At 47.7% G+C, this 129,437-nt stretch overlaps 7 protein-coding genes across 29 annotated transcripts in view; 1 reads left to right on the top strand and 6 right to left on the bottom strand.

Annotated features, from left to right (window-relative positions):
- Window positions 1–42,958: 42,958 nt before the first annotated feature.
- TIMM17B (translocase of inner mitochondrial membrane 17B) lies at window positions 42,959–47,992 on the bottom strand. 2 transcript variants are annotated; one of them, XM_070290096.1, is made up of 6 exons: window positions 46,856–47,992; window positions 45,883–45,982; window positions 44,807–44,870; window positions 43,750–43,878; window positions 43,549–43,659; window positions 42,959–43,458 (listed from the first exon to the last, which is right to left on the bottom strand). In XM_070290096.1, exons 1-6 carry the CDS (start codon window positions 47,026–47,028, stop codon window positions 43,370–43,372), a joined length of 666 nt encoding a protein of 221 aa, XP_070146197.1. In that variant the 5' UTR covers window positions 47,029–47,992; the 3' UTR covers window positions 42,959–43,369. The 2 variants fall into 2 exon arrangements, with proteins under 2 accessions (XP_070146197.1, XP_070146198.1); XM_070290097.1 differs by having other exon boundaries at window positions 46,874–47,992.
- PQBP1 (polyglutamine binding protein 1) lies at window positions 47,021–52,507 on the top strand. 10 transcript variants are annotated; one of them, XM_070290086.1, is made up of 7 exons: window positions 47,021–47,212; window positions 47,617–47,701; window positions 49,441–49,552; window positions 51,314–51,426; window positions 51,586–51,864; window positions 52,058–52,121; window positions 52,291–52,507. In XM_070290086.1, the coding sequence occupies exons 2-7, from the start codon at window positions 47,635–47,637 to the stop codon at window positions 52,445–52,447; spliced, it is 792 nt and encodes a 263-aa protein (XP_070146187.1). In that variant the 5' UTR covers window positions 47,021–47,212; window positions 47,617–47,634; the 3' UTR covers window positions 52,448–52,507. The 10 variants fall into 10 exon arrangements, with proteins under 10 accessions (XP_070146187.1, XP_070146189.1, XP_070146191.1 ...); XM_070290088.1 differs by having other exon boundaries at window positions 47,040–47,222; XM_070290090.1 differs by having other exon boundaries at window positions 47,049–47,212; window positions 52,061–52,121.
- A 68-nt stretch (window positions 52,508–52,575) lies between these two features.
- On the bottom strand, window positions 52,576–60,262 carry SLC35A2 (solute carrier family 35 member A2). 4 transcript variants are annotated; one of them, XM_070290082.1, is made up of 6 exons: window positions 59,857–59,980; window positions 59,251–59,332; window positions 58,284–58,466; window positions 55,882–56,033; window positions 54,126–54,862; window positions 52,576–52,861 (listed from the first exon to the last, which is right to left on the bottom strand). In XM_070290082.1, exons 2-6 carry the CDS (start codon window positions 59,309–59,311, stop codon window positions 52,834–52,836), a joined length of 1,161 nt encoding a protein of 386 aa, XP_070146183.1. In that variant the 5' UTR covers window positions 59,312–59,332; window positions 59,857–59,980; the 3' UTR covers window positions 52,576–52,833. The 4 variants fall into 4 exon arrangements, with proteins under 4 accessions (XP_070146183.1, XP_070146182.1, XP_070146185.1 ...); XM_070290081.1 differs by lacking the exon at window positions 59,251–59,332 and having other exon boundaries at window positions 59,857–60,262; XM_070290084.1 differs by lacking the exon at window positions 59,251–59,332 and having other exon boundaries at window positions 52,636–52,861; window positions 54,126–54,272; window positions 59,857–60,031.
- Window positions 60,263–61,888: 1,626 nt separating this feature from the next.
- On the bottom strand, window positions 61,889–70,209 carry PIM2 (Pim-2 proto-oncogene, serine/threonine kinase). Its single transcript, XM_070290085.1, has 6 exons — window positions 66,951–70,209; window positions 66,699–66,808; window positions 65,950–66,000; window positions 63,685–64,057; window positions 63,074–63,250; window positions 61,889–62,976 (listed from the first exon to the last, which is right to left on the bottom strand). The coding sequence occupies exons 1-6, from the start codon at window positions 67,009–67,011 to the stop codon at window positions 62,813–62,815; spliced, it is 936 nt and encodes a 311-aa protein (XP_070146186.1). The 5' UTR covers window positions 67,012–70,209; the 3' UTR covers window positions 61,889–62,812.
- Window positions 70,100–98,327, bottom strand: OTUD5 (OTU deubiquitinase 5). 8 transcript variants are annotated; one of them, XM_070290078.1, is made up of 10 exons: window positions 96,973–98,127; window positions 96,731–96,804; window positions 87,349–87,442; window positions 78,284–78,348; window positions 78,041–78,197; window positions 77,797–77,945; window positions 73,385–73,588; window positions 71,680–71,881; window positions 71,478–71,591; window positions 70,100–71,165 (listed from the first exon to the last, which is right to left on the bottom strand). In XM_070290078.1, the coding sequence occupies exons 1-10, from the start codon at window positions 97,322–97,324 to the stop codon at window positions 71,044–71,046; spliced, it is 1,533 nt and encodes a 510-aa protein (XP_070146179.1). In that variant the 5' UTR covers window positions 97,325–98,127; the 3' UTR covers window positions 70,100–71,043. The 8 variants fall into 8 exon arrangements, with proteins under 8 accessions (XP_070146179.1, XP_070146178.1, XP_070146180.1 ...); XM_070290077.1 differs by having other exon boundaries at window positions 70,100–71,168; window positions 96,973–98,088; XM_070290079.1 differs by having other exon boundaries at window positions 70,100–71,168; window positions 87,349–87,439; window positions 96,973–98,088.
- A 2,418-nt stretch (window positions 98,328–100,745) lies between these two features.
- KCND1 (potassium voltage-gated channel subfamily D member 1) lies at window positions 100,746–109,264 on the bottom strand. 2 transcript variants are annotated; one of them, XM_070290072.1, is made up of 7 exons: window positions 109,153–109,264; window positions 106,571–107,648; window positions 104,478–104,640; window positions 104,296–104,379; window positions 104,109–104,207; window positions 103,591–103,841; window positions 100,746–102,154 (listed from the first exon to the last, which is right to left on the bottom strand). In XM_070290072.1, exons 2-7 carry the CDS (start codon window positions 107,422–107,424, stop codon window positions 101,926–101,928), a joined length of 1,680 nt encoding a protein of 559 aa, XP_070146173.1. In that variant the 5' UTR covers window positions 107,425–107,648; window positions 109,153–109,264; the 3' UTR covers window positions 100,746–101,925. The 2 variants fall into 2 exon arrangements, with proteins under 2 accessions (XP_070146173.1, XP_070146172.1); XM_070290071.1 differs by having other exon boundaries at window positions 106,571–109,226.
- A 2,070-nt stretch (window positions 109,265–111,334) lies between these two features.
- GRIPAP1 (GRIP1 associated protein 1) overlaps window positions 111,335–129,437 on the bottom strand; it is a 21,246-nt gene continuing 3,143 nt past the window's right edge. For both annotated transcript variants that reach the window (XM_070290070.1, XM_070290069.1), the window contains 23 exons: window positions 128,891–128,917; window positions 127,989–128,096; window positions 125,099–125,249; window positions 124,106–124,290; window positions 123,881–123,928; window positions 123,168–123,199; window positions 123,015–123,062; window positions 122,778–122,877; window positions 121,403–121,480; window positions 121,106–121,198; window positions 120,245–120,379; window positions 119,764–119,859; window positions 119,327–119,539; window positions 119,082–119,195; window positions 118,025–118,102; window positions 117,845–117,940; window positions 117,665–117,721; window positions 117,452–117,551; window positions 115,519–115,649; window positions 113,919–114,041; window positions 113,668–113,761; window positions 112,715–112,869; window positions 111,335–111,886 (listed from right to left, as the gene is read on the bottom strand). In XM_070290070.1, coding sequence (XP_070146171.1) covers window positions 111,794–111,886; window positions 112,715–112,869; window positions 113,668–113,761; window positions 113,919–114,041; window positions 115,519–115,649; window positions 117,452–117,551; window positions 117,665–117,721; window positions 117,845–117,940; window positions 118,025–118,102; window positions 119,082–119,195; window positions 119,327–119,539; window positions 119,764–119,859; window positions 120,245–120,379; window positions 121,106–121,198; window positions 121,403–121,480; window positions 122,778–122,877; window positions 123,015–123,062; window positions 123,168–123,199; window positions 123,881–123,928; window positions 124,106–124,290; window positions 125,099–125,249; window positions 127,989–128,096; window positions 128,891–128,917 — 2,355 coding nt within the window. In that variant the 3' untranslated portion in view covers window positions 111,335–111,793. The remainder of the gene's footprint in view (window positions 111,887–112,714; window positions 112,870–113,667; window positions 113,762–113,918; window positions 114,042–115,518; window positions 115,650–117,451; window positions 117,552–117,664; window positions 117,722–117,844; window positions 117,941–118,024; window positions 118,103–119,081; window positions 119,196–119,326; window positions 119,540–119,763; window positions 119,860–120,244; window positions 120,380–121,105; window positions 121,199–121,402; window positions 121,481–122,777; window positions 122,878–123,014; window positions 123,063–123,167; window positions 123,200–123,880; window positions 123,929–124,105; window positions 124,291–125,098; window positions 125,250–127,988; window positions 128,097–128,890; window positions 128,918–129,437) is intronic.

The raw sequence follows: 129,437 nt of genomic DNA, 5'->3' as shown, positions 1-129,437 counted from the left end.
AACTTTTCATGTAGTTTTAAGAGGATCGATGCTCTCAGTTGGTCATTGTCAACTACCAATGGCCGGCCACTTCACTCCTCATCTTCAAGACTCTCCTTTGCAAAACTTCTTGAACCACTGCACTGTATGTTCATGAGCAGTTCCTGAGTCAAATGGATTGTTGATGCTGTCAGTTGTCTCCACTGCTTCACGACCCATTTTGAACTCAAATTAAAAAATTGCTCAAATTTGCTTTTTGTCTAACATCACTTCTATAGTCTAAAATAAATATAAAATAAGCAGCAAGTAATAAGTCATTAGCAAAAAACATAAAGTGAGAAATGTACATTAAAATGATGTATAATGTAACCACATTTATTTAAGAATGTATTCCAATATCAAACACGAAATTTCAACATTACAAAACAGCAATTACTTTTGCACCAACCTAATATAAGGCAGCAAAAGTATATATTTTGTAACTTTTTTCTTCTGTTAATTTGATTTAGAAGACAACTGCATAAAGCAATAATTATAAAACTCTTGATGGACTTATAATGTATAAAGATCTAATTTGCTTAATGATAATAGGGCAAATAAATAAGCAGGGTGACAATATACAGCCTTGACGTACTCCTTTTCCTATTTGGAACCAGTTTGTTGTTCCATGTCCAGTTCTAACTGTTGCTTCCTGGCCTGCATACAGATTTCTCAAGAGGCAGGTCAGGTGGTCTGGTATTCCCATCTCTTTAAGAATTTTCCACAGTTTATTGTGATCTACACAGTCAAACGCTTTGGCATAGTCAATAAAGCAGAAGTAGATGTTTTTCTGGAACTCTCTTGCTTTTTCCATGATCCAGGAGATGTTGGCAATTTGATCTCTGGTTCCTCTGCCTTTTCTAAAACCAGCTTGAACTCTGCTTATTTAACTTATATGCAGAGTACATCTTGAGAAACGCTGGACGGGAAGAAACACAAGCTGGAATCAAGATTGCTGGCAGAAATATCAATAACCTCAGATATGCAGATGACACCACCCTTATGGCAGAAAGTGAAGAGGAGCTAAAAAGCCTCTTGATGAAAGTGAAAGAGGAGAGTGAAAAAGTTGGCCTAAAGCTCAACATTCAGAAAACGAAGATCATGGCATCTGGTCCCATCACTTCATGGGAAATAGATGGGGAAACAGTGGAAACAGTGTCAGACTTTATTTTGGGGGGGCTCCAGAATCACTGCAGATGGTGATTGCAGCCATGAAATTAAAAGATGCTTACTCCTTGGAAGAAAAGTTATGACCAACCTAGATAGCATATTCAAAAGCAGACATTACTTTGCCGACTAAGGTCCGTCTAGTCAAGGCTGTGGTTTTTCCAGTGGTCATGTATGGATGTGAGAGTTGGACTGTGAAGAAAGCTGAGCACCGAAGAATTGATGCTTTTGAACTGTGGTGTTGGAGAAGACTCTTGAGAGTCCCTTGGACTGCAAGGAGATCCAACCAGTCCATTGTGAAGGAGATCAACCCTGGGATTTCTTTGGAAGGAATGATGCTAAAGCTGAAACTCCAGTACTTTGGCCACCTCATGCAAAGAGTTGACTCATCGGAAAAAAACTCTGATGCTGGGAGGGATTGAGGGCAGGAGGAGAAGGGGACGACAGAGGATGAGATGGCTGGATGGCATCACGGACTTGATGGACGTGAGTCTGAGTGAACTCCGGGAGATGGTGATGAACAGGGAGGCCTGGTGTGCTGCAATTCATGGGGTTGCAAAGAGTTGGACATGACTGAGCGACTGAACTGAACTGAACTGAACTGAATAGGGCAAATAGGAGAGAAGGAGCAGACCTATACTGGAGCAAAGTGAAGTGAAGCGAAAGTTGCTCAGTCATGTCTGACTGTTTGAGACCCCATGGACTGTACAATCCATGGAATTCTCCAGGCCAGAATACTGGAGTGGGTAGCCTTTCCCTTCTCCAGGTGATCTTCCCAACCCAGGGATCGAACCCAGGTCTCCCACATTGCAGGCAGATTCTTTACCAGCTTAGCCATAAGGGAAGCCTAGAGCAAAGTCTCTGTATGTTATTGAAATTAATGAACAATAATTTAAGTTAATTATTAATCAATAATTTGAAAACTTCCCACAGAGATGCCCAGATCAAGATGACTTCACTGGCAAATTCTACCAAGCATTTAAAGGAAGATTACTAGCAATTCTTCACAAACTCTTCCCCAAAATTGAAGAGGCATTCTTCAACTCATTCTATGAGGCCAAAAGCAAAACCAGATAAAGTCAACACTATGCAAGTACAGATCAATATCTCTTATTAATGTAGACTCAAAAATCCTCTTCAAAATTCTAGCAGACTAAAGCCAATAACATATAAAAAGGAGTATACAACTAGAAAAGACTCTTGAGAATCCCTTGGACAGCAAGGAGATCAAACCAGTCAATCCTAAAGGAAATCAGTCCTGAATATTCATTGGAAGGATCGATGCTGAAGCTGAAGCTCCAATGCTTTGGCCACCTGATGCAAAGAGCTGACTCACTGATGCTAGAAAAGACTGAGGGCAGGAGGAGAAAGGAATGATAGAGGATGAGATGGTTGGATAGCAACACCGACTCAATGGACGTGAGTCTGAACAAATTCCAGGAGATAGTGAAGGACAGGGAAGCCTGGTGTGCTGCAGTCCATGGGGTCGCAAAGAGCCAGACATGAATTAGTGAGTGAACAACAACAAACACGCTATGACAAAGTGCGATTTATCCCAGGAATGTAAGGTTGCTTGACATGTGAAATCAATTAATGTAATAGACCATAACAACAAAATAAAGTACAAGAACCACATGATCATCTCAACAGAAGCAGGAAAAGCATTTGACAGAATTCAACACCCCTTCACATCATAAGTCAACATATCACTAACAACCTAGGAGTAGAAGAAATTTCCTCAACCTAATAAAGGAATAAAAAATATACCCACAGTTAATATCACATTTTTTGGTCACAAGAAACTGATCTTTATTCAGCAAAGTTCTACACAAGTGGCATCTCATGCCACCTTGGTGCCAATCCCCAGCAAAATACAGTAACAAATGGACAGACCCTGGAGGAAAAGGGAGGAGGGATGTGAGAATGAGATGAGGACTGCAGATCCAGGCCATTCAGGGTCTGCAGCCCTGGATAGGGGAAAAGGTTGAGAAGCTTAAACTTTGTTGTGCAAAAATCAACTGAAAATAAATTTTAAAATTAAATAATTTAAAAAAAAAAAGAAAGAAAGAAGGAAAGACAACTAGGACCAGGCTTCCCTTCCCTGAAGGTGGTCGATGACACCCATCCAGGATGGAAAAGGGGCTTCTAACCCCATTAGACAGCCAATCCATCCACATACCTACTCCTTGACCTGGCAGCTGCTGCTGCTAAGTTGCTTCAGTCGTGTCCGACTCTGTGCGACCCCATAGACGGCAGCCCATCAGGCTTCTCCGTCCATGGGATTTTCCAGGCAAGAATACTGGAGTGGGCTGCCATTGCCTTCTCTGTCGACCTGGCAGAGAATGCTCCAAAGAACCTAACGTCATAATTAATGGTGAAAGACTGAAAGCTTTTCCCCCAAGAATCAGGAACAAGACAAGGATGTTCCCTCTACCACTTCTTTTTAACATTGTGCTGAAGGTGCTAGCTAGGGCAATTAGGCAAGAAAGAGAAATAAAAGGCATTCGTATTGGAAAGGCAGAAGTAAAATTATTTCTGTTTGCAAATGACATAATCTTGTACATGGATAATGTTAATTCACAAGAAAACCACTAGACTTAAAAAAAAAAAACCCATTAGACCTAATAAATGAGACCAGCAAGATTTCAGGATACAAGGTCAATATCACAAAATTCAATTGTATTTCCATACACTGGCAATGAACAATCCAAAAATGAAATTAAATAAATAATTCCATGACTTCCCCGGCAGGCCAGTGGTTAAGATTCTATGCTTTCAGTGCATGGGGCACAGGTTCCATCTTGGGTCAGGGAACTAAAATCTCACACGCTGTACAGTGTGGCCAAGAAAAAAAAATCCATCTGCAATAACATCAAAAAGAATAAAAACTCTTGGGAATAAGTGCAAGATTTGTAGACAGAAAACTATAAAACCACATATGATCTCAGATCCAATAACTTTTTTTTTCTTTTTTTTTTTTTTTTGGCCGGACACAGGGCATGTGGGATATTAGTTCCCCAACCAAGGATCGAACCCATGCCCCATGCAGTGGAGGCATGAAGTCTTAACCACTGGACCACCAGGGAAATTCCATAGTAAGTTATTTCTAATACCCCTTTTCCAGGTAGTCTATGGTTCTGCATGATGTGTAGTCTCCCTCATTTGCAACTAGCCAATAAAACCAACTTGGTTTAACTATTGCTGTGTTCTTTGATGGTCTTTAACTGATAGGCATTTACACAAATGGAGTGACAGTGAAGTCACTCAGTTGTGTCCGACTCTTTGCAACCCCATAGAATGTAGCCTACCAGGCTCCTCTGTCCATGGGATTTTCCAGGCAAGAATACTGGAGTGGGTTGCCATTTCCTTCTCCAAGGGATCTTCCCAACCCAGGGCTCGAACCCTGGTCTCCTGCATTGTAGACAGACGCTTTACTGTCTGAGCCACCAGGGAAGTCCGCACAATTGGAAGCTTCCTGGCGATTCAGCTGAGCTCCTCAACTCAATAGCAGTGCATATATCTGGAACCATTTGTGCCTTTCTTCTAACTGAGTCATACCTCCTTACCAGTACCTAGGAGTAAGTTCACAGTGAATTAAAAGACATTTCAACTAGGCCTTTCTGCATTGGATTTCTTTGTTTTCCTAGGGAGGGAAAAGTTTCCCCAGGACTTTGGTTCTCTGATCAGATAAGTACTTGATAATAATGTTGTTTTCCAGCTTTCTACCACCTGTTCCTATAGTCCATCCACTTGTTTAGTAAGAGCGTTGTATTTAGTGACACAGTTGAGTGTTATTTTGCAACAGAAGAAAAAGTCTATAGGGAGAAAAGGAGCTTATTTGTGATACTCTATTCTCGAGCTGACACTAGGGGCTGAAGTCAGAAGGTCTTCCCAGACCAGTGTCTTTTGGACAAAGCTGCTTCCCCTGCAGGGAAAGAGCAAGTTAGCCAAGATGGCATAGTCAGGCTTTCTTGCCCCATGTTTTGTAAATAATGATTATGTAACCGCTGAGATCATGTACAGCACTGCACATATGCACCACGAGGTCACTTGGTCATGGGCTGCTTTGTGTGGTATGCCTGTATAAGATTCACCTGAAAAAGCCCTGAAGGATTGTGTGCACTTACATTGTGTTGTGTTGTGTTGTGTCTGCTGCTACAGCTGCTGCACCAGCCAGGAGAGAATAAACATGTCTGCAGTTCCTAGGCTCCTCACATTTTCTTTCAGCCTCTTAGCTCACACCTTGCCTACAATGGGTTCAGCAAACAGTGTGCACAGTGAGATACAGCAAGACAATTGGTGCTGTGAACAGGATCAGCAATACAATCACCATGAGAAAACTTCATGTCAAAGCATTGTCTTGAAGAACTGTTTATACACTTCTGTTCATGGCAGCGTTATTCACAATAACTAAGTGTCCAACAATGGATGAATGAATAAGAAAATGTGATACATACATAAGATAGGATATTACTCAGCTTTAAAAATTCTGATTCATGCTATGACATGGATGATCCTTGAGGTTGTTATACAAACTGCAATAAGCCAGTTACAAACAAATACTATATGATTCCACTTACACGAGGTAGTCAAATTCATAGAGACAGAAAGTAGAATGGTGGGTGCCAGGAACTGGCGGGGAGAGGGGAATGGGGAGTTATTGTTTAAGGAGTACAGAATATCAGTTTCAGAAGAGGAAAAGAGTTAGGAAGATAGATGGTGGTGATGGTTGAACAACTCTGTGAATGTATTTTATTTCTTTTATTTTTGGCTGTGGTGGGTCTTTGTTACTGCTCGTGGACTTTCTCTAGTTGTGGCGAGCTGGGGCTACTCTCTAGCTGCAGTCCATGGACTTCTCATTGGGTGGCTTCTCTTGTTGTGGAGCATAGTCCCAAGGGCACTCAGGTTTAGCTACCCTTCGGCATGTGGGACCGGGGATCAAAACTGTGTCCCTTGCTTGGCAGGTGGATTCTTTTTTATTTTTGGAGTGAGAAAGTATTTATTCAATGAAACTGGACATAACATTGACCAAGGCTCAAGTCTCATGAAACATCAGGGAAATCCATTTTTTAAATAAATTAATTTATTTAATTGGAGGCTAATTAATTTACAATATTGCAGTGGGTTTTGCCATCCTGAACCTCCCTCCCACCTCCCTCCCCCTCCCACCCTTCAGGGTCATCCAAGTGCACCAGCCCTGAGTACCCTGTCTCATGCATCAAACCTGGACTGGCGATCTATTCCACATATGTTAATATACATATTTCAACGCTATTCTCTCAAATCATCCCACCCTTGCCTTCTCCCACAGAGTCAAAAGTCTGTTCTTTACATCTGTGTCTCTTTTGCTGTCTGGCGTAGAGGGTCATCATTGCCATCTTTCTAAATTCTATATATATGTGTTAATATACTGTATTGGTGTTTTTCTTTCTGACTTACTTCACTCTGTATAATAGGCTCCAGTTTCATCCACTTCATTAGAACTGATTCAAATGTATTCTTGTTAATAGCTGAGTAATATTCCATTGTGTATATGTACCATGACTTCCTTATCCATTCATCTGCCAATGGACATCTAGGTTGCTTCCATGTCCTGGCTATTTTAAACAGTGCTGCGATGAACATTGGGGTACACGTGTCTCTTTCAATTCTGGATTCCTCGGTGTGTATGCCCAGCAGTGGGATTGCTGGGTCATATGGCAGTTCTATTTCCAGTTTTTTAAGGAATCTCCACACTGTTCTCCATAGTGGCTGTACTAGTTTGCATTCCCACCAACAGTGTAAGAGGGTTCCCTTTTCTGCACACCCTCTCCAGCATTTATTGTTTGTAGACTTTTGGATCACAGCCATTCTGACTGGTGTGAAATGGTACCTCATTGTGGTTTTGATTTGCATTTCTCTGAGAATGAGTGATGTTGAGCATCTTTTCATGTGTTTGTTAGCCACCTGTATGTCTTCTTTGGAGAACTGTCTGTTTAGTTCTTTGGCCCATTTTTTGATTGGGTCATTTATTTTTCTGGAATTGAGCTACAGGAGTTGCTTGTATATTTTTGAGATTAATTCTTTGTCAGTTGCTTGGTTTGCTATTATTTTCTCCCATTCTGAAGGCTGTCTTTTCACCTTGCTTATGGTTTCTTTTTGTTGTGCAAAATTAGGTCTCATTTGTTTATTTTTTATTTTATTTCCATTACTCTGGGAGGTGGGTCATAGAGGATCCTCCTGTGATTTATGTTGGGGAGCGTTTTGCTTATGTTTTCCTCTAGGAGTTTTGTAGTTTCTGGTCTTACGTTTAGATCTTTAATCCATCTTGAGTTTACTTTTGTGTATGGTGTTAGAAAGTGTTCTAGTTTCATTTTTTTACAAGTGGTTGACCGGTTTTCCCAGCACCACTTGTTAAAGAGATTGTCTTTTCTCCATTGTATATTCTTGCCTCCTTTGGCAAAGATAAGGTGTCCATAGTTGTGTGGATTTATCTCTGGGCTTTCTATTTTGTTCCATTGATCTATTTTTCTGTCTTTGTGCCAGTACCATACTGTCCTGATGACTGCAGCTTTGTAGTATAGACAGGCAGGTTGATTCTTCCAGTTCCATTCTTCTTTCTCAAGATTGCTTTGGCTATTCGAGGTTTTTTGTATTTCCATACAAATTGTGAAATTATTTATTCTAGTTCTGTGAAAAATACCATTGGAAGCTTGATAGGGATTGTATTGATTCTATAGATTGCTTTGGGTAGTATAGTCATTTTCACTATATTAAGTCTTCCAATCCATGAACATGGTATCTTTCTCCATCTATTTGTGTCCTCTTTGATTTCTTTCACCAGTGTTTTATAGTTTTCTATATATAGGTCTTTTGTTTCTTTAGGTAGATTTATTCCTAAGTATTTTATTCTTTTTGTTGCAATGGTGAATGGAATTGTTTCCTTAATTTCTCTTTCTGTTTTCTCATTGTTAGTGTATAAGAATGCAAGGGATTTCTGTGTGTTAATTTTATATCCTACAACTTTACTATATTCATTGATTAGCTTTAGTAATTTTCTGGTGGAGTCTTTAGGCTTTTCTATGTAGAGGATCATGTCATCTGCAAATAGTGAGAATTTTATTTCTTCTTTTCCAATCTGGATTCCTTTTATTTCTTTTTCTTCTCTGATTGCTGTGGCTAAGACTTCCAAAACTATGTTGAAGAGTAGTGGTGAGAGTGGGCACCCTTGTCTTCTTCCTGGCAGGTGGATTCTTAACCACCTGGCAAGTCCTGGGTGTATTTTTTTAAATTAATTATTTATTTTTGGCTGTATCAAGTCTTAGTTGTGGCTTGCACGCTCTCTAGTTGAGGCACTCAGGCTCAGTAGTTGTGGTGTGTACGCTTAGTTGCCCTGTGGCCTATGGGATCTTAGTCTCATGACCAGGGATTGAGCCCACATCCCTGGCATTAGAAGGCAGATTCTTAACCACTGGCCCGCCAGGGACATTCCTATAAATGCATTTATTACCACCAAACAGTACGCTTAAAAATGGTTGAGGTAAATTTCATGTAATGTGTATTTACCGCTAAAAATAAATTGGGGAAAAAAAAACAACTACCTTACGTGAACTTTCCTCAGTCTTGTCTTTGTGTCCCTGAGAATTGCTTTGCTTAGTTTCATCCGCCCAGAATCAGGAGGATATTTATTCCTGGTCCATGATCAGTGATGATTGGCCTTTGGCCAAAATCTGGAGACATCAAGTCACACAACCACCACCTTTATGGAACACTGCATTTCTCAGGAAATGTTCTCAGTCTGAAAATGTGCCCCTTTCAGGCCAAGCACTTGCTTCCTTCATGTTTTCTCACTGTAATGTCAATACATATGTTTATCTCTCTAAGTGGCATAATTTCACCAGGAAAATTTTGAGATTGAAGTAGCCACCTTGAGAAACTTTTGTTATGAACAAGATCATCAATTTGAGAGATTCCTTAGGGAAAGAGGGCAGAAATTACGTGAAGACCTTGCTTGTTTTATCTACTTAAAGGAGAGAGATCATTTTATTTAACAAAGGAAACACCCTCCTCCTCACTTCTGTATTTGAGGATTAAGAAGTGCTGACTTTTTAAAAAAAAAAAATGTTTTATTTATTGGACACACAGCATGTGCGAGCTTAGTTTCCCAACCAGGGATCGAACCCATGCTTCTTCCATTGGGAGCTCAGAGTATTAACCACTGGACCACCAGGGAATCCCCCAAGAAGTGCTGACTTTTTAATAGCATGTCATGATAAAATTTTCAAGGGCCTGAGTTATTGTTTAAATCAGCTGTAATAACTCTCTTTGGAGCATATTATGTCAAATTGCATTTTCCTGCAGACAAAATTCTTCCCCTCTCCTTTCATAGGGAAATGTAACTAGCTTTTCACAGTGATAATTTCATATTCACTACACAACCCTTCTCAAAATGGACAACAAATGAAGGAATTTCTATATAGCTTTCCATTACTTGTGAAAATAAAGAATGTAGCCCACAACTCAAATTTTACAAGGCTCAAATAATTAGCCACTGCAGTCACTGACGGAGAAAGCCATGGCACCCCACTCCAGTACTCTTGCCTGGAAAATCCCATGGACGGAGGAGCCTGGTAGGCTGCAGCCCATGGGGTCGCTAAGAGTTGGACACGACTGAGTGACTTCACTTTCACTTTTCACTTTCATGATTTGGAGAAGGAAATGGCGACCCACTCCAGTATTCTTGCCTGGAGAATCCCAGGGACAGAGGAGCCTGGTGGGCTGCTGTCTATGGGGTCGCACAGAGCCAGACACGACTGAAGGGACTTAGCAGCAGCAGCAGCAGTCACTGACCTACAAGTACACTCTGAAAGGAATTCAGGGGGGGAAACATTCTTTGTTTTGTATATATATGGGCCCCTAGATAACTAAGATGCATATCTAGGGAAGAATTTCAATGACAACAGATTCTTGCATCTTCCCATAGATAAGCACGAAAACACTTAACTGAGATTTGGTGGTGTGTGTGTGTGTGTGTGTGTGTGTGTGTGTGAGATCAGCAGCAATTATTTACCAAGGTGTGTGTGTGACTACATGTATTTTCCAGCCAAAAAATTTATATATTTACTGGCTCCCCCCCTCACCTGCCTCTTTGAAACAGTTCCCAGTTCTCTGCTACTGCTAAGTCGCTTCAGTCGTGTCCGACTCTGTGCGACCCCATAGACGGCGGCCCACCAGGCTCCCCCGTCCCTGGGATTCTCCAGGCAAGAACTCTGGAGTGGGTTGCCATTTCCTTCTCCAAAACATGAAAGTGAAAAGTGAAAGGGAAGTCGCTCAGTCGTGTCCGACTAGTAGCGACCCCATGGACTGCAGCCTACCAGGCTCCTCTGTCCATGGGATTTTCCAGGCAAGAGTACTGGAGTGGGGTGCCATTGCCCAGTTCTCTAAGTCACTGAATAAAACTCAACTCGCTGCAGGAGATCTGGGTTCAATACCTGGGTTGGGAAGATCCCCTGGAAAAGGAAAAAGTTACCCACTCCAGTATTCTGGCCTAGAGAATTCCATGGACTGCATAGTCCACGGGGTTGCAAAGAGTCGGACATGACTGAGTGACTTTTACTACTTTTATGTTGTGTGTTTTTTTTCTTCAATTGACACCTGTTCAGTTCAATTCAGTCGCTCAGTCGTGTCCGACTCTTTGCGACCCTATGAATTGCAGCACGCCAGTCCTCCCTGTCCATCACCAACTCCCGGAGTTCACTCAGACTCGCGTCCATCGAGTCAGTGATGCCATCCAGCCATCTCATCCTCTGTCGTCCCCTTCTCCTCCTGCCCCCAATCCCTCCCAGCATCAAAGTCTTTTCCATTGAGTCAACTCTTCACATGAGGTGGCCAAAGTACTGGAGTTTCAGCTTTAGCATCATTCCTTCCAAAGAAAACCCAGGGCTGATCTCCTTCAGAATGGACTGGTTGGATCTCCTTGCAGTCCAAGGGACTCTCAAGAGTCTTCTCCAACACCACAGTTCGAAAGCATCAATTCTTCAGCACTCAGCCTTCTTCACAGTCCAACTCTCACATTCATACATGACTACTGGAAAAATCATAGCCTGGAAACCATAGGCTAAGCCTTTGCTTAGTCGGCAAAGTAATGTCTCTGCTTTTGAATATACTATCTAGGTTGCTCATAACTTTTCTTCCAAGGAGTAAGTGTCTTTTAATTTCATGGCTGAAATCACCATCTGCAGTGATTTTGGAGCCCAAAAAAATAAAGTCTGACACTGTTTCCACTGTTTCCCCATCTATTTCCCATGAAGTGATGGGACCAGATGCCATGATCTTCATTTTCTGAATGTTGAGCTTTAAGCCAACATTTTCACTCTCCTCTTTCACTTTCATCAAGAGGCTTTTTAGTTCCTTTTCACTCTCTGCCATAAGGGTGGTGTCATCTGCATATCTGAGGTTATTGATATTTCTCCCAGAAATCTTGATTCCAGCTTGTGCTTCTTCCAGTCCAGCATTTCTCATGATGTACTCTGCATATAAGTTAAATAAGCAGGGTGACAATATACAGCCTTGACGTACTCCTTTTCCGATCTGGAACCAGTCTGTTGTTCCATGTCCAGCTCTAACTATTGCTTCCTGGCCTGCATACAGATTTCTCAAGAGGCAGGTTAGGTGGTCTGGTATTCCCATCTGTTTCAGAATTTTCCACAGTTTATTGGGACCCACACAGTCAAAGGCTTTGGCATAGTCAATAAAGCAGAAACAGATGTTTTTCTGGAACTCTCTTGCTTTTTCGATGATCCAGCGAATGTTGGCGATTTGATCTCTGGTTCCTCTGCCTTTTCTAAAACCAGCTTGAACATCTGGAAGTTCATGGTTCACATATTGCTGAAGCCTGGCTTGGAGAATTTTGAGCATTACTTTACTAGCGTGTGAGATGAGTGCAATTGTGCGGTAGTTTGAGCATTCTTTGGCATTGCCTTTCTTTGGTATTGCAATGAAAACTGACCTTTTCCAGTCCTGTGGCCACTGCTGAGTTTTCCAAATTTGTTGGCATATTGAGTGCAGCACTTTCACAGCATCATATTTCAGGATTTGAAATAGCTCTACTGGAATTCCATCACCTCCACTCAGCTTTGACACCTGAGATCACCATAAGAGTGGAGGTTAGCAAAAATGCTTTGTAATAGCCTTGACACTGGACCAACATTGATGGGGTAAACTTGAGGGTCTTGCTGAGATATTTCCCTTGAACGTCACAGCTCTTAACAAGCATTAAGCTCTTAAAGACTGAAAATGTAAGGTGTGGATAGGAACCAACAGCTCGAGGCCCTTTTGCTGGCTCTAGTGGTAAAGGACCCACCTGCCAATGCAGGAGATGTAAGACACAGGTTCAATTCCTGGATCAGGAAGATCCCCTGGAGGAGGGCATGGCAACCCACTCCAGTATTCTTGCCTTGAGAATCCCATGGAAAGAGGAGCCTGGCGGGCTACAGTCCACAGGGTCGCAAAGAGTCAGACATGACTTAACTGACTTAGCACACATACAAAGGGCTATGAGCAAGATCTGGTTGTGGTTTATTTTCCAGGTAAACTGCAGTTTTCCTACTGGCCAGAGACTTTTTGCTAAGGACAGGGAACTAGATTGCCTTTGTAATTCCCAACTCAACTTATCTCTTCAGTAGCAAGGACAGGCATTACACCTAAATAACGTATTTTAAAACTCCATAAAGTCTTTTAAAATATAACTTAATTGAAGTTTAGTTGCTTTACAATCTTGTGTTAGAAAAACTCTGTAAATTTTTAATTTCCCTGGAAACTCTACAGCCATTATCACCTATAATCTTCAGAAAAAGTGGAGAGACCTAATGGAATTTGGAAAGTAAAATCGACAAACTTCTAACCCCAACCCTCAAACTTCCAGGGACTAAAGTATTACCATTAGCCTTAATGGCAATGAGCCCTAACCCCTCTGAGGACCACCTCTAGTTAGCTACTTCTGTGTTAATAACAGACTGCCCCACTCTGTTTTGTCATTTTGCCTCAAATCCTACCCTCTTACAGGCCAGTGTGACTCCATACTACTAAAGACTCATGTGATACCTCTAGATGTCTCCATAATAGGTTCAAGCTGCATTTTCAAAATATCCACCTCAACAAAGTCTACATGATCAAAGGGAAACTTCCCTTGAGTCACAGTGGAAAAGACCTTATTAACAGGCTTCAAACTGAGGATTTTTAGGAATTCTCTGGAAACTGACAATTGCAGAGGTGGACAGCTTCTGCTGCACTTTATATAAATACTACAGGTCAATAGAACAATTTCTGATGAGGGTAAAAGGAAAAAGGCACTGGGATGTCTACAAGAGACCAGCTGGGCCATAGGATTTTTCCATGGCCCAGGTTGGGTCACCTAGGATACCATGTCCAGGGTCTATTACAAGGACGAATGATCATCTGTGGCGCTTTTGGCCGACGGAGCCTGTCCAGTCTTAAATGCCACTAAGCAGCCCTTGTCACATCACAAGAGTCAACACAAACATTTTAACACACATTCAAATCTTGTAACGACTTTTCTAACTCCCTTAACCGAGATGCCCCATAGTTCTCTGTGATGTGTATTCTCCCTCAGTGCAATGAGCTAATAAACCCAACTTTAACTATTGGTAAGTTCCTGATGGTCTTTGGTTGAAGCCCATTGATGTTATTAGAAAATTTAAGAGAATCATCTAAAAAACTTTACACCTAATAGGAGAAGTGAGCTAGTTGACCAGAAGCAAGACCTCCTATGAAATTAAATAGCCTTCCTTGACAGACACTTAAAATAATTTTTAAATTTTATTTTATTTATTTTTGGCTGTGCTCAGGCTTTCTCTAGTTGCAGGAAGCAGGGCTATTCTTTGTTGGAGTGCACCAGGTTCTCAATGTGGTGGCTTACCTCATTGTAGAGCACAGGCTATAGGTGCACAGGCTTCAGTAGTTGCAGCTTGCAGGCTCAGTAGTTCAGGCTCACGAGCTCTAGAGCATGGGCTCAGTAGTTGCAGTGCATGGGTTTAGTTGTTCTGAGGCATGTGGAATCCTCCTGGACCAGGGATCCAAATTGTGTCTCCTCCATTGGCAGGTGGATTCTTATCCACTGTACCACCAGACAAATCCAAAGCTGCTAGATCTTGTACATGTCTTTGGCTAACATTTGTGCACATTTCTGTTAGGTGTACACCTAGAAATGGCAGCACAAGGTGACGGGTGTGCCTATATGCAGCTCTAGTAGATACTGTCAAATAGATTTCCAAAATGATTGGTGTACCCATTACATTCCTATGAACTATGAATGAGACCCATTGTTTCCAGAAATCCTTAGCAACACTTAGTACTCTTGGATTTTAAGGGTGGGTTTTTTTTTTTGCCTGTTTGAGTGATGAAATATTACTTTGCTATTTTAAGACACAGCTCTCTGATTTACCATGAGCATATGCTCATATGTTATTGGCTACTTGGGTTTCCTCTTTTGTAAAATGTTTTTCCACATCCTTTGCTTGCTTGCTTTTCTATTTCTATTGGATTGTTTGTTAATCTTTTGTCAGTTACTGTGTTTTGAACTACCTTTTGGGGTAGTCATGTCTGTGTGTTATTCTAGCAGGTGGGGCTCACAAAGCCATCCAGCTCCCATCAAGGCTGGAAAGAGCAAGTAATATTTCTTATTGCCTGGGAGGGGGACACAGATTTATTCAGGAGATTTAGATCTGGAGGAGCCTGATAGCCACTTTGAGGGATAAGGCAAGAGCATCAGGCATGGCTCAACAGCTGAGGACCTCAGGATCTGGCGCATCTCAGAAGATGCCTATGTGAAGACTTCCTCTCCAAGGACAGCCCACTCTCCCCATGTACTCTCTAAGCGCCCAGAGGTTAAGACTACAACCCGGGAAATGAGGGGTGTGGGCTGAAATTACTAATAGGGTTTGGTGTGGCACATTAGAATGGAAATTTCCTTTTGTATTAGGAAAGACAAAGTTTCCTTTTGTTTATTATTTCACTGAAAAATTTAAAAACTCCTCCTCTTTGGCCCTATCCTTTGTATTTTGCAACAAAAATTTAGCTTCATGGGCTTGTTTTTCCTTTCTTCATTTTTTTTTATGCCACACCTCACTGCATGAGGGATCTTAGTTCCCCAACCAGGAATATCGAACCTGTGCCCTCTGCCATGGAAGCACAGTCTTAAGCACTGGCCTGCCAGGGAAGTCTTGTTTTTTCTTTCTAATGCTCAGTGAGCAAACTCCCAGAGACCAGCCTGATAATTACCTTTATAATCAACTAAAGAAATCTAAGAAGGAATGGAGATCCTCTCCTGTCCTTTGGCTGTGAAGGAAGAGCTTCCATTCTGCATCATAAAAACAGTTCGCACCATCTGATGGGGTGAGGTGCTCAGTTGCGAAACTCTGTCTTGAATCCCCGTACCAAGGCACAGTCCTTTGAGAATGCCCAGGATTGTTGACAACTTAATCTCCATTGAGATAAGGCTGTCCTTGAAATTATTATTATAACAAAGGGTGTTCAGAAATTGTTGCTATGGCCTATGAAAACCTTCAAATGACACCAGTAATTATGCTGGATAAGGAGTTGTCCTGGAAATTGTGTTGCAAATGACCTCTCTGAAACTCTACACATTTTAAAGAAGACTATAAATCCCAGTGGTGGGAAGATCCCCTGGAGAAGGGAAAGGCTACCCACTCTAGTATTCTGCCTGGAAAACTCCATGGACTTTATAGTCCCTGGGGTCACAAAGAGTTGGACACGACTGAGCGACTCTCACTTTCTTTTTGCTGCTTTCAGGCTGTATAAGCATGGCAAGTTGCTTTACTTTTTCTGTACTTTCAGTTTCCTAATATGCATAATGGAGGTAAGGAAAGGAAGGCTCCATTGTCACCACCTAAGTGATCACTGGCACATCCTTCCTCCTCTACAGACTTGTAGGTAATCTGATGACACTACAGTTCACCTGGAAACGGGCCCCATTAGTCAGCTCCCTAAATTGGCCCTAAATGGGCTTCTTGAGATGGTCCCCAGGTTCCAACATCTGAGCACAGATCTCTGAAGGTGTATCCCTGGGGAAAGCAGCTCTCCCACCCACCTCTGGGCCCTGGGACCAGTGGGGGTAGAGCTCATAGGGCTGTCCTGCCCATCCAGGCCACATTTTCCAATGACCACTAAAAGAACAGAGGAAATGAGAATACTCAGACCAGGCAACTCCCAGACTCTGGGTAAGGGTGCACCCAATTCTCCTGTCTTCCTTTTCTCTCACTCTCTAGGCTCTCATTCCACTTCTCTGTCTTGTTCTTTCTCTGCCCCTCAGTTTCTCTCTTTTCTTTTCTGCTGTCTCTGTCTCTCCCAATCTCTATCTCCTCACTTTCACTTCCTCTTTTCCTTTTTTTTTTAACATGTACTACTTGTTTTTTCTCTCTTTCTTGGAATCTCCTCTGCATCTCCATCTCTCCTTCAATGGCTCTGTAAACTGGGCTTCTCTTTCGCTTGGTATCTATGTGCCTCTCCCTATCTTTTCTTCGCTGTCTGTCTTTGATTTGCCCATCTCTCTTTCCCTAGCCTCTCAGGGTCTCTGCCTGAGGAAGTGGACACAGGGATTCCCCTACTCCACCGTCACGGCTGGACCCCATGGTTCTTCCCTGATTATGTCCACGTCTCTAACTCCATCCATCAAATATTTCCCTTTCCCACCACAAGCGGACAGAGGGATGGCAAACCCCAGGACTCAGGGAGGGTGAGAGCCACCAACCAGAGAAATCAAAGCAGAGAAATGAGGGTTGAGAGACGGATCAAGACAGATAGAGGCAGAAATGGGTCTCAGGCAGGGAGGAAGATAGGAAGGAAGAACCTGTGGGAGAGCCACTGTGATCCTTATTGGAAACAGATGGGATTAAATTAGAAATGAGAGAGAGGAAGAAAAAGGATGCAGTTAGGGCACCTCTCTGCCTCTCTGAGGCTGCTCAGCTACAGTGTAAGTGGGCAGGCGGCCTGGGGAAGCCTGGCCTGACAGCCCTCTGTTGGTTCAGCCCCTCAACCCAGCTCAGAACTCTACACTCCCACCTCGGTTTCTCTGCCGCCTTGGACTCCATTTGATCCTAAGGGTCTTCCCACCTGCATTTCTGACCCTCACACACCTTCTTGTATGTCTCTTTCTGCCTCCATCTCTATGTCTCCATTAATGTCTCTGTGTCACTAGGTGTATGTCCCTCAATTCCTGTTTCTCTCACTCCATCTGTTTCACCCTTGCCTTCTCTGCATTTCTGCAGTCCCTCTCGGTAGAAACCACCCGCAGTCGGATTCCACATTCCCTTATTTTGCGAAGAGAAGCAGGCGGTCAGGTCAGGGGGCGGGATCTGAGGACTCGCCCAGGCCCCAACCCCCTCCAGCTCCGGAGACCTGAACGACACGGACACCGGAAGCTCCAGCCCCAACTGGGAGCCTGGTGACAGAACAGACGCTAGGCTTCCACGAGGCCCGTACCACCACGCAGTACCTTTCTACAACTCAGCCGAAGCCCCGAGCCTCAGTTCTAAGCTCAGTCCTCTGCTACCAAGTCCAGTACTGGTCCCGCCTGGCCCAGCCAGCAGCCCTAGGAGCCAGAGCACAAGGCTCTGGACTTCACCATGAACCATCCGACCACCACACGGCTCCAACAGCCTTCCAGACACGGAGACCATGAGATAGGTCCTTAGGTTGGGAGAGGAGGGTGGGATGTCCGGGCAATTAAGGCATTCAAAGGGGTGAGAACTTAAAGAGCAGGGGAGAGTGGGGTCTGAAGATGGGGGGGGTCTAGAGGCTACTGAGGGATGGGAACCTGCAGGGCTAAAAGGCCTGAAAGGGCGGAGTCCATTCGGAAGGGACATCCCTGGTAGCTCAGAAGGTAAAGAATAAGCCTGTGACCCAGGTAGACCCAGGTTTGATCCCTGGATCATAAGATCCTCTGGAGAAGTGAATGGCAACCCACTCCAGTATTCTTGTCTGGAGAATTCCATGGACAGAGGAGCCTGGTGGATTATCCCTTTCACTTCTGGGGCTTCCCAGGTGGCGCTAGTGGTAAAGAACCCGCCTGCCAATGCAGGAGACTTAAGAGACAGGGTTTCGATCCCTGGATCAGGAAGATCCTCTGGAGAAGTAAATGGCAACCCACTCCAGTATTGTTGCCTGGAGAATCCCCATGGACAAAGGAGCCAGGCAGGCTACAGTCCATAGTGTTGCAAAGAGTCTGACATGACTGAAGACACTTAGCCCACATGCAGTGAGTCACAGCTGTGTCTGGTTCCTCTGCCTTTTGTAAATCCAGCTTGAACATCTGGAAGTCCTCGGTTCATGCACTTTTGAAGCCTAGCTTGAAAAATTTTGAGCATTACTTTGCTAGCGTGTGAGATGAATGCAATTGTTCAGTAGTTTGAACTTTCTTTGGCATTGCCTTTCTTCGGGATTGAAATGAAAACTAACCTTTTCCAGTCCTGTGGCCACTGCTGAGTTTTTCAAATTTGCTGGCATATTGAGTGCAGCACTTTCACAGAATCATCTTTTGGATTTGAAATAGCTCAACTGGAATTCCATCACTTCCACTAGCTTTGTTCATAGTGATGTTTCCTAAGTCCCACTTGACTTCACATTCCATGATGTCTGGCTCTCCATGAGTGATCACAGAGATCACAGGGATCTGGCTCAGAGGTGAGTTATCTGGGTCATGAAGATCTTTTTTTGTATAGTTCTTCTGTGTATTCTTTCCACCTCTTCTTAATATCCTCTGCTTCTGTTAGGTCCATACCGTTTCTGTCCTTTATTGTGCCCATCTTTGCATGAAATGTTCCCTTGGTATCTCTAATTTTCTTGAAGAGATCTTTAGTCTTTCCCATTCAATTGTTTTCCTCTATATCTTTGCATTGATCACTGAGGACAGCTTTATCTCTCCTTGCTATTCTTTGGAACTCTGCATTCAGATGGTTATTTCTTTCCTTTTCTCTTTTGCCTTTCACTTCTCTTCTTTCCTAAGCTATTCGTAAGGCCTCCTCAGACAACCATTTTGCCTTTTTGCACTTCTTTTTCTTGGGGATGGTCTTGATCACTGCCTCTTATACAATGTCATGAACCTCCATCCATAGTTCTTCAGGTACTCTGTCTATCAGATCTAATCCCTTGAATCTATTTCTCACTTCCACTATATAATCGTACGAGATTTGATTTAGGTCATACCTGAATGGTCTAGTGGTTTCCCCTACTTTCTTCAATTTATGTCTAAATTTGGAAGCATGGAGTTCATGATCTGAGCCATAGTCAGCTCCCAGTCTTGTTTCTGCTGACTGTATAGAGCTTCTCCATCTTCGGATGCAAAGAACATAATGAATCTGATTTCTCTATTGACCATCTGGTGATGTCCATCGGTAGAGTCATCTCTTGTGTTGTTGGAAGAGGGTGTTTGCTATGACCAGTGCATTCTCTTGGCAAAAATCTGTTAGCCTTTGCCCTGCTTCATTTTGTACTTCAAGGCCAAACTTGCCTGTTACTCAAGGTATTTCTTGACTTCCTACTTTTGTACTCCAGTTCCCTATGATGAAAAGGACATCTTTTTTTGGTGTTAGTTCTAGAAGGTCTTGTAGGTCATCATAGAACTGTTCAACTTCAGCTTTTTTGGCATTATTGTTGGGGCATAGATGTGGATTACTGTCATATTGAATGGTTTGCCTTGAAAACAACAGAGATCATTCTGTCATTTGTACGACTGCACCCATCGTGGACAAGCATTCTAACCTCTCTGTGCTTCCATATCTGCTTGTGTGATCTTAGTCAAAGTGCCTGACATCTCTGGGCTTCCACTTATGAGCTGTTTGATCTTAGGCAAGTTGCCTGACCTTTCTGCCCTCCCACTTAAGAGGTGAGTGATCTTAGGCAAGTTGTTAAAACACTCTGTGCTTCCACTTCTGAGGTCTGTGATCTTAGGCAAGTTACCTGATGCCTTGTTTTTTCCACATCTATGTTGTGTGATCTTATGAAAGTTGCCTGACATCTCTGTGCTTTCACTTCTTAGCTGTGTGATCATAGGCAAGTTGCCTATCTCTCTGTGCTTCCACTTCTGAGCTCTGTGATTGGTAGACAAGAGGTGAAACATCTTGGTATTTTCATATCTGCGCTATGTGATCTTAGGAAACTTGCTGACTACTCTGTGCTTCCACTTCTGAGCTGTGTAATCTTAGACAAGTTGTCTGATGCCCCTATGCTTCACTACTGAGCCATATGATTTTAGAAAAGTTGCCTGACCATCCTGAGCTTCCACTTATGATCCGTGTGATCATAGGCAAGTTGCAGAACCTCTCTGTTTTTCCATATAAGAGCTGAGTGATCTAAGGCAAGTTGCCTAACCTCTCTGTGCTTCCATTTCTGAGCTCTGTCATCTTAGGCAAGTTGCTTAACCTCTTTGTGCTTCCATTTTTGAGCTCTGTGATCGTAAGCAAGTTGCCTGTCATCTCTGTGCTTCCGATTAAGAGCTGTGTGATCAGACCCAAGTTGCCTGACCTTTCCGTGCTTCCACTTCTAAGCTCTGTGATATTACAGAAGTTGCCTATTCCCTCTGTGCTTCCACCTCTGAGTTGTGTCATCTTAGGCAAGTGAGCTGATCTCTCTGTGCTTCCATGTCTGAGCTATCTGATCTTGGGCAAGTTGCCTGACCTCCCTGTGCTTCCACGTCTGAGCTGTGTGATCGTAGGCAAGTTGACTAACCTCTCTGTCTCCACTTCTGAGCTCTCTGATCTTAGTCAGTTGAGTAACACATCTGTGATTTCATATAGGAGCTGTATGATCATAGACAAGTTCTCTGACATCTATGTGCTTCCACTTAGGAGCTGTGTGATGTTATTCAAGTTGCCTGACTTCTCTGTTCTGCTTATGAGTTGTGATCTTTGGCAAGTTGCATAAACTCACTGTGCTTCCATATCTCAGCTTGGTGATTAGGCAAGTTGCCTGACAATTCTGTGCTTTCATGTTTAAGCTGTGTGATCTTAGGCAAGTTGTCTAAGTTCTCTGTGGTTCCACTTCTGAGCTCTGTGATCTTAGTCAAGTGGAGTAACATCTCTGTGCTTTTATATCTTAGCTTTGTGTGATCTTATGCAAGTTGACTGACTTCTCTGTGCTTCCACTTCCGATCTATGTGATCATAGGTAAGTTGAAGAAACTCTGTTTTTCCACCTAGGAGCTGTGTGATCATAGGCAAACTTGCCTAACCTCTCTGTGCCTCCACTTCTGAGCTCGGTCATCTTCGGCAAGTTTCCAACTTCTCTGGTCTTAACATGAGAGCAGTGTGATTGTAGACAAGATGCCTGACCTCTCTGTGCTCCCCTTTAGGAGCTGTGTGGTCTTAGGCACATTGTCTGGTATTTCTGTGGTTCCAATTCTGATCTGTTCAATCTTAGGCAAGTTGCCAGACCTCTCAGTTTTTCCACCTCTATGCTGTGTGATCTTAGGCCAACTGCCTGACCTCTCTGTGCTTCCACTTCTAAACTGTGTGATCTTATGCACATTGCCTGAATTCCCGATGCTTCCACATTTGAGCTGTGTGATCTTTGGCATGTTGTCTGATCTCTCTTTGCTTCCACTTCTGAGCTTTGTTATTTTGGTCAAGTTGCCTGTTTCTCTTTCTTCCACGTATGAGCTGTGTGATCTTAAGCAAGTTGCATAACTTCTCTGTGCTTCCACTTAGGAGCTGTGTGATCTTTGGCTGATTACCTAACTTCTCTGTGCTTTCATATCTCAGCTTGGTGATTAGGCAAGTTGCCTGACAACTCTGTGCTTTCATGTTTAAGCTGTGTGATCTTAGGCAAGTTGTCTAAGCTCTATGTGTTTCCACTTCTGAGCTCTCTGATCTTAGTCAAATGGAGTAACATCTCTGTGCTTTTATATCTTAGCTTAGTGTGATCTTATGCAAGTTGCCTGACTTCTCTGTGCTTTCACTTCTGCTCTATGTGATCATAGGTAAGTTGCAGATACGCTGTTTTTCCACCCTGGAGCTGTGTCATCATAGGCAAACTTGCCTAACCTCTCTGTGCTTCTACTTCTGAGCTCAGTCATCTTAGGCAAGTTTCCAACTTCTCTGGGCTTCAACATGTGAGCTGTGTGATTGTAGACAAGATGCCTGACCTCTCTGTGCTCCCATTTAGGAGCTGTGTGGTCTTAGACACATTGCCTGATATTTCTGTGGTTCCAATTCTGATCTGTTCCATCTTACGCAAGTTGCTAGAGCTCTCAGTTTTCCGCCTCTATGCTGTGTGATCTTAGGCAAGCTGCCTGACCTCTCTGTGCTTCCACTTCTGAATTGTGTGATTTTAGGCACATTGCCTGACTTCCCTATGCTTCCACATGTGAGCTGTGTGATCTTATTCAAGTTGTCTGACCTCTCTTTGCTTCCACTTCTGAGCTTTCTTATTTTAGTCAAGTTCCTGATTTCTCTTTCTTCCATTTATGAGCTATGTGATCTTAAGCAAGTTGCCTAACCTCTCTGTGCTTCCATTCAGGAGCTGTGTGATCTTAGGCTAGTTAGCTAACCTCCCTGAGCTTCTGTGTCTGAGGTGTGTGATCTTAGTCAAGTGGAGTAACCTCTCTGTGCTTCCCCTCTGAGCTGTGTGATCTTAGTCATGTTGCCTGAACTCTCTGTGCCTCCACTTCTGATCTGTTTGATCACAGGCACATTGCAGGATGTGTCTTTTATTTCTACATTTGAGCTGTGTGATCTTAGGCAAGTTGCCAGACCTCTCTGTGCTTTTACCACTGAGCTGTGTCATCTTCGGCAAGTTGCCTATGTCTGTGCTTCCACTTCTGAGCTGTGTGATCTTAGGCAAGTTGTCTGACCTCTCTTTGGTTCTTCTGAGCATTGTTATTTTAGTCAAGTTACCTGACTTCTCTTTCTTCCACTTATGAGCTCTGTGATCGTAAGCAAGTTGCCTGTCATCTCTGTGCTTCCGTTTAAGAGCTGTGTGATTGGACCCAAGTTGCTTGACTTTTCCGTGCTTCCACTTCTAAGCTCTGTGATATTACAGAAGTTGCCTATTCTCTCTGTGCTTCCACCTCTGAGTTGTGTCATCTTAGGCAAGTGAGCTGATCTCTCTGTGCTTCCATGTCTGAGCTATCTGATCTTGGGCAAGTTGCCTGACCTCTCTGTGCTTCCACCTAGGAGCTGTGTGACCTTAGGCAACTTGTCTAAACTCTCTGTGTTTCCACTTCTGAGCTGTGTGATGTTAGTCAAGTAGAGTAACATCTCTCTGCTTTCAAATCTTCGCTTGGTGTGATCGAATGCAAGTTGTCTGACTTCTCTGTGCTTCTACTTCCAATCTGTGTGATCATAGGTAAGGTGAAGAACTCTGTTTTTCCACCTTGCAGAAACTCTCTTTTTCCACCTAGGAGCTGTGTGATCATAGGCAAACTTGCCTAACCTCTCTGTGCTTCCACTTCTGAGCTCGTCACCTCTGGCATGTTTCCAACTTCCTTGGGCTTCAACATGAGAGCTGTGTCACTGTAGACAAGTTGCCTGACCTCCTGTGCTCCCATTTAGGAGCTGTGTGGTCTTAGGCACATTGCTTAATATCTCTGTGCTTCCAATTCTGATCTGTTCCATCTTAGGAAAGTTGCCAGACCTCTCAGTTTTTTCCACCTCTATGCTGTGTGATCTTAGGTCAGCTGCCTGATCTCTCTGTGCTTCCACTTCTGAACTGTGTGATCTTAGGCATATTGCCTGTCTTCCCTATGTTTCGACATTTGAGCTGTGTGATCTTAGGCAGGTTGTCTGACTACTCTTTGCTTCCAATTCTGAGCTTTGGTATTTTAGTCAAGTTGCCTGACTTCTCTTTCTTCCACTTATGAGCTGTGTGATCTTAAGCAAGTTGCCTAACCTCCTTGTGCTTCTACTAAGGAGCTCTGTGATCTTAGGCTAAGTAGCTAACCTCTCTGAGCTTCCGTATCTGAGGTGTGTGATCTTAGGCAACTTGCCTAACCTCTCTGTGTTTCCGCTTTGAACTGTGTCATCTTAGGCACGTGACCTGGTCGCCCTGTGTTTCTATGTCTGAGCTAACTGACCTTAGGCAAGTTGCCTGACCTCTCTGTGCTTCCATTTAGGAGCTGTGTGATCTTAGGCAAGTTGTCTAAACTCTCTGTGTTTTCAATTCTGAGTTCTGTGATCTTAGTCACATCTCTGTGCTTTCACGTCTTAGCTTCGTGTGATCGTATGCAGGTTGCCTGACTTCTCTCTGCTTCCACTTCCGATCTGTGTGATCATAGTTAAGTTGCAGAAACTCTGTTTTTCCACCTTACAGAAACTGTTTTTCCCCCTAGGAGCTGTGTGATCATAGGCAAACTTGCCTAACCTCTCTGTGCTTCCACTTCTAAGATGGGTCATCCTAGGCATGTTTCCAACTTCTCTTGGCTTCAACATAAGAGCTGTGTGATTGTAGACAAGTTGCCTGACCTCTCTGCGCTCCCATTTAGGAGCTGTGTGGTCTTAGACACATTGCCTGATATCTCTGTGCTTCCCATTCTGATCTGTTCCATCTTAGGCAAGTTGCCAGACCTCTTAGTTTTTCCACCTCTAAGCTGTGTGATCTTAGGCAAGCTGCCTGACCTCCCTTTGCTTCCACTTCTGAACTGCATGCTCTTAGGCACATTGCCTGACTTCCCTATGCTTCTACATTTGAGCTCTGTGATCTTAGACATGTTGTCTGACCTCTTTGCTTCCACTTCTGAGCTTTTTATTTTAGTCAAGTTGCTTGACTTTTTCTTCCACTTACAAGCTGTGTGATCGTCGGCTGATTACCTAACCTCTCTGTGCTTCCGTATCTCAGCTTGGTGATTAAGCAAGATGCTTGTCTACTCTGTGCTTTCATGTTTAAGCTGTGTGATCTTAGGCAAGTTGTCTAAGCTCTGTCTGTTTCCACTTCTGAGCTCTGTGATCTTAGTCAAGTGGAGTAACATCTCTGTCCTTTCATATCTTAGCTTAGTGTGATCTTATACAAGTTGCCTGACTTCTCTGTGCTTCTACTTCCAATCTATGTGATCATAGGTAAGTTGCAGAAACTCTGTTTTTCCACCTAAGAGTTGTGTGATCAAAAGCAAACTTGCCTAACTTCTCTGTGCTTCCACTTCTGAACTCAGTCATCTTAGGGAAGTTTCCAACTTCTGTGGGCTTCAACATGAGAGCTGTGTGATTGTAAACAAGTTGCCTGACCTCTCTGTGCACCCATTTAGGGGCTGTGTGGTCTTAGGCACATTGCCTGATATCTCAGTGCTTCCAATTCTGATCTGTTCCATCTTAGACAAGTTGCCAGACCTCTCAGTTTTTCCACCTCTGTGCTGTGTGATCTTAGGCCACCTGGCTGACCTCTCTGTGCTTCCACTTCTGAATTGTGTGATCTTAGGCACATTGCCTGACTTCCCTAAGCTTCCAAATGTGAGCTGTGTGATCTTAGGCAAGTTGTCTGACCGCTCTTTGCTTCCACTTCTGAGCTTTGTTATTTTAGTCAAGTTGCCTGACTTCTCTTTCTTCCACTTATGAGCTGTGTGATATTAGGCTGATTACCTAACCTCTCTGTGCTTCCATGTCTCAGCTTGGTGTTAGGTGAAGTTGCCTGAAAACTATGTGCTTTCCTGTTTAAGCTGTGTGATTTTAGGCGTTGTCTAAGCTCTCTGTGTTTCCACTTCTGAGCTTTCTTATTTTAGTCAAGTTGCCTGACTTCTCTTTGCTCCACTTATGAGCTGTGTGATCTTAAGCAAGTTGCCTAACCTCTCTGTGATTCCACTTAGGAGCTGTGTGATCTTCAGCTAGTTTGCTAACCTCCCTGAGCTTCCATATCTGAAGTGTGTGATCTTAGGCAACTTGCCTAACCTCTCTGTGCTTCCCCTCTGAGCTGTGTGATCTTAGGCATGTTGCTGAGCTCTCTGTGCTTCCAATTCTGATCTATTTGATCACAGGCACCTTGCAGGATGTGTCTTTTTTTCTGCATCTGAGTTGTGTGATCTTAGGCAAGTTGTCTGACCTCTCTTTGCTTCTACTTCTGACTTTATTTATTATTTTAGTCAAGTTGCCTGACTTCTCTTTCTTTCACTTATGAGCTGTGTGATCTTAAGCAACTTGTCTAACCTCTCTGTTGTTCTAGTCAGGTGCTGTGTGATCTTAGGCTGATTACCTAACCTCTCTTTGCTTCCATATCTCATCTTGGTGTTTAGGCATGTTGCCTGTCAACTCTGTGCTTTCATGTTTAAGACGTGTGATCTTAAGCAAGTGTCTAAGCTCTGTGTGTTTCCACTTCTGAGCTCTGTGATCTTAGTTAAGTGGAGTAACATCTCTGTGCTTTTATATCTTAGCTTAGTGTGATCTTATGCAAATTGCCTGACTTCTCTGTGTTCCATTGCGATCTATGTGATCATAGGTAAGTTGCAGAAACTCTGTTTTTCCTCCTAGGAGCTGTGTGATCACAGGCAAACTTGCCTGACATCTCTGTACTTCCACTTCTGAGATCAGTCATCTTAGGCAAGTTTCCAACATCTCTGAGCTTCAGCATGTGAGCTGTGTGATTGTAGAGAAGTTGCCTGACTTCTCTGTGCTCCCATTTAGGAGCTGTGTGGTCTTAGGCACATTGCCTGATATCTCTTTGCTTCCAATTCTGATCTGTTCAAACTTAGGTAAGTTGCCAGACCTCTCAGTTTTTCAACCTCTATGCTGTGTGATCTTAGGCAAGCTGCCTGACCTCTCTGTGCTTCCACTTAGGAGCTGTGTGATCCTAGGCCAATTCGTAACCTCTCTGTGGTTCCATATCTCAGCTTGGTGATTAGGCAAGTTGCCTGACAACTCTGTGCTTTCATGTTTAAGCTGTGTGATCGTAGGCAAGTTGTCTAAGCTCTATGTGTTTCCACTTCTCAGCTCCGTGATCTTAGTTAAGTGGAGTAACATCTCTGTGCTTTCATATCTTAGCTTAGTGTGATCTTATGCAAGTTGCCTGACTTCTTTGTGCCTCCACTTCTGATCTATGTGATCATAGATAAGTTGCGGAAACTCTGTTTTTCCACCGAGGAGCTGTGTGATCATAGGCAAACTTGCTTAACCTCTCTGTGCTTCCAATTCTGAGCTCGGTCATCTTAGGCAAGTTTCCAACTTCTCTTGGCTTCAACATGAGACGTGTGTGATTGTAGACAAGCTGCCTCACCTCTCTGTGCACCCATTTAGGAGACATGTGGTCTTAGGCACATTGCCTGATATCTCAGTGCTTCCAATTCTGATCAGTTCCGTCTTACGCAAGTTGCCCGTCTTCTCAGTTTTTATACCTCTGTGCTGTGTGTTCTTAGTCTAGCTGGCTGACCTCTCTGTGCTTCCACCTCTGAACTGTGTGCTCTTATTCACATTGCCTGACTTCCCTATGCTTCCACATTTGAGCTGGGCGATCTTTGGTAAGTTATCTGAACTCTCTTTGCTTCCACTTATGAGCTTTGTTATTTTAGTCAAGTTGCCTGACTTCTCTTTCTTCCGCTAATGAGCTGTGTGATCTTAAGCAAGTTGCCTAACCTCTCTGTGCTTCCACTTAGGAGCTGTATGATCTTGGCTAATTACCTAACCTCTCTGTGGTTCCATATCTCAGCTTGGTGATTATGCAAGTTGCCTGACAACTCTGTACTTTCATGTTTAAGCTGTGTGATCTTGGGCAAGTTGTCTAAGCTCTGTCTGTTTCCACTTCTGAGCTCTGTGAGCTTAGTCAAGTGGAGTAACATCTCTGTCCTTTCATATCTTAGCTTAGCGTGATCTTATGCAAATTGCCTGACTTCTCTGTGCTTCCACTTCCAATCTATGTGATCATAGGTAAGTTGCAGAAACTCTGTTTTTCCACCTAGGAGCTGTGTGATCATAGGCAAACTTGCCTAACCTCTTTGTGCTTCCACTTCTGAGCTCGGTCATATTAGGCAAGTTTCCAACTTCTCTGGGCTTCAACATGAGAGCTGTGTGATTGTAGACATGTTGCCTAACCTCTCTGTGCTCCCATATAGGAGCTGTGTGGTCTTAGGTACATTACCTGATATCTCTGTGCTTCCAATTCTGAACTGTTCCATTTCAGGCAAGTGCCAGACCTCTCAGTTTTTACACCTCTATGCTTTGTGATATTAGGCCACCTGGCTGACCTCTCTGTGCTTCCACTTCTGAACTGTGTGCTCTTAGGCACATTGCCTGATTTCCCTATGCTTCCACATTTGAGCTGTTTGATCTTAGGCAAGTTGTCTGACCTCTCTTTGCTTCCATTTCTGAGCTCTGTTATTTTAGTCAAGTTGCCTGACTTCTCTTTCTTCCACGTATGAGCTGTGTGATCTTAAGCAAGTTGCCTAACCTCTCTGTGCTTCCACTAAGGAGCTGTGTGATCTTAGGCTAGTTAGCTAACCTCCCTGAGCTTCTGTTTCTGAGGTGTATGTTCTTAGGCAACTTGCCTAACCTATCTGTGCTTTCCCTCTGAGCTGTGTGATCTTAGGCATGTTGCCTGACTTCTCTGTGCTTCCACCTAGGAGATCTGTGATCTTAGGCAAGTTGTCTGACCTCTCTTTGATTCCACTTCTGCGCTTTTTTATTTTAGTGAAGATGCCTGACTTCTCTTTCTTCCACTTCTGAGCTTTGTTATTTTAGTCAAGTTGTCTAACTTCTCTTTCTTCCACTTATGAGCTGTGTGATCATAAGCAAATTGCCTAACCTCTCTGTGCTTCCACTTAGGACCTGTGTGATCTTTGGCTGATTACCTAACCTCTCTGTGCTTCCATATCTCAGCTTGGTGATTAGGCAAGTTGCCTGACAACTCTGTGCTTTCATGTTTAAGCTGTGTGATCTTAGGCAAGTTGTCTAAGCTCTATGTGTTTCCACTTCTGAGCTCTCTGATCTTAGTCAACTGGAGTAACATCTCTGTGCTTTTATATCTTAGCTTAGTGTGATCTTATGCAAGTTGCCTGACTTCTCTGTGCTTTCACTTCTGATCTATGTGACCATAGGTAAGTTGCAGAAACTCTGTTTTTCCACCCTGGAGCTGTGTGATCATAGGCAAACTTGCCTAACCTCTCTTTGCTTCCACTTCTGAGCTTTCTTATTTTAGTCAAGTTGCCTGACTTCTCTTTCTTCCATGTATGAGCTGTGTGATCTTAAGCAAGTTGCCTAACCTCTCTGTGCTTCCACTCAGGAGCTGTGTGATCTTAGGCTAGTTAGCTAACCTCCCTGAGCTTCTGTTTCTGAGGTGTGTGTTCTTAGGCAACTTGCCTAACTTATCTGTGCTTCCCCTCTGAGCTGTGTGATCTTAGGCATGTTGCCTGACCTCTCTGTGCTTTCACTTCTGATCTGTTTGATCACAGGCACCTTTCAGCATGTGTCTTTTTTTCTACATCTGAGCTGTGTGATCTTAGGCATCTTGTCAAACCTCACTGTGCTTACACTTCTGAGCTGTGTGATATTAGGCAAGTTGCCAGGCCTCTCTGTGCTTTTACCGTTGAGCTGTGTCATCTTCGGCAAGTTGCCTATATCTGTGCTTCCACTTCTGAGCTGTGTGATCTTAGGCAAGTTGCTTAAGCTCGCTATGCTTCTACTTAAATCTGTATCATTTTAGGCAAGTTTCCTAACCTCTCTGGACTTCCACCTCTGAGCTCTGTGATCTAATCAAGTTACATATGCTGTCTGTGCTACCACTACTGAGCTATATGATTTTAGACAAGTTGCCTGACCTTTCTCAGCTTCCACTTATGATCTGTGTGATCATAGGCAAGTTGCAGGACCTCTCAGATTTTCCACCTAAGAACTGAGTGATCTAAGGCAAGTTGCGTAACCTCTCTGTTCTTCCATTTCTGAGCTCTGTCATCTTAGGCAAGTTGCCTAACCTATTTGTGCTTCCATTTTTGAGCTCTGTGATCTTAAGCAAGTTGCCTAACCTCGCTATGCTTCCATTTCTGAGCTCTGTCATCTTAGGCAAGTTGCTTAACCTCTTTGTGCTTCCATTTTTGAGCTCTGTGATCGTAAGCAAGTTGCCTGTCATCTCTGTGCTTCCGATTAAGAGCTGTGTGATCGGACCCAAGTTGCCTGACCTTTCCATGCTTCCACTTCTAAGCTCTGTGATATTACAGAAGTTGCCTATTCCCTCTGTGCTTCCACCTCTGAGTTGTGTCATCTTAGTCAAGTGAGCTGATCTCTCTGTGCTTCCATGTCTGAGCTATCTGATCTTGGGCAAGTTGCCTGACCTCTCTGTGCTTCCATGTCTGAGCTGTGTGATCGTAGGCAAGTTGGCTAACCTCTCTGTCTCCGCTTCTGAGCTCTCTGAATTTAGTCAAGTTGAGTAATACTTCTGTGGTTTCATATCAGAGCTGTATGATCTTAGACAAGTTGTCTGACCTCTCTGTGTTCCCACTTAGGAGCTGTGTGATGTTATTCAAGTTGCCTGACTTCTCTGTTCTTCTGCTTATGAGTTGGTGATCTTTGACAAGTTGCCTAAACTCTCTGTGATCCACTTAGGAGCTTTGTTATTTTAGTCACGTTACCTGATTTCTCTTTCTTCCACTTACGAACTGTGTGATCTCAAGCAAGTTGCCTAACTAACCTCTCTGTGCTTCCACTTAGGAGCTGTGTGATCTTTGGCTGATTACCTAACCTCTCTGTGCTTTCATATCTCAGCTTGGTGATTGGCAAGTTGCCTGACATCACTGTGCTTTCATGTTTAAGCTGTGTGATCTTAGGCAAGTTGTCTAAGCTTACTGTGTTTCCACCTCTGAACTCTGTGATCTTAGTCAAGTGGAGTAACATCTCTGTGCTTTAGTATCTTAGCTTAGTGTGATCTTATGCAAGTTGCCTGACTTCTCTGTGCTTCCACTTCCGATCTATGTGATCATAACTAAGTTGCAGAAACTATTTTTCCACCGAGGAGCTGTGTGATCATAAGCAAACTTGTTTAACCTCACCGTGTTTTCCACTTCTGAGCTCAGTCATATTAGGCAAGTTTCCAACTTCCCTGGGCTTCAACATGTGAGCTGTGTGATTGTAGACAAGTTGTCTGACCTCTCTGTGCACCCATTTAGGAGCTGTGTGGTCTTAGGCACATTGCCTGATATCTCTGTGCTTCCAATTCTGATCAGTTCCATCTTAGACAAGTTGCCAGACCTCTCAGTTTTTCTACCTCTATGCTGTGTGATCTTAGGTCAGCTGCCTGACCTCTCTGTGCTTCCACTCTGAGCTGTGTAGTCGGAGGCATGTTGCCTGATCTCTCTGTGCTTCCAGTTCTGATCTGTTCCATCTTATGCAAGTTGCCAGTCTTCTCAGTTTTTCCACCTCTATGCTGTGTGTTCTTAATCCAGCTGCCTGACCTCTCTGTGCTTCCACTTCTGAACTGTGTGCTCTTATTCACATTGCCTGACTTCCCTATGCTTCCACATTTGAGCTGTGTGATCTTAGGCAAGTACCCGGACCTCTCTGTGCTGCCACTTCTGAGCTCTGTCATCTTAGGCGTGTCCAACCTCTCTCTGCTTCCACATATGAGCTGTGTGATCTTAGACAAGTTGCATGATCTCTCTGTGCTTCCATTTAGGAGCTCTGTGGTCTTACGCACATTGCCTGACCTCTCTTTGCTTCCACTTCTGATCTGTTCGATCTTAGGCAAGTTGCCTGACCACTCCATTTTTCCACATCTATGGTATGTGATCTTAGGTAAGTTCCTGACCTCTGTGCTTCCACTTCTGACCTGTGTGGTCTTAGGCAAATTGCCTGACCTCCCTATGCTTCCACATTTGAGCTGTGTGATCTTATGCCAGTTGCCTGACTTCTCTCTGCTTCCACTTCTGACCTTTATTTTAGTCAAGTTGCCTCACTTCTCCATGCTTCCACTACTGAGTTGGTGATCGTAAACAAGTTGCCTAACCTCTTCTGCATCCACTTCTGAACTCTCTCATCTTAAGCAATTGATAACTCTGTACTTCCATATATAAGCTCTGTAATCTTAGGCAAGTTGCCTGACCTCTCTGTGCTTCCACCTGTGAGCTTTATTTGTTATTTTAGTCAAGTAGCCTTACTTTGTGCTTCCACTTATGAGTTGGTGATCCTACGCAACTTGTCTAACCTCTCTGTGCTTCCACTTCTGAGCTCTCTCATCTTAGGCAACTGATAACTCTCTGTGCTTCCATATATAAGCTCTGTCATCTTAGGCGTGTCCAACCTCTCTCTGCTTCCACATATGAGCTGTGTGATCTTAGACAAGTTGTCTGACCTCTCTGTGCCTTCTTTCTTTGAGCTTTTTGATCTTAGCCCACTTGCCCATACTTAAGTGCTTCCACTTCTGAGTGGATGATATCATCCAAGTTGCCTGACCTCCATGTTCTTCCACTTCTGAGCTCTGTAATATTGTGGAAGTTACCTAATATCTCTGTGCCTCCACCTAGGAGTTGTATGATCTTAGGCAACTTACCTGACCGCTCTGAGCTTCTACTTTGCAGCTGTGTCATCTTAGGCATGTTGCCTGACCTCTCTGTGCTTCTACTTCTGATCTGCATTATCATAGGCAATTTTTAGGACCTCTCTTCTTTTTCTGCATTTGAGCTGTGTGATCTCAGGCAACCTAACCTCTAACCTCTCTGTCCTTCTACTTCTCAGCTCTATCATCTTAAGCAAGTTGACAGAACTCTCTGAGCTTCCACATTTGGGCTGTGTGATCTTGAGCAAGTGTCTGGACCTCTCCGTGCTGCCACTTCTGAGCTGTGTGAACTTAAGTAAGTTGCCTAAACCCTCTTTGATTTGCCTAAGCTCATATAATCCACTTATCAGCTCTGTGATCTTAGGCAAGTTGCCTGACCTCTCCTTGCATCAGTTCTTACCTGTGTGATATTAGGCAAGTTGTCTAACCTCTCTGCGCTTCTGCCTCTGAGCTGAGTGATCTTAGGCAAGTTGCCTAGGCTGTCTTACAATTCTGCTTAAAGTTCTGAGCTGTGTAATCTTATTCAACTTGCCTGACCTCCATGCTTCCAAATCTGTATCATGTGATCTTAGACAAGTTGCCCAACCTCTCTGTACTTCCCTATGTGTGCTGTGTGATCCTAGACAAGTTGCCTGACCTCACTTTTATACCACTTTTGAGCTGTCTGATCTAGGACATTTGCCTGACCTCTCTGTGCTTCCACTTCTGCTCTGTGCGATCATAGCCAAGTTGCAGAACTGTTTTTCCAACTGGGAGCTGTTTTTAGGCAAGTTGCCTGACTTCTCTCTGTTTCCACCTCTGACCTGTATGAACTTAAGAAGTTTGCCTAAACTCTTTACTTCCACTTCTGAGCTGTGTGGTCATAAGCAAGTTGCCACACCTCTCTGTGCTTCCACTGCTGAGCTGTGTGATCTAAGGCAAATTGCCTAGTTTCTGTATGCTGCCACTTAAGATCTGTGTAATCTCAGGCAAGTTCTGTGACCTCTCCATGCCTCCACTCTGGATATGTTTGATCATAGGCAAGTTGCAGGACTTCTCTGTTTTTCTGTATCTGAGCTGTGTGATCACAGGCAAGTTGCCTAACTTCTCTGTGCTTCCACTTTAGAGCTGTGACATCTTAGGCAAGTTGCCGAACCCCTCTGTGCCTCCATATGTGAGCTCTGTGATATAGGCTATTTGCCTCACTTCTCTGTATTTCTGGTTCTGAGCTGTATGACCTTAGGCAAGTTCTTTAAGCTCTCTCTGCTTCCACTTCTGAGTTATGTGATCTTAGGCAAAGTTGCATGACTTCTCTCTGCTTCCACTTATGAGCTGTGAGGTCTTAGGCACATTGCCTGACTTCTGTGTGCTTCCACATCTGACCTGTTTGACCTTAGGCAAGTTCCCTGACCTCTGTTTCCACATCTGAACTGTGTGATCTTAGGCCAACTGTCTAACCTCTCTGTTTCCACTTCTGCGCTCTGTGATCTTAGTCAAGTTACATAACATCTGTTTTCATAACTGAGCTATGTGATATTAGGCCAGTTCCCTGACTCTCTGTGCTTCCACTTCTGAGCTGGGTGATCTCAGTCAAGTTTCTGACCTCTGTTATTCCACATATACACTATGTGATCTTGGGCAAGTTGCCTACACTCTCTGTGCTTTCACTTCTGCACTGTGTCATCTTATTCAAATTGCCTGACCTCTCCATTTCTGAGCTGTGTGGTCTTAGGCAAATTGCCTAACCTATCTATGCTTCCACTTCTGAGCTCTGTCATCTTAGGCAAGTTGCCTAACCTCATTGTGCTTCCATATGTGAACTGTGTGATCACAGGCAGGTTGCCTAAGCTCTCTGTGCTCCCAGCTCTGAGCTGTGTGATCTAAGGCAAATTGCCAGTATGTACTTCCAATTCTAAGCTGTATGATCTTTTTTTTTTTTTTTAATTTTAGTTTTTTATTTTTTAAATTTTAAAATCTTTAATTCTTACATGCTAAGCTGTATGATCTTAAGCAAGTTTCTTGACATCGCTGTGCTTCCATTTCTAAGCTGTGTGATCTTAAGCAAATTGCTTACCATCTCTGTGCTTCCACTTCTCAGCAGTGTAATATTAGGCAAGTTTCCTGATCTCTCTGTACTTCAACATCTGAGCTGTGTTATCTTAGGCAAGTTGCCTAATTTCTCTATGCTTCCACTTCTGGTCTGTGTGATCTATTTAAGTTTCCTGACATCTTCTGTGCTTCCACATTTGAGTTGTGCTATCTTAGGGAAATGGCATAACTTCTCTGTTTCCACATCTGAGCTGTGTGATCTTAGGCAACTTGTTTAATTAAGCTCTTGGCGCTTCCACTTCTGAGCTGTATCATCTTAGGAAGGTCCCTACTTCTCAGTTTTTCCACATCTATGCTGTGATCTTAGGCACATTGCCTACCCTCTTTGTGATTCCACATTTGAGCTGTGATCTTACTCAAGTTGCCTGATCTCTGTGGGCATACACTTCTGATCTATATGATCACAGGCAAGTTGCAGGACCTCTCTGTGCTCCTACTTTTGGCTGTGTGATATTATCCAAGGTGCCTAGTCTCTCTGGGCTTCCACCTCTAAGTAGTGGGATCTTATGCAAGTTGTCTGACCTCTCTGAGCTTGCACATCTGAGCTGTGTGATCTTAGGCAGGTTGCCTGACCTCTCTATGCTTCATCTTATGATGCCTTAGTTATCTTAGGCAAGTTGCCTAACTTCTCTGTGATTCCACTTCTGATCTGTGTGATTATAGGCAAGTTGCAGTATCTCTGTTTTTCCACATCTGTGCTGTGTAATCTTAGGCAAGTTGCCTAACCTCTCTGTCCTTCCACTTCTGAGCTCTGTCATCCTAGGCAACTGCCTAACCTCTCTGTCCTTCCACTTTGGAGCTGTGTGATATTAGGCAAGTTGCCTAATTTCTCTATGCTTCCACTTAAGATCTACGTGATCTTAGACAAGTTTCCTGACCTCTCTGTGCTTCCACATTTGACCTATGTGATCTTACACAAGTTGCCTGACCTCGCTGTGATTCCACGTCTGAGCTGTGTGATCTTATGCTAGTTGTCTAACCTCTCGTTTTCACTTCTGAGCTCTGTGATCTTAGTCAGGTTGCATAACATCTCCGTGTTTTCATACTTGAACTGTGTGATATTAAGCAAGCTGCCTGAATCTGTTTCCATTTCTGAGCTGTGTGATCTTAGGCAAGTTGCCTAATTACTCTAGGGTTCCACTTCTGATCTGTGTGAACTTAGGCCTAAATTTCCTGACCGCTCTGTGCTTCCCCACCTGAGTTGTGTGATCTTAGGCAAGTTGCCTTACCTCTTTGCGCTTCTACTCCTGAGCTGTGTCATCTTAGGCAATTTGCATGACCTCTCTGCTTCCACTTCTCAGCTGCGTAATCTTAAGCAAGTTGCCTGAACACTCTGTGCATCCACTTCTGAACTCTTGTCATCTTAGGCAAGGTACCTAACCTCTCTGTGCTTCCATGTTTGAGCTCTGTGATGTGAGACAAGTTGCCTAACTTCTCTGTGTTTCCACTTCTGAGATGTGTGATCTCAGGCAAGTTGTTTAAGCTCTCTGTGCTTTCAATTCTGAACTGTGTGATCATAGGCAAGTTGCCTGACCACTCAGTTATTCCACATCTATGCTGTGTGATCTTTGGCAAGTTGCCTACCCTCTCTGTGATTCCACATTTGAGCTGTGTGATCTTAAGCAAGTTGCAAGACCTCTGTGTGCTTCTACTTCTGAGCTGTGTCATCTTACACTAGTTGCCTAAACCCTCTTTGTTTCCACTTCTGAGCTGTGATCTTAGGCCAGTTGCCTAAGCTCTCTGTGAATGAAAACCACAATCACAGAAAACCAATCAAACTGATCACATGGACCACAGCCTTGTCTATTTCAATGGAACTATGAGCCATGCCACGTAGGGCCACCCAAGACGGATAGGTTATAGTGGAGAGGTCTGTTAAAACATGGTCCACTGGAGAAGGGAATGGTGAACCATGTCAGTACTCTTGCCTTGAGAACCCCATGAACAGTATAAAAAGGCAAAAAGATATGACACTGAAAGATGAACTCCACAGGCCAGTAGGTGTGCAATATGCTACTGCAGAAGAGTGGAGAAATGACTCCAGAAAGAATGAAGAGATGGCGCCAAAGCAAAACAACACCCAGTTGTGGATGTCACTGCTGATGGAAGTAAAGTCTGATGCTGTAAAGAACAATATTGCATACAAACCTGGAAAGTTAGGTCCATCAATCAAAGTAAGTTGGAGTTGGTCCAACAGGAGACGGCAAGAGTGAACATCGACATTTTAGGAATCAGTGAACTAAAATGGGACTGGAATGGGTGAATTTAATTCAGATGACCGTTATATCTACTACTGTGGGCAAGAATCCCTTAGAAGAAATGGAGTAGCCCTCACAGTCAACAAAACAGTCCAAAATGCAGTACTTGAGTGCAATCTCAAAAATGACAGAATGATCTTGGTTAGTTTCTAAGACAAACCATTTAATATGACAGTAATCCAAGTCAATGCCCCTACCACTAATGCTGAAGAAGCTGAAGTTGAACAGTTCTATGAAGACCTACAAGACCTTCTAGAACTAACACAAAAAAAAGATGTCCTTTTCATCACAGGGGACTGGAATGTAAAAATAGGAAGGCAAGATACCTGGAGTAATATGCAAGTTTGGCCTTGGAGTACAAAATGAAGCAGGGCAAAGGTTAATAGAATTTTGCTAAGAGAACGCACTGATCATAGCAAACACCCTCTTCCAACAACACAAGAGACAACTCTACACATGGATATCACCAGATGGTCAATACCAAAGTCAGACTGATTATATTCTTTGCAGCTGAAGATGGAGAGGCTCTATACAGTCAGCAGAAACAAGACCGGGAGCTGACTGTGGCTTATTGCAAAATGCAGAGTTAAATTGAAGAAAGTAGGGAAAACCACTAGACTATTTAGGTATGACCTGAATCAAATCCCTTATGATTATACAGTGGAAGTGAGAAATAGATTCAAGGGATTAGACCTGATCCACAAAGTACCTGAGGAACTATGGACGGAGGTTCATGACATTGTATAGGAGGTGGTGATCAAGAACATCCTGAAGAAAAAGAAATGCAAAAAGGCAAAATGGTTGTCTGAGGAGGCCTTATGAATAGCTGAGAAAAGAAGAGAAATGAAAAGCAAAGGAGAAAAGGAAAGATATACCCATTTGAGCATTGAAATGAAAGAACAGAAAGGAGAGATGAGAAAGCCTTCCTCAGTGATCAATTCAAAGAAATAGAGGAAAACAACAGAATAGGAAACACTAGACATCTCTTCAGTAAAATCAGAGATATCAAGGGAACATCTCATGCAAAGATGGACAAAATAAAGGACAGAAACAGTACAGAATTAACAGAAGCAGAAGATATTAAGAGGTGGCTAACAATGAGAAAACAGAAATTAAGGAAACAATTCCATTCACCATTGCAATGAAAAGAATAAAATACTTAGGAATATATCTACCTAAAGAAACAAAAGACCTATATATAGAAAACTATAAAACACTGATGAAAGAAATCAAAGAGGACACAAACAGATGAAGAAATATACCATGTTCATGGATTGGAAGACTCAATATAGTGAAAATGACTATACTACCCAAAGCAATCTACAGATTCAACGCAATCCCCATCAAGCTACCAATGGTATTTTTCACAGAACTAGAATAAATAATTTCACAATTTGTATGGAAATACAAAAAACCTCAAATAGCCAAAGCAATCTTGAGAAAGAAGAATGGAACTGGAGGAATCAACCTGCCTGACTTCAGGCTATGCTACAAAGCTACAGTCATCAGGACAGTATGGTACTGGCACAAAGACAGAAATATAGTTCAATGGAACAAAACAGAAAGCCCAGAGATAAATCCACACAACTATGGACACCTTATCTTTGCCAAAGGAGGCAAGAATATACAATGGAGAAAAGACAATCTCTTTAACAAGTGGTGCCAGGAAAACTGGTCAACCACTTGTAAAAGAATAAAACTAGAACACTTTCTAACACAATACACAAAAATAAACTCAAAATGGATTAAAGATTTAAACATAAGACCAAAAAGTATAGAACTCCTAGAGGAAAACATAGGCAAAACACTCTCCGACATAAACCACAGCAAGATCCTCTATGACCCACCTCCCAGAGTAATGGGAATAAAAGCAAAAATAAAGAAATGGGACCTAATTAAACTTAAAAGCTTTTGTACAACAAAGGAAACTATAAGCAAGGTGAAAAGAGCCTTCAGAATGGGAGAAAATAATAGCAAATGAAGCAACTGACAAAGAAGTAATCTCAAAAATTCACAAGCAACTCCTGCAGCTCAATTCCAAACAAATAAATGACCCAATCAAAAAATGGGCCAAAGAAGTAAACAGACATTTCTTTAAAGACATACAGATGGCTAACAAACACATGAAAAGATGCTCAACATCACTCATTATCAGAGAAATGCAAATCAAAACCACAATGAGGTAGCATCTCATGCCGGTCAGAATGGCTGCTACCCAAAAATCTACAAGCAATAAACGCTGGAGAGGATGTGGAGAAAAGGGAACCCTCTTACTCTGTTGGTGGGAGTGCAAACTAGTACAGCCACTATGGAGAACAATGTGGAGATTCCTTAAAAAACTGGAAATAGAACTGCCATATGACCCAGCAATCCCACTGCTGGGCATGCACACCAAGGAAACCAGAATTGAAAGAGACCCATGTACCCCAATGTTCATCCCAGCACTGTTTACAATAGCCAGGACATGGAAGCAACCCAGATGTCCATCAGCAGATGAATGGATTAAGAAAGCTGTGGTACATATACACAATGGAATTATTCAGCTATTAAAAAGGACACATTTGAATAAGTTCTAATGAGGTGGATGAAACTGGAGCCTATTATACAGAGTGAAGTAAGTCAGAAAGAAAAACACCAATACAGTATACTAACATATATATATGGAATTTAGAAAGATGGTAACAATAACCCTTTGTGCGAGACAGCAAAAGAGACACAGATGTATAGAACAGTCTTCTGGATTCTGTGGGAGAAGGCAAGGGTGGATGATCTGAGAGAATAGCATTGCAACATGTATATTATCATATGTGAAACAGACCGCCAGTCCAGGTTTGATGCATGAGACAGGGCGCTCAGGGCTGGTGCATTGGGATGACCCAGAGGGATGGGATGGCGAGGGAGGTGGGATGGGATGGCGAGGGAGGTGGGAGGGGGGTTCAGGATGGGGAATACATGTACACCCATGACTGATTCATGTCAAGGTATGGCAAAAACCACTACAATATTGTAAAGTAATTAGCCTCAATTAAATTTAAAAAATTAAACTAAAAGAAGAGCTATACAAAAAAGATCTTAATGACTCAGATAACCACAGTACTGTGATCACTCACCTAGAACCAGACATCCTGGAATGTGAAGTCACGTGGGCCTTAGGAAGCATCACTTCGAACAAAGTTAGTGGAGGTGATAGAATTCCAGTTGAGCTATTTCAAATCCTAAAAGATGATGTTGTTAAAGTGTTGCACTCAATACACCAGCAAATTTGGAAAGCTCAGCAATGGCCACAGGACTGGAAAAGGTCAGTTTTTATTCCAATCCCAAAGGGCAATGCCAAAGAATGTTCAAACTACTGCACAACTGCACTCATCTCACACACTAGTAAAGTAATCCTCAAAATTCTCCAAGTGAGGCTTTAACAATACGTGAAACGAGAACTTCCAAATGTTCAAGCTGGATTTAGACCCCATGGACTATACAGTCCATGGAATTCTACAGGCCAGAATACTGGAGTGGATAGCCTTTCCCTTCTTCAGGGGATCTTCCCAACCCAGGGATCGAACCCAGGTCTCCTGCACTGCAGGTGGATTCTTTACCAGCTGAGCCACAAGGGAAGTCCAAAGGCAGAGGAACCAGAGATCAAATTGCTAACATCCATTGTATCATAGAAAAAGCAAGAGATTTCCAGAAAAACATCTACTTCTGGTTTATTGACTATGCCAAAGCCTTTGCCTGTGTGGATCACAACTGTGGAAAATTCTTGGAAGAGATGGGAATACCAGACCACTTAACCTGCCTGAAAAATATGTATGCAGGTCAAGAAGCAACAGTTAGAACTGGACATGGAACTATGGACTGGTTCCAAATTGGGAAAGGAGTATGTCAAGACTATATATTGTCACACTGATTAAACTCATATGCAGAGTACATCATGCAAAATGCCGGGCTGGATGAAGCAAAAGCTGGAATCAAGATTGCCAGGAGAAATATCAACAGCCTCAGATAGGCAGATGACACCATCCTTATGGCAGAAAGCAAAGATGAAGTGAGGAGCCTCCTGATGAAAGTAAAAACGAGTGAAAAAGCTGGCTTAACATAACACTCAAAAAACTAAGATCATGGCATCTGGTCCCCATCACTTCATGGCAAACAGATGGGGAAACAATGGAAACAGCTAGAAACTTTATTTTCTTGGCCTCCAAAATCAGTGCAGATGGTGACTGCAGCCATGAAATTAAGATGCTTGCTCCTTGGAAGAAAAGCTATGACCCACCTAGACAGCATATTAAAAAGCAGACATTAACTTTGCCAACAGAGGTCTGTTTAGTCAAAGCAGTGGTTTTTCCAGTAGTCATGCACAGAAGTGAGAGGTGGACCGTAAAGAAAGCTGAGCACCAAAGAATTGATGCTTTTGAACTGTGGTGTTGGAGAACTTGAGAGTCCCTTGGATTGCAAGGAGATCAAACTAGTCAATCCTAAAGGAAATCAGTCCTGCATATGCACTGGAAGGACTGATGCTGAAGGTGAAGCTCTAATACTTTGGCCACCTGATGCCAAGAACTGACTCATTGGAAAAGACCCTGATGCTGGGAAAGATTGAAGGCAAGAGAAGGGGACAGCAGAGGATGAGATGTTTGCACGGCATCACCAACTTGATGGACATGAGTTTGAGCAGGCTCCGGGAGTTAGTGATGGACAGGGAAGCCTGGGGTTACAAAGAGTTGGACATGACTGAGTGGCTGGACTGAAATGTACTGAGGGAGACACAGCAGGGGCAGGGCCTCAGGAGAGCTGGAGCTGATACACAGAGGGCCTGCAGGAGGCTAAGAGGGCTGGGTGGGAAAGAGGGCGGACCACAGCGAGAGGATCCTGGAGACGTCTGTGGACGTTACAGAGGGCTGAGGACGGTGGAGACAGAGAGCTGACAGAACACCGCTTAGAAGAGCTAGAGCGTGCCTGTTTGATAGGAGCAGGGTGGGGTCTGGAAACAGCGGGGAATGGGGTCTGGAAGTCACGAAGTATGAGGCCTAGATGCACCGAATGGGCGGAACCAACGGAAGTGGTCTATAAACACAAGGGCTGCAAACCGAGATACCCTGGGTCTGGCTGGAGACCAGGTCCTGCACTGGCAGGTGTGTTGCTGCTGGTGGCGTGGTGGTGGAGTCTCTAAATTCAAGGCTAGAGCCCTGCTGTGACATTGAGAGCTATAGGCACTGGGCCAGCTGCCCATACCTGGCACTGATTCCGTCACGGAGTACTGCAGTTCTACCACCATCAAGGATCACTAGGTCCTCGTTGAGGCCTTGGGAGGCCTGAGAACTCAGCATTTGCACCCCCAGGGAGTGACTCTGTATGAGAGAGAGAGCATTTCCACCTCTCTGCAAGGGACAGTTTGTGTGTCTCCCATGAGGCCATCTGCACCCCACTGGAGGCGTCTGCCCCACACATGTAGGTGTTTGCACACAAGAGACAGTGTTTGGGGCCAATGTCTATCCAGGAAGTTCTCTTTCCCATAATCCCCACCCCACCCCCAAATGAAAACTCATTTTCTGGTTATTCTGTGGTACTCTTAAATACTGACAACACTGAGCATTGCAGAGCACAAATATGGCTGTGGTGCAGAGGAAACTAAAGGTACCTTCTTGAAGGAAGCTGGGTCTCCTGGATCCCTACTTCCATCCCAGGTCCCTGATGAAGCCACATGGAGGGGGGAATTATCTTCACAAATGTGAGGACTGCTATCTAGGCAGACTGTTCATTGTGAGGTCAGATTTCTCAGCCTTGGCAATGAGGACGTAGGGAAGAGGGCTCAGAGGTGCCACATGCTGAACCACCACCTCCACTCCAGCAATCTGTGGTCACTCCTTTTCTAAGCCCATTCCTCTTCTGTCTGCTTGTGATTCACCACTTGGCCCCCACACATCCTTATTCATGTACTATTCCCATCTTGATTCATAGACCCCCTCCTACTCACTCATCCACAAACCTTTATTAGAGACGACTCTCTGTGTGACTCCAAATGCGATGGTTCCCACATCCCTGAAGAGGGCTCTACCCTGTCCCAGGGAGCGGCTCCTATGGGTGGCTCAAGGAGTACATACACAGGCATTTTCAAAACTGGCTTTAAATACTCATCAGAGTGCCATGCAAAGGGACTGGGGTGAGAGCATGTGAATGGGGGTTGGGGTGCCCTGAGAGAAAAGGGACCCATCCATCAGGGCAGCTGGGGTGCCCCACCCCCAACCTGGGATAAAGGAACAGATAGAGGCCCTCTCGAGGGTCCCATGGGCCAACTGGGAGCCAGCCCTCCCTTCGAGGTAGATCATCGGGGAGGGGACCGAGGAGGAGCTCCCACAGTGGCGGTGACAGGTGGTCACTTCCTCAGTGGTACTGCTGATAGCTGGGGTAGCCTGGGCCTGGGGTACCCTCCTTAGAGGGCAGCTGGCCAGGGTCCTCCAGGAATGGGGGTGCTAGAAAGGAGATAAACAGGTAAACGTGAGTGGAGGAGACAAGACAGAGCATTTCCCACCTCTCCCTGACCAGCTTCACTGGTTACTCACCATTGCGGAACTGCTGGGCAGTATAGCGAGTGAGAAGGATGCCAACACCCTCGATGAGGGCCAACAGGATGCCCCCCATCATTGCCGAGCCCACCATGGCCAATGGGCCACCTGGAGAAAGGAGGGGACAGGGAGGTGGAGAGCGGTGAGAACAGGCAGAGCAGGGTGGAAGGGGCTGGGGCCTGGGGTTGGGGCACTCACTGCGGGCAGCCAGCACAGCCCCAGTCAGTGCTCCACTGGTGATGGAATTCCAGGGATCTTCCTTGCCCCGAAGCCGCACCAGACCGCAGTCGATGGTGGAAAATAGGCCCCCCCACACAGCGAAGCTACCTGTGGGGAAACCAAAGCCTAATCAGTGCCTGCGGGTAGTCCTGAGAAACCATGGCTCAGGGACTCCCAGGGCCTGAATACTGTGGCAAAGAATGGGGAGAATAACCAGACATAAAGGCACATGGCAAACTCCTAGAAGACAATGTCCACCTGCCCCTGTGGTAGCTCCTTCAAGCTCTTTATAATCCCCATCACCACTCCCTTCACCTTCATAGGGAGCGGATACGTGGTTACAAGCAGACTTGTCTGCTTCAATGTGGCTTTTTTTTTTTTTTGGCCCTGTCATTGGACTTTCAAGATCTCAGTTCCCCAACCTGGGACTGAACCCACGTCACAGCAATGAAAGCTCAGAATCCTAACCACTAGGCCACCAGGGAACTTCTGTCTATACGGCTTTTAACAGAGCAACTCTGACCTTCGTAACTACCACATAGAATTGGAATCTGACCTGGGTTTAGGAGAGAAGGAAATGGGTGAGGAGAGCCAGTTAACAATGATAGTTATTTACAGAAGTCTTACCATGTGCCAAGACCTGATCTACACACTTCATGTTACTGACTTCTGAAAATTTTTATTAGTTAATATTATCAAAGTGCTTAGCAAGCAACCAGCACTTAGTAAGTACTATGTAAGTTACATAAACGACAAAACTGATTGAGGTGGTTACTGCTTTTATCATTCCCATGTTACAGGTGAGGTTCAGAGAGGTTCAGCCACTAGCCCAAGGTCACACAGACATCAGGGAAGAGCCAGGGCCTGGATTTAAACTCCAGAACTCACCCGTATGAAACTGCCGAGAAATAACACTCCCCCCGGGAAGCCCCAGGCAGAGTTGGGGCTAGAATCTGGACCCTCAACTTGCAGTCTAGACTCCAAGGAGCAAGCATTCCCAACTCTGTTATCATACCTGTCTCCCCAAACCTCTCACCTCCAATCTGAGGGGCTCTGATCCTTACAGCATTGACACTGCCTCTCAATCGGTGCCGCATTCCCTGAGGGAAAGTGAGGAGGAAGGGAGTCAGAGCAGGGTTCAGGTCACTGGCAGATAAGGTTTCTAGTTTTTAAGAGAGGAATGGAGGGAGGAAACCTGTTAGGGGCCTCAAGGGTACAGATGTGGAGAAGTGGCCAAGAACTAGGGCCCACTACAAGTGCTCTCAAAGCTAGGATAGGAAGTTATTCATTCATTCAGTACTTAGCACCGATGTGCCAAGCACCATGGTATATGCAGGGATACAGCAGTGAACAAGGTAGACCTGGCCCCTACCCTCTCAGAGCTCACATTATAGTGTGAGAGACAGATCCTGAATAAGGATTCAGATAAACAAGATAGCTTCAGGCAGCAATCAGGACCCTAGAGGAAATGAGATAAAGAGCTATGACAGTGGCTGAGAGGTCAGGAAAGGCCTCTTAAAGGAAGGGGGCATTTGTTCTGAGACCTTGAGGATGAGAGGGAGAAACCTGGACAAAGATTCAGGAAAGAGAGTGCCAGGATTTGAGAGGAAGTACAGGGCTAGAGAAATTGCAGAGACCTTGGCAAGTGGATAGCATTTAAAGTCATGACATTCGATGAGATCTCCCAAGAAGGGAAAAGGGGAGTGTTGTCAGAGAGAGAAAATTGATTATGTTACATTAAAAGCATGTGCTCAACTTTAAGGCTGTCCTCCTCCTGCCAGTTAAACTCCTGTCACTTCCCTTTTCCCAGGCTTCCCACCCAGAATCTGACTCTAGGTAAAATCTGACTGACTTTGCACACAATTAGGTTTTGGTTTTATGACCCTTTTGACAGCACAGCATTTCTGAGGAGCTCCAGCAGGGTGAGGGTCAGAGGTCATGTTTGCAGTTCCCCCAAACTCCCAGATCCTGGAGCTAGGCCTGCCACACAGTAGGTAAGCAGACACCAGAATGAATAAGTGCACGTGACTGGCAATTCCAAGCAGTTTCAGAACAGTATCCCATGTGGTCAGGGCAGGACCTTAGCAGCACCCAGGGAAGGCTAGGACTCACGACAGGGGCATTGCGGAAGCCCTTAATGGCCTGGAAGACTCCACCGCCGATAACACCCATAGTGAAGGCTCCACCGCAATCATCCACAATTCGCCATGGGCTGCAAGCGGGAAGGGGAGGATGAGGTTAATGTGAGCGCTCCCTCATGCCAAGTCACAAGATCTCTTTCCAACTGGGAGCAATACGTCACCCAAATGAGAACTAGCACTTCAGATAATACTGGGATTATTTCTCCCCTCATTTAAGCAAAAAATAATGTGAAGAGGGGAAAACATCAGTCTTGGCCCTGTCCGCCCCTCCCCTTCACAGCCAACCAGGGAATCAACCAACTGGTTGACTACTGTCAAAGATTAAATGAATTAATGAGAGGGCATTAATTAAAGAATTGGCACGTTTGAATTACGCTACAGGTGTTGCAGGCACTGTTCCTTAAGCAGAATGGGGTAGCACCCCTTTTTCCGATAATGAGCACGTCCAACAAAGCCACGTCCTCTTCCCTTTTCACCCTCGCACAACTGGGGAAAATCAAGCACATAGAGTGCGGAGGACCCATCACCCCTCCATGACCACAATCATGGTCAGGCTCATCCAGGCCCCGCCAGCATTAACCAAAGCGACCTGGGAAAAACCATGCGTTTTTCCAGGGGATATCCGCTCAACACCGCACCACCCCCTGGCTGGAATGGATTCGACCAGCGTGTCTTTAACAGAGGGGCTGGGAGGTACGGAATCAAGGGAAACGTGGAGTGGTCCGTCCTGCACCAAACCTTCTTCTGCAGGCACACAATTGTGGCCCCTTTTAACGGAGCCCGAGTAAGAGAAACCAAGTGGAGAGGAGCAGAAGACAACAAAAATCTAAATGTGTTCCGAGTCTGGGACGTGGCGCTGTGTGGCCCGTGCCTCCCCCACCCGCCTCCCACCGCTGGCCGTGGCGCCGCAGCAACAGTCCCGACACCTATGCCCCTCGCTGTACCAAGGTTCCCGAGCATACTCCTCCATGGCGCCGGCGTCCGGCCGCGCAGTATCGCTAAACCCTGGCCGGGCCACACCTCCACTGGAAACGTATACAAGCGCCCGAGCTTTCCACCTATCCCAGGGCAACGGTTCTGTTGTTTCGCCAGACTTCAGACCAAAGCGCATTCTCATTGGCTAGGTAGGTTTGCGTCATCTTTTCACTGCGTGAGCGTCGTGCAGTTACGTCTAAGCTCGGGGAGAGAGAAACTCATTCTGTGCTTTGGGAGAAGAGAGTCGTGTGGTCCTGGCGCTCATAGAGACGACGAGAGAGAGGTGGCCAGTTGGAAAGTCGTCCACTACTTGCGTGACTGTATTGGTAATTTGGGGTGGGTGCATTTTTTGGAGCTGGAGGAGGTGTTACACTGTGCTCCCCCATCCCAACGCTTTGGTTCCTCCCACCCAGCAGTCTTTGGGGGACGTTGGGTGAAACCATTTTGGGTAGTGGGGGAGCCGCGCATGGCCCCTTGGGCTGGGCGGAGCCTGGGCCTAGGACGGGAACCCGGTGCTGCAGCCACTGGCCTGGGAGAGCGGAGTTGGTGAGAGTGTTGGTGATATTGCTGTTTACAGCCCCTTCCACCTTTCAGCGGGTAGGGTCTATTTCCCTCCTAGTGTAGATGGGGGTCCAGATTGAGTACATGCTGCGGGGAGGCCCTTGGTTACTCTTATAACCAGATTCAGTCCTCATCTGAGCTGTTTTTCAGGCTGTCTGTCCTTCCGTAGGCCTGTCTGCCATCCGCTATGCCGCTGCCTGTTGCGTTGCAGACCCGCTTGGCCAAGAGAGGCATCCTCAAACATTTGGAGCCTGGTGAGAGAACTAAGAGAAGAGAGGCCTACCATGTGCCCGACTTGACAGGCACTTTGTTGCGGATACTGCCGCTTGATATCTAGCATGGGCCTATTGTGCACCAAGCAGTGGGGTGGCAGGCATTTCCTTGTTAACAATACGTGTTGAAAGTGAAAGAAAGTGAAAGTGAAGTCGCTCAGTCGTGTCCGACTCTTTGCGACCCCGTGGACTGTAGCCTACGAGGCTCCTCCGTCCATGGAATTCTCCAGGCAAGAATACTTGGACGGGAGTGGGTTGCCATTTCCTTCTCCAGGGGAATCTTCCCAACCCAGGGATCGAACCCGGGTCTCCCGCATTGCGGGCAGATGCTTTAACCTCTGAGCTACCAGGGATTCCCAACAATACGTGTTACTGACCCCTATTCCTGTCCTATGAGGAGGAGGGGAGGTGGGGTGTGGAATAGACATTTCGTCCTTAACACTGACAGTTGATGTGTATTTTGGGGTCTTCTGTAGCCAAAGTTTAACCCATCAGTTAATTCCTGGAAGTGTAATAAGGATAGTAATAGTAAGCTGACACCTATGGCAGCCTCCTGTCGGCCAAGTATAGTCGCAGGGTGCTGATACTTTGTTCTGTAACATACTAGTAGATAACATTATTTCAGACCTGCTGTGGAACTAGGCACTGTGTGAGTTGTCCATACCTTATTGTTCACCATGTCAATAGCTGACATGTATTTTGAGTCTTCTTAAGTGCTTATCATACACTGTGGTTAACAGTATATAAAGTAATGATAGGATCTATCATTTAGGCCTACTGTGCTGCTGTTGCTAGTATTTATACCTTATTTATCAATAATAGTAAAAGCTGGCATCTATTTTGGGCTAAGGTGTGCCAGGTACTAGAAAACTCATCTTATTTTCACTTTATTGATAAGTGACACCTATTACAAGCCTGTTGTATGCCAAAGATCTTTGGTTATTAATAATATTGATAATGATACTGATATGGTATTTATTTTAAGGCTGTTTGCTACCAGGCCCTGTACTAACTGTATGTATCTTACTAACAATATTAATGATTGTAGCTGACATCTATTTGGGGCCTATTGTGTGACAGGCACTATGCTGTTGCTGACATATACATTTAATTGTTAACTATATCCATGGGTGAAATCTGTGATAGGACTACTGAGGTCCAAGTACTCACACACCTTTCTTTATTCTGTTGATAGTAACTGACAACTATTGCAGGCATCAGGAACTGAACAGATTCAGAGAAGTGTTTGGATAAATTCCTTGCTGTCCAAACTTGCTAGTCAATATATAGGAGTCAGAAACCCCATATTTGCCAGCCGTGGAAGCTGAATAGATTTGGACATATTTTTAGGTAAACCCCTTGCTGTTGAAACTCATTTTATTCAAATTTGCATAATACAGTGTCACATACTATTTGAACTCAGAAGCTGAATAAATATGGATACTTTTTTAAAAAAATGTATCCCTGTCTAAAGTCTGAAACCAGATAAGTTTGGGTAGTAGTACCCGTAAACAGATTTGAGTAAATTTTTTTGGTAAATCCTGATATTCAGATACTTGGATTTGGAACATGAGCAGTATTTGCTCTGGCATGTGAGACCTGGCATGCACACACACACACACAGTCCACGTGAATGTGAGTGTGTCTCTCCAGGCCCTACTTGCAGGATGGGAATCTCCCTGGTTCTTACTGCTGTCCTCTTCCCTTCCTTGTCCTGCCAGAACCAGAGGAAGAGATCATTGCTGAGGACTATGATGACGATCCTGTGGACTATGAGGCTACCCGGTTGGAGGGCCTGCCACCAAGCTGGTACAAGGTGTTTGACCCTTCCTGGTGAGCCTGATGACATGGGCGTGGGGAGGGAGAGCTAACTTCTGACTTCACCCTTCCTGTGAAGGGTTCAGTTCAGTTCAGTCACTCAGTCGTGTCCGACTCTTTGTGACCCCATGAATCACAGCACACCAGGCCTCCCTGTCCATCACCAGCTCCCAGAGTTCACTCAAACTGATGTCCATTGAGTCAGTGATGCCATCCAGCCATCTCATCCTCTGTCGTCCCCTTCTCCTCCTGCCCCCAATCCCTCCCAGCATCAGAGTCTTTTTCAATGAGTCAACACTTTGCATGAGATGGCCAAAGTATTAGGGTTTCAGCTTTAGCATCAGTCCTTCCAGTGAACACCCAGGACTGATCTCCTTTAGAATGAACTGGTAGGATCTCCTTGCAGTCCAAGGGACTCTTAAGAGTCTTTTCCAGCACCACAGTTCAAAAGCATCAATTCTTTGGTGCTCAGCTTTCTTCACAGTCCAGCTCTCACATCCATACATGACTACTGGAAAAACCATAGCCTTGACTAGACGGACCTTAGTCGGCAAAGTAATGTCTCTGCTTTTTAATATGCTGTCTAGGTTGGTCATAACTTTCCTTCCAAGGAGTCAGCATCTTTTAATTTCATGGCTGCAGACACCATCTGTAGTGATTTTGGAGCCCCCAAAATTAAAGTCAGCCACTGTTTCCAGTTTCCTCATCTATTTCCCATGAAGTGATGGGACCGGATGCCATGATCTTCGTTTTCTGAATGTTGAGCTTTAGGCCAACTTTTTCACTCTCCTCTTTCACTTTCATCAAGAGGCTTTTTAGTTCCTCTTCACTTTCTGCCATAAGGGTGGTGTCATCTGCATATCTGAGGTTATTGATATTTCTCCCAGCAATCTTGATTCCAGCTTGTGCTTCTTCCAACCCAGCGTTTCTCATGATGTACTCTGCATATTAGTTAAATAAGCAGGTTGACGATATACAGCCTTGACGTACTCCTTTTCCTATTTGGAACCAGTCTGTTGTTTCATGTCCAGTTCTAACTGTTGCTTCCTGATCTGCATATAGGTTTCTCAAGAGGCAGGTCAGGTGGTCTGGTATTCCCATCTCTTTCAGAATGTTCCACAGTTTATTGTGGTCCACACAGTCAAAGGCTTTGGCATAGTCATTAAAGCAGAAATAGATGTTTTTCTGGAACTCTCTTGCTTTTGCGATGATCGGTTGGATGCTGGCAATTTGATCTCTGGTTCCTCTGCCTTTTCTAAAACCAGCTTAAACATCTGGAAGTTCACAGTTCATGTATTGCTGAAGCCTGGCTTGGAGAATTTTGAGCATTACTTTACTAGTGTGTGAGATGAGTGCAATTGTGCAGTAGTTTGAGCATTCTTTGGCATTGCCTTTCTTTGGTATTGCAATGAAACTGACCTTTTCCAGTCCTGTGGCCACTGCTGAGTTTTCCAAATTTGCTGGCATATTGAGTGCAGCACTTTCACAGCATCATCTTTCAGGATTTGAAATAGCTCAACTGGAATTCCATCACCTCCACTAGCTTTGTTCGTAGTAATGCTTTCTAATTTGACTTTACATTCCAGGATGTCTGGTCCTGGGAAGAGGTAAATGGGGGCCAGTGGGGAAGAGATCTGGTGGGGGGGTCTTCCCTGTGGGGTCCTGGAATGGGGCAGGTATAGGCAGAGATTAGGGAGACGGGTTGAGGCTACAAGGAGAGCAGATCTGTGATGACATTCCTTCCCTCTCTTCCCCCTCCCCCCGACTGCCTCACAGCGGACTTCCTTACTACTGGAATGTGGACACAGACCTTGTGTCCTGGCTTTCCCCACACGACCCCAACTCTGTTGTTACCAAATCCGCCAAGAAGCTCAGGAGCAGTAATGCAGGTGAGTTGGCCTCAGGGCCTTCTAGTGGATCAAGGAGGGGCGGGTAAGGTCAGAAGGCCCAGCCCAGGCAGGGGAGGCTGTTGGAGGCCAAGGTTGCTGGAGGCCAAGGCTGCTGGGTTCCGAGGTGGGAGGAGGATCACAAGGCTTTCATGTTCCCAGACGCTGAGGAGAAGCTGGATCGGAGCCATGAGAAATCAGACCGTGGCCACGAGAAATCGGACCGAGGTCATGAGAAGTCAGACCGCAGCCATGAGAAGTCAGAGCGGAACCATGAGAAGTCTGACAGGGACCGGGAGCGTGGTTATGACAAGGTAGATAGAGAGAGAGAGCGAGACCGGGACCGGGACCGTGGGTATGACAAGGCTGACCGAGAAGAGAGCAAAGAACGGCGCCACCATCGCCGGGAGGAGCTGGCTCCCTACCCCAAGAGCAAGAAGGGTAAGCTGGGGTGAGGCGGGGCGGGGAGGCACGAGGGGCCCACAGTGTAAAGAAACCCTCGCTTGGCTTCTCGTGAGTGCCAGGACCTGGGGCCTGGCAACCACATGCTCCACTTCTGGGGATGGAAGAGCTCGGTGACACGAGACTCCTTGTGCCCCTGTGGAAGACCCCACTCTGCTATGTACTTCCACAGCAGCAAGCCGAAAGGATGAAGAATTAGACCCCATGGACCCCAGCTCATACTCAGATGCACCCCGGTAAGTGACCACCCCTCAAGATCCCTTTTTCCTTGACTCACTCCACCACTGATCATTCCTTTCTTCCTCATTATCTCCTTTCCTCCTTCATCATTTGTTGGGGGCGAGGGTGCCTGACACATTACACATATTAGACATTTCCACCCCTGACCCTCTTATCACTCCCCAGGGGCACGTGGTCAACGGGACTCCCCAAGCGGAATGAGGCCAAGACAGGTGCAGACACGACAGCAGCTGGGCCCCTCTTCCAGCAGCGCCCTTACCCCTCCCCAGGGGCTGTTCTCCGGGCCAATGCCGAGGCCTCCCGAACCAAGCAGCAGGACTGAACCTCCCCCCACCCCCACCCCCACCCCCACCGGGGTTTTTAATAAAAGCTTTTCAGTGGATCTTGCCGATGAGACCTGAGTGCTTCCTTCTCTCTCTCACACTTTTGAGACTTCCCAACCCAAACCAGCAAGATGCAAAGCATGTTTTATTTACAAAAACTCACCTAAGAAATACTGTAGGGATAGTAGGGGCTGGAGGCTGAGGTGGTTGGGTCCTGTCTGGGCCCTCATTTAGTCATGTCAGCCCTGCATGGGAGGGGGTGGTGGGGACAGGGGATTCAGTGTCTACCTCTCCCCACCACTAATACTGATCAGAAAGTTTGGTCCTGGCTGGGCCAGGGCAACAAGGGAGAGCGAGGCCAGGCCAGCGTCTTCAGTCCCAGCGGCTAGGAGCCCTTCACCTTGGTGAGCAACCTGTGGTGGAAACGGGAAGGAAAGAAAAACACAAGAGAGCTGGGGTGGGCTGGCAAGTGGGCATCCTGAGCAAGCGAGGGTGACTAGTGAGGCTGGTAGTCCGAGGTTAGTAACAGCCCACGCGGAGAGAGCAGGTCCCCTGGGTCAGAAAGCTACACGTGGACTAAATAAATACAATATCTTTATTTGGCATTGGGTATCCTGACATTTGTTCATTACAGTCCCTTAAAAAACAAACCAAAAAATCAGAACAAATTAATCAAAAATAAAGATCCAATGGCCCTATGTACATATAGCAAAGACAGCCCAGGCATCTCTCATGTGCAAGCACACGCACACACGCACAAACAGATGCACACACATACTCCCCACACACCCTGGGAGACAGTTAAGGGGTTAATAAGCTTTGGGGAGTGCAGGGGGGGCAGGTTCCACATGTCAGCAATTTAAAGACACCCTTCCACATGAAGTAAGGGTGCCTCATACAGCCAGTGGGGTATCACAAGTGTGGTTCGCAGCTTTATTTTCCTCTCCGGATGTCTCAGAAAATAACCCTGCATCCAGCAACTTACAGTGTCTTTTCCATGAGACTAGGCCACTTCAAGGACCTCCCTTCTTTTTTCCCACACCCTGGATCATTCATCTGATTACACCACAAACCCCCAAACCACTTACAAACCAATGGCTCCTACTGCACCCTCCCCCTGAGTGGGCTGATGCAAAAATCTCAGCTCTCATCCCCCTTCCTCTCTCTCTAGGTGCTCATAAGAGGCCCTTTTTCAAGTCCCTGTGTCAGGGAAGCTGCCCCAAGGCCACAAAAAGACTGAGCTGCTAACATGATCCAGTGTAGTTACCAGGGAGGAGAGAAGGCCTCGAGCTATGGGAATCGGAACCCCACAGGTAGGCATCAGTCACTACTAAAGAGCTGAAGAATTTTTGTCCAGTTTGTCCCTACAAAGGTGGAGGGATTGCTGGGACTCTCCCAGGCTTGAGAGACAGGACACCTCTGGCTAAGGGGTTAGACTGGGGCAGAGGAGGCAGCTCTAAAAACCCCTGGCTACAAGGAAGGGTTCATGTGATGCCCTGCCCTAATCCCACACCCTTCTGGAAATTTCAGTGACCTGGAAGAAAAAACCCTTCCAACCCCAGAGGAGCCAGGCCCCAGTGGCAACTTGAATCCTGCAGATGCCCAACACCCTCCACCCAGAGTCCCTCCCTGTCTCCCCCCCTCGCTGCCACCAGCCCTCACTTCACCAGCACTGACTTTGGCAGAAAGGGCTCCGTGCTGAGGTCTCCATGGTGGGAAGACAGCTGTGGTGGCGGTGGCTGCCCAGGAGGCTGCTGGTGAGTGCAGGGCCCGGAGGTGGGGGCAGAGGCAGAAGCTATGGCTTTGGCTGCACCTCGGGGCAGGCTGTAGAGGTAGACGGCACCGATGACCAGCCCCGCACCCAGGGCAAACAACGGGTCCACATGGAAGCCAAAGAGGCGGATGGAGGCAACAGTGGACAGCACAATGGACAAGGAGGTGGCGAAGCCCTTGAGGATATTGTCAGCATACTTGACGACAACAGCCACCAGGAGCCCACCAAAGGCCTGGTTGAGCACCACACCCCAGACAGCAGGTGTATACCCAAAAAAGAATCCGCGGTGGGCTACGGCTGTGCCCTCAGCCCACCAGAGCCCCACCAGGCCCAGGGCTGTGCCAAAGAGGCCCAGCTGCAGGTTGCGCAGCCACACGGAGCCTGAGCTGCCTTTGAGGATCTTCTCAAAGTAGACACCGGCAAAGCCTGAGGAGAGACAGGAAGCCACCACAGCCGCTAGGCCCACCCCAGGGTTCTGATCCAGTGGCCGTGGACCCCCGCCGCCAGCTTGCTGTGCCTGGACAATGGCGACGCCAGTGAAGAGGAGCAGCAGGGAAGCCCATTGCAGCCGGGAGAGGCTGCGGTTCAGCATGAGCACGGAGAACAGTGCTGTGGTCAGGATCTTCAGCTGGTACGTCACCTGTGAGCGGCATGCAGAAGGCACTGAGGGCTGATCCCAACCCCAACATGTGCACATGGGGGATGGCGCCGACTGTGGGCCCCCAGGCACAGTGGAGGCACAGGGCAGAGTAGATGACCGTAGAAACAGCAAAGATACCCAGCCGCTGGCCACTGACTGGGATGCGACTACATAGCTCTGAGGTGCCTCCCAGAAAGTACCCAGGAGGATGGCTGTGCAAGGATGCCCAGACCACAGCCAAGTCCACATTCCAACCCTGTGTCCCAGCTGTGTGAAATGGGAGGAAGCACTTGCCCTGAGTCCTGACATAATCATCTGTAAATACGACTGATATATTTGAAGTACCTCACACAGCAGGTAACCAATGAATTGTAAACATCCTGATGAGGGAGGTCTTGATAAATACATATTGATAAAAAGGAACCCGTACATATTGATACAAATGAATCCATGCATATCCATACAAAGGAATCCATACATATTGATACAAATGAATCCATTATGAAATAACATCAGTAAACATTTACATAGAGGCTACTGTGTGTGCCAGGTGTGGGTCTAAGCACTTCACATGAATTCATTTAATCCTCATATAAGAAGTGTACTATTGCAATGTCCAATTTAAAGATGAGACAGAGAGGTTAAGTGACTTGCCCAATATCACACAGCTGGAAAGCAGCAGAGCTGGGATTTGAACCCAGGCAGCCTGGCGCCAGAATCCAGGGTCTTTAACCAATTAAAGAGGCCACCCGTAAATAGCCTAAAGCTTATCCATCACCAACCAAGGGCTCTTCACAGATATCATTTCTTTTAATCATTCCAGCATCCCAGTGAGTAGCTACTATTACCATTTCCCTTCCCAGTTCTCACAGATGAGGAAACTGAGGTTGAGGAAGAGCCAAGGACATTCCATTCCACAGGAGACACAGCCCCTGCACTTTGCAGTACTTCCTCCCCAAACATCCTATATCCCCCACCCGAGCCAGTTCCTCTAGGGCCATGCTGGGCTTTGGGCTCACCTGGAAAGTGGCAGCTGGCAGGTTGGAGATGGCAACATACTGGAGGTTATTCTGCAAGGTATAGATGAGAGAGGGCACTGCAAGCTTGAGTGTGTCCATGTACTGCACCAGGACAGCCTCATGGAGGAAAAGAACCAGGTGCTTCACGTTACCTAGGTGGAGGGAAGAGAGCCCTTTTTAGCACTGACTACCAACAGATGGGGATCCTCTAAAGGACAGGAGTGGGCCTGGTCCTGTGTCTCCCCACTACACTGACTTCCTGAGGGCTAGAATGAGGTCTGTGCTCAGTTTCTCTACAGCACAATGTCTCCAGCAAGCCTTTTGGATACTCAGTCTGGGAACCACAGTCCATATTTCATCACTCATCTTAGAGCCCACCTCCCTGGCACAAAGCCCCAGGGCAAGCCCTCAGTGCAGTGTGTGCAATGAAACTATCAGCACTAACTAGGAGCTTGTGAAGTAGATGCTCTCGGATGGTGGGTAGAAGGCTGTTTACCAAGAGGGATTGTTTCAGACTGAGCTTTTAGACTTTTCCTAGATCCTTCCTAGCCTGAGAGCCACCTGAGAGCAGGGGCAATCTTCCACTTGGCCACTTCTTTCCGTCAGCCTCCCACACACCAAGCATTTGCCCCTGTCAAATGGAAGAATGCAGGCTTAACTATGAAGCAGAAAGTCTGGCTGGGATCTGCTCCAGTCAATTCATGAGAATACTTTTCTATACAATAAGACCTTTACAAATCTCACCCCACTTTTTCGCAGGTCAACTTTTAAGGCTCAGCTAAGTATCCTTCCTCAGGGAAAACCCCACAACTACTGTACATGGTTATTGCACGAACTCCTGATGTTCATTCACAAAACCCTGTCCTTGCCCTTCATGGCATTAAGTCCCAGGAGTAATTATTGATCTCTAACCCCTTACACATATCCCCTGCGCCCAGGGGTTTGGGTGTTCAAAAATGTCCAAGTATTAGGAAGGTAACATGGTATACATGCTATATATTTCACACAACACACACCACACATGTGGGGTTACACACCATAATCAAGCTCATTCATATTTCTGCAGTGACTCATGGACAAATTCATGCCAGATGAGAAAACTGGAAAAAAAAAATTGGGTGGGGGACAGGCTGAAATCATAGATAAGAGATGAAAGCCTGTGATTAACCTGTAGCTGTTTCTCCCTGTCTAAAATATGAGCCCCCTGAGGGCAAGATGTATGTCTCCATCACTAAAATGTTCACCTCCACAAGCCAGAAGAGAGCCTGCCACACAGTGTTCACTCGAACCTTCTCAGAATCAATCAAGAACACAGGAGGTTAGTACCTAAACTGTTGCCTCCCAGTGTCCTGGAGCTAACAAATGGGTGAGGATGTTTTCTTCAGTGTAAATACCTAAGGCAGAGCCACATGCGAGGCCTTTATAGAGAAATGACTGGGCAACATTTTAAAGAAGAAGGCCTTTAGGGAGGTGTTTAAATTAGTAAATAAATCCAACAACTTATAGGAAATACACAGGACAGAAGAACATGTGAAATGAGACCACTGGGAGGCACTCAGCAAAATTCAAGCTACCCAAAGTCTATAAGACAAATGATCCAGTTTCTTCAACAAATTAACTGCAGAGAGAGGAAAAAAAAAAAAAGAGTTGAGAGGGAATCTAGAAATAGCAGACCCAGAAGACACCAACCAATTACAAAGCACTGACTTTATATAAACCTGACTCAAACAAAGTTTTTAAAACTTTTATGATATTTGAGAAATCATTACAAATTTGAACGCTGACTGGGTATATGATTGTTAACTTTAAAAAGTATTAATTTTTTGATGTATGACTTCTAGATATTGCAGTTATTTTTCTAAATATAACAAAATATTTACTCAAGATAGTAAGAGGGAATTAAAATAATTCTTCATGTAGAACATATTTCAATATAACATGGTGCGGGTTAGGTAAACAGACACATAGATTGGTAGTGAGTGGATAATCACTGATGATTATCTATTTAATTGCAGAGTGGCCATGAGATGATAATTGTTGAATCTGTGTGATAGGACATAGTTATTATTTTCTCTGATTTTGTATTTGAAATTCTCCATAAAGAAAGAGAGAAATCAATAAACCATTATGTAAGGGTCACCTGCTACCTTATAGGAACAGACCATCTCCCTCCTTCAGTGTTTATGGGCCAGTTCCTGGGGAGTTAGGGGTATAAAAATGTAGATGCAGCTACTCAGAGCTGGAGGTACAAGGCAGCCAAGCTGCACTTCCACAGTTGCCAGGAATTTTCATAGACACAGAAATACTCCCCCAACAAACCCTCCATGTGGGTTCAGGCACACACACAAACACACAGAGTACCCTCCACAGACTCCAATGCAGCCCCTCTCCCTGGCTCATACCCCTCTTCTGTGCGAAGAGCAGCAGCAGGCAGGTGAGACCTTTGAGCACTTCAGCCATGACCACAGCAGTGGTGGCAAAGAAGCGGTCCCCAGGCAATGTGCGGGCGTAGCGGATGCTGAGGATGAGGGAAGCATTCTGGACCACCAGCACGGCTAGGGATATGTATTTGAGGCGCCGGTGAGCTGTGGGGAATGGAAGGAGCAAGGGGGAAGAAGGGGTCAGAAGCTGTTGTGGCATAACCACACCATCACTCTCCCCTCTCCTTTATCAACCAGGATCCTCCTAGCCACCAGTACTTCCTCCTTCTGCCTGCCTATCCTAACCCATGTGGGTCCGATCCCTACGCCAGCTTCCACTGCTTCAGCCACAGGCAGGAAGAGCCAAAATGGGAGAAGTAGGCCTCACCCTATTCAGCCTATACCTGGAATCCTTGCTGAGGTGTCGGGAAATAGGTGGGGCAGCCTATTTCCGCCTCAGCCCTCTCTCTTCCTCTCCTGGGTGAGAAGCAACCCTGCCCTGGGCAGAATACCAACTGCTTCCTCGACATTTATTGAGTGCTTACTGAGTGCCTATCACTGGGATAAGGGATTTATATGGATCGCCTCAACAGACCCCTACACAGCTCTGATCTCTAAAGGAACTATCAGTATTCTCATTTTATGGATGAACAAGCCAAAGATTTAGGAACTGTCTTTCTTTTATCTATTCTATTCTCTCACATTCAGAATGGTCTCTCCAACCCCTCCCTCCTATGATGACTGATTCCTCCCTGACCCAGAATGGTCTAACAAAGAAATTATTCTTCCACTGTCCAAAGGATTGAACACCATAGAATAAATGGTTCCTCCACTAACAATGGTCTGGGTCCTTTAACAATATAAGGAAATATTTCCCCATACACCAATCATCCTTCCACCACCGCATACCCCTACCTCCAGCCAAGGAATTATCGCTTGTCCTACTCACAATCAATTCTCCTCGCTATAAGGACGGGCCCGACACCCTCGGAATGTCCTTTCTCCACCATAGAAGGAAAACTGTATGTTCACTGCAATATACAATGAACTACCTCCATTAGGAAGGGACCCCCAGAACGTTCCTCTCCCCATATAATAGACATCCCTATCTTCAAAATGTACTAAGTCCTATAAGGGAGAAGCCGCCCCACCCTAACTCACAATAGCCCCTGTCCCTTTACAAGGAAGAAACCACTACCCTCTTTTCTGTAAGGAAAAACTGTCCCGCTCTCAGAATACTGTCTCCCGTGTATAAGGACGGAACCCCCACAAACACACCCTGAGAATGGTTTCAGCGGTCTTAGCCTCTTTAAAGTGAAATACCCCTCTCCAACTCAGAATGGTCTCTACACTCCATTTGCAGAAAAGACCTCCATACCTTGCCCGGAATGGTCTCTGCCCCGCCCCCAAAACCCACTTCCTCCCCTCAACCCCCAACACACATAGGTCGGTCCATACGGGATGCTCCCTCTCGCCTTAGTGAAGGATCTTCCTAATCCCCCAGAGATCCCGACCTCCGGCGCGCCGCTGACCGCTCAGCCATAACCTGTCTCACCCGCACTCGAGGTCCCAGGCTCCAACGCCCCTGCGGAGACAGCCCCTGGCCCGGCCGTCGCGGTGGAACCACCAGACCCAACAGCTGCCATGTTGGCATCTGCCTGGCCCGTCCCCTCGGCAACAGCCGGTCACTTCCGCATTCGTCATTTCCGCTTCCGGGCCTCCTAAGTTGGGGTGGGGCGAGCGAGGGGCTGACCGCGTCGCGGGCTCTCCTCGTCCGTCCTGACCGCTAGTTTTAAGAGCGGCCTCAGAATTTCCAAATTCCACCCGGATCCGGAGACTGGGCACGTAGCCGGCTCAGTTTCCCGCCGTCTTTACAGAACCTTTGGCTCATTCCCGTTACTAAACCCGCCCTCGTCTTCCCATATCACCAGCTCATTCTGTCTCCTCGTCTCATTGATTCCGCTATCCGTCTCCTATCTCGGCTCTTTATTGCCACCTTCTGATGGCACCGCCCTTTCTGCATCAAAACTCCTGGGTCTTTCCCGGTTGGCCCGAAGCTCTTGTCCCTTCTTCTGGCGAGCTCCCCACCCCCCACCGCACCCCGCGCCCTCTGGAGAGATCACAGGCCTCTGGAAGGGAGGTGAGAGGGGTCAGGGGCAGGTGAGGGTCTGGCAGATAAGCGAGCAGGGCAGTTGAGGATATACCAGTGAAAAAGCACAGGAGAGTTGAGACTGAGAAGGGAAGACAATTGAGTCACCATTTAGAATGGAAAAGTGAGAAGGGGATAGGTAAGCCAGGAGGTGAGGAGCTTACAGGTTAGCTTTATTTTTGGCCGCGCTTTTCCGGGATCTTAGCTCCCCTACCAAAGGCTGAACCTTGGCCAAGGCAGTCAAAGCACCAAGCCCTAACCACTGCACGCCAGGGAATTCCCTAGGGGCTTCCCAGGTGGCACGTGGTCAACAATCTGCCTGCCAATGCAAGAAGCATAAGAGACTTGGGTTCAGTCCCTGGGTCGGGAAGATCCTCTGGAGGAGAGCATGGCAACCCATTGCAGTATTCTTGCCTGGAGAATGTCATGGACAGAGGAGCCTTGCAGACGACAGTCCATAGGGTCGCAGAGTCAGAAGCGACTGAAGCGACTTAGCATGCAGCATGCATCTTTTGAAAGCATGGCAAGAGGGTACAGCTGAGGTCAGGACAAGATTAGGGTAGGGCAAGTAAGAGTTAAGGATTAGAGGGATGAGCAGGTAAGAAGACAGGGAGAGGTGAAAAGGTTGGGGCAAAACAGGTGACTACACCTTGGATGTTATTAGAAAACAAGGACTAGGAGGATTCCTATCAGCACTCAACCTCCACCACACCCCCACCAGTGCCCAAAAAGGGCTTTTCTTCTCCCATGGGGAAGGATTTCCTCCCCTGGGGTTGGGGGAAAGGAGTTTTTTCTGCCTCTGAACTGGCCATCATTGATCTGGGAGTGTGTTCCAGATGTCTTCAATGTCTACAATATCTCCAGAGGAGCCCTTCGGCACATATTGGGTGCTACATATGAGCTGAGGGGAAAATCAAGTTTTTCTTTGTGGTCCTCCTTGCATCCTAGGTCACTTCAGTCGCATCCAACTCTTTGTGACCCTATGAACTGTAGCCCACCAGGCTCCTCTATCCATGGGATTCTCCCTGCCCTCCTCCAGGTGGTCTTCCCAACCCAGGGATCAAACCCACATCTCTTATATCTCCTGCATTGGCAGGCGGGTTCTTTACCCCTAGTGCCACCTGGAAAGTGGTCCTCCTTAAATGAACCCATAAAAGATCTTCAGGATGGTACCACAAGACTGAGGCTTCCTGCAGACAAAGGAGAGATCCAATCCATCTCCCTCTTGGTTCAGCATTCAGTAGATGCTCCATGAGCAGGAAATGGCAACCCACTCCAGTGTTCTTGCCTGGAGAATCCCAGGGACCGGGCAGCCTGGTGGGTTGCTGTCCCTGGGGTCGCACAGAGTCGGACACAACTGAAGCGACTTAGCAGCAGCAGCAGCAGCAGCAGCAGATGCTCCACAAATGCCTCACTGCATCTACAAATGGCCAGTCACTTCTGATTCTATTACGTTTATTAAATAGTGGGTTTCCACGCATGGCTTTTTAAATAATCCAGGCAGGGGGAGAAGGAAGAGGAAGATAACAGTTGGAGCTCCCCTTCCCCAATACATAAGTATTTACATTTCAGCAACTGGACAACCCTGGCTCAGAAGGAGGCAGCAAGAATCTGAAAAAGATGGAGGGCAGGGCCCCAGGAGAACAAACAACAAGACTTATTTCCCCCACCCCATTCCCCAAAAAAACCATCCACCCCAACCTAGTGGACTCTAGTAGTGTCCATCTCCCATTCCCTCCCACATCATGAAAGTGGGGTTTCTCCTCACCAGAATAAGGGCACTTGGGATAACAGAGTAGGGTCCCCTCACCAAAAAAAAAAAAGCCCTGGGACAACAATAGGGCTTACCTCCCCCAGAATAAACAACCCTGGGCTGAGGCAGGCAAGCAGCTTGACTGAATATGGGACCCGAGGCTAGGGGAAAGGGTCCCTTTGCTAAAATAAGAGCCACTGGGGTATTGGAAGGAAAGCACCCTTGCCCAAATCAGAGCATTTAAACTAAGTTTGTGTGGTAGTAGCAGGAGGTGCCAGTGTAGGGGTTACTACTCATCAGAATAAGAGTCCCGGGGGGTTCAGAATGTAAGTAACCTCAACCAAATAAACATCCTTAGCAAAACGAGAAGCAAAGAAGGAGCCCCTCCAGAATAAGAGAGCATATGTTCTACAAAGACGGCTCCTTAGAAGGACGGGAATGGGAACTGGGCAAACTTGGGTTATGTCTTCTTACCCCTGATCCCCAATCTCTGACCCTAGTTAACACTGGATTTTTAGAGACCTGTAAAACCAGATCAACAGATAACCATCTATCCCTGTGGCATGGCCACGGGATGACTATTTCAACTAATGGGAGCCCCAGCCAGCACTAGGGCAGTAGGGACCAGTCCAAAGGGGTGGAACCCCCTTTGGGAGTGTTGAGGGATGCATCCTCAGCTGGTGTCTGCATCCAGGGGTCCAGCAGGATCTCCTCCAGTGAGGGTCGGGCAGAGGGTTTGGGGGCCAGGCACCGGCGGATTAGGGCACAACAATCTGCAGATCAGAAGAACACAAGAGATTAGCAGTGAGTTGGGGGCACCAGTTCCTTGGAGGGATGAAGGCTGGTGGGCTAGAGGGGGTTGAGTCTCACCTGGGGAGACATGGGCAGGGAAGTGGAGTTCAGCCTCCAGAATCTCCTGGTCTCTCTCAAAGGGAATGTCCCCACATACCATGTCATAGAGGAGGATACCCAGTGACCAGACAGTGGCTGGCAGGGCGTGGTACTGGTGACGAGAGATCCACTCTGGGGGACTGTACACCCTTGTCCCTGCACACAAACCACAAGTTAGACCATTTTCTGATAATGCCCTTCTCCCACCCCACCCTCTCCAGAAATATGGTCCCTTGACTAGAATTAAGAGAACTCACTATATGAGCAGGGTCCCCTCACCAGAATAGAAGCTCATTGGAATAAAAGCACTTAAGAGGTACAGCTGGACCTCCTTACCAGAAAAAGACTACTCAGGGTAATAATAGGATCCCCTCATCAGAATAAGAGCCCAGAGCAAGACCAGGTCATTGTCAGAGGATGGACTTTATTAGAGGGCAAGGCTTGAAAGTACCTAATATTAAAAACCAAGAACATTATAAAGGTGCACTATAGAACAAGGGTTACAGAACACCCCAGCACTGGAGGTCAAGAGGCCAAAAAGATAAAAGGTGAAAACTCCCTCCACAGAGATTTAGGGAAGCCTTACTTACCATCAAAGTCAGTATAGGGTTCATCATGAAGCAGGGCACCAGAACCAAAATCAATGAGTTTGGTACAGCCCCGGCGGAGGTCCATCAGGATGTTCTCATCCTTGATGTCACGATGGACAACTCCACGGGCGTGGCAGTGCCGAACAGCAGCCACTACCTGGGCAAAGAGACAGCGGCTTCGGCCTTCACCCAATGGGCCTTGCTCTGTGATGTAGTCAAAGAGATCCTGGGCAGGCAGAGGCCGCTCAAGGACCAGCATGAAGCCCTCTGGTGTCTCAAACCAGTCAAGCAGGCGGATCACACCAGGGTGCCCACCGCCTGCACCCACCTTCCATAGCAGTGCCACTTCCAGTGGGCATGCGACTGAGTCTGACTGTGGAGGGAAGCAGGGAGAGAAAAGAGAGCACAGATGTCAGGCTAGCAGCTTTGAGGCTGACTTCTCAGATCTATGATCTGAACTTAAATCATAGGTCCTCAGCCTCCTGACTATGTGGCCTTAAGCAACCCCCTTCCCTCCTGGGCCCACAGTTCTCTCATCTTAAGGGCTTAAACTCATATAGCCATTGGGAAGTTGATTCAAGCCAAAGCCTATGGTAGGGGTGGGGGAGAGACAAATTGGAAGATTGGGATAGACACATACACACTACTATAAATAAAGTAGATAACTAATAAGGATCTATTGTATAGCACAGGGAACTCTACTCAATACTCTTTAATGACCTATATGGGAAAAGAATCTTTAAAAAGTGGATATATGTATAACTGATTCACTTTGCTGTACACCAGAAACTAACATGCTGTGAATCAACTAACTTCAATAAAAATTAATTTAAAAATAAGCCAAAAAAATTTAAAAAGCCAAAGTCTATGTACATCTGGCATGTAACAGGAGCTCAGTAATTTTTTTTTTTTAAATTTTGGTCACACCCTGTGGCTTTTGGGATTCTAGTTCCCCAACCAGGGACTGAATCTGAGACGTAGCAGTGAAAGTGCTGACTGTCAATCACTGGACCACCAGGGAACTTCCTCAGTAAATGTTTGAAGAATAAATGAAAGTGATTCTTAACAAAAGCCTCCAGCGGAAGCAACTGATGAACACTACTTTGTAGTAATTTATCTGTTTTGTCTACTGACATAGCCAAAGAAACTAGAATAGCACCTTACACACAGTAGGTGCTTGATAAATGTTTGTTAAATAGATAAAAAGCACTTTATAGCATAGGATCTGACACAGCACTCAATAAATACTATTATTGTGTAACGGTTTGTCTGCTTTGTTCACTGACACAGCTCAAACACTAAAACAGTGCCTAGTATAGTTGTTAAACAGGTGAAATCAATTCATAGAAAAGGATTAGCGCAAAAAGAATGCTCAATAAATGTAACATATTGCCAAGTATCTAGAACTGTGCCTGGCACATTCTAGGTGCTAAAATACATTTGCTAAATAGCTAAAAGTAATTAATTGCAAGGGAACTGGCATAAACAAGATCTCAATAGTGTCATCATATGATATTTTGTCACTATCACTAAGCACTTAGAACCGTGTTGAATACAAGTACTTAGTGGAGCTTGGAACACAGTAAGCTTTTATGATGAAACAAAATCTGAGGCATACCGTCAGTGCTCAATAAAAGGCATACATGTTACTGGCCACAAAACCCACCCCACGCTAGAAGCTTTGCGGGGACACACGGACTACCAGAAGCAGTCTTCCTGCCCGAGGTGGGGCCCTCTCCCGGCCAATCTACTGACACGCACAGTCGCAGACAGGTTTTCTCACGGGGCTGAAAAAAAATGCCGCTACTGCGCAGGCGCACCTTCTCCCTCTAAGTCCCACAGCCTGCACAGGCGCAGTTCCCCCACAGCCCACCAGGGGGCACTCCCGCTCCCACAACTTGCCCAGACCCGCCCAGTTGTCCGTTAGAGCTCTAGCTGTGGAAATGAAGCAGCCACCATCACCATGGCAACCAATGACCTCTGCCCCTCTTTTCTCACCAGCATGCCCTGCGGGCAGCCCCCGAGGCAATGTTTGGAGGAGGATGAAAAAGGAGGGTGGGAGGGGAGAATCCAGGGCTCTAGGGGAACAGGGGTGAGTCAGAACTGCATGGAGGTGTGGATGTCACCATAGGGGAGTAAACATGGACTGGTAGGAGTGTTCTTCTCACCGTTACACGGCCCAAAGAGTCATACAAACCATAGCAAGGTGAAATCCATCGTCAGAGATGGCGTCGCCAGGTCAATAAGGACTCAAAAGATACTCACCAAGGGGGACCAGCCCAGCACGCGATTCCGGGGGATCACTTTGATGGCCACCTGAAGAAGCAGGCTGAGGTGAGGGGGCCAGCAGATGACCCCCAGACATCTCCTAATCTGGACCCTCACCCTAGTCTTTCTGGTCACACTCCCCCACACCACAATCCTAAATGAGCTGAAGCTTCTCCCAAGTCCCCAAAACCAAGTACACCTCTCCCACCATCTTTGGCCCCGGGCTCTCCCTTCTCAGGCTTCTCTCCTCCCCTCATACCAGGCGCTGAGTTCTGAACTTCCTAAAACCCTAAACCCTTGATCTTCCTATCTGGCCCCAGGATACCACAACCCTGTAGCGGGGTCCTGGATCTCACGACTCCTCCCTGGACACCTGCCTCCAAAATCCCCCAAAATCTCAGCTCTAGGTCCCCACCTTCCCACATATATTCACCTCTCCCAGATCCCAAGGTCTAGGGTCCTCATGACCCCCCACTCCCCAGGCTCACTCCCCTGGACCTCCAGAAATCTTGCCCTGAAAATTCTCCCTTCCCCCATATACCCACCAGGACTTACACACACACACATGCGTGCGCGCACCCGCGCGCGCGTGCACTCGGACACCCTCAACGACCGGATCCCGGCCCTCATGACCCTACCACTCACATAGTGTAAGCTCATTCCGTGGTCAATTAGCATCCCGGCCCCGGGGCTCCCGCCGCCACCACACACACACCTGGCCCTCCCAAGACCCTCGTGGTGGATACCTGGAGTCGGTCTGTGACGCGATGTCCTGCGAAGACGGTGCCAAAGCCCCCCTTACCGAGGAGGGGGCCAAGTTGGTACTCGGCCTCGAACGCTTCCCGATCCTTGCCTCCTACGCAGGCGGAGGCGAGGAAGTCAGGGTGGCGGCGTGCTAAAGCTGGCCGCGACCCGCGACCCTTTCCCCCTCCCCCTCGCGCCGCCCTCAACCACTGCAGCCCGCCTGGCCTGGTTGCACTAGGGGGAGCCTCTCTCACCTGGCAGCGGCGTAGGAGTCATGGGGGCCACCGGGAGCCCCTGCAGAGGCTTAGTCAACATGGAGGAGGAGCTGCGCAGATTGAGCCCGCTGAGCCCGCAGGGTGTGGACGCCCGGGGCAGTGAGTCCGGGGAACCTGGACTAGGGGGCGCCAGGATGGAAGGTAAGGAGACTGGTGGCCCAGAAGGGCCAGCAAAGAGCGCAATGTTAAGATTCGCCGCGCGCGCCAGCCCTGACGCTACTGAGACAGGGCACGCGCCTCCCGAGAGAGTCGCCCGGGGCGACGGCCCCTCCCACTTGTCTTTGATCAATCCGGACTCAGCACCTGCTGTACCCCAGCCAATCGGAACCAGCTCTTATTTGCATACCACCCTCAACGTTTCAAGTACCCCCTTATGCAAATACATGCCCGTATCCTCCACGGGGCGGGGTCTGCATGCACACGAGGGGACGCGTGTGGAGAGGAAACTGGTTTTAGGAATCCCTTTCGCAGCAACCGGGTTTGTTTTGGTTGCGCGGCATTGTTTTTATATGTCTGTATCTGCAGATATAAACTTGAAAAAATACACCGCCCCCTTTCCTAGGAAGTTGGTTGGCCGCCACTGCCTCGAGACTAGCGCAGAGATAATGCCAGGCCTTCTAAGGCTTCTAAGAATCTGCCTGTGGTTATCCATGACCCTTTTTCCAAAGAGTACTCTTCAGGTCCAGAGCCCTCTAGGCGACAGGTGGCCTTCGCCCGGGAAGTAAAGCCAGGGATCCTTGAAGGACCTGTACAGCCGTTAGGAAGGACTAACCTGACCACCACTGCCGTGGAGCCCTTAACGTAGACAGACCTGACTAGACCTGGCCATGAGCCAGTCAGCAAGTACAGATTCTGGAGTAGTGAGGAGGGGTGCTTCTTGCAGGTGGGAGCAAGCCAGGGTGGTGGTGGCTTGGGATGTGTTTCTGGACGAGACACACACAGGGATGGCGGGAGCTCAGAGGGGTGATAAAATACCCTTAGCCACAAATTTGGAAACAACAGGCCTCATGCTGCAGGCAGACAGACATGCACTCCAAAGACACACACACAGGAAAGTACCATGTGAGAAATACACAAACACATTGCCAGACACATTCCCATGAGCTTGTCCTAAACACATACAGATATGTATTGTCACAGAGACTGAAATCCACTGTCAAGCAGGCATGCTGCCAGAATTATGTCCCAGTATGACACCAGAGATGCAGTTACAGAAAGGCACTCCAGATTCACATACACCTACACTGCCATGTGACAAGGACACAAAAATGTCCCATCAGACACACCACCAAAACTTGTCACAAAGATACTTGTACTGTCAGACATGCAGTGTCACAGAAAGACTAGTACTATTCCAGAAATGAGACCCAGAGTCTGTCACAGGAAGACACACAGATGCTGAAGACACACATGCACTGCTCCAAAGACATACATATATTTATGTGATAGAGCCACAGATAGGCAGTATCACAAAAACAGACATGGATCCACCCAGTCAGTCGCTCGCTCTCTCACACACACACACCAGCAGACATGCAGCATTGTCACTGAAACTATCCAGAAACAGCTACCCAGAATCTGTCACAGGAATACAAACGGACATTCACCCACCCTATCGGAAAGAGACCACAGATGCACTGTCACAGACCCACGCAGACATGCACTTGTCTCAGAAACAGACACAAACTGTCAGAGACTGAGTCCCACACGCAGTCCCCATCTGACACACCTGGAAACAAGCCCTCATCTCACACACAACTAGAGACACTCTGAGATGCACAAAGGCTTGGACTCACCCGTCTCTCTCACACACAAACACTCAAAAAGCAAATATACACAGGTACTCTCCCTTATTCATCCAACATTTATTAGGGGTCTACTGTAAGCCTACAAGGCCCTAGAGGGGGTGCAGATACTAAGAGATACACAGGTTAAGTCAGGCATCATAGCCCTGCCCGGGAATTTGATAGTACAGTACTGGAGAAGACGACATATCTGTAGATAAAGGTGAGAATGTAAACGGGGTCACACAGGGCTTCTCAGAAGGAGACCCTCTACCCATCTTGAAAGACAAAGTTGGAGGCTTGGGACAGAGGAAGGGCAAATTCCAGGCAGAGGCCAAGGAAAACTGGACAGAGAGGCAAGATGAAGTAGTCAGGGGCCAAATAGTGCAGAAACTTCAACTTTAAGATAATAAATAATACCTGCTAACATAGAGCTCTCAGAATGTGCCAGGCACCGTGCCATCATACATTATGTTGACCATATACACTCTCTCTCAATGCTCACAACAGAGAGAGCGTGAGGTAGTAGATATTTATCACTCCTGTCCTATACATGGGACACTTGAAACTCAGAGAGCCTGCGACTTGACCAAAGCCACATAGTTAGAAAAAGCCGGTTTTAAACCAACTCTCCAACACAGTGCTTAACCAGTGGATTCCACAGAGACATCTGCAGATAGCCACACCCTCATCTGCAGAGCTAGACATACATCCTTCCACAGGGACCCCATTATTAGGGACACTGAAAAAACAACTGAAAAACCTGGGGCCAGCCATCCTTCTTTGCCTTGGCTTTACCTCTAGGAAGGGCAGGGACAAAAGTGTCAAGAGAACTGGGAACATGAATAAAAAGGTTTAGCTATTCCTCAATTTCTAAAACTCAGCGTGCTTGTGTGGGGGGTCCACCCTCTGGTCACTTCCACTAAACTCGGGTTGCTATGAAGCGACTGTTGTGCCTGTCCAAAGCATTTCCTCATCAAATACTCACAATGAAAGAGCAAACATATTGGGGCTAGAGGCAGGCAAAGAAGTTGGACATTCAGTCCCTGCCATCAAGTTCAATTCTCTGTTCCCATCACACCCCAGGAAATAGGGTGGGCAGGCTATATCCTGTGCCAATACTGAGGCAGGGGCAGTGGGCAAAGACAGAGCTTTCTTGGTGGTAACAGGTCCAAAGGCTGATTCAATAAGCAGTGAATCAAGTATGAACAAACTCTGGGCCTCCAGAGAGACCCCAATGGAGAGCATATAGCCCTCAGAAGTCAAGCCCAGGTCTGTGCCATCACCACCTCTGACCAAAGGCTCACCCACCCCCTGCCCCACACAGAACAGAGGCGCTCAGGGGAAACTGACATTTGGTTTTATTGTGCCAAGGACATTACAGATGGTGGATCTTGTTGACACCTGCAAGGCATGGGTGCCCCATCTGCCGAGGCTGCTCCCACCCCCCACACTCAAATCCTGGGCGGCGGCCATGATTCTCAAAAGTACCCCCCCACCCTGAGATTCCAAAGACTGGTGGTGGTGGTGGAAGCATAAGGAATGCAGCGAGGTCAGAGTCTCATTGTCCAAAGCCCACTTGACACCTGCCCCCTCCTGCCCTCCCACCCCACCCTGGCTTATACTCTAGACCCTGCCCATCTCCACAGAGCTGGAGGCCAGGTACATCAACCACATCTTTGTGCCCCGTGGCCTACCTGCCTCCAAACCAGAGAGATGTCACCTTCATAGAGCCAATGCTGTTGTCTACATCACTGATTTGATTTTATAAGATAAAAGTATATTTTAATAAAGAAAAACCTCAATATTGAAGGCTCAGACATTTTAAGGGTACTGGGAAGGGGATTTTTTTCCCACTTCTTCCTCCCACCTCCCTGGTATCATTTGTGAAGGTAGGGTGACAAGTTTCTGATCTTGGAAGGAATAGGGGGAAGGGAGACTCTGCTGTCTGAATGTCTCTCCTCCGGGGCTGCCTGGCTGCCAGTTGGTTTGTCTCTGTGTACCCCTCGCCTACCTTCAGCACCCTTGCCCAAGTCCCCTGTGGAATGCAGGGATGGTGCTGTGCAGGGGGAAACAGGGCACATCAGCTGGCGAAGAGACAGATGGTGGTGGTGGTGGCAGCGATGAGAGGGTGTGCAGGGGTGGGCCAGCCAGAGGGAAGTGGGGAGGAGCAAAAGAAGCGGAAAGAAGGAAGAAGGCAAGAGGGAAGAAAGCCAAAGAAGGTGGGGTGGCACCGGAGGGCAGGAGTGGTGGGGATTGGGAAATGGTCTCCAGTCTCTGGGTCTCCATCAACTCTTGTCTGGGGGTGGGTCTCTGTGCACTTTGTTTTTCTTCATACTGTCTAGGTATTCCTGTTGGGACACTGCCAGCACCGAGGCTAGGATCTCATCATCATCCCAGTCATTCAGACCTGCTGGGCAAGAGGAAGGGGAAAAGAATGACACAGCACTTTAAGCCTGCTTTCTCCTTGCCCTTTGCTGATTCTTGGCTCTGGAGAGATCCCGTTCAGGCCCCTACCACTTTTTTCTCTAAGGAGAAGGCTCCTCTGAGCCTACAAAACCCCACTCAAATCCCCTCTGGAACAGACTCTTGGGCCTGAAAAACTCTCTTTTCCTGAGGAGATGTCCAGAGGCTCCAGAAGCCCCCTTTTCAGGACCAGCTGCTTCTTCCATCTCTCCCCAACTCCCAGCTGGCCCCTAGACCCTAGACAGAAGAGGCTTACCAAAGGCGGAGGGGGACATCTGCTGAATGAGGGCCCGGCACTCCAGAGCAGGGTAAAGGGACACAAGGGGGGAAGTAGCCCGGTCGGCCCCTGTCGAGAACTGGCTGCTTGTACCTGGGGCAGACAAACAGTCAAAGGCAGGGCTCAGGGCCTAGGCAGGACTTCCTGACCCCTGCATGCTCCCTATCAGCAAGTCACTGACCTGGTGCACAGGGTGAAGGAGGTTTGGCAAGAGCTAAGACAGTGCCTGGGGAAGGGGGCTTGATGCCCAGCTCAGCATGCAGCTCAGGGTGCTCAGGTGACGACGCTGAACTCCGCTGCCTTGGGGACCGGCTGGTCCACTCCTCAAGACCACTGGAGGCTGCTGCTGTGGCAGAGCTGCATGTGGCGCTGGCTTTCCGGGGCTGTGGTGAGGAAGGTGGTGGTAAAGACCAACAGCAGGTGCAACCGTCCTCTGCCCCATTCCCGAAGGGCTCACTCCCTCCCAGAATCCTGGCTATGAAATAGCTTCTACATAGGCCACCAACAATGGTCACATAATGGACCACAGTATCAAGGTCAGCACTTTAAAGCCCCTCTCACACCTTTACAGCCAGTCTGACAGGAAACCTGTTACTCCATCTTCAAAATAGATCCAGAATCTATGCCCTTCTGACTGCCTCCCTTGCCAGTACTACCATCAATCATGAGGACTGCTATAGTCATCTTCTCCTTGGTGGTCTACTGCTTCCACCTTTGCCCCTTCGACTCCATTTTACAGTCAGCAGTCAGAAGGATCCTGTTAAATTCTAAGTTTCCACTCTTTTCCTGCTCATAACCCTCTCATCATTTTTGCTTCACTCAGAAGAAAAGCCAAAGTCCTCACCACAGGCCACACTGAAGGTCACAAGCCCCTTCCAATATGGCACACCCACCTTTCCGACTCCATCTACTACTACGTTCTGTTCTGCCACACTGCCTCCAGGCTGCTTCCAAATCACACCAGGTGTGCACATACCTCAGGGTCTTTGCTCTAGCTGGTCCTGTCTTCCCTGGTATAGACAAGTAATTCCCTCATCTCTGCAAGCTTTCGCTCAACTCTCACCTGGTCTAAGGCCAACTCTGACCATGCTATTTAATATTGTGAACTCCCAGCCCTACTCAGTCCTACTCATCCCCTTTACCCTGCTCTACATTTTTCATCCATACCACCTCTCAACTGATTTATTCATTATGTTTATTTCGTTCCACTCTGCATAAATGGAAGCACCACAAAGACAGACCTGGGACTGCCCAGCTCACCAATGTACTCCTATACACTAAGAACAGTGCCTGGCATAGACCTGCAATAAATACTTGTTTAACGAATGAGTCAGCTCTTGCCAACATCTATTAATCACTCTATAAACTCCTTGTGACTCCTCAAATACCTGGCTGCCCTGTCTCACTCCCTGCCCTAAAAATTCAACCTTTCCGTATGAAGACTGACCAGATCCCCCACCTCTACTGGTCTTCCAGTCAGAGTCAAGGGCTCCACTGATGCATGTGTCTCCCCATCAAAAGACAGGATCACTAAGGCTGGAGCATGCAGGACCTGATTTTACATCCTCAGCAGAGTCTGGCACACAAGAACATTCAGCAAAAGCTTGTCCCTCTGAAACTATCCATGAATCTGGCATTTCACCATCAGTGGCTGCCCTCCCTCACTCCTTAAAAAAAAAAAAAAAAAAAAAGAGCTTGTTCTGCACAGGTGTTGAGAGTTCTAAGGCACAATGCCAAGACTAAGGCCAAGATGAGGTACAGAAAAGGCTAGGAGCTTCCTTCTCTCCCACATGTCAGAATTGCTTAGTTTGTTTCTGCCTGTTTGGGGACAGAACATGGGAAGTAACAGGTTCTTCGCCAGGCTAGTGACAGACCCCAGGACCCACCTGGCTGGGGCCACGGACTTGGCGAGCTTGTTTTTCTTGATCCCGCAGCCACTGCAAGTAGGATTCCCGGGCCACCTGCTCCTCAATGGCCTCATTTGTGGCCTCCCAATCTGTGGCCCGCTTCTTGTCTTCCAGCATCTGCTGTTCAATCCATGATTCCTCTGATGTTTTTATGGCATTCTTCATCAGGGACTGCTCTGCAAACTACAAGGAGTGGGAGAGGAACAGAGATGTGAGGTGACACTCTGAACTCTGGCCAAGAGCCAGAAGTGGCTCAGGGAGGTGGGCTCACAGGCTCAGAAGAGAGGCAGGAAGGCAGATACTCTTACTAAGCACCCCCCTGGGCAGGCTGCCTATTCATCAGGGACTAGGGGAAGGCAGGCTTGGGTTGGGGGACTTGTCATTTCAAATTCCTATATCCAGAAGTCCTGCTGCCACCCCCAAGATACCTCAACTGATGTACTAAGTCTGGGGCAGTCAGGTGCCCTCCAGCCAGGGTTAGAATTTAAAGACACCTCACCGATTGATGACTCAGTTGTTGAGGCCTTCTTCACCTATGCCCAGATGGGACAAGGAGAAAAGATCACCTAAGAAGTTGAGTCCTGTGTGCACAGGGTAGATTTGAGTATTGGGGCATTTAAGTAGACAAGAGGACAGTGTCAGCATGGTGTGGGGTACTATGAGTTGTGGAACACCATATGAGAGTGTCAGGCTGTGAGACGTAACAGATTTTTTAAAAAGGAATAATGAAAAGTATCAGTGCATACCCCATGGAATAAAAGTAAATTTCGTTCAGTGAAAACTTATTTTAATGCACATATACACACCATACACCAACGTGTGTGTACACTAATGGTGTAAAATATATTTTTTTACCCATGGATAACAGTCCAAAAAGAATGCAAAATGCTACTAGAATAAGCCAATTAAAAATGGGCAAAAAAGTCTAGACACACAACTTCATCAAAGAAGATAGACAGCAAATAGGCACATGAAAAGATGCTCAACATCATTTGTCATTAGGAACTGCAAATTAAAACAAGGTGCCCCTCAGTTAAAGGTATCAGTAAGAACCATAGTGTCATACAGATACTTACATATAGAAATATTTCTAGAGATGTGTATACACACAGGTTAGTTTATACATATATTTTCTTGCTCTATCAGCTGAAAGGGCCTAAAGCAAGGATACCCCAATAGCATACTCAGCACCCAGATCTTGGTTTCTAATATAACATTCTCCAATAAAAGGAACTAGGGCTCCTTGGAGAAATGGCTGGTTCTAGAAATGGGGCAAGGAATATACAAGATGAGCCTCTAGCACCTTGTAGTGCCAGAAAGTTAAGTATTCAAAATAAAAATGAAAATGAAAAATAAAATAAAAATGAAAACAAACAAGCCAAAAACCAACTCCTCACAACCACCACCACAATGATGGGGATATTTCAAAGAGATGCAGGAACCAACTAAAAGAACTCCCAATAGCCAAAACTGGAAAAACTTGGGCATCAAAATAAAAACAGTACTGGATTATAACCCAAAGTATAAAAGTATTAAATAAATAAATATCCATCATCCACAATGATATAAATAAATGACTAAATAAATGGAGAATGAGATTAATCTCCCTTGCAGAAGAATTTCAAATAATTTATGTAAATACTCTGCCCTCAAAGAGATGGAGTATAACCTTCACCTTTTATTTGTATTTTTGCACTGCACTGCACTGTACCCAGGCCTTTGGCAGTGGAAGTGTGGAGTCCTAACAACTAGTCCGCCATGAAATTCCCTAATCCCTACTTCTTTTTTAAAATATTTATCTATTTATTTGGCTGAACTGGGGTTTTTTTAGTTGCACCATGTGGGATCTAGTTCCCTGACCAGGGATCGAACATGGGCCCCCTGCATTGAGAAGGTGGCGTCTTAGCCACTGGACCACTAGGGAAGTCCCCCTAATCCCTACTTCTTAACTTTGGAGTATAGATGACTTCCTTCCACACAGTATAACATGGAGAAGGAAGTGGGGGTAGGGAAGAGTAATTTTACAGTGGAGAAAACTTGATAAAACTACTTCTGCCAGATGATCAAGATCAACATCAACAATTACAAATCATGTTCAGGGTACATACTGTTGATATGATGTGATAAGAATGGCACTTTACCACTGTGATCCCCCTCTCTAAAACTCGTAACCTCAAGTCTAATGAGAAATACATCAGACAAACTCCAAAAGAGAAACATCCTACAATATACATGACTGCTGCTGCTGCTAAGTCACTTCAGTCATGTCCGACTCTGTGCGACCCCATAGATGGCAGCCCACTAGGCTCCTCTGTCCCTGGGATTCTCCAGGCAAGAATACTGGAATGGGTTGCCATTGCCTTCTCCAATGCATGAAAGTGAAAAGTGAAAGTGAAGTCGCTCAGTCGTGCCCAACTCTTAGCAACCCCGTGGACTGCAGCCTACCAGGCTCCTCTGTCCATGGGATTTTCCAGACAAGAGTACTGGAATGGGTTGCCATTGCCTTCTCCGATAAACATGACTAGTACTCTTCAAAACTGCCAAGGTCACCAAAAACATGAAAATGTGAGAAACCATCAAAAACAAAGGAGCTAAAGAGGTATGATGACTTTCAATTAATAACAATGTATCAATACTGGTTCATATAACAAATGTATTGGTCATCTGACATGTGTGAATAATAGGGAAACTGGGCAAAAGAGGGGAAGGTATGTGGGAACTCTGCACTATCTTAATTTTTCTGTAAATCTAAAACTATTCTAAATAATTAAATCTATTTTTTAAAAAAAACTTAGGGCACTCAGTTTTAACAAATGGAAAAAGAAAAGACACAAGTGGTCAAACCACTAAAAGTCAGGAGTGACTCTTAAATGCACAGTGTTACCTAAAAGAAGCCATTGAAAAACCTATATATTGTATGATTCCAATTATATGACATTCTAGAAAAGGTCACAGAGTCTGTAAACAGATCGAAAACAAAGATATTCGGAGAAACTGTCACAGCCAGGAGGAGCCAAAGGAGACATGACAACTAAATGTAATACAGTATCCTGGATGGGATCCTGGAACAGATAAGATCATTGGGGAAAAACTGAGGTAATCTGTTTTTGTTTTATCCCTTTCTGAAGGTATCATCATTTACTGTTGTTGTTTGGTCACTGTTGTGTCCAACTCTTTTGCGACCCCATGGACTGTAGCCCTCCAGGCTCCTCTGTGCATGGAATTCCCCAGGTAAGAATACTGGAATGGGTTACCATTTCCTTCTCCAGGGCATCTTCCGCACCCAGGGATCAAACCTGTGTATCCTGCATTGGTAGGTGGATTCTTTACCACTGAGCCACCTGGGAAGCCCAAAACTGAGGTAATTTGAACAAAGTATGGTCTTTAGTTAATATATCAATATTGGTTCATTGATTGTGACAAACATACTATGCTAATATGTTAATCACAGTGGAGTATATAGGAATTCTCTAATCACAGTAATTACATAAATCTAAATCTGCTCTGAGATTAAAGGTTTATTTAAAAAAATGAAACCAAAAAAACCTCTATGGGGACTTTCGGTGGTCCAGTGGTTAAGACTTCACCTTCTAATGCAGGGGGTACAGGTTTGATCCCTGGTTGGGGGGCTAAGCTCTCACATGCCTATCAGCCAAAAAAACTGAAACATTAAACAGAAGCAGTATTCTAACAAATTCAATAAAGATTTTAAAAATGGTCCACATCAAAAAACCTCTATGTTGGAGGGTATGCTGGTGTTAGGGTGTGTTTCCTAAAATGAGGCAGGAGTACTTTTGTAGGAAGTGAAACCTCAATAGAAGATAGCAAAATCCCCAACAGACAACTGTTTGAGACAGAGAATGAAAATCTGTCAGTGTGTGCTGAGAAAATCTACTGCCCTTTCCTGAGCACCTAACAGGTACCAGGCCCTGTGTTAGGCACTTTCTGTATCACCCAAGCTCCCAGTCAAATCACTTGTACAACCTGACTTAGATACCAAGGCCAGCAAGTGGTAGGGCCAGGCCTACACTCCAAGTCTCTGTGACCACAGCTGTCTGTCCGTGCTGGGGTTTGAAGGAGGATCCATGTGGGTACCAAGACACAGAGACTGAGCCCTGGTTCACAGTTCCCAAGTTTGACTCCATATCTCAAAATGCCAACTCTCAACAGGCACAAAAGATAGGTGAACCAGCTCAGACAGTCAAACTGAGACCACAAAATGGGCCCTGAGGGATCACCTTGGATAACTTCCTAATTTCAGAGGTGAGACTTTAAGGGCGATTCAGAGAGGTTAACAGGACACTTTTGTGGGCAAGAGGCAAAACTGAGGCCCCAACATCAGATTTTTGGTCCATCTCCAGTATCCATTCTAGGCACAGGGACCTGCTTACCCCGGGTTTGAATGATGGCAGGCCCAGTCCCACGCCAATGGTGGCCTTGTTAGGATTCACTACTGAGTTGTAGTGGATATTCCTATGGTAGCTGACACGAATGGGTTCATCCTCATTTTGATGGATCCCATGGAATGTATTGATGGGTTCTGCAGAGAAAGAGGAGACAGGATTCACAGTGGGCTGGGTGGAACAGGCTCAGACCAAGAGTGGTCAACTGCTCACCTACCCACCACAGAAGTACCTGTGCTGTACTGGTACACCTCCACAGGCCGGTTGTACATCTCTGCCATGGCCTGCATCTCAATGTGGTTGCCATGGCAGTTGTTTTTCCGCTTCCGGTTGATGTAGGTGGTAAAGTCCTCTGTGACATAGTTGGAGAAGTAGTCAGCATTCTTCATCTGCAGAAAAGATCAGAGGATCAATGTCTATGTGGAGAAGAGATCCTCCATTCTGCCCTCGCCCCAAGGTCTCTGCAAGGTCTCACCAGATAGTCCATGCAGTGCTTTCGAACAACCTCATGCATGTCCTGGTCTCCATATACCTGGTCAGCTGTGGGGACAGAAGGAGAGGCTGGAGTCAGAGCTGCCACCAAAGAAGAGTTCTGAATCAGAACATCCTTGTGGGTGAAGGGCTGGGGGCCAGGGAAACTCCCTTACCTACCCTAAGGAATGGAGAGTTCTTGGCTTTGTGGGCTGGAATATGGTCACGAAAAAAGAGACAGGCAAGGATAGTCTTTAAGAACAAGAGTACAGGTAAGAGAGACAGAACCACAGGCATCTTGCGTAGATAAGCGGCCTTAATCACCATCAATTCCACATATACCACTCTTCGCTCTTCACATGAGGACACTGAGGCTCGGGGAGTTTGTGATTTGACCAAGGTCACCCAGAAGTCAGTCCACGACAGATTCAACTTTAGAATTCAGTTTCCTGACTCTCAGGAGTCATTATGGCCTTTATAAGGTGAAAAAAGAGAAAAAGGGAAAGGAAAATAACTGGGCTCTAAGCCCAGTTCTATTCAGTTCAGTTCAGTTGCTCAGTCGTGTCCGACTCTTTGCCACCCCATGAATTGCAGCACGCCAGGCCTCCCTGTCCATCACCAACCCCCGGAGTACACTCAAGTCCATCGAGTCGGTGATGCCATCCAGCCATCTCATCCTCTGTCATCCCCTTCTCCTCCTGCCCCCAATCCCTCCCAGCATCAGAGTCTTTTCCAATGAGTCAACTCTTCTCATGAGGTGGCCAAAGTACTGGAGTTTCAGCTTTAGCATCAATCCTTCCAAAGAACACCCAGGAATGATCTCCTTTAGAATGGACTGGTTGGATCTCCTTACAGTCCAAAGGACTCTCAAGAGTCTTCTCCAACACCACAGTTCGAAAGCATCAATTCTTCGGCACTCAGCTTTCTTCACAGTCCAACTCTCACATCCATACATGACTACTGGAAAAACCACAGCCTTGATTAGACGGACCTTTGTTGGCAAAATAATGTCTCTGCTTTTTAATATGCTATCTAGGTTGGTCATAACTTTTCTTCCAAGGAGTAAGCGTCTTTTAATTTCATGGCTGCAGTCACCATCTGCAGTGATTTTGGAGCTCCCAAAAAATAAAGTCTGACACTGTTTCCACTGTTTCCCCATCTATTTCCCATGAAGTGATGGGAGAAGATGCCATGATCTTCGTTTTCTGAATTTTGAGCTTTAACCCAACATTTTCACTCTCCTCTCTCACTTTCATCAAGAGGCTTTTTAGTTCCTCTTCACTTTCTGCCATAAGGGTGGTGTCATCTGCATATCTGAGGTTACTGATATTTCTCCTGGCAATCTTGATTCCAGCTTGTGCTTCTTCCAGCCCAGCATTTCTCATGATGTACTCTGCATTTAAGTTAAATAAGCAAGGTGATAATATACAGCCTTGACGTACTCCTTTTCCTATTTGGAACCAGTCTGTTGTTCCATGTCCAGTCCTAACTGTTGCTTCCTGATCTGCATATAGGTTTCTCAAGAGGCAGGTCAGATGGTCTGGGATTCCCACCTCTTTCAGAATTTTCCACAGTTTATTGGGATCCACACAGTCAAAGGTTTTGGCATAGTCAATAAAGCAGAAATAGATGTTTTTCTGGAATTCTCTTGCTTTTTCCATGATCCAGCGGATGTTAGCAATTTGATCTCTGTTCCTCTTGCCTTTTATAAAACCAGCTTGAACATCGGGAAGTTCATGGTTCATGTAGTACTGAAGCCTGGCTTGGAGAATTTTGAGCATTACTTTACTAATGTGTGAGATGAGTGCAACTGTGCGGTAGTTTGAGCATTCTTTGGCATTGCCTTTCTTTGGGATTGGAATGAAAACTGACCTTTTCCAGTCCTGTGGCCACTGCTGAGTTTTCCAAATTTGCTGGCATATTGAGTGCAGCACTTTCACAGCATCATCTTTCAGGATTTGAAATAGCTCAACTGGAATTTCATCATCTCCACTAGCTTTGTTTGTAGTAATGCTTTCTAAGGCCCACTTGACTTCACATTCCAGAATGCCTGGCTCTAGGTGAGTGATCACACCACTGTGATTATCTTGGTCATGAAGATCATTTTTGTACAGTTCTTCTGTGTATTCTTGCCACCTCTTCTTAGTATCTTCTGCTTCTGTTAGGTCCATACCATTTCTGTCCTTTATCAAGCCCATCTTTGCATGAAATGTTCCCTTGGTATCTTTAATTTTCTTGAAGAGATCTCTAGTCTTTCCCATTCTGTTGTTTTCCTCTATCTTTGCATTGATCGCTGAAGAAGGCTTTCTTATCTCTTCTTGCTATTCTTCGGAACTCTGCATTCAGATGCTTATTATCTTTCCTTTTCTCCTTTGCTTTTCCCTTCTCTTCTTTTCACAGCTATTTGTAAGGCCTCCTCAGACAGCCATTTTGCTTTTTTGCATTTCTTTTCCATGGGGATGGTCTTGATCCCTGTCACCTGTACAATGTCACGAACCTCCGTCCATAGTACATGAGATCTAGTCCCTTAAATCTATTTCTCACTTCCACTGTATAATCATAAGGGATTTGATTTAGGTCATACCTGAATGGTCTAGTGGTTTTCCCTACTTTCTTCAATTTAAGTCTGAATTTGGCAATAAGGAGTTCATGATCTGAGCCACAGTCAGCTCCCGGTCTTGTTTTTGCTGACTGTATAGAGCTTCTCCATCTTTGGCTGCAAAGAATATAATCAATCTGATTTTGGTGTTGACAATTTGGTGATGTCCATGTGTAGAGTCTTCTCTTGTGTTGTTGGAAGAGGGTGTTTGCTATGACCAGTGTCTTCTCTTGGTACTAGTAAACAAAATGACCCAAGTGTTCTGAGCTTCATATGCCTCAAGTGTAAAATGGGATCAAGCTGGGTAACTTCCTGGCAAGCCTATTGTGGAATTAATGAGATAATAGGTGTGAAGTGACTAGCCTTAGTCTTGGGACAGAGCAGTCACTCAGAGACCCTGTCCCGTAGTGGGGCCTGAATGTGGGGTACTATGAAGGTGACAGAAGTGAGTAAAATTCTGACCCTACCCGCAAGAAGCATGTGGTCTATAAGAGAGATAAGACACATATGCACCTAACTTAATTAAGGTCCAGGCATCACAGGGCTTTAGTCACAATAAGAACCAGGCTCCCTCTGCCTCAACTGAGGATGTTCACACATGCTGTTTCCTCTTTTCAGGATGTTCTTTCCATCTTATTTGGCTGCCTACTTGTCAAATACCCATGCACTCTTAAAACAGTTTCCCACTCCTCCAAGGCACCCCATCAGCAGATTTATCAAAGATGCATACAGACTTTGCCTGATCACATTGGGCTCCCACTGAGGGCAGAGGGCAGTTCATATACAAGTCCACCCCCAGGCTCAGAGCCTGGTGCGGTGCAAGAAATGCAAGTTTGCTGAGTGGATTGGGGAGGCTAGGGGAGTCAGGGAGCCTTCTTTGTGAGAAATTAAAGTGGGCTTGAAGATGAAGCATGCCTGATGTCCACTGGCTAAGATGAAGAGGGAATGTCCCTTTGTCTCCTCAGAGGACTGTTGCTCTGATGGGATATCCCTGTGACACTGGGGCAGGGGCAGGTCCCACAGCGAACACCGCAGAGCTCTTCCATGACAGTCTACTTCTGCAAAGAATCGCCAGAACACCCTCCCCCCTTCCCCCTCCATGAAGGGTTCTGTGAGATAAAGAGAAAAAGGCAGCTCTGAGATAGAAAACGGGGCCCATGCCTGTCTCACGTCCTCCTGGAGGTGCAGAGACCAGAGGGTGATGGGGAGTTGGGAAGGGGTAGCCCCTTTACCGATGTAAACAAGGATGTGGGTTCTGTGGCCACACTCTCCCTCACCCTCCTCCCCCTCTGCAGCACTTCCAGCAAGTCACATGCCCTGTGCACAGGCTGGGGGGCCCCTGCCACTGCCTTTCTTAGAAGCCAGGACCACAAACCCACTGTGGCTGCCGGAGCTGCTTGAGGAGCTATTTCCGTAGAATAAACCTGGGGTGCTGAAGAGGCAGTGCTGTTGGCAGCTGCAGTAAACAGGAACTGAGATGGGAGTGAAGGGGTTAAATAGGGGTTGGTCTGCCAGGCTCAGGAAGGTGGCTGAGATGTTCCCAGGCAAGCATCAACAGGCATTTCCAGTCCTGGGAGGTGGATCTACCCAACCGAGATGCCAGATGTAGGAAGTCAGGGGAAAGGGGAGACTATGGGCCCGGGAAGAGAGTTGGGAGAGAACCTTCCTAAGAAGTTCCCATTTCCCTGCCATTGACTCCCTGCTTGACAAAAAGGCTCTTCTGCCCCGTGTGGCACTGGACAAGGCCTTAACCTCTCTGGGCTGCAATGTCCTCAACTATAAAGTGGGGAAAATAACTCCTTTTCCTCTCATGGGACGTTGTCAATACTACCGGGGATGGTCTGCCAAATACCTAAGGCATACTAGATATTCAAGAGATGGGGTTCCGTTTGTCATAAGGAGAACGATGACTCCTTCAGATAGCCAGTCACCCACAAGTCAGCTAGAAATTTCACCAGAACCACTTAAGTCCTTCCTCATTTCTGCTGCACTTCATCAGCCAGAGGAAAGTCCCAAACTCAAAGTGTAGGTTATTTCTCCTCATGCAGGCAGAACTGGTTCTCTACCTTTGCTGAATCCAAAGGTCCATTAGCCTACCTTGTGCCCATAGTTCAACTCTTTAGCAACCAAATTAACATCAAATCAGTAACACAGGCCTCACAAAATAGGGTCCTTAAGTGTGGGCAAGGGATGACCTTTTCAACTTACCTATAAAATGTAAAATACCACCTTCTCTCTTCAATTCTGAGATGCACCAATAGGTGATACAGAACATGTATTTAATCACAGCTTTTGGGAGAGGGTGGTTATAAGACATACCCTAGATTGGGAATCATCAATGTGGAAGAAAATGTGCATCTCTGAACCAAGGAAAGAGAGCAACAATACCTTGCCAATGAAAGAGTAGAAGGACCTTCTCGATGACATAAAAACACCCAGTGCAGGACTAAGAACACAGGAAATCCTCACTGTGGAGATGCTTGTCTCAATTTGCCAGCCCCACCTCTGTCCTCCAGAAAGCCCTCCTCCCTAGAGATTGGCACATGGAACTAGGGACTGAGCTGGACTTCCCTGTGGGGGCCAAGATGGAGGAAAAGAGCCCAATGGTCCTGCAGAGGTAGGGGAATTCAGAGCACTTGTTTTGATAGAAACTGAAACTCCTCCTCTTGCTGACACTGCACTTGTGGGCAATGTGCACCTGCTCTCCCCTCCCAGAGTCCAGTTGGAAGGGGGTCCCCCACTCCCTCACCTCTGTCCCCAACCCAAAGAGGGCTCAGAAATCTTCAGTACATTACTACAATTGGTTCCGCCAAGGCCTTTTCACATCCCAGCTCATTCCATCCTTACTCTAAAAAACCCTACTTTACACAGGAGGGATACTAAGGTACAGAAATGTGGCACAGCTGGCCCAAGGCCACACATTGGGGAGGTTGAAAGAGAGGCCAGGCTTTCAAGGAATAACTGGTAACTTTGAGCACTGATGCCGAGGAGACATTACCACCACCAATCTGGCTGTCACCTTAGCCACCTGACTCCCTAGGTCAGGCTTGTCTGTCTCAGTTTCCCCACCAACACAAGCAGGAATCAGCTGGAACCTAGGAAAGGCCTGCAAGTGGTCAGAGATTACAGATATATTAGGACCTGTACCCCTCACTAAGGCCACAGAGGTCAGCATGAACATTCCCTCCCCACACCCTATTATGTCCTTTCTCTGAGCATACAGAGACACCAGCACAGAAATGCACATGTGCATGCACACAGTCAGTAAAAGATGTTCCTTGAAGCCAAATACCCACGCAACAACCACAACTACAGGGAACTGTCACATTCAAAAAGTAGATAGATGCCCTTGCCACCCTCAGTTGGGGAGCCAGCAAAACTCAGCCCTCTCAATAGCCTGGTCTCTCAGATGCCTGCTCCTCTACTCAAGAATTCCCGCCGTAAAGATGGAAAAACTGAAGGAGGCAGGGCAGAGAGGTCAACAGAAGCCGGTGTACATGGTGGTCCATGGGATTCTTCTTCTTCTGGCCTGCTTCAACCTCAAACACGAATGTCTGATACTGGCTGTGTGACCTAGATAATAAGGCCCTGACCTTCTCTTGAGGCCTGTTTCCCATTTATAAAACGACAAATTGATCTAAGATCCATTCCTCCAATGCTGATGGTCCATGTTCCAAGACCAAAAGGCCTTGAGCAGTGGACCTTGCTGTTTCTGGGCCCCATCACCGAAATATGCACAGCCCCAGCTGCATCCCCACAACTCATGCAGACACCCACACACACGGCCACCACTCTGCCCACAGAAGCCAAGGCCAGGGCCAGAGGTTTTTGCTGAGTCAAAGCTGTATGCAGAGAGGGAGGGAAGAGAGATGCAGACTCACGTTTCCAGGAGAAGGTTATCTGAGCACAGCAGGGGCAGGGTGGACCACAGGATACCTCTGGGACCTAGGCTCCCACTTTCACTCCACCCCAGCCTATGCTGATGCCCACGAGTCTCCAATAGGTGGTGGGCGAAAGAACTGTGCACAAGCATGGGATACTGGTTCACACTGGGGACACCCAGATCTCAGAGGCAAAACCCACCTGACTCAGGATTCCTAAGAGTAGAGGGCCACAGGCTGTTTGCTGCAAGAAGCAAGGCCCTAGACATCAGGGATTACAGCCACAGTCACCCAGGCAGTGACCTAAGAAGCTAGGGCTTTCCTAGGATAACAGAAAGAATGTGTCCTTTGGACACATCTGGGTTCCCATGCCAGTTCTGCCACTACTTACCCTGGGCACATCACTTCCCCTTCCCGAGCCTCAATGGGAGGCTCTTCTCACCTGGTTTCATGGGATAAGGATCCCAATTTTGCAGGTGAACGTGAAGTACCACGTGGAATGCCCAGCAATCAGTCAGGGTCGAGGAACAAGAGTGGTCTCTTTGTCTCTCCTCATTCCAACTCCAACCCTCAGTTATGTGGTCCTTCTACTATTCAATGTGTGACAGGAAGTTAGAAATTGTCACCCTTCTCACCAGAGCCTAGAGCAACTACCACCTGCCCCTGTCCCAGTGAGGCTGGAAGCAGAGGGGTAGCAGAAAGCGTGAGGATAAAGTCTCCTTTGGGGTTACATGTCCTGTGCACTGTGCCCCAGGGAAACCTCCACATGAGGCCTAGAGACCCAGGGGTCATGTACTTCTCAGGGAGAGGCCATGGGGCTTCTGAGGTTTTACAAAGAAAAGCCAAGTGCAGCCCAGTCAGAGGAAATGTGTAGCCATAGTGCTGATAGGGAAAGGCCTTCAACCTGTCATGGTCAGCTCTTCCTGTAAGCTTAGGCCCCTTACTAGAAGGTCTCAATGAGGGGGAAGGGTCAGAATGTGTTTGGGAAGAACAGCCAGATGAACACACACTTAAATTTTGTTTCTTACATGGGTTACTGCCAAGCCTGGTCTTAACTAGGCCCAAGGCCCACCTCAAATAACACCCAAGACACAGATGCCCAGCTGCATTCTCTGACCCTCACTCCACCAGGAGCCTTGCCTACCCCACATTCAGACTAAGGTCTTGGCACAGGCCTAACATCTAATGGGTCCCCACCTATTCTTTCTTTGCATTCCTTTGGTCCAAGATGCCCCCAAACCTATTTCTTTCTCTAGGAAACATCCCTGGGAGAACATGGACTTGAGCCACAGGGATAAGGGAGTTGGAATTTTCCCAGACCACCAAAGTCCACTGCCTGAACCTCTTCTGCTTGGTAAAATAGGGAGACAACCACTCACCCCACCAAACTTTCTATCACCCACTCAAACATTTGTGACTCTGAGGCACCACTAAGAACTGCAGAATCAACACCATTTCAAACATGGGAAAACGGAAGTTATGAGTCAGGGGGAGTACTGAAATAAAGGGCTTCCGACTCTCAGGTCAAGGCTCTTATCAGAGGGGATGTTTCCTTGAGAGACAGCAGAGCTCCAAAGGGAGTGAATCACACTCTCAGCTTGTCCCTTGGATACTAGCATAGAACTTCAAAATTGCTTTTTGAGTCACCGATCAGAGCCAGAGAAGCTTCAAAGATCTAGCTCAGATTGGACAGCAGATGGTATTAAGGAATTATTAATTTTGTTATGTATGTAATGGTATTTTTGTTATGTTAAAAAAGAAAGAGTCCTTATTTGTCAGAGAAACATACAGAAATATTTACAAATGAGATGATCCATGTTGGGATTCTGTTTTAAAAATAGTCTTGTTTCAGGAGCGTGAAAGAGTGGGTGGGGTAGTGATGAAATAAAGTTGGCAATATGTTAACAATTATTTTGAAGATGAGTGATGGGTACATAAAGGGTTCACTATTCTACTTTTGTGTAAGTTAAAAAAAAAGTTCTGTGATCCCAAGGTGACAGCTGTGTGCTGCAGTTAAGAGCACAGGCCTCACACTAAACTAACCTAGACTCTGCCTCCTGACTGTAATATGTACTCTCTGAACCTAGGTAAGTCACTCTCTATTTCTGAGCTGCTTTTCTCATCTGACAACTGCAAGCAATGGTTCTTCACTTATCTAGCTTGGAGGAGAATTAAAAAGTTTTCCTCTAGCACCTGACAGAGCAGTTTGTCCCCGCTGCGGCTGCTGCTGCTAAGTCACTTCAGTCGTGTCTGACTCTGTGCGACCCCACAGACAGCAGCCCACCAGGCTCCTCTGTCCCTGGGATTCTCCAGGCAAGAATACTGGAGTGGTTTGCCATTTCCTTCTCCAATCTGTCCCTAAATAATGTTATTTTCTCCATCTTTATTACTACTGTTATTATTACTTTCACACCACCATATTGCCTCATGACCGAAGGCTAGAGGCCAACTACTAACTTAGGCTGAGGCCAGGAGTCGCTAAAAGACCAGCTAACTCTGCCCCCAACCCTGTCACACAAGTTACTCCTGACAAGTACAACATAGTTCAGGGGCAGCCCTAGGCCCTTGAAGGCTAAGGCAAAGACTCACCTACAGCCCGGAAGAGACAGGCACCATCCTCCTTCATCTGCTTGATGATGAAGCCCTTCTTGTCTCGCAAGGCCTTTTCAAACCAGTGCTCCTGCTGGAGGGAAGAGGTAGGGATCATCAACAGGAAAGACCCATACCCTCACCACCAAGGCCCTGTCCTTGAGCTCTTAAGGGACCCAGATGATTGGCTGAGAGGACAACGGACAAGGTCCAGTTCTCTGCCCTGCTAGACCACTCCATGCATGTGGAGTAGGAGACCCTTCTAGTGAATCAGTCTCTGTGTAAGCAGAAGGCTTGCTCCCAGAGGGGCCTCATCTGTATTCTAACCCCTGCTGACCATCCTGGGAATCCCATGTTGGGCCTATCCCCTAGGCAGCCAGATGCCCAGAACCAGCAAGCGCCTAGGGGGAGAACCTGACTTGACCTAGAGGAGATTCACCTGGGGACCTTCTAGTCACTCAGGGTAGGGGAGATATTGAGGAGGGAGTAGACTGGCAAGAGCCTAGATCCAGAGCCCCACATACAGCCAAAGAATTCCAAGATATACTGTATAAAGCAAAATATATGCTAAGTACAATCTCACTTGTGACATTTAACATATATATATATATATGTATACAAACACATATGCACACGAAGTTGGGAACACTTAACACAACAAAATATTATCCCAAAGTGTTGGTATTACAGGTGATTCTACTTCACCATCTCATTTATAAGAGGTATATAATGTTATCCAAAATTCTAAAAGCTTTTAAAAGCAAGTCTTTACCTAACTCATTTAGCATCACAATCCGACCTGAGCTGACAAGAACCCATCTATTCCACTTAAAAGCAAATATTCAAACATTTCCATGCAGAAACATCCAAGTGTTTGACTTTGAGGTGCTGCTACAGACCCCATGGCAAGTGTTACATAATACACAGTTTATATCCAAGTGACTTTCTTAAAATTCTGAAATGTTTCTAAATTCCAAAGTACAGCTCGCCCTAAAGGTGTGGGTTAAGTGAACCTGTACCAATGTGTATTTGCGAACGTTTTAATGAATAGGTGGAACATATAGAATGTTTAGGGCAGTGAAACTATGCTACATACTTTAATGGTGGTTACATGTCATTATACAATTATCCAAACCCATAGAAAATGTACAACACTAAGAGCAAACTCTAAGGCAAACTATGGACTTTGGGTGATTATGACGTGTCCATGTAGGTCCAATGACTATAACAAATGTACCACTTAGTGGGGGACACTGATACTGGAGGAAATTCTGCATGTGTGGGGTCAGGAGGTATATGGGAACTCCCTGTACCTTCGGCTCAGTTTTGCTATGAACCTATAATTGCTCAAAAAAAAAAGTCTATTAAAAAATGTCCACGTGTCACTTAAAACATTTTCCATCTCAACACTAAACAAAGCAGAAGCAGCAGACCTTTCTTAGCCTCCTCACGCCATCTGCTGGTCACCAGAAGAAGTCAGCCTGAGCCTGCATCAGGCCCAGGGGCCAGAAATCTCAAGGCTGCTCCTTGGGCACACCATCCAGCCCAGGGATTTATAGGATCTGGGCTACTGCTGATCAGACAGAGGGGATCACCTCTTTGCAGGCCATTTTTAACTATCTCAGATGAGATAAATTCCTGGCAAAGTAGGAAGCATAAGGTCTAGAAGATAAAACCTCTGGGTCCAAGCCCAGCTCTGTCACTCATTTGCTGCATGAGTTTAGGTAATCTACCTGAACTCTCCAAACCTCAGTTTCCTGTCAAATGGGGGATACCTGAGCTGCCTGACAGAGCTGTCAAGAGGCTTAGAGAAGTTTCAGGAACTGAAAAGGCTTTCTAAACAACATACCATGCACTGGTGAGGTGGTCAGAAAGAGAAGGGACAAGACCAGCACACACACAGGTGACGTACATCTGAGAGGCCCTCAGAAAGTCCTAGGTGAGTGGCTAGACAGGAAATGAAGCACAAGGGACAAGCGAATACCCTATAGCGCCACCATCAAGGCCCACACCCCAGGAAGGTGTGGCTGGCTTTCCAGAGATGACAAAGGCACCTGGAAGCTCTTAATGGGCTTCCACAGGCAGCACAAACTCTTGTTTATGTACAACATTCCAGCAGTCCAGGCGTCCCTCCTTCCCCAGAGGCTGTCACACTGGACTAGCCTGCTCCAGCCAGTTCCCCTATCCCTGCCCTGCAGGTCAGCCATCTTCCAATACCATGGCACCTGCAGAGAAGCTGCAACTAGGACTACAATCCCAGACTGGACAGGAGACGTTCTAAAGAAGCAGTGCACATAGCAACTTCCTGACTTCAAATATGGGGGGGAAGAGATCGACAGGGAAAAGGGGGTCAAAGAGCACGAGAGGTGCTCCTACCTATTCATCCAACAAAGGTTTACCAGGCAGCTACTAAGTCAGACCCTGGGCTGGCAATGAGGACAGAAAAATGAATCAGATTTGGTCTCAACCATGATAAATTCATAAACTACTAGGGGGTGGGGAAATAGGCAATGTCCACACACAAGTGTGAGCAGGGCTTTAAAAGAGGTGAACACAGGGTCACTGTGAAACAGAGCAAGGGACCTGGGTCAGTCATTAAGCCTGGCATCTGAGAGAAGGTGCCACCTGAGTAAAGAAGTAAAATATCAAGACCTCCAGAAATGCTTAGTAATCACTTCTGTAATTCCAGGGATGCCAGAGACCCAACAATAAGTCCAGTAGAGCTAAAGTCCTGGAGAGGACTAGGCAAGTAAGCAGGGGAGAGCCAGGAAAAAAAAGATGAATTCCTATTAGCCAAATGCCTACCATGCCAGCTGCCAGGTGCAAAAGGTAATCTCATTTAACTGTCCTCACCACAGCTCAGGTGGCAGGAAGCATTATCTTCATTTTATAAAGGCAGAAAGGAACTGGGATTCGGGTATCAGCAAAGCCTAGTGCAGAGGCAACAAGAAAAGCTTCATGAATCACAGCATGGAAACACACCTGGCAGCCCATTTGGGAAAATCCTGATTTGTCCTTAAAAGTGGAGAAGGCCTGCGTGTTCCCCTCGCACAAGCAAGGCTTTGGTCCTGGGGCAGCCAGACTGGCATCTGGGCCTGGATATGGAGGCCAGACAACTAGTCACCCACTGCCTTTGGCACCAGCAGCCTTTGGAGCAGGCTCTGGCTGAAACCCCTTCTCTCCCGCTGTGGGGAGAAAACAGGGAGGTCATGGTCCTGGGCTTCAAAGAGAGCTTAGAATCCCAAGAGATCCAAACAGTCTTTTCCTTTCCCCAACTAGACAGGAGCCTCCAAAGAAGATGCCAACTTGGATGCTGTTTAGGAAAATGGCCCAAGAAGGAAGGGTTGGCGGAAGTAAGAGGTGGGAGCAGGCCCAGCCATAAGCTACATCAATGCCCTGGCCTAAGAAAGTCAAGTCCAGACCCTGGGATTTCACTGGTGGTCCAGTGGTTAAAACTCTACAGGGAACATGGGTTCAATCCCTTGTCAGGGGACTAAGATCCTTCATGAGGCATGGCATGGCCAAAATAATAAAAAATTAAAATTAAAAAGTCCAGACCTTGAATCTTGCAAGCCCACTGCTGAACCTGAGGGCGACTCCCTCCACATCTCTGAGCCTCCAAAATGGGGCTCGGTAAAGCTCTCTGACACGACGGCATCTGAGGTACAAAACTGTAACCTACTACTTCAAAGGTTCAAGAGAAGTTGAAGCAGCCTGTGGGACCCAACTGACGTAGGTTCCAATCCAACTCCAACAATTATTAGTCAGTGATTAACTGCTCTGAGCCAGTTTTCCTATCTGTAAAATGGGCTAACAAGCCTCCCAATAACAGGGATACTGGGCAGACTCAAATATTACAAGACTGTTCAGTACTTCCCTAGTGGCTCAGAGGGTTAAGCATCTGTCTACAACGCGGGAAACCCAGGTTCGATCCCTGGGTCAGGAAGATCCTCTGGAGAAGGAAATGGCAATCCACTCCAGTACTACTGCCTGGAAAATCCCACGGACAGAGGAGCCTGGTAGGCTACAGTCCATGGAGTCGCAAAGAGTCGGACACGACTCACTTCAGTATGACAGCACTTAATGAGTTCCCTTCCTTGCCCTGAAGGGAAACAAGAACATCCCTGAATAACGACCACCCAAAAATATCAGGCCCTAATCCCTGGGACCTGTAAATATTACAAGGAAAAAGGGTCTTTGCAAATGTGGTTAAGCATCTTGTGATGGGAGATTATCTTGGAGTAGGGTAGGACCTAAATGCAATGCAATTTCAAGTGTCCTTAGGACAGCAGAGGAGGATCTGACACAGCCAGGAGAGACCGCCCATACACAGAGAAGCCAGGCAGAGGTCAGAGTGATGCAGTCAGAAACTAAGGAATGGTAGCAGCCGCCAGAAGCTGGAAGAGGACTGGATTCTCCCCTAGAGACTCTGGAAGAAGTTTGGCCCTGCCAATGCCTTGATTTTGACCCAGTGGAATTGACTTTGAAATTTTGGCCTCCAGAAGAAAGAAAGAATAAATTTCTGCTGTTTTAAACTGCCAAGTTTGTGGTAATTTGTCACAGCAGCCACAGGACACAAATATAACACCCCTGTAGCACTCCCTGGTGTGAACTGTGAGGCAACATGGCATGGCTCCCACCCCATAGGATCCACCTCAGCTGCATCCCACGCCCAGGGAAAGGGTTAGAATTAAAGCTGCAAGGGCCTGGAAGCCCCCCTCCTAGCCTGGGAAGCTGCTGACCCTGTCTATCGATGAATGAGTTGCCAATGAAACGAGGAGGCAGGAGGAGATGGCAGCAGCAGTGGTAGCTCATGGACAGACAGATGTCTAGGAAGAGCCCACAGCCAAGAGGTTTTTAGTATTCTGGACTACACAGCTCTGTCCCAGCAAGTCTGGTGCCAAGACCACCCCTCTCTCCCCCAAAACACCCAGAACACTGGCTCTGCTCCACGGGCTAAACATAACCAACCCATCCAGTGAGAAATACAGACAACACACTGCTCTTTAAGGACTAACAGAAGCTCTCCAGGGCAGAGGAATCACAAAAGAGCAAGACCCCAAACCTACTACTAGGCCACTGAAGGGGGGAGGGAATAATTAAAAAACAAAGATGCAGGGGACTTTCCTGGTGGTTCAATGGCTAAGACTGCACTCCCAATATAGGGGGCCCACGTTCAATCCCTGGCAAGGGAACCAGATCCCACATGACACAACTAAGACGGGGTGCAGTCAAAAAATATTTTTTTAAAAATGAAGATGCTATTATTCTTCAACAAAAATAAATGAAGTCCTGATGCATGCTACAACATGGATGAACCCTGAAAACATTACGTTAAGTGAAAGAAATGAAGTCACAAAGGACTGCATGGTGTATGATTCCATTTATATGCAATGTACAGAAAAGACCAATCAATCAAGACAAAAGTAAATGAGTGGTTGCCAGAGGCTGAGAAGGGATGAAGGGAGAGGGGATGATGATGATGCAGGGTTTCTTCCTGAGATGAAGAAAATGTTCTAAAAGGGACTGATTGTGATGACAGATGCAAAATTCTGTGAATACACTAAAAGCCACTGAATTGTACACTTTAAACTGGTGAATTGCATGATGTGTGAATGATGTCTCAATAAAGCTGTTAAACACACACACACAAAGGCCTACAGCACTGGCTGGGCAGAGGGAAGCTGGTAAGTGCTTAAAACTTCATAGCATACCCCCATAAGCCAAGGAGCCCCACTCAAAACTTTCACAATGGATGAGGGGAGTAGGGAGCAGGGAATTAAAGAGATTACAATGAGTACAACATCTTTCCTCATCACTACCCATTTTATGGATGGAGAAACTGAGACCCAGAAAAAGTAACTGCAGAAGATACAAGACTCAAACCCAGACCCCCAGGCCAAGTCCAGCCATTTGCTGCTATACCACTCTGCTTCCTGATCAGAGGAATCAGCAGGTTCATAGGTGCCAAATGAAGTTGTTGCAAAGGCTCCTAGGAAAAACCCAGATGATCCTGGGGAAACTGCAGAAGAAAAATCAGCCAAGGTTCAAGGTAGGCAAGGTCAGATAATCAGTCAATAACCCTGGGCATGGATGTACTTCTGGCAGCTAAGCAGGAGTCCTAGGATTTGAAGTCAGACCCGTCAGGTCCAAAGCCTAAACTTTTTCTACACACAACCCTACTTCCACACCATCCAACAGGCCTCCTAACAACCCCCAAGCTAGCTGGCCACAAAAATCACTGAGGCCAACCCTGAGCCTCACACTTACCAGACTCTTTGTCCTGACCACCAAGCTTGGATGGCAGAGAGGGAACAGAGGAGCAGGGGAGGAACCCAGTTCTTTCTTGAAAGACACCTACCATACCCTATCACCTCCAGGCCCAAAGGGCTTTGGTGTGAGCTCCCTGAAATCCCAAAGTTAAACAATGCCCCACCAGCTTTTACCTGACCAATGAGAAAACTGTGGCCCAGGAAGCACAGGCAGAACAATTCTGGTTTATCCAGAAAAGCCCCAGCAGAGCCAGAATGGGAAACCTGGCAGCTTGGCTACAGTGCCAGGTCCACCTTCTTCCACATCTCAGCACACAGGCCCCCTTCTCAAAATGCTCTGTGGGGTCCTCAAGCTCAGGACCCTCTCAAGTCATTCTTTTCATAGGGGAGACTCTGGCAGGCAGCCATACCTAGGAAAGGAAATCCCTGACACCACCACCTTCCTAGTACTGGGACCTCTGGGGTGTCAAAAGGGCTCCTAAAGGCAGTAGATACAGTAACAGCACCAGGTCAGACAGGAAATCTGGGTAGTCACAACAAGGACCACAGTCACTATGTGGACTCCTTCTCAACAACTCTCCCCTTTCCCCAGGGTCTAAATGGCCCTCTAGGTCACAAATGGCCCCAGTGATGGTTCAGGCCTAGGGCAGCAGGAAGAATCGCTCGCGTTTTCATCCCCTAGTTGAATTAGGTGAGGCAAGAAGCATCTTCTTTGCCCTTTTGTCCCAAAAAGTGAGGAGAACATGAAACCTCCCCTCTGTCACTGGGAAGGGAAGGGATCATGCAACCATACAGTTTTACTTCCATGTTCTTATGGGGACAATAGAAGGGAAGAACTCCTAGCCTAAGAGATGACAAAGGGGATGTAAGGAGGTGTCTTTCTAGTCACCATGGTGGCACATGACTTTCTCTGTCCCTGAAACTCCTTATTTCTGTGGAAAATAAGGAAAAGAAAAAGCACACTTTATCACGACCAGCGAGAGAAGAAACAACTCCTGGTCCAGACCCTGGCAGATGATTCATCCTGCCAGGAGAAGTAGTAATGGATGAAAAGGGAACAAGGATAGGGGCTCAAGACAAGGCCTTGGCCCCTGTGAAGAATAGAAAGATTTACCTGAGCCCAGTGGGGAAAGAGTGTGGGTGGAGAATCCCCTGCAGTGGGGATGTCCCAAACCCCTTCCCTTCCTCTGGAAGAAAAAAGCTATTGAAAGCTATTCACGAAACTCAGAATACTTCTCGGATCCAGAAAATTAGAAGCATAGCTGAATCCTCCTAGTTCTTGAGAATAGGAGTTCTTTCTCAGTCCTCATGTCCCTGACAACCTTCTCATAGAAAGTAAGGGGGACTTCCTAGTCTGAGCTGGCTCAGACAGGCAATTCTTATGATTGTGAAAAGCATCCAGGTCCTCTGTCCAATAAGGGGTGGCCTCAGGCTACACTGTGGTGACATCATATCCTTCTCCCAGATGAGAAAGGATTGTCTGGTTGGGGAGGGAGGGAGAGCCTCATACCGAAGAGGGGAGCTCAAGCCCCTCCCTAATGGAAAGGATCTCTTGTCCCAGAGGGGAAGCTCAGACCCCTGGGAGGAGATTCAGACTGCTTCCCTCAGAATCCCATCTTACCCATGTCCCCAAGGGGAATGAGCAGCCAGAAGGATTCAGTTCAAAGTGGAAGGTGGGCTTAGGCTCAAGTCCCCAAGGCAGGAAATTTTATGACCGCAAAAGGCCTCTTAAGACTAGGGTACACATATGCTGTTTTAAGTGAGGGGACAGTTCTTTCAGGGTAGGTTCAGTTAATCAGGTCCTAAGGTGGGGGAGGTGTCTCTCATGAACCCGAGGCAAAGTCAAACTCAAGATGGGAGATGCAGAACCCTATTCCAGAAGGACTCTATCCATGCCCCAAGGGAAAGGTCTCAGGGCTCAATTCTGGTCCTGGGAGACCTCCTGCTCCCAAGGAGTGCCTTAAGTTCCTTGAGGGGGAAGCGTGGACCTCATCTCTAGAGACATGCCAGTTAGTGAGGTATGTATGCATCTCTTATCCTTGAGGGAAAGCGCAAGAATCCTTGGCACAGTGGGTCTCAGATGCCCAAAGAGAATACTCAGACCAGTCCCTGAGTAGTAAAGTCTCCTAGAGACCTTTGAGGAGGATATCAATTTCCTGAAGAGGGCTTCAGACCTAAAAGCCCAGTCTATAAGCAGGGGGAATCCTAGGCTCCAGTATACAAAACAGTGAGTCTCATTTTCTTGAAGAAAGGTTCAAGCTTGGGGGAGGGGTGTCCAGCCCTTAAAAAAAGCTTAAGCTCCTAGAGAAAGATTCAGACTCTTGTCTCCAAGGAGGTCTCAGATCCCTTAGAGAAAGCACAGACCCCTGTCACTTAGAAAGGGATGAATCTCATGTACCCTAGTAGAGTTTTTGGTCCCAGGGTGTTGGTTTTGATCCTAGTACTCAAGTGGAAAGAGATCATAGGAGAATATGTGTGTGTGTGTAGTGTGTGTGTGTGTGTGTGTGTGTGTGTGGTCCCTGACTTCTAGAAAAGGGAGTCTCAGACTCCACTGCTGCATGGTCCTGTGCTGTATCCCCCTGAGGAGGAGAAAGGGTTGTCCTATATAGTGTCTCAGACCCCTGAAAAGGATTTAGGTATCCTGGGGACACTCGTATCTCTGAGGTAGCCACCTTACTTGTATTCCCAGGAGGAGGAATCTTAAGAATCTCATTCCAGGGGAAAAGAAATTTCAAGTCACCAAACACAAACCAAGGTCCTTTGGAGAGTCACGAGACTCTCCTTGCCTGTCTCTCCTGGGGAGTGCCTACCTACTGGCCCTACACGATGAGGCCCCAGGGCCCACAATCAACTATGGGTCCTAGAAGAGACCACAGACTCCATCTTTAAATCCTCCATCTTATCTGGGGCCTCTAATCCCAAATCCCTGGGGGGGGAGGGGCGGGGGGGGGAGAGTATATCGCAACCCCATCACCAGGGAAGAGTGCCAGACTCAAGAGAAAAGACATAGGCCCCTTGGAGCAGGCTCAAACAGCCTTCCTTGGGTTCCTAGCCAGTCTAGGGATCCCGTCCACCACACTCACTCACCTCCCCCATCCCAATGCCCATACCTGCTCGACGGTGGCGGGGTCCATGGCCTCTATACGCGCTGCAGCCGCTTCATATTCATCCTCACTGTTGTAACCTGCGCCGACCTCCTCACGCTCAGGACTGCCCCCGCCAACCGCACCAACCCCGGGGGCCTGACGCCGCCGCTTGCTGTGACCCGGCCCTGAGCAGCAGCCGCCCACACCCACGGCACCGCCCACGCCCACCACCACACCCGCCGCGCCCACGCCCGTCGCTGCTGTACCCAACGCATCACCAGGACCGCCGCCGGGACCTCCGGGGCCCCCGCAAGGAGGTGGAGAGGCCTGCTGTGGCCGAGGACCCGCCACGGCGCCGGGCGGCACGGCCAGCGCCCAGCGGTGAAGCGCACCCGGTGGCCCTGGAAGAGGGCCTTGAGGCGGTGGCGAAGCCCGGGGACGGGCCCCCACGACGCCCGAGTCACGGTCGCGGTCGCCGCCGCCCACACCCGTGCCGCCGCCGCCCACGCCTACACCCCCGCCGCGGCGAGGCGCCGGGGGCAGCGGTCCGGGCGGCGGCGGCTCGTTGGCGGGGTCGCCGTCGGGAGGCGGCGGCTTCTTTTTGGGGAGAATAGTCATGGCGGCACCGCCGAGTAGCCCCCAGCAAACCCGCCGCGGGGGACGCTGGGAGAGGACCCGGATGGGGTGGGGGGGGGGCTACAGTGGTGCGCGAAGGACGACGGGATCGCCGGGACCCGGATAAAGAGCTCGCTGCACCGGTTCTCGAACCGTCGGCGGAACGCGGGTCACGCGGCAGGAGAACCCGGATGTGAAGTCCAAGATTAAGGCACCGCGGCGAGCTTGTCGTAGCCTCTCCAAGTCCAACAACTTTATTGCTACGCTCGTTCCGGCCTACGGCTTCAAAGGAAACAGAACCAAAACAAGCACCTCTTCGCCCCGCCCCCTCGCAGGTTCTTGAACTACCGGGTGGGGCCTGGAACGTTGCGCAGGCGCGCCGGGGCACAGCCCCGCCTCTTGTTCGGAAGTACGTGGGCAAAATCTTCGCCGCCGCCACAACAATTGCGAGCACCAACCAATCGAAGCGGTTGCGTGGGTGTTCGATGATGACCACGGGCCAATCAGAAGCGGACGTCGCCCTCCCCTGCCCTTCGTCTCAGATTTCAGTCAAAGTCGGCACCCTTGTTCCTTGCCTTTCCCTTCACTGGTTCCGTCCGGCTCTTCTTTCCCCGAGGCTCTGGCTCGCAGGCGCGGGCACTGCGACAGAATAGCGTGGCTTGCCCACGCACAAGTTTAAAGTCGCCTCCCTTCCAGGCTTTTAAGTTGGCCGAAGTCAGCCGGACTGACTGCAAAAATATCAACACTCCCAGAGCTTAGCTAGCCCTTGAAGCGTCAATTCCGGTTCCACCCACCTACAAATTCACATCCGGTGGAGAGGCGGGCGCCGCTTCACCCTGGCAACAGGCCGAGTTCCGCGGTGATTGGTTAAGAGATGCCACCACTCAAGTCGGACGGGCCAACCTTGGGACAGACATGCATCGTGGGGACAAGTGGGTGTTTGGGAAGCAAACACGCCTTCTCTGGCATCCGCGTACACTCGCCCTCGCGTTGACCTCCCCGCCTCCGTGGCTAGCGCGCAGGCGCGGCACATAATTTTTTTTCTTTTTTTTCCCCCTCCTCTGAAACTGTTTACCTGAATCGAGCAATGTTTATAAACCAGCTCGGTCACCAGCCAGCGTCTTTACTGCAGGAATTTTACCTGCTACTGAACGAATGGAGAACTACAAGCTAATCCTAGCTGTGCCTCTTCAATCTGGGTGATCTCTGACAAGTCATTTAATACCCACCCCATCCTTAATTTCTACTTCTCTGTAAATGGCAATGATAATCCCAATTTAAGATAAAAGGTTAATCCTTGCAAAGGGTTTGGTGCAATGCCTGGCACATCACTAATTAGTCTGTACTGTGGTGCAATGGAAAGGACCCCAACCTTTTGAGTCAGGAAGACCTCAGTTCCAGGCACATGTGGACCATTACCACTGTATGACCTTGAGGAAGTCAGTGTCTCAAATTTGAGGTTGCTGCTGCTGCTGCTGCTGCTGCTAAGTCGCTTTAGTCGTGTCCAACTCTGTGCGACCCCATAGACAGCAGCCCACCAGGCTCCCCCGTCCATGGGACTCTCCAGGCAAGAACACTGGAGTGGGTTGTCATTTCCTTCTCCAATGCATGAAAGTGAAAAGTGAAAGTGAAGTCGCTCACCCATGTGTAAAACAGGAATGATAACGCCTTCCCAGACTACCTCTAGTTATGGGGGTGAGTTGAGCTCATGAACGAAGAAAGTGTTGTGAGATGCGAGGGCTCCTTGCCAGTGTTAGGAGCCAAGCCATATAATAGGCCATCATATAACTCTCTTCAGTGCCACCTAACCTTCTCCCTTCAGATGCCAACCCTAGTTAAAGGTCTTCCCTGAAAGGTGTCAGTAATAAAGACTATAATAGTATTTTCTGCTTATGAGACTAAATTAGAGGAGAAGACTCACGTTTACTGAGCTTCTTGTGTTTAGGGCACTGTGCCAAATGCCTATGCAAATTATCACACTGAATCTTCTCATGACCATCTCACTTACCCAATATTTGTCCAGCACTATACATCTAGAAGTGAACTTATGATAATAATTGTAGTCAACCTTCACCAAGTACTATGTGCCTGTCACTGTGTATTCAACAGCTTTGATGTTCCTTTTGCCAATGAATGAATGGCACCCCCCTCTAGACTTTGCCCAAGACAGAAACCTGGGAGTTAACCCTGTTTCCTCTTCCTCAAATCCCACATACCTGTCAACCCCAAGTTTTGCCAATCCTGTCTCTGCAATCTCTTGACTTTCTAACTCTTGCTGCCACCCACCTGGTCTAAACCACTATCATCTGCCAGCTGGACACCTGCAAAAGCCTCATCACTTTCTTCCTCCAAGACTGGTTCTCTGTAATCCACTCCCCACAGTCAGAATAATCCTTCTGAAAAACCTCAGGATGACTTTCCTGTTTATAAGCCTTCAGAGGTCCCCATTATCCTTAGGATGAAGTCCACATCTGTATCATAGCTTCAAAGGCCTTTTGTTATCTGGCCTATATCTTCACCTCCGTCACAGCCTCACACTCTCACCAGCTGTGCTGAGCCACTTCAGTTTCCCAAGGCCCTGAGCTGGTGCTCTAACCTCCAGGTCATTGAACATGCTGTTCCCTCTGCCTAAAACGTTCCACTCTTTGGTCTTTTGCCTGGCCAATTCCAATTCATTAATTCGGCCAGGTTAGATTCTCCTGCCATCCATTAATCTTGGTTCTACTACACTATGTTGTAATTGCCTTCCACACTCATTCCTGTAGATCAGAGCTGTCTAGTTTGCCCATTTTTGTACACCTAGGGCTAGGACATGATATGCAGTTAATAAATATTTGGTGCATAAATGAATGATTATTTCACAGATTAGCAACTTGAGGCAAGAGAAGATAAGTGATCCTCTCACCCAGGGACTGGAATCCATGTCACCCTGAATCCAAGGGGTGTCTTCTCTGTGCTTCACAAAGCTCAGTTACACTAGTCTAGAATATCCAGTGGCCCAAAAGAGAGAATAAAGGTAGGGGACATCCACAAGGAAGTGGAATTCGCCAAACAGAGAGATGCTTTTCATCAGGGTTTAATTCAAAGCTGTTTGCTGCCAGGAAGCCTAGTTTTAAGTCTCCTCTAAGCAAGTGTGTGCTGCCTTGGTTCTCAGTTTCTTTATCTGTGAGTGAGGGGGCTGGAGCAAATTATGTTCATGGGGCATGTCTCAGGATCTCCTAGTCTGTCTCACTGGCTGTAGATTTACCTCTTCTAAGCATCCTCTTCCATTTCTCCTAGATTCCTGTCTTCTAAAATACACCAGCAACCATGCACCTCCCATAACTTTTCCCACAACAGCCCTTCTACTAGTTAAAAGGAATTGAAATTGGAGTATTTTCAACCTCCCAGTCCAACCCAGCCCCAAATCCACAGAGCCAGGAGGTGCTCATCCTCATCTCTCCTCTCGGGTTTTATTGACTGATGGAAACTACATCTTTGTCAGCCACCAACTCCACAGGGACAGTGCTGGGGACAGGGAACCTGAGATGATGCCAGATTTCAGCCTGAGAGCAGACAGAGACTTCTGGAAGGTGACCCAAGAGGGAGAAGAGAGCGGAATATGTGAAAAGGCATTGTGGGGTTGGAGAAGGAGGTCAAGAAGTTTCTCCTGCCACCTACAACTCCTAGAGTTCAGGAATAAGCTGGGCCTCAGTCCCTGACACTTCTGGACTCCTGCCCAAGAACATGGAGTCAGCCCATGATCTCTAAACACAGCCCAGTTCTTGCTGGCTGCCAGACCTTTATCTCAGCCAGTCCAGACTCCAGCCCAACCCAGGAAGGAGGTAAACCAGAGAAGAGAGAAGGAGGCATAGTTAGATGTGGCCCCTGTGATTAGGGCAGATGTAAATGCTGCAGCAAACTGGGCAGAGGCTTTGCATAATGTCACAGCAGCAGCTGCTATTGCTAGAGTTTGTTGGTGACCCAGTGGAGGACAGGGTTGTGGGGACCCATTTCCAGCAGCCAGGGAAGGGGATTGGTGTTTGTGCTATCTGTGTGTTTGGGGAAAGGCAGCCTAACCCCTCAGCCAAGGTTTAGGGGTGGCAGGTCACTGCTGAGACCACAGCCTATGAAACCTGTGGTTGCAGTCCAAGCTTCAGAGTTTGGGAGTTGTTGGGCCTGGTGGAGGGTGGGGTCTTCCTCTAGAGGCCAGATCATCAGTGAGAGTTCTCTTCTCTGAACCCCCAAACCTCCATAGCTCAGCCAGAGAGAAGAGGAAGTCTCACCTCTCCTTCTTGTGTCAGAACTGGGGAGGGGAGGAGCATGCAGGAGGCCAGCTTGGGTAGAGAGGCCAGTCCCAGTGTGCTGGGGCAAGGAAGTTGAGGGTCTGAGGAAGCCCAGCACTTCAGCTCCCACAAGGGAAACTGTCTGGGGTAGGGGAAGTTTTCCATTCCCTGGCTATTTCCCCACCAGGTAGGCCATTCCATGAAACTCCATTGCATAGTTCTCAGTGGGGGGGCAGAAGGGGTCCCCAGGCCTGCCCTTCTCTCCACCTTCCCAAAATATGGCTTTGGAAAGGAGTCCCCAAGAATTGGGAGGGCACTCTGGATGGGCAGGCCTGCCTGTCATAGGGAAGAGATCTTGACAGTCTCGGGAAGGAGGCAAGGGGTACCCAGGCTGGAGTTCCTGAGGGTGCTGCTGGCCCCACCACCACCACCGCCAGGGGAGGAAGGTTGGCTCTCATCTGGGGTGTTGGCAGGAGGGGTGGGGATACTGATGATGGCAGCCACGAAGTCCCGGCTGTCGCAGGTCAAGTCAAAGCTGTCATGGGGCTTGGCATTGAGGCTTGAGCGGCTGTGGATAAGGGTGGGAATATGGAAGGTTCTTAAAAAGTCATCTTAATACTTGCCACAGCAATCATGACATTTACTGAGTGCCTGTTGGGTCCCTGGCCCTGAGCTCAGTGCTTCCCCTGCACCCTCAATTATGGTGGTGCCAAGTGAGTGCTCTAGAGTCAAATAGTCCTAACCCCACTTTAACCACTCTAAAACTGTCTTCTCTCATCTGGAGCATGGAAATAATATTTCCTACCTCAGAGAGTTGTTGTGGGGATTAAATAAGATAATAAATGGTACAAAGTGCTCAGAATAGTGTCTGGAACACAATGAGCACACACATAAAAGTGTTCTCTATCGTGGTTACTCCTTACAGTGTCAGAGTCTTCACAACAGTCTACAGGAAGATGACACAATCTGGTCCCTATTCTTTTCTGATTTTACCTCCTCCCACTCTTCCCTTCACTCACTCCACTCTACATGCAGAAGCTTCCTGGTTGTGCCTCTAATCTGCAGACCCATTCCTGCCTCTTGGTCTTTGCATAGACTGTTTGCTCTACCTGGAAAGCTCTCTCTAGATATCCACATGGCTCATTCCTTCTCTTCCTTCAGGGCTCAACTCCCAACGTCATCTCAGCAAAACCTTCCCCAACCACACTATTAAAACTTGCATCACACCCTGTTCTACACTCTCTATCCCCCATCCCTGATTTATTTTTCTCCTTGGCACATAACATACTGCATTGTGGATAAGAATCCACCTGCCAATACAGGGGACAGAGGTTCAGTCCCTGGTCCGGGAAGATTCCACAGGCTGTGGAGCAACTAAGCCCATGGGCCACAACTACTGAGGCTGTGTGCTGCAACTGTGGAAGCCCACACACCCTGGAGCCCACACACCGCAACTGCTGAGCCCATGTGCTGCAACTACTGAAACCCACGTGCCTAGAAGACTCTGCTCCACAACAAGAGAAGCCACCACAATGAGAAGCCTGAACACCACAATGAAGAGCAAGTCTCCTGCTCACTGCAACTAGAGAAAGCCAGTGCGCAGCAACGAAGACACAGTGCAGCCAGAAATAAATAAATAAATAGAACACACTGCACCATCTGTGCTTCTGTTTTTTAACTGTCTCATCCCACTAGAATATAAGTTCCATAATGTCAGGATTTCTGTCTGTTTTATTCACCTCCTAAATTGAACTAAACTCCTAAACTAAAATGAACTCCAGAATGCCCCAAACTGTACCTAGCATACAGTAGGTGCTCATAAATGTTTGTTGAAAGTGCAAATGAAAAATGAGGCATTCCAAACAAGATAAGCAAACTTCCAGCATGGAGGAGTTTGGATTTGAGCTCGACTGGCGAGATCTGCAGTCATGAAATCTCAGATCCTGTGGTCCAAGCTCTGAGCTTCCCTGGGGAAAGTGGGGCACAGCAGGTGGGGGTCCTCACCTCTGAGGGGCAGAGCTCCTCCGCAGCCCTGCCAGTGTGTCCAGCTCCTGCATGCTACCACGGCTGACCGAGGCAGTGGAGTTGGCAAGGCGGATGGCACGACGCTTGGCCCTGCGGGGGCAGCAAGAAGATAGCAGGCTGCCAGCTCCCACTGGCTGGGAGGACACAGAAGTGCTGCGGCTGGTGCGACTACCCAGCGAGACAGCACCCAGGGCCTCGCTGAAGGTTAACTCGTCCGTGAACTCATGGCACTGTGGGCAGAATGGAGGCATGATCACAAGGCACCACACAGACACTGACCTCACCCCCAGGCCCTTGCTCAGGCCATTCCTTTCTGTCAGTTGCTCTCTCTTCCCTTCCCCTGCCCACCCTTCAAGACTCAGCTCTACTGGGGCCTCTTCCAGGAAGCCCTGTGTGATTTCTACAGTTAGTAGTAAGCCTCCCATTACAGGAGGGAGCTAGCTTGGTGGAAAAGGGACCCCCTTCATTCTGCCATACCACCTCTCATTAGGCCTCACCGTCGTCTTCTCTAGACAATGCAGCAAGTGGTGATGTTGCTGCTCGAAAGCAGAGCGGTTTCTGACACACAGTGCCTGCTCCTCCCCACCGCCACTGTCCTGGAGTGGATAGAGCAGAGGGATAGGGTCAGCCCCTTCCACCTCCTGTCGCTGCTCACCTCTCACCCCAATCTGAGCCCCTATCCACCTCAAGGCTCCCATTCTGCTTGTACTGCAGGAAGGCATTGGTGGTACCACTCTTTGCCAACCGAATCCTTGCCAGGCGCACCTTCTACAGAGAGAGGAGGAGAAAAGATCAGGCGGGCAAACAAAAGGAGACTGGCTTGGGGTGTGGGGAATAGTAGGTACTCAGGTGGAAGGTGCAGTTACCTGCTGTGCTCGGCGCTTGTCAGCACGCTGGTTCTGGTGGTAGATGCGGCTAAAGTTGGACACAATGACTGGCACAGGCAGGGCAATGACCAAGACGCCACTGAGTGAGCAGATGGATCCAAAAATCTTGCCAGCAATGGTGCTGGGCACCATATCTCCATAGCTGGGACCAGGGGAGGTAAGCCAAGGTCAAGAAATATGCCCACCCACCCCTCAGTCCCCCACCCAATCCCATCCAACCTGACTCACTCTGCAACCCTGGCCAGGCACTCAAACTCTCAGTTTCTTGCTCTGCAAACTGTAGGGAATGACCTCCCTGGCCAGCAGTAGGGGTCAAGTGAGAAATGGGCCCTCAGCCCCTACTGTCTGCTGCCCCCATCCAAGCTGTGCACTGGGCATTTGAGTCAGCTAGAAATCTATTAATACCCAGAATAGGAGAGAAGGAGGAAGTCACAGGCAGTAAATATAGCCTCCCAGACAGAGTCCCACCACCACAAGTCAGCTAAAGGGCTCTGAGTCATAGGAGCAGTTCTCTGTTGGTGTTGCTCCCGTGTGTCTTACCTTCTCTAGGTAGGATCCCTTCTTATTCTCCCAGGGGAAGCCTTGAAACTGTCCTCATATGAAAAAAATAGGGGGGAGTCTTGAAACTCCTCCCTCTCTTTCTCCATACCATGCCCCTCCCCCTCCGATGGAGATGGAGCAGAGCCAATCTTACCAACTTGTTTGGTTGGGGGTGAGGGGGTGAAGCTCAGAGAGGTTCCATAACTGATTTGCTCAAGATCACACAGTGTACTTTTGTTCTAACCACAGAACCAGATCCGCTCCACAGAAACGCAGCCTCTGCAGTCTTCAGCCTCTAGGCCTTTGCTCCGGCTGTGCCTGCCCCCCGCAACCTCTCCCACTCCCAGGATACTTCTTTCTTATTTCTTTCCTTTGACTCACTTAAAAGTCTCTTCAACTTGACCATTCTGGCTCTGTGATGTGTCAGACTATGTCCTCAACTATGAGACACCCTCCCCGGGTTGTTGTGAAGACTGAATAGGACAAAAAGATATCAAAATACTCAGTTCCAACCTGTTCTCAGTGCTCAGTATTTGTCGATATAATCGTGAACCCCCAACTAGAATTTTTCTTAGAAACCTCAAATAAACTTTTTGTACCTCTACTAAGGTACTGAGTAATCCTAAGGCATTCACTCAACAGATACCAAGCAGCGACTGTCTACCGATTCCCAGTGATAGAGATTTAGAAAAGGATCACAGTATCTGCCCTAGACAAAGTCTTTAAGAATAAAATAAGTTTGATGATTTCATCTGATGCTTTTATCCCATTTCCTCTCAAGGACTAAAAAAAAAAAAAAAAAAAAAAACACTGAAAATATCTTGTTCTGGGGAAACATCAAGGAATCACCAAGCCACAAAGGTACTGCCCCACACAGCTGATGAATCTAAAGAGTTGGGAGACATGGGCCCTCAAGATGGAAAAGAGGGGGCTAGAAAGCTAATTTCTATTTACCCTGCACCAGAAACATGATGAGAATTTTCACAATGTGACTGAGTCCACCCTGGATGGTGAAAGAAAGAAAGTGAAGTCGCTCAGTCACGTCTGACTCTTTGCGACCCCATGGACTGTAGCCCACTAGGCTCCTCTGTCCATGGGATTTTCCAGGCAAGAGTACTGGAGGGGGTTGCCATTTCTTTTTCCAGGGGATCTTCCCGACCCAGGGATTAAACCCAGGTCTCTCATGTTGCAGGCAGATGCTTTACCAACTGAGCCACCAGGAAAGCCCATCTGGATGTTGAAGGGGTTATCATTTCTCATTTTGCAGAGGGGAAAACTGGCCCGGGGGGGAAATGTCAACAGAAACAGTGCAGCTAAGACCATCCAGGAATCCGAGTCTACTGACAGGGAAAATAAAGGCATTGTCAGAGGTGGAAGGGATTTGGAGATTAATCCAACTCCCTCAATTTTACAGATGACAGATTGGAGCTCAAATAGAGAAAGAGATCATTGATCTAACCTTTTTTAATTTTACAGAAAAGGTGAGTATAATTGATTGACCGGGCAGCTCCCCACACAGGGTCTGCACTCACCCAAGTGTGGTCATGGTGACAATGGTATACCAGAAGGCCGCGGGGATGCTAGTAAAGTTGGTCTTGTTTGTGCCCTTCTCAGCATAAAACATAACAGTGGCGAATATGATGATGGCCATGGTAAGGGAAAAGAGGAGAAAGCCCAGCTCAGAGGCACAGCTCTTGAGTGTGTAGCCCAGAATTCGCAAGCCCTGTGAGTGCCTGGAGAACTTGAAGATGCGGAACACCCGGAACACCCGCAGGGTGACAAAGGCGCCTGAGACATCCTCGTTCTTGGGCATGAAGAGCCCAATGTAGTAGGGCAGGATGGCCACCACGTCGATGAGGCTCATCACACTCCGCAGGAAGCGGCAACGGCTGGGGGCAGCAAACAGCCGCAGGAGGTATTCACCCGTAAATATGAGTACACAGGCCGTGTCCATACAAAAAAAGGCCAGTGGGAAGCGGTCGCCACAGGGCTGCTCCCTTGATGGCCGCTGTGTAGGGCCACGGCACGGAATGGTCTCCACCACGTTGGCAATGACCGACACGGCAATGAAAAAGCCGGTCACGTAGTAGAACACAAGGGCTGCGGTGCTCGTATGTGGGTTCTCGAAGGCCCGCCAGAGCCGCTGCCGCAGGGAGCTGCCGGCCGGCAGCGTTGGGCCGTCCCCGGCCTGCTCGGCCTCCTCGTCCTCTGCCAGGCGCTCGGCGTTCTCTTTCTTGCGGTCCCGGTACTCCTCGAGGCAGCAGTCGCCCACGAGCTCGGGTACCAGGCCATAGAAAGCCAGCTCTTCGTCGAAGGCCTGGATGCACTCCTGCCGCGGGCAGTGCAGCCGGCCCGTGCGGTAGAAATTCAGCACGTGCCGGAACATGTCCGGGTCGCGGTCAAAGAAGTACTCGCCTGAGTCGGCGTCGTAGAAGAATTCCTTCTCTGAACTGCCCAGCAGAGTGTCTGGGTAGCGGTCCAGCGTGTTCTTCCAGGTCTCAAAGCGCCGACCACTCACATTCACCACCAGAACCTCATCCCCTCGAGATGCCTTCACCCCCGGCGCCGGGGGCAGGGGCTGCTGGGCCAGGGGCAACCAGCCCACAGCAGCTGCCCGTGCGAAAGGCAGCCAGGTGGCCACGCCTGCCGCCATCCTGCCGTGCCCCAGGCCCGCGGAGACTTGGGGGGAAGCCTTTAGGAAAATGTGGCTGTCTCCAGGATGGTGGAAGCTTGGAGAGGCCCTGGGCCACTCTCACAAGGAAACTGGGGGGTGTCTAGAGAGGCCAAGAGGAACCAGAAGGAGGAACTAGAGATAGAGAGATGGGCAAGGGCTTGGGGGGATGTAGAGGGTCTTAGAGGGACCAGGGGGGTGTCTTGAGAGGGTAAGAAGGGGCTAGGGAACATGGAAAGGAGCAGAAAGGGGGCATCTACAGATGCCAAGAAGGATCCGAGGGAGGGTTCAGAGAGACTGAGACAGCTCTAGAGGATTCTGAGAGATATCTGGGGATGTCTAGGAAGGAGCAGGAAATACTGGGGAGTTGTCCATACTCTCAAGAATTCTGAGGGAAGGAAGAAGGAATTGGAACCAGTTAGTGGGCTTGGAGAGAGGATTGGGGCATCCAGAGGGGTAGAAACAGAACCAGAGGTGTTTGCAAGAGGCTGAGAGTGTCTGGAAGGGGATTGTAGAGGGTCTGAGAGAGTTGAGGAGGGCCGTCCAAACTCTCAAGACTTCTGGGGAGAAGATAAGGGGATTGGAGCCCCCTCGTGGGTCTAGGAAAGGGGTTGGTGCATCTAAGGGGTGACTACAGAGCCAGGAAGTTGTAAAGAGGCTGAGAGGTGTCTTGAGTGCCTAGAGCTGCCAAGAACAGCCTGGGGGTGGTGTGTCCACACTCTACAAGAGTTCTAGGGAAGGAAGGAGAGGTAGGGACCCTAGCAGGGCTGGAGAAGGGGGTGGGGTATCTAAAAGGGGAGATATGGGGCCAGGTTATTTTGCAAAGGCCGATGTGTCTGAGAGAGAAGGGTATCTGGTGGGGCTGAGAAAGCCTGGTCCACGCTCTCGAGAGTTCTGGGGGGAGGGAAGGGACCTAGGAAACCCCTCAGGGCTGGGACTCAATTGGAAGGAAGTTGGGCACAGCCCCGGAGCTCCCAGAGAATTAAAAAAGGCGAAGAGGAAGGGGGGGCGGTCCCCCTCCAAACGGACTAGAGAACGGGGTGGGGTGTTGAAAGGAAGTTGGGTGTGTCTCAGGAAGGGGGTTGTTGGGCCTTGCAGGAGGCCCACGAGGAAGGCTAGGATCAGGCTGCGTCCTACCGTTGGGGGCTGGTCTAGGGAAACCACACCCCGAGGGGCTGGCGGTGTGTGCTGGGCATCGGCAAAAGCAGCATTGGCAGCTGGAGGAGGAAGAGGAGAAGCAGCCACAGCCGGGCCTGGGAGAGGAGAAGGCAGCACAGGCAGGAGGAGGGGGCTGGGTCCTTGGAAGCAGGCTCTGGAAGGACACGGTCCAGCGGGACCCTTGGGACTGTCCCAGGGTGGGCTAGGGCACGGGGGCTGGATCAGGCAAGGACAAGGACAGCACTCTTGGTGGCCCCCTCCCCCTTCCCCAAGGGCCGTCCTCACCTATGTCCCCGTTGCAGCAGCAGCAACAGCGGTGGGGCTGGGGGTATCAAACACCGGAGCTCCTGCCCCCCTCTGCAGAGCTGCTCCGAGTTCTCCACCTCCTCTGGCTCTCTCTCCCCGCCCCTCTGAGCTTGCTGGGAGATGGAGGGAGAGGCAGGGAGGGGCCTTGTGGCTCCCAGAGCCCCCTCCCCTAGGACAGCCTGAGAAGGACCCTGGGGAGACTCCGCCTCCTACAAAGCTGGTTGGGCCTCAGTCGCGTCATCTGGAAAATGGGGGTGGCAGGGAGCTTTGCCAATTCTCCCCACCTCCTTCCTGGATTGCCCCCTCTTCCTGCCCAGATCTACCCCCTCTGCCCCCAGGGCCCCCACCCCCACCCGTCTGAATCAGCAGCACTTAGCAGATCGATCGATGGGGAAGCATCGGTTAATGGCCCCAGAGCGCAGAGTGCCATGGGGAATGATGCAGCGCTGTGTCCCCACCCTGCCCCCTAGGCTGGAGGAGGCGGGGGATTGGTGGGGGGGCATTTTTCTAGATGCCAAACCCCCAAAGCTGCTCCTTGGCGGTCCTAGGTTAGAGTCCAGCTCTAAGACACCTGCTGTGGGACTGGAGCACTGTCTTCCGTTTTCAGATGTGAAATAGGGGTGCGAGTATAAGAGGAGTACAGACGGGGACAAGGCCAGGTAGCACGCTCTCCCTCAGGCAGTCTCCACTCTGAGGTGCAGTCTCCCCCATTTGTCCACATCCAGGAGCCTCAAATCATGCCTCCTTCCCTAGAGGGCTCTGCTCCTGGACAGCAAGAGTGCCTGAGACATGGGTGGGTTCAAACCCCAGCTGTGCCACTGATTTGTGTCCTTGAGCAAGTGACTTTCATCGTTTTCTTTGCTGTCCATGGAGTTACCCCAACATGAGTGTCATTGGGAAGATTACATTGAGTGATGTGAGAGGGGCATGGCACACAGAGGATGCCTCACCTTTAGTAATTAAAGGTATGTGGGAATGGGGGAGCAGTAATGCAGGACCAATTTTAGCCTTTCAATGGACTTCCCCACCCATGTAATCCTCCATTTGTTCATCACAATCCTGATCTGTCCATGTCTCCATCCCTCCCCATACCCACTGCCCACCTATCCATTCTTCCACACACACAACCAATTTCTCTACCCTTCCTTCTACCTACCCATCTATCCATTTAGATGGGTCTGTCTGTCATTAACTCACCATCTAGTCAACTATCCATCTAGTCATTAACTCACCTACCTATTCACTCATCCATTTGTATATTAACCCCATACACCTATTTACCAACCTATCCATATGGAAACCCCACCACCACCCATCTATCTGTCTGTCTATCCATAGCTCTAAAAGTGAAAGTGAAAGTCGCTCAGTAGTGTACAACTCTTTGTGACCCCATACAATCCATGGAATTGTCCAGGCCAGAATACTGGAGTCGGTAGCTTTTATCTTCTCCAGGGGATCTTCCCAACCCAGGGATCAAATCCAGATCTCTTGCATTGCAGGCAGACTCTTTACCAGCTGAGCCACAAGGGAAGCCCAAGAATACTGGAATGGGTAGCCTATCCCTTCTCCAGCAGATCTTCCCGACTCAGGAATCAAACCCGGGTCTCATGTGTTGCAGGCAGATTCTTTACCAACTGAGCTATCAGGGAAGCCCATCCATAGCTCTATCTATCATTTATTATACCTACTCTTTAGTCTTCCCATTAGCTCATCCATCAACCTGGCCACTCATCCATCCTCACATCCCCCAAGCCATCCATCTGTCCATTTATATCCCCACCTGTTCCTCCTCTACCTATCCACTTGTCCAGCAACCCATTTGTCCATTTATTCACCCAATCACCTATCCATCCGTCCACTTATTTCCCATCACCAACCCATGCAACATTCTACTTTATCCGTCAGTCCATCCAACCACTTATCCATCCTCCCATCTGTCCACTCATCTATACCACACCCCAAACAGATCCACCCACATACATGTCTGTGGGTATTTCTGCTCCACTCAGTTTGAGAGACTCGTCAACAGTAACTGGAGACAGGCTGGCTGAGGGTGGGGGAAGAGAGTAAAGGTGCACCCAGTGACCACCCTCCCCCTTCCAGTAACCTCCCTACCCTAAGCACATCCCTCATAGTTGGAAAGAATCAGAGCAGACAGTGAGTGGGTGGGCCCATCTGGCCAGATGGTATTTTGGCTGCACAGCCGTTACACACACACACATTGCTAGAACGCTGAACATGGACCATGCCCCACCCAACATCCCCAATCCCAAGTGCAGAGTAGCCAGGCTTCCAGACATAAATTAAAAAATAAAATTAAATTAAAAAGAGTTGGTCTCTTAGAGGGAGAACTCATGCAGAGATGAAGGCAAAGGCCCCTGGGAGCCAGGACCAAGGAGGAAGAGAAAACCCTGCCCCTCCCCTCAGGATTCCCCATTCCCCAGGGGCCTCAGCCCTAAGACAGGGTCACTGACACCAGCCATCAGGCCTCCAACCCCTTTAATGTCCAGTCTCCCAACCTATTTGATATTGGCCCCAGCCCCCATTTTCCCACCACAGCCCAAGGGAATGGTGTCCTGGGAGCCACAGAAGGAAGGGAGTGGGTGCAGCCTGCAGGTCTTTAGCTGGCTTCTCCTGGTTCTAGGTCGGGGTCGGGGGACCCCACACACTCCTTGCTGAGCCGCACAATTTCCTGGGACAGAACTTCCATGTCCTAAGAAACAAAGGAGCCATCAGGGGTCAGAGAAGGTGGCAGGAGATGGCACCCTCACCAAGCCTGGGTGTCATTCATCTCATCCCCTTGATCTCCAGGTATGTCTAGCTTGAGACAGGAAAGTATTTGAAGAAATCCCAGAGGTCCCAGCAGTGGGCTGGGCTCAGGGAAGGTGTGTGTGCTGTGTGTGAGGGGGTGAGGGGTGCCTAGAGCCAGGGATATGGACATGGGAGTGGATCATCCGCTGTACCCCATCCCCACCACCTTCTTGTCTACTAAATAGTGAGCTTGCTTCTCCGAGGTAGGGCCCGGACCTGTATCCTTTCTGACTTACCCTGAGATGGGGAAATACTTGGATGGCAGGGTGGGTGAGTGGACACATGGGTGAATTCATGGGAGATCCATGGTAGGCAAATAGGTGGACAGATGAACTGTTCAGAGGATAGATGGAGGATAACAGGTGGGCAGGCAGATTGCTGGGCGGGTGGGCGAAAGGCAAGACAAGGGGTGACTGATGATTAGGTGAGAGAGATGTCAGGAAATGGATGCAAAGATATGTGCAGATGATCAGACAGGTCGCAAGGCAGATGGGCAAAGAGCCGGTGGGCTGATGGGAGAGTGGCTGAATGTGTATGACTGGATGAGTGCATGGATACAAGGACAGAAGGAAGAGTGAAAGACTAAAACTGAGAGTGAGTACGTTGACTGGATGATGGGAAGATGAGGGGGAAGGAGCACCTGGTGAACGGGGTAGGTGAAGGGGGAACTGGCAGATGACCCAGGGGCTGTGTGGCTAGACAAAGGGGTGGGTTGGTAGGCCACACTTGCCTTGTGCAAATGCATATTCTTGGTCAACTGCTCTTCCAGCATGTTCTGTAGCTTCTTGTTCATCTCCCGAAGGTTCTCGTCACCTGGCTTCACTAGGTCTCTCAGGACACTGCCCAGCCCGCTGCGGTCTGTGTGGCCTGCTGCCACAGATACATCTGCAAGGACCCAAGCTGAGAACCACCCCCTTGGCCAAGACGGACAGAAACAGAACAGGAAAGAGGGAAGCAGGGAGTAGGGGAGAAGACTGGGAGGAGAAGCCTAATGGAGGGGCAGAGGCTTTGCCATGTGAGACCCTGGCTTCACTTACTAGCTGTGCAGCCCTGAGAAATCAGGATAAGAACTAACTCATGGAAAAATGCCTATGACTGTGTGCAACACAGTCAGCTCTCAGCACGTGTCAAGTGGTATTGTTCTGATTAAGATTTAATAAAACAGGGAGAGGAGAAGGTCTGAAAGAAAGGGACAAAAGAAACAAAGATGGGGGTGGGGGAAGGAAGAGGAAGAGGAGGAGAGGGGAGGAAGAGCAGGGAGGAGGGAAGGACCCTAAAAGGGCTATGCATCCAGAGAATGAAAATTTCCAGAGGTGGAACCATTTAGACAGGCAGTAGGAACAGTGAGCCATAATGAAGGGGGGCGGGGATGAGGCAGAAAGAAGAGAAGGGAGAGAAAGCAGAAGAAACACCGGGAGGAGAAAGAAGAATGGGAAGGAAAGACGCTCAAGATAGGAGGGTGGCAGAGCCTCAGACAAGAGGGAGGAACCGAGAAGAGAGATGGGGTAGAGAGGAAGGCAGTAAGGTCCTGGCCTGCCTGGCTCCCCACTCCACCACCTGTGGTCTTTGCAATAACTTTGGTGAGTTCCATCAGAAGAGAGAGGCCACAGCTCTGGATGGCAGGGAAGGCAGGGGCAGGTGAGGGGCTGGATGAGGGGTGAGGGCTGGGGAGGGAGCACTAACCAATCCGGCTGTCCATGACATAGGTCTCAATGATGGCACTCTTCCGGCAGAGGTCCTCTGCCATGGACGCACTGCTCACCTCCAGGTGCTTCACCTGCAGGGTGGCCCAGCCCACCTCAGACCCTAAACTGCAGCATGTTCACCCAGGAGGAGGGGCCTGGCCAGATACTGCCCCATGTCCACCCCCAACTCCTGCCACCCCAGCCTCCTTGCCAAGGAAGGCCAAGCAGGGACAAGCAAGCAGATGGCACCTTCTCCTCCAGCATCCATTTCTCCTGCTGCATCTCTGCCAGGCGCTGAAAGAGCTCAGCCACTTCCTCATCTGACAGCTCTGCTGGCCGTGGGGGCTGGGCCTGAGGACTGCTGGATAAGGACTGCAGGGAAGAGTAGGGGAGAGGCCAGCCCAGGCTCAGCAATGTCACCCCAGATAGGATCCGGGACTGAGGAGAACCAAGCCGGGGGTGGCCTTTGCAACTGGGGCTGCAAACTATAGACAAGTCTTGGCACCCTCAGAGACTCTGGATCCCCCTTTGCCTAAAGAGGGAGACAGGAACCATCACACCACACACAGTATAGACTTATTGAGATCATGAAGGGAGAGCCTGGGGCCCCTGAGTTCTCCCAGTTGGCAGGAGAATCAGGGGAGAGAATAACAAACTAAATGACACCACCAGGAAGCCCACAGGAAAATCCCAAAGGTGGGACACTTTCTGCAGGTTAACTGGGCTGGTCTCTTCTACAGGTTGATGTCATGAAAATGAGGGATCACACTCGATTCAAGAGATTCAAGGGACATAAAGCAACCAGATGCAACAAGTGTGCTCGAAATTGAATGCTGGTTTTCATAAGACCAGCAATAAAGGACATTTGGGGACCAACTAAAGAAATCTGATTAAGGTCAAAGTACTACAGAAGATGTGTGAGTGCTCAGTTGTGTCCGACTCTTTGCAACCCCATGGAATATACCCCGCTAGGCTCCTCTGTCCATGGAATTCTCCGGGCAAGAATACTAGAGTGGGTAGACATTTCCTCCTCCAGGGGATCTTCCTGACCCAGGGATCAAACCCACATCACTTGAACATTTACCAATTAGGATGGTAGAGATCAGTTGGTTACTTGCAATCTTATTTAGGTTTAAAGAAAGAGAGGGGTCTAGAAGGGTATGAACTAAGAATTTATAGTGGTGATCTCTGGAGGTAAAGATGTGATTTCCTTGGATTAAAAAAAAATCTTTGCTGTGTCTTTTTTAATTTTCCTACAATGTATGTGCATGCATGCTCAGTTGCTTCAGTCATATCCAACTCTTTGTGATCCTATGGACTGTAGCCCACCAGGCTCCTCTATCCAAGGGATTCTCCAGGTAAGAATATTGGTGTGGGTTGCCGTGCCCTCCTCCAGGGGATCTTCCCAACCCAGGGATCAAGCCTGGGTCTCCTGTGTCTCCTACATTGCAGGCAGATTCTTTACCACTGAGCCACCACACCAAGGAAGCCCCTCTACAATATACACAAACTACTTATAGAATGATTAAAGAAAGTTATTTCCAAATATAAGGGTCTGGCAAGGAAGCTGACATAGACAATAATAAATGATAACTATGAATTGGGGGAAGAAAGGATCTCCCACATGGATAATGCACCTACTATGAGCCACGTATTTTATGGCACCAGGAAAGGTAGAATTAGCCCAGAGATGATGAAACAGAGGGTCAGAGAAAATAATTTGTTCATCCTCCATTTAGCAATCTGTATCCAAGTTTGTGAGCTTGAGGAAAACTTGACAAGAATATATGTGTGCTGGGCCCAGAATCTGGGTAGAAGCTGGGGCTATAGGTTCTTCCCTGCCCCTTACCCTTGCTGGAACAGTTGAGCTCTCCTTCTCCCGCAAGATCTCGCGGTAGCTAAAGGAGGAGACGCTACTGCTGTCCCCAGTCTGGGTCCGGCTTGGTGAGTTCATCTCTGAGAGAACCAACTCCTCGAGCCCTGGGCAGAGAGGGAAGAGAAATCTGAGCCCCAATCCCCCAGGGTCCCAGGGCAGGAAGAGGCAGAAATAGATTTGACAGAGATGGAGAGAGGCAAAGAGACACTCAGGCATGATGCAGACAGTAGGATAGGGAAAGGCAGAAATAGAAAAAAGAGCTGTTTCTCTAGGCAAACACACACCAGAAGTGAAACAAAGGTGAAGATGGGGAGAAAGAGGCGATGCAGGCACAAATGGGCATAAACTGGCGTATGCACTCAGACTCAAGATACACCATAGCTGGAGAGGGCACAGGGGCACCTGCACGTGCAGAGAAAAGACCCCAGACAGACAGCAAGCCAGAGCAGATGATAGAGGCTAACAGAGATACTGGTTTAGGACACAAGTCAGAGTAGTGACACAGAGAGAAAAGATGGTGATAGACTCATAGGCATACACCCAAATCTGACTTTCCTAATGGACAAATAGAACGTATGGCACACAGTTTGAATCTGTTTATTGATTTGTACACCAACTTGCAACAGAAAGAAATAAAAGTCCTGCCTTATAATGAGAGGTAACTTCAGGAGACTGAGTCCCTCAGTGAGACAGTGATTTGGTGAGAAATACACCCATTTTGGAGAAGGCAATGGCACCTCACTCCAGTACTCTTGCCTGGAAAATCCCATGGACGAGGAGCCTGGTATGCTGCAGTCCATGGGGTCACTAAGAGTCGGACACGACTGAGCGACTCCACTTTCATCTTTCATTTTCATGCATTGGAGAAGGAAATGGCAACCCACTCCAGTGTCCTTGCCTGGAGAATCCCAGGGACAGGGGAGCCTGGTGGGCTGCCGTCTATGGGGTCGCACAGAGTCGGACACGACTGATGCGATTTAGCAGTAGCAGCAGCACACCCGTTTTTGACAGATCATTTGAAACACAGCCACTAAGCATGTGCCTCTGTTCCTGCAGCTGCTTCTGAGTGTCAGGGAGAGGGGCTGACACAACAAGCCAAGGATCTCCAGCAAGAGCAGGGTGGCTGGGGAGGGACAGGCAGCAAGTTTTCTCTCACTTGTGATACAGGAACTACACCAGAGCCATCACTGCAACTTATTTATTTAAACACCGTTTTAGGCCATTTCTTTGTTAAAGTAAAAAAAAGTCTGAGGCAACTCAAATTTTTCTGTTTTATCTTCTGCCTTAAGTGGCAGAAATAATGTAGACTTTAACTGCATAAGAATCACATGGTAGTTCTGCTACCTGATTGTAAGTCTGTCTCCCCAGCTCAACAGGAAACTTCTGGAGGACTGAGACTTGGGGCGGGGGGGTCCTATCAGGGACCCCAGATGTGAGTGTGAGGGCTCAGTCCATATTTACAGAATGAGAGAATGAACACAAGAGACTGAGAGATACTAGGTGAGGTGTGGGGGTGTATGAGGGGTCGTGAGGACACAGAGACAAAGACAGATGAGAGAGACTGAGGAGGGAGAGAGACAAAGGAACAGAGAGAAGAAAAGACCAGGATGAGAAAAAGAGAGAACTAGAGAGGGAAAGCTGGGAGAGAAAGGCAGATAGAGATGAAATGAGGAGGCAGAGATAGAAACAGAAGAGACACAGCAAAAAGGAGGGAGAGCCCAGAGAGAGAATGCAGAGAGAGAGAAACAGAGGAGGGAGAGATGCAGAGAAAGGGTAAAAGAAAGTTCAAGAGGGACAGAACACACAGGAGTGCTCTACAGAATGAAGTACAGGAAGCGGCCCCAGCCTTCAGGCCCAGGCTATGCCTCCCCACACCTCAGCCTCCCCTGTGCTCTGGGCCCTTCACCTGAGCGGCTCTTGCTGTTCGTGAGAATGTCTTGCAGCCGCTCCTGCAGCTTATCTGCCCGTTTCCGCTCTAGGTGCAGCTGCCGTTTGAGGTCCTTGAGCTGTGGGGAAAGGCAGAAAGAGGGGGGCTGAGGCCTGGTGGGCCCACAGGTGGGGGCACCACAGGGCAGGAGTGGGCCACGCGTGAAAGCCTCCCAAGCATGTGCTGTCATACCGCAGCACTGCCCTTCTTTTCCAGGATTCGCTGCCCATCCACGGTGTCCTTCACTTCCTGTGGGAGAGAGACAGCGTGGCTGCGGGTGCCAGCATGGCCGCCTGTAGTGTGCTCCCTCCCTGCCCCACCACTGCATGCTGATCCCCAGGGTGTTTCAAGGGCTCAGGAGGGACCAGGGACCTGCTTCAGGCTGTTGATGGTCTTCAGGTGACAGTCCCGCTCCTCCTGGGCCTGTCGGAGCTGCTCCTGCACACCCTGTAGTTCCTCCTCCTTGCTCTGCAAAGCAGAAGGCAGCTCAGGCCAAGGCCTGGGAAACCTCAGTCCTCCCACCAGAGAGAAATGCCGTCATACAATAGGCACCTTCAGCTCGCTGGCGTGCTGCTCCTGACACTGCCTGAGGGCTTCCTCTTGTTCCTGTTGCTGCTGCTGCAGAGATTCCTACAAGACAAGTCCCAGGTCTGAACACAGCCCCCCAGAGAACATCACGCCCAGTGAGGAGGGTAAGGGACTGCAGGGGGCCCCTGGGTGTGCAGAGAAGACACTCCCACAGGGAACACTGGATGCAGGAGTGTCACATCGAGGACCAACATCTGCATTTACATCTTATTTAATAAAACATAACAGCACTACTGAATGCCAGGAATGCTGTGCATGCTAAGTCGCTTCAGTCGTGTCCAACTCTTTGCAACCCCATGGACTCTAGCCCACCAGGCTACTCTGTCCATGGGATTCTCCAGGCAAGAATACTGGAGTGGGTTGCCATTTCCTCCTCCAGGGGCTCTTCCTGACTCAGGGATCAAACCCACATCTTTTTCGTCTCCTGCATTGGCAGGCAGGTTTTTTACCGTTAGCGCCACCTGGGACTTTATATATATTACCTCATTTTATAGAACCCTCCCATAGTACCTAGACAGCAAGTATTACTGTTATCATTTTTTTATGGATGTTGAGAACCGGCCACAGAGAAGTAAATAACTTGTCCAAGGCCACACAACTATAATAGAAAGCAGCCTAGCCAGGATTCTAACCCAGGCAAACAACTGGCTCCAGCTTGTATGTTCTTCACTGCCATGTGACACAGCCTCTTATGTACTATCATCAGTTTTCCAGAAAATGGTAGTAAAAGTTCTGGTTGGAACAAAAGTAGAATGATTGTATTACAATAAATTCCTGACAGAAGCACAGTTTAAGAAGGAAGAGGTGCCTTTTCAAATTTGCACAGCTGACATTCTGCCCTACTGATTGATGACCATGCCCCATTCCCCTCCAGAGGGGTGCCATTGAACCAGGGGGTGCGGTGAGGATGCTCAAGTCCAGAGCATCTCAGAAACTTCCAGGGCCTGACCACTCCTGGTCCCTTGGTTTGCCATGGGTACCCTCCAAACCAGCTTCAGAGCAGCCTCAGGCACCAACTCACCTCAGCCTCCTTCAAGCGCCGTTCAAACCAGCCCTTGGCTCCATCCATAGAGTGTACCTGAGCTTGAAGTTCTTCTACCGTCTGCTGAAGAGTCTCCAGTTCCCGTGTTCGGGCCTGTGAGAGAGCCGGCCACCATGGGCCAGGTGGAGAGGTGGGAACCTCACCCATGCCACCCCCTGGCCCATCAGCAGTGCTTCACTCCCCAGGTTTTAGAGGCAGAAGAGCACCATCATCTATCCACCCACCTTCTCCTCACGGATCTGCCCACGCAGCTCCTCCTCCTGCCGCTTCTTGTCTTCGTGCAGCTCACGGAGCTCACGCTCGTAGCGGGCCCGCACCCCCAGCACCTCCTTCTCATGCCGTAGTCGCACTGCTCCCAGCTCTTCCTTGTGCTGGGACTTCTCCTGCAGCGTCTCCATGGCCAGCTCATCCAACATGGCCTTCCGCTTCTCAGCACTCTGGTGGCCAGGCAGGAGGACGCCAGTCAACCTCCTCTCCAAAACCAAATAAGTAAGGGCAAAGGAACAAGCCAAAGTGCACCTCTTCCCCAGCCACACTGACCAGGCTAAGCCACCTACCCCTCCTCATAGAACTGGCTACTTTCTGCCCCCTCGCATTCCCTTGGGTTGACCCACATCACCTGTGCCCCTGCCGTCTGGGCGACCCCCTCAGTGTTGCCCACCTTCCGAGCCTCCTGTAGTTCCTGGATCAATTGCTCCTTCTCCTGCCCAAGTTCCTGGAGTTGTTCCAGCAGCCGACTATTGGCCCGCAATGACTCCTAATGTGGAGACAAAGGGAGTGAGTTTGATAAAGAGCCCCCAGGAGGTGCTGGTCACCCAAGATACATCTGGTCAAGTGAATGATGGTCTCTCCATTTCTAGATTAGAAACATACAGAGACCCCTAGCTGCTCCTCAGCATTAATTCTCCCACCATTATTCTGGTTTCTATTATGAAATCAGATTGGCTATCCTAACTAACTGAAGAGGCTCAATCGCAAGTGAAATGACTTGGTCTGGGACACACTGGTGTTAATAAGCTCGGGAATCATACTGGAACCCAGGTCTGCCTGACTCCATGGTCTTCCCACCGCACCTCATGGGAAGTTCCACTGAGCCAGAACTAGGGAACTAGGGGAAGACAGGTGCAAGCCAGAGTTGTCACCTGGAGCTGGCAGTTCAGGTCATCTTTCTGTCCCATGAGGTCCTCATACTGACTCTGCCGCTGCTGCAACTCAACTGTCAGTCCAGCAGTTTGTTCCCGGAGCATATTCAGTTCTTGGGTCTTTGCTGTTTGGATCTGGAAAGAATGGTGGTAATGGGAGTGGAGTGAAAGAGACCCGAGGGGCCAGTCACTAGATGTTCCCAGGGAGACAGGGAGAGAGGTGAAAAGAGAGCCAGGAGGAGAGAGAGAATTTCAAAGAGAAAATCAGTCAAAGTGATCAAGAGGGGAGTGGACAAATGTGGTATATTCATACAATGAAACAGTACACAGAGATGGCAAAACAGATTAGTGCTACATATGGATAAACCTCACAGATAGAATGCTTCAAGAAAGAGGCCAGACATAAGATTGGGTGTCTGATTCCATTTACATGAAGTTGAAGAACAAACAAAACTAATCTATGTTGCTAAAGGTCAGAGGAGTGCTTACTTCTGGGAAGTACTGACTGAAAAAAGGTTAATAGGGGCCTCTGGGATGCTGAAAATGCTCTATATCTTCCTCTGGGTGGTGGTTGCATGGAGATAGATAAATATACAGACAGGGAAAATTCACTGAATGTACACTTAAGATTAGTACACTTCTTGGCTTTTTACCGATGAGAAACTAGAATATAAGAAAAGCAGAGATGGGGGACCAGAGAGAAGAGGGGTGGAAGCCGAGAGAAAGAAGCTGAGAATGAAATAGAAGCAGAGGCAGGAGAACAGCATGAAGTCCAGGCGACCCTACCCCAATGGGGATCACAAGCAGAGGGAGACGGGGGAACTAGGGAGGGATCAGCATGGGCTCCCACGTATCCTGTACCTGCTCCAGGGCAGCCAGGCTAGTTCTCAGAGCATTATTCTCAGTCAAAAGTCCTTCCACTTGCTCCTGCGCATCTGCACTCTGGAGGGACACCTGGCCCCACCCCACAACAAGTGAGAGTGGGTCCAGAACCAGAAGACAGGACCTACCCGCAGCCAAGAAAGAAAGGACACACATACACACACCCACAAGAACCACGACCAGGGGGAGCAGGACCCCTGGGTCCTTGCCTGCCTGCACAGTACCCGCTCAACCTGCCCTCAGCCCACCTCCCCAAGCCCACTCAGTACAATATACCTGATCCTGTAGGGCTCGCAGAGCTGCCGCATGCTCCAGGCGCTCCCCTTGCCGCTGATCTCTCAGCTCTGCCAAGCTCTGTAGGGACCAGGTCAAGGGGGCCCATTCTAGACCTCAGCCTCCCCTGGGGTACGTATAACCATACAGACCTCCTCTATGGAAGGGGGAAGCATGTTGCCAGCACTTGAGGGTCTGGGGCTACCCAGCTATCAGTGATCTCAGGCTCACCCACGCTCTAGGTCATTATCCCGAAGGGCCTCACACACCCCTGTATACATCCCAGTCCTAAGCACCTCAGAAAACACCTACAGTCCTAGGGATCTCAAATTCACTCAGCCCCCAACCATACGAGGTCTCACGTTGACCCAGAGTCCAGCACAGGGGCCTCAGGATTCTGAGACACGCTCAACTCCCAGGGACTACAGTTTCACCCAGACTCCTGACCCCAACCCTCAGGGGTTTTAGACACATGCAACTCCTATGTCCCTAGTCCCCACGAGTCTCTGACCCACCCAAACTCACAGCCCCAGATCCTTCAAGTTTCAAACTGATACAACTGCATAATTTCCAGCTCCTGGTGAGGTCTCAGACTGACACCTCACCTGCCACTCCTGCCCCCAGTCTCTGGGGATCTTTAGACCCAGCTAACTGAAGACCCAGCTTTATCTAGACTTCTGTCCCCAGCTCCGAGGGGCCTTGGACTCACAGCCACTATATCTCCCAGTCCAAGAGACCTCAGACAACATTCACTCTAAAGGAAAACCTAGCGACTTTAAAGTCACCCAGCCCCCCACCCTTAGGAGCCTCAAACCTCCCCAGACTTTTGCTCCAATCTCTGGATGTCTCAGACTCACCAGTTTTTTATCCACAGCCCCCAGGAGTCTCAGGACCACCCAGCTCACATGATCCAAATACCCAGGTGTCTCAAGACCCAAACCAGCTCCCAAGCTCTGAGGGTCTCAAATGCACTCAGCCTCCAGGCCCAGCTGTGTCCATAGTTCTAAAAGTTACCCAGCCTCCGGAGAGTTCAGACTCACTCCAATTCCTGGTCCCAGTCCACTGACCACAGATTTCTTCAGATTCCTATCTCTAATACCCCAGCAATTCAGATTCATCCACACTTGTGGCACACAGCCCTCTAGTCCTCAGCCCCTCTGAGATTTTTGATTCATGCAGAGTCCTAGCCCAACCCCTAGGGCTCTCAAGATTCCCCAGTTTCCATTTTCCTAGCTCCTAGGGGGTCCAGGACCCATTCAGTCCTTATATTTCTAACACAGGAATTATCAGACTCCCCAGCTAGCCTCCGTGGACCTCAGAGCTCCCCAGACTTGCAGCCCTGTCCCTGTCCCAGTGATCTCAGAAACCAGCCCCTCACCTGATTGGCAGCCTCGAGCTCCTGCTGCAGCTTTTGAGTTCGAGCCAACTGGGCTTTGAGATCAGCCTCCTTCCGCTGTTGTAACTCCTCAATCTTGTTCCTGGGGGTGATTGGTGGAGGCGGAGACGTGCTGACCACAGCCCAAGGCCCAGTCTCCCAGTTTGGCCCCAGGATCTTCGGTTAATCATGCTGGGCACTGCCATATTATCCACCAATATCCCCAACCCTGGTAGTTACCGGCTGTCATTGAATAGTGTCTCCTTTTCTGTCTGCAGACGGCAAAAACTAGGCACAGAAAGATAGATGTATATGGATCAGTTCCAGTAGTCAAGCTCCTCCCTAATCCCCCCCAAACCCCTTCCTCCCCAGCTCTGAAAAAAAGAAACTTACCTTTCTTGTTTCTTTTTCAGCTTCTCGGAGAGCTGGGGTTGGGGAAGGGGTTACAGACAAGTGATAACAATGAGAATAATATTAATAAAGACAAAAATTAACTTCATGTTTACAGACACTTTCCACTAAGGCCTTTCCGGAAACTGGAATTTACTTATGTTACCTCACGGAATCCTCAAAACTGTCCTGAGAAGTGAACACTACTGGCTTTACAAATGGGGAAACAGTCTCAGAAGGGTTAAGTAATTTGGTTGGGCAGCTGGTTGGCAGCAAAACTATGACGTCTACCCAGCTCCTCTGGCTCCAAAGCCCAACATATGCCCCCAATCTATTGACTGATGGCCACATCATAGAATAGCTAGGTTGGGAGTCCTGGAAAGCAGGATCATAATTAGCTGCCTCACCACTGGGTCTCAAGTCCCTAAGAGCCAGCAGTCTATAAATGCTTGGATGGATAGATGGACAGATGAATGAACAAGCAGAACTGGGAGGACACAGAAGAATGGGATGGGACCTGCCAAGCACAAGACACAGGGGGACATTAGCGCATATCATATTGAAAGCATATCTGTGACATAAATGTGTATCTCTGCATTTCACAGACGATGAAATTGGGCTTTGAGGAGATACTCTGCCCCTCTATCCTACTAACGGAAGCATGGCAGGCAGGGAGTGGGTGAGGGCAAAGTCCAGGGAAAGCTTAGCAGCCCCACCTTAGCAAGTTCTTCCTGCAGCCTGGATGTTTCAGCCTGCTTCAAGGTCTGCCAGAATGGATGAAGGAGGGAATTGTTATCAGCAAGGCAGGAGGTAGGGCCTGTGCCTTTCCCTGCCCTCCTAATCCATCAGCCCACAAGATGGTAATGTCACAGACATCACCAGGCAGAGCTAGGGCATCCACCTGCCTTCTGGCACCCCAGCCCCAACAGACCCAGATTCACCTTCAAGCCTTGCAGTTGCTCCCAGAGCAATCTCTTTTCCTCCTTCTCCATCTCCCATTTCAGCTCCACTTCTGCCAATGGCATGGGGGCCACGACAGGGGAAGCTGGGCCCCCTGGGGGGTCCCCTTCACCCTCACTGGCAGCTGGGGACCTCCCAGCCTCTTTCCCATAGCGCTCCTGCAGGGCTAGTGGGCAGAACAGACATATAATGGATGAGGTAGTCTTTGAAGACCCTCAACTCACCTCAAATAGAGGGAGAACTGGCTTTCAGTAGCAGAAACTCTGCTCCAATGGTCACAAGCCTACAAAATCAAGGTTCAGCCCCCACTTCTCACAAATCTTTTAAGCCCCACCAACCACAGAAAGCCTATCTACCATCAAATCAGCCCAAGTTAGTTTCCCAAGACCCAATTCCATCCTTAAGCCCCACCCAGTCTTCCAAGGTGATGGTGATACCCACCCTCCTCCATTTACAGCTGAATCCTTCTACAACCTCTAATTCCCAGCCACATTCTACAAAGTCTCCCTCCTGATCACCAAACTATCACCCACCACCCCACAAGCCCCACCTGCTCTCCAAAAGTCCACATATCAGGACACTCCCACACTCGATGAAGTTTTCTTTCAGCTTTCATCCCAGACCCCACTGACAACTTCGGCTCAGAATCTTCCTAACGCTTCTGCCTTCCCTTTCTCCATTTAGCAAACATTTTCTGATGTTCAAGCTGCTAATCTGTATCACTTGCCAGGTATCAGGTGCTGAACTAAACTCAGAAAGATGATCACATCTTATCTCTATTACAATTTTCCAGGTGCATGCACTTGGTAGATGACAAAGCTTTAGCTCAGAGAGGTGAAATGGCTTGTCCAAAGTCATAACACTGCTTTACGGCAGGGGCAAGCCTGATTCTGAAGCCTGTCCCTTCTCTGAGGGAAGACAACACCTGACTCAAGTCCCAAGGTTCCCACATTACCAGCAGGGTGTCCACACACCTGCCACATTCTTCTGCAAGGCTGTGTTCTCCGCCTGCAGTCTCAGTAGTTCCCCATCCACAAGGCTCCCAGCTTGGGCAGCCCCTGCCCTGGCAGCCCCAGCCTTCAGTTGCTGGTTCTCCCGCTCCAGCTGTTCCATCTGGCTGCAGAGCTGAGCAGGGGACAGGTGAGGTGGCAGAAAAGCAAAGAATCAGAACAGCATTTGCTGAAATATACATAGCACTTGGTCTATGTACTTTACAATTCATTTAGTCCCCATAACACCCTTGTGATGTAGAGGCTACACAGATAAGGATACTGAGGCACAGACGTTAAACAACCTCAAATTCACACAGCTGTGAAGTGAAAGAGTAACAGAAGATTTGAGAATACTGAGAACAATTTTCCACCTGCCCACGCCCAACCTCACAGTCACAATTCAAGACCTCAGCCTCCTCTACAAGTTGCTGGTCCCAGATGTCAACATCATGGATGGCCCCATTGCCAGCCCTCTTCTGTGGAGCAGTCTGCATCTGGGAGCCAAGGCACCACAGACAGTTTTCAGAGCATTTCCAGGGTCAGTATTGCCCACAGCTCCATATCAATAGCCCTGGGAGAGCTCATGAAGAATACAATGCAAATCAAACTAAGCCAGCCCCCTGTTCAACTACTGGACAGTAGACCTGACAAGATCCTTTGTCCCCATTTTCAGATGAGAATACTGAGGCCTACAGAGAATTTTTTATTTTATTGCCTGGCCTATTTTCTATCCAAAACACCATTCCTTTCATCCAGTTCTTCATATGACTGGCTTTTTTGCAACCACCAGTGCTCTGCTCAAACGTCACCTTTCAAGTAATATTCCCCAACACAGAAACTATAATATTTGCTAGCAAGGCGTTTTGTTCACTTCTTTCTTACTTAGCACAAACTGCAATTAAATTTACCTAATATGATTTTAATTTCTTACATCTCTGAAAAATTTTGAATCATAAATTGTGATTCACAATTAAATTTTATTTCATAACATAGGGTCACAAGCACGGATTCCAAAGCCAGACTGCTTGCATGTGAATTTCTACTCTGCCATTTGATCTTGGCACAAGTTTTTTCATCTCTCTGGGACTGTTTTCCTGACAGTAATGATATCTCATCATTTTGCCAAGAGAATTAAATGAGTGAATAATGTAAAGCACAACAAACAGGACCTACTCGTTCAATCGTGTCTGACTCTTTGTGACCCCATGGGCTGCAGCCTGCCAGGATCCTCTGTCCATGGGATTCTCCAGGCAAGAATACTGGAGTGGTTTGCCATTTCCTTCCCCAGAGGATCTTCCTGACCCAGGAATCGAACCCAGGTCTCCTGCATTGCAGGCAGATTCTTTACTGCCTGAGCTATGAGGGAAGCCCAAATAGGATCCGGCACACAGTAAATTCAATATAACTGTCAACTATCAGTGCTATTATTTGTCTACTATATTATCATCTTTTCTCCCATTCTACTCCCAGAAATACAAGCTACCCAAGAAGGAAGACTATTCTGTACTGCTTACAACTATTTCCAGAACACAGAGCACACAGTGGGGGCTCAGTAACTATTTGTTGAAGGAACAACTGAGCTGAAATATCTTGGCAAATAAGTGGCAGAGACAGACCTTGAACTCAGGCCTCCCTGTGAGCACTTTTAGCTTCTAGAAGGAGGAGGGGGAGTGTGAAGGAGGTTCTATACTTGGCCCAGTGCCCAGCTCAGGGCAGGTGCTGAGAAACACGAGCTGGATTTCTGGAGGAATAACTGCCCCACCTCACCCAGCAAGAACCATGATACCACTGAGGCTGAAGGAAGCAGTGAAAAGTGAGGCAATGACATCAGCTGTTATGTCAGCACCAGGGGTTCTGAATTTTGGGGGACAAGGACCCACTGGGAGGTATTGTGGAAAGAAGCAATGTGGTAAGACCTGCAGGTCAGAACACTCTTTAGACCAGGCCTGGTACAAGAAGTTGGAAGTGAGGAAACAGCAAGGAGGCTGTGGGAGTAGAGCAGGTAATAGGTGGTAAGGGCTGAGGCAGGGCAAGGCCACAGGATAAACCTTTTGAATAGTCAAGAAATATTTTAGAGGGAAAATGAACTAATAAAAGAGTATTATCAGCAGCTAACACCAACATAAGCTGATACTATGTGCAAGACTGTTCTAAGTGGTTTGCAGACATTAGCTGATTCAGTTCGCACAAAAGCCCTGCCAGGCAGGTACTGTCATCATCAGCTTTTCCATTTTAACATTTGGGAACCAAGAAACATGGAGCTTAAGTGAACTGTTCAAGCTTACAGTTAGTAAAAGGCAGAGCTGAGAGTTTAATCGAGGCCTTCTAGATCTTTACTATTACTTACTAAATTGCCTCTGGTATCGTACCTGCATACAAACATACTTTGCTTTGTTTCCTTTTTTGAAGTCTCGAGCCCTACATTCTCAGGTAGAGCCTTGGAAATACCTATTTTGTTGCCATGAGACTTCTCCCCTTAAAAGACACTAAAAACTTAGGAGAGAAAAGGGAAGCAGCTTAAACATCTTTCCATCCCATACTAAGCATAAGAATTTTACCTAAGACCCCCCAATAACCTGGGGCTGCATAGCACCAGCTCCAAAATATACACCAGGAGACTTGAAGCTCAAAGAAAAGGAGTGACCTGGTCAAGAACCAGCTGACATTAAGGCTTGCGGCCTTCTAATCCCAGCAGTGAGTGGTCCCATCTGTCAAACCACTGCCCCCCAACACAGTTCCAGGCCGTGTTTCAGCACCATGGACAGTGAGTCAGGGCCAGACTCTGTCCAACCACCCTCAGCAGCCCTCCAGCCATAGCCCATGTGGTCCCTACCCCTCACACCCCCCCCTCAATTATCCAGGGCACCTGCACCTTGCTGAACTCGGCCATAAGTGTGCTGTTCTGCAAGCGGAAGTCCTCCTCCTGGCTATGCAGCTTTGCCTGAAGCATCTCATTTTCACTCAGCAGCCCCTCGACTTCCTGCAGTGGCAGATGTAAGCCGGGTCTCCAACAAGGGTAGAAAGGATGGAGCAATAGGGCAAAGAAACAGTAATGGAGAAAATGACATTGTGCGGAGAACACAGGGTACAGAGAATGGGATGGGTGAAATCAAGAGATACAAGGGGAAATAGAGATAAAGGAGGAATAAAAGAGGAGATAGGGCGGGAGAAAAAGACAAGGGAGAGAATGAGAGGAAAAGAGGGGTATATAGAAATTGGAGAGAAAGAAAACAGAGAGATGGGGAAAGGAGGTTAGAGAGGAAGGACAGAGGGATGGGGAGGGGGAGAGAGAGAAAAAGAAAAAGTAGGACAATGGAGAGATAGGAACAAAGAGGTCAACAGAGGGAGGATGGAACAGAGAGAGGGGGTCAGGGAAAGAAATGAACCAGGAAAAGAGAGAGGAACAGGGGAGTAAGGAAAAAGGAGTCAAGAGAGACAAAGAAAGGGAAAGAAGAAATGAAACAATGGCAGAGATAACGGGTGGAAGAAAGACAAAGAGAAGGTTGGGGAGAGAAACAAGAGTCCAAGAAGAACAGGAAGACAGAGACTGAGAGAGGCTCAGAGAGGAGGATAAAGAAAAAGGGAGAAAGACACACACAGAGAGACAAAACAGGAACACAAAAGACAGACACAAAAACACATGGCTGGGAGGCAGTCACAGATGCAAGTGCACACACAGAGAAAGAAAGGCCAGTGCAAGGAGATCCCAGCATACCGAAACATCCCCTCTAAGGCAGTCTACCAGACACATTTACCCGCCAGGGGTCCCCTTACCTGAGCTTTCTTGCTCTTGCTCAGTGCCTAAAGGTGAGGGGGATGGGAAGAGAGATAAGGTGAACAGAGATGGACTCCTTCACTAGGGTATGGAGAAATTGTGGCAAATGTCAAGGGGGCACAATGATAACAGGGGTTGAGGGACGGAGGTGTCTATAACCACAGAACCACAGAGCAACAATTTATAGCCTAAAGGAATGGAGTGAGTGAGTGAGTAAGGAGCACCCTGCTTACACCCTTTCCTCTAAGCTCTTGAGCTTTTCACGGGTCATAGTATTTAACCCTTCACAGGCTGGATCTCTGGGCTCAGAAATTATGGCTTCATTGCTACATCTGTCCAAACATATCTATGTGGATCCCTCCAAAGAACCATGGAAACTGCTGTTCCTCTGCTGGGCAGCTGAGGACACTGCCAATTTGGGAAATCAGCACCCTATCAAAGACAGAGAAGCCCAGCTTTCTGACTGCCAGACTTTCTGCATTCTGTATTCCTTCATCTAGCAAATGTTTATGGAGCACATACTATGTACAACATTGTGCAATGCTT

Source organism: Ovis canadensis, chromosome X, assembly GCF_042477335.2.
Source record: "Ovis canadensis isolate MfBH-ARS-UI-01 breed Bighorn chromosome X, ARS-UI_OviCan_v2, whole genome shotgun sequence".
Lineage (NCBI taxonomy): Eukaryota > Metazoa > Chordata > Mammalia > Artiodactyla > Bovidae > Ovis > Ovis canadensis.
This window is presented reverse-complemented; position numbering and strand designations above follow the sequence as displayed.

Bases quoted from the DNA above. Each gene is read 5' to 3' on its own strand.
- TIMM17B (XM_070290096.1), bottom strand. From the start codon at position 47,028: ATGAGAATGCGCTTTGGTCTGAAGTCTGGCGAAACAACAGAACCGTTG. The intron at 45,983-46,855 runs GTACAGCGAGGG...TCCCGCTTGCAG, and splicing joins GAGTATGCTCGGGAACCTTG to CCCATGGCGAATTGTGGATG. The intron at 43,459-43,548 runs GTGAGTAACCAG...TCTCCTTTCTAG, and splicing joins TGCCCAGCAGTTCCGCAATG to CACCCCCATTCCTGGAGGAC.
- PQBP1 (XM_070290086.1), top strand. From the start codon at position 47,635: ATGCCGCTGCCTGTTGCGTTGCAGACCCGCTTGGCCAAGAGAGGCATC. The intron at 49,553-51,313 runs GTGAGCCTGATG...ACTGCCTCACAG, and splicing joins AAGGTGTTTGACCCTTCCTG to CGGACTTCCTTACTACTGGA. The intron at 52,122-52,290 runs GTAAGTGACCAC...ATCACTCCCCAG, and splicing joins TCATACTCAGATGCACCCCG to GGGCACGTGGTCAACGGGAC.
- SLC35A2 (XM_070290081.1), bottom strand. From the start codon at position 59,947: ATGGCAGCTGTTGGGTCTGGTGGTTCCACCGCGACGGCCGGGCCAGGG. The intron at 58,467-59,856 runs GTGAGACAGGTT...CATTCCCCACAG, and splicing joins GCCTGGGACCTCGAGTGCGG to CTCACCGGCGCCTCAAATAC. The intron at 56,034-58,283 runs GTATGAGCCAGG...CCCTCCACCTAG, and splicing joins GCTCTTCGCACAGAAGAGGG to GTAACGTGAAGCACCTGGTT.
- PIM2 (XM_070290085.1), bottom strand. From the start codon at position 67,011: ATGTTGACTAAGCCTCTGCAGGGGCTCCCGGTGGCCCCCATGACTCCT. The intron at 66,001-66,698 runs GTATCCACCACG...CTGCTTCTTCAG, and splicing joins GCGTCACAGACCGACTCCAG to GTGGCCATCAAAGTGATCCC. The intron at 62,977-63,073 runs GTGAGACTCAAC...TCTGATCTGCAG, and splicing joins CCCTGCCCATGTCTCCCCAG to ATTGTTGTGCCCTAATCCGC.
- OTUD5 (XM_070290073.1), bottom strand. From the start codon at position 97,324: ATGACTATTCTCCCCAAAAAGAAGCCGCCGCCTCCCGACGGCGACCCC. The intron at 77,946-78,040 runs GTACTTCTGTGG...CTTTCTCTGCAG, and splicing joins GGTGTACCAGTACAGCACAG to AACCCATCAATACATTCCAT. The intron at 71,169-71,477 runs GTAAGCCTCTTC...CCTCTTGCCCAG, and splicing joins GATGTCCCCCTCCGCCTTTG to CAGGTCTGAATGACTGGGAT.
- KCND1 (XM_070290071.1), bottom strand. From the start codon at position 107,691: ATGGCGGCAGGCGTGGCCACCTGGCTGCCTTTCGCACGGGCAGCTGCT. The intron at 104,208-104,295 runs GTGGATAGGGGC...TATCCACTCCAG, and splicing joins AGCAGAATGGGAGCCTTGAG to GACAGTGGCGGTGGGGAGGA. The intron at 103,842-104,108 runs GTGAGGCCTAAT...TTCTGCCCACAG, and splicing joins ATTGTCTAGAGAAGACGACG to TGCCATGAGTTCACGGACGA.